Source organism: Drosophila ananassae, chromosome 2R (assembly GCF_017639315.1).
Source record: "Drosophila ananassae strain 14024-0371.13 chromosome 2R, ASM1763931v2, whole genome shotgun sequence".
NCBI lineage: Eukaryota > Metazoa > Arthropoda > Insecta > Diptera > Drosophilidae > Drosophila > Drosophila ananassae.
In genome coordinates, this window is record NC_057928.1 from 10635883 (window position 1) to 10772086 (window position 136204).

A 136204-nucleotide genomic window follows, 5' to 3' on the forward strand; every position below is an offset into this window, starting at 1 on the left:
TATAATTGCGTCTTCAGCTATGTCAATTGAGTTCAGTCTGCCTCTAGTCCGCAGTACTCCATCGTTGTCTACATATGCGTTTAATCCGACCAATCTGTTTCCTTTGTGCAGCGTCGCTCCCACGGATAGCACTTTCAACTCTTCGGCGAAGGCGATGGCTTGGGATTGCTTATAAAGTAGTATTTTCGCTTTCCTCACATGGTCCATCGTCGTGGCTGTTGGCATGTCTTGCTTGGCGCATTTCGCTCGTAACCGATCGACGAACAGGAATATTATCGCCACTGCTCTATACATCCGCCGCCAGCTCGAGAAATGGTGCGCATTGAACATAACCACTGATCTCGCGCACGTTGTCATCACATGCTTCCGTATTTCTGAAGTATCGATGATGCTCTCCTGCTTTGTCGATGTTGGCCAATGGCTGGATTCAGCTTTTAGGAACCCTGGCCCCGTTATCCACGTCTTCTGCTGGGTTTGGTCGGTGATCTTTGTAGCTCCGTCTGCTACGTTCAGCTTCGAGGGTACCCACCGCCATTGCTCGACTTGCGTTGTTTCCAGGATTTCGGCGACTCTGTGCATCACGAACTGATGAAAGTTACGGGGGTCCATAGTCAGCCACTGCAGTACTGTCTTTGAATCTGACCAGTATGTGGCGTTGTCGATCCGCAGGTTGCGCGTGCTCATCACCTTGTGGGCTAAGCGTGCTCCCATAACAGCTGCCTGCAGCTCCATACGCGGAATCGAGAGTGGTTTTAAAGGTGCCACCTTCGACTTCGCTATCACCAAAGAGACGTCGACTTTGGCATCCATTGCTACACGCAAGTAGCAGACAGCAGAATACGCATACTCGCTGGCGTCGACGAATGTATGGAGCTCCGTTTGGCGGGGATCTGATGTGTCTGGGGAGAAGCATCTCGGCACCTCGAAAATCCTGATTTGCCCTAAAAGAGTTTTCCAAAGGCGCCAGTCTTCCAGAATCTTCTCGGGCAGCTCCTGATCCCAGTCGATATTTAGCCGCCATATACGCTGGAGAAGTATTTTCAGCCCAATCGTGTGGCACGACAAGAATCCTAATGGATCGAAGATCGACATAAGGACTTGCAGAACTTCTCGCTTGGTCGGGACTATGTTTTCTGCCAGGACGTCGCGTTTCAGCCTTGCAAATCTGCAGAGAAACTTAAACACATCCTTATGTGGGTCCCAGGACATACCAAGTATCTTTTCAGTCGAACAAAAATCCACAGGTTCTTGGCTACCAACATTGCCATTACTTTGCAAGCTCTTAAGGACTTCTTTTGAATTAGAAGACCAGTTTCGGATCTCGAATCCGCCTCTTCGATGAACCTCTATGACTTGTCTGGTGGTCTGGATGGCCTCCTGTTCGTTCCTCATGCTATCGATGTAGTCGTCAACGTAGTGCGCCTTTTGGATGGCGTTTAAGGCCAATGGGAAATCTTCTTGATGGGCTTCTGCATTTTTATCTCGAACGAAGTGAGCGATGAATGGTGCGCAACTGATCCCAAAAGTCATAGCCCGCATAACATAGGTTTCTACTTTATCGCTGCTTCTGTCATACCACAAGAATCGTTGCGCGTGCATATCCTCCTCACGGATGTTGATCCTGTGAAACATTTCCGCAATGTCTCCGCAAATCGCAATCTTGTTGACACGAAAGGCTAGTAAGACCTCTATGAGTGGGTTCAGGCAATCTGGTCCCTTAAGTAAGTAGTCATTCAGTGCACATCCGTGTGACTTCGCGGCTGCATCCCATACCAGTCTTAGCTTACTCGGCTTATTTGGATTTCGCGCTATGAATATCGGCAGATACCACGTACGGCTGTTCTCACGGCAGGTTTCCTCCTTGGATAGCTTAACCGCGTATCCTTTGTCTAGAAGGTTCCTGACTTGGGCGTCAATCTTGTCGTACATATCAGGTTCCTGAGATACCTTTTTCTTTATGCAGGTAAGGCGTTTCAGAGCGTTACCGCGGCTCTCTGGCAGTTTGTCGATGCCACCACGCCACGGAAAACCGACTTCATATTTTCCTGACTTCTCTTGGCAGGTGGTTTCTAATATTTTGACTGCTAGCTTATCTTCGGCTGAATATAGCTTACGTGGTACGAGCGTCTCGAGGTTGTAATGGTCCTTGATGTCGTCATGAAGCTCCTGCCAATCGCAGTCGCAGTGATGCATGACAATAGATCGTTGGGGGTTCGTCGATCCTTGGATGGTCCATCCTAGCATACACTTCGATGCTATCGGTTCGTTCCATTTCCCCTCTCGGATCCTGCGAGGGACTGCTAGCTTCCAATTATTCGACCCGATTAGCAATGTCGGCTGGGCAGAATAGGACTCTAGCGGTAAGTCTCTCAGATGCTGGAATCTGCTACGTAGTTCTTTCATCTCGACTGTCTGTTTTGGCAGTGCTAGGTTCTGAACGGTCTGGACGTTGTTCAACCAATAAAATCTATCGGAATTGGTTTCAGAGATTTGGACTGATGCTTTTACGGATTCGCTCTCAATTCGAGTTGTTTCTGCGGTCCACTGTAAACACATTGGCGCAGCTTGGCCTTGTATTCCTAATCTTTGGAATACAGATGCGTCTACTAAAGTCACGGATGATCCTTCGTCTAGGAATGCATAGATTTCGATCATCCTGCTGCCATTGCGTAGCTTAACTGGAATGATGCGAAAGAATTGACTTCCGTAGTTGTCGTCTTGATGCGTACTCACGAGATTTTGTGTACTGCCTTGTTCCGTGTGAAGTAGCTCATGGTGCCGCCTTGTACATCCGTTAATTCCACAGTTTCCGGTTCGGCATCTATTGCGATGTACTTTGAGGCAGCAGAAACATGCTTTACTCGATGTGATTATCTGCCACCTGTGCTGCGTGTCGAGGTTCAAGAACACCTGACATTGTGGTGGGCGGTGACTGATGTCGCCGCACGCCACGCACCCCGATTGAACTTGCTGCTGAGCTGCTTCCGTTTGGCTCGCGTTCGATCGTGCTTGTCCTTGCGTTGCGCGACTGTTGTGAGTGTTAACTGCGCCTGATTTGTAAAACGATGGCGCCACTACTGAAGATGCTGCCTCTGCGATCTTGTACAACCAATCGCTGAATGCTTTAACTGCTGCTATCCTATCATCGCGAGGTTGCATTGCCCAATTTAGCTTGTGTTGGTTGGGAAGCTTATCTACGAGCTCCTTAACCAGCATTGGATTGTTAAGATGTGCCTTCAGATCGCATGCCTCCATAATCGCACAGACGTTGCGAACTGCTAGCGCGTACTCTATTAACGCCTCCAATCTGTCTTTGGGTGGTGCCAGTCTTCGCACCTTTTCCACCATTCTTTCTAGGATATGCTCTGGTCTGCCGAAGAACATCTTCAAAGTGCTGATGACATCTGGAACTAGGTTCGGAAGTAGAAGTTTATCCCTAATCAGTTCACGAGCCTTTCCTTTAAGCGACTTTTGCAGACGTAGCATGTTTTCCACGTTGGTGTATCCAGCTGCTGTGGTGCTGTGTTCGAACGTGCTGATAAATAACGGCCACTCCTCCGGATCTCCACTGAATGTTGGAAGATCTTTCGGTATAGCTTGCCGGGCCGCTATTTGACTGCTCGTTGGTGAATCTGTAGCTCGAACCATCCCGGCTTCCGGTACGTCAGTGGGATTCATCTGCATGAGAAGTTTATACTTTTCTTCTATAAACTTTGCCTCCGATTGCCTTTTCTCCTCTAGCATCTTTAAAAGCAATTGGTTCCTATTCCTTTCCGGATTTCCTTCCTGCGCGTGTGTGTTCTCTCCGCTGCCGGCCATATCGATTAGAGTATCGACAGCTAGCGCTTTGTCGTGGGGTTCGGGGGTGGCCATTGCGTCTTCGCGTGTTTGAGGCTGTACCGGTGATCTTTGCATACTGCCGTATGGTGCTATGTGGCTGCAACCCGCAAGGCAGAAATCGCAACTCCAGTCCTTGCTCTCAATGTCGTCCTCTACGCCGGCACACTCAAAATGGTACCACCTTCCGCAAACGTCACACTGAACCCAATTCTCTGACGCTGTCTCGTTCTTGTTCTCACAAATTTGGCACACTTCTATGTTCATGCTCCACTCTAACTGGCGTGCGTGTTCTGACGCGTCTGCATGTATACGTGTGCTTCTTCGTTCGATCTGCGTGCTTACCTAGCTTTTCTTTCTAGGGCAGCCACGCCTTTACCTCTGCCTTGATCCGCAAAGTCCTTTCGTTCCTGTAATCGACGTGATCAGCTCGACCTAGCTGTTATCTGCTGGGAATCCGACGCTTTGATCCGTAGGTAACGAAGTTTTTCTAGAACGAGGTCTTAGTCTTATAGAACCAAGTTTTTTAGAACTCGAAGTTTTTTAGAAATGTTGTCTCCGGGACGTGTGGCCCCACGTTTCTTTAGCAAACACTTAATGTTCCTTAATAATAATCTTTATTAATCTTTATTAATCTTTATTAATCAAAAGCTTGAAACAAAAGTGTAAAGGCGCGCTAAAAAACTTCGTGTTTTATCCACACGTTAACTTCACCGTATTTCTCTTCTTCTTTCTAATAGCGATGGCCGACGCTTTTCCTTCTTTTGGCCGTTACTAAACCTATCGATAAGTTTACATATGTGTGCTTATTCTAAACAATTCAAATTTAAATCAAAATTCTGTTACGGCGGCAACACCTTCCATGCGTCTTTCATCACTTTTGAAGGGGACCCCCTGGAAATTTTTACAAAAAATCGAAAAAATATTTCGTTCCTAGATTTTGATGCAGAATGATAAAGAATTTATCTACAAATCGTTTAAGGTATTCCGCTCAAGAATCGGATGGAAATTGGGCAAGATACAGCCATCGTTGGGGGCCATATTGTCCTTCCATGCATCTTTCATCACTTTTGAAGGGGACCCCCTGGAAATTTTTACAAAAAATCCAAAAAATATTTCGTTCCTAGATTTTGATGCAGAATGCTGGAGAATCTATCTACAAATCGTTTAAGGTATTCCGCGCAAGAATCGCATGGAAATTGGGCAAGATATGTTACAGCCATCGTTGGGGGCCATATTTTCCTTCCATGCGTCTTTCATCACTTTTGAAGGGGACCCCCTGGAAATTTTTACAAAAAATCGAAAAAATATTTCGTTCCTAGATTTTGATGCAGAATGATAAAGAATTTATCTACAAATCGTTTAAGGTATTCCGCTCAAGAATCGGATGGAAATTGGGCAAGATACAGCCATCGTTGGGGGCCATATTGTCCTTCCATGCATCTTTCATCACTTTTGAAGGGGACCCCCTGGAAATTTTTACAAAAAATCGAAAAAATATTTCGTTCCTAGATTTTGATGCAGAATGATAAAGAATCTATCTACAAATCGTTTAAGGTATTCCGCGCAAGAATCGGATGGAAATTGGTCAAGATACAGCCATCGTTGGGGGCCATATTGTCCTTCCATGCGTCTTTCATCACTTTTGAAGGGGACCCCTAGGAAATTTTTACAAAAAATCGAAAAAATATTTCGTTCCTAGATTTTGATGCAGAATGATAAAGAATCTATCTACAAATCGTTTAAGGTATTCCGCTCAAGAATCGGATGGAAATTGGGCAAGATACAGCCATCGTTGGGGGCCATATTGTCCTTCCATGCATCTTTCATTACTTTTGAAGGGGACCTCCTGGAAATTTTTACAAAAAATCCAAAAAATATTTCGTTCCTAGATTTTGATGCAGAATGATAAAGAATCTATCTACAAATCGTTTAAGGTATTCCGCTCAAGAATCGGATGGAAATTGGGCAAGATACAGCCATCGTTGGGGGCCATATTGTCCTTCCATGCGTCTTTCATCACTTTTGAAGGGGACCCCTAGGAAATTTTTACAAAAAATCGAAAAAATATTTCGTTCCTAGATTTTGATGCAGAATGATAAAGAATCTATCTACAAATCGTTTAAGGTATTCCGCTCAAGAATCGGATGGAAATTGGGCAAGATACAGCCATCGTTGGGGGCCATATTGTCCTTCCATGCATCTTTCATTACTTTTGAAGGGGACCTCCTGGAAATTTTTACAAAAAATCCAAAAAATATTTCGTTCCTAGATTTTGATGCAGAATGATAAAGAATCTATCTACAAATCGTTTAAGGTATTCCGCTCAAGAATCGGATGGAAATTGGGCAAGATACAGCCATCGTTGGGGGCCATATTGTCCTTCCATGCATCTTTCATCACTTTTTCCAGGGGACCCCCTGGAAATTTTTACAAAAAATCCAAAAAATATTTCGTTCCTAGATTTTGATGCAGAATGCTGGAGAATCTATCTACAAATCGTTTAAGGTATTCCGCGCAAGAATCGGATGGAAATTGGTCAAGATACAGCCATCGTTGGGGGCCATATTTTCCTTCCATGCGTCTTTCATCACTTTTGAAGGGGACCCCCTGGAAATTTTTACAAAAAATCCAAAAAATATTTCGTTCCTAGATTTTGATGCAGAATGCTGGAGAATTTATCTACAAATCGTTTAAGGTATTCCGCTCAAGAATCGGATGGAAATTGGGCAAGATACAGCCATCGTTGGGGGCCATATTGTCCTTCCATGCATCTTTCATTACTTTTGAAGGGGACCCCCTGGAAATTTTTACAAAAAATCCAAAAAATATTTCGTTCCTAGATTTTGATGCAGAATGATAAAGAATCTATCTACAAATCGTTTAAGGTATTCCGCTCAAGAATCGGATGGAAATTGGGCAAGATACAGCCATCGTTGGGGGCCATATTGTCCTTCCATGCATCTTTCATTACTTTTGAAGGGGACCTCCTGGAAATTTTTACAAAAAATCCAAAAAATATTTCGTTCCTAGATTTTGATGCAGAATGATAAAGAATCTATCTACAAATCGTTTAAGGTATTCCGCTCAAGAATCGGATGGAAATTGGGCAAGATATGTTACAGCCATCGTTGGGGGCCATATTTTCCTTCCATGCGTCTTTCATCACTTTTGAAGGGGACCCCCTGGAAATTTTTAAAAAAAATCCAAAAAATATTTCGTTCCTAGATTTTGATGCAGAATGCTGGAGAATCTATCTACAAATCGTTTAAGGTATTCCGCGCAAGAATCGCATGGAAATTGGGCAAGATATGTTACAGCCATCGTTGGGGGCCATATTTTCCTTCCATGCGTCTTTCATCACTTTTGAAGGGGACCCCCTGGAAATTTTTACAAAAAATCGAAAAAATATTTCGTTCCTAGATTTTGATGCAGAATGATAAAGAATTTACCTACAAATCGTTTAAGGTATTCCGTTCAAGAATCGGATGGAAATTGGGCAAGATATGTTACAGCCATCGTTGGGGGCCATATTTTCCTTCCATGCGTCTTTCATCACTTTTGAAGGGGACCCCCTGGAAATTTTTACAAAAAATCCAAAAAATATTTCGTTCCTAGATTTTGATGCAGAATGCTGGAGAATCTATCTACAAATCGTTTAAGGTATTCCGCGCAAGAATCGCATGGAAATTGGGCAAGATATGTTACAGCCATCGTTGGGGGCCATATTTTCCTTCCATGCGTCTTTCATCACTTTTGAAGGGGACCCCCTGGAAATTTTTACAAAAAATCGAAAAAATATTTCGTTCCTAGATTTTGATGCAGAATGATAAAGAATTTACCTACAAATCGTTTAAGGTATTCCGTTCAAGAATCGGATGGAAATTGGGCAAGATATGTTACAGCCATCGTTGGGGGCCATATTTTCCTTCCATGCGTCTTTCATCACTTTTGAAGGGGACCCCCTGGAAATTTTTACAAAAAATCCAAAAAATATTTCGTTCCTAGATTTTGATGCAGAATGCTGGAGAATCTATCTACAAATCGTTTAAGGTATTCCGTGCAAGAATCGGATGGAAATTGGTCAAGATACAGCCATCGTTGGGGGCCATATTGTCCTTCCATGCGTCTTTCATCACTTTTGAAGAGGACCCCCTGGAAATTTTTACAAAAAATCGAAAAAATATTTCGTTCCTAGATTTTGATGCAGAATGATAAAGAATCTATCTACAAATCGTTTAAGGTATTCCGCTCAAGAATCGGATGGAAATTGGGCAAGATACAGCCATCGTTGGGGGCCATATTGTCCTTCCATGCATCTTTCATTACTTTTGAAGGGGACCCCCTGGAAATTTTTACAAAAAATCGAAAAAATATTTCGTTCCTAGATTTTGATGCAGAATGATAAAGAATCTATCTACAAATCGTTTAAGGTATTCCGCTCAAGAATCGGATGGAAATTGGGCAAGATACAGCCATCGTTGGGGGCCATATTGTCCTTCCATGCATCTTTCATTACTTTTGAAGGGGACCACCTGGAAATTTTTACAAAAAATCCAAAAAATATTTCGTTCCTAGATTTTGATGCAGAATGATAAAGAATCTATCTACAAATCGTTTAAGGTATTCCGCTCAAGAATCGGATGGAAATTGGGCAAGATACAGCCATCGTTGGGGGCCATATTGTCCTTCCATGCATCTTTCATTACTTTTGAAGGGGACCCCCTGGAAATTTTTACAAAAAATCCAAAAAATATTTCGTTCCTAGATTTTGATGCAGAATGATAAAGAATCTATCTACAAATCGTTTAAGGTATTCCGCTCAAGAATCGGATGGAAATTGGGCAAGATATGTTACAGCCATCGTTGGGGGCCATATTTTCCTTCCATGCGTCTTTCATCACTTTTGAAGGGGACCCCCTGGAAATTTTTAAAAAAAATCCAAAAAATATTTCGTTCCTAGATTTTGATGCAGAATGCTGGAGAATCTATCTACAAATCGTTTAAGGTATTCCGCGCAAGAATCGCATGGAAATTGGGCAAGATATGTTACAGCCATCGTTGGGGGCCATATTTTCCTTCCATGCGTCTTTCATCACTTTTGAAGGGGACCCCCTGGAAATTTTTACAAAAAATCGAAAAAATATTTCGTTCCTAGATTTTGATGCAGAATGATAAAGAATTTACCTACAAATCGTTTAAGGTATTCCGTTCAAGAATCGGATGGAAATTGGGCAAGATATGTTACAGCCATCGTTGGGGGCCATATTTTCCTTCCATGCGTCTTTCATCACTTTTGAAGGGGACCCCCTGGAAATTTTTACAAAAAATCCAAAAAATATTTCGTTCCTAGATTTTGATGCAGAATGCTGGAGAATCTATCTACAAATCGTTTAAGGTATTCCGCGCAAGAATCGCATGGAAATTGGGCAAGATATGTTACAGCCATCGTTGGGGGCCATATTTTCCTTCCATGCGTCTTTCATCACTTTTGAAGGGGACCCCCTGGAAATTTTTACAAAAAATCGAAAAAATATTTCGTTCCTAGATTTTGATGCAGAATGATAAAGAATTTACCTACAAATCGTTTAAGGTATTCCGTTCAAGAATCGGATGGAAATTGGGCAAGATATGTTACAGCCATCGTTGGGGGCCATATTTTCCTTCCATGCGTCTTTCATCACTTTTGAAGGGGACCCCCTGGAAATTTTTACAAAAAATCCAAAAAATATTTCGTTCCTAGATTTTGATGCAGAATGCTGGAGAATCTATCTACAAATCGTTTAAGGTATTCCGTGCAAGAATCGGATGGAAATTGGTCAAGATACAGCCATCGTTGGGGGCCATATTGTCCTTCCATGCGTCTTTCATCACTTTTGAAGAGGACCCCCTGGAAATTTTTACAAAAAATCGAAAAAATATTTCGTTCCTAGATTTTGATGCAGAATGATAAAGAATCTATCTACAAATCGTTTAAGGTATTCCGCTCAAGAATCGGATGGAAATTGGGCAAGATACAGCCATCGTTGGGGGCCATATTGTCCTTCCATGCATCTTTCATTACTTTTGAAGGGGACCCCCTGGAAATTTTTACAAAAAATCGAAAAAATATTTCGTTCCTAGATTTTGATGCAGAATGATAAAGAATCTATCTACAAATCGTTTAAGGTATTCCGCTCAAGAATCGAATGGAAATTGGGCAAGATACAGCCATCGTTGGGGGCCATATTGTCCTTCCATGCATCTTTCATTACTTTTGAAGGGGACCCCCTGGAAATTTTTACAAAAAATCGAAAAAATATTTCGTTCCTAGATTTTGATGCAGAATGATAAAGAATCTATCTACAAATCGTTTAAGGTATTCCGCTCAAGAATCGGATGGAAATTGGGCAAGATACAGCCATCGTTGGGGGCCATATTGTCCTTCCATGCATCTTTCATTACTTTTGAAGGGGACCCCCTGGAAATTTTTACAAAAAATCGAAAAAATATTTCGTTCCTAGATTTTGATGCAGAATGATAAAGAATCTATCTACAAATCGTTTAAGGTATTCCGCTCAAGAATCGGATGGAAATTGGGCAAGATACAGCCATCGTTGGGGGCCATATTGTCCTTCCATGCATCTTTCATTACTTTTGAAGGGGACCCCCTGGAAATTTTTACAAAAAATTCAAAAAATATTTCGTTCCTAGATTTTGATGCAGAATGATAAAGAATCTATCTACAAATCGTTTAAGGTATTCCGCTCAAGAATCGGATGGAAATTGGGCAAGATATGTTACAGCCATCGTTGGGGGCCATATTTTCCTCCCATGCGTCTTTCATCACTTTTGAAGGGGACCCCCTGGAAATTTTTACAAAAAATCCAAAAAATATTTCGTTCCTAGATTTTGATGCAGAATGCTGGAGAATCTATCTACAAATCGTTTAAGGTATTCCGCTCAAGAATCGGATGGAAATTGGCCAAGATACAGCCATAGTTGGAGGCCATATTGCCCTTCCATGCGTCTTTCATCACTTTGGAAGGGGACCCCCTGGAAATTTTTCAAAAAATCCAAAAAATATTTCGTTCCTAGATTTTGATGCAGAATGATGGAGAATCTATCTACAAATCGATTAAGGTATTCCGCTCAAGAATCGGATGGAAATTGGCCAAGATACAGCCATAGTTGGGGGCCATATTGTCCTTCCATGCATCTTTCATCACTTTGGAAGGGGACCCCCTGGAAATTTTTCAAAAAATCCAAAAAATATTTCGTTCCTAGATTTTGATGCAGAATGATGGAGAATCTATCTACAAATCGATTAAGGTATTCCGCTCAAGAATCGGATGGAAATTGGCCAAGATACAGCCATCGTTGGGGGCCATATTGTCCTTCCATGCATCTTTCATCACTTTGGAAGGGGACCCCCTGGAAATTTTTCAAAAAATCCAAAAAATATTTCGTTCCTAGATTTTGAAGCAGAATGATGGAGAATCTATCAACAAATCGATTAAGGTATTCCGCTTAAGAATCGGATGGAAATTGGACAAGATACAGCCATGGTTGGGGGCCATATTGTCCTTCCATGCATCTTTCATCACTTTGGAAGAGGACCCCCTGGAAATTTTTCAAAAAATCCAAAAAATATTTCGTTCCTAGATTTTGATGCAGAATGATGGAGAATCTATCTACAAATCGATTAAGGTATTCCGCTTAAGAATCGGATGGAAATTGGCCAAGATACAGCCATCGTTGGGGGCCATATTGTCCTTCCATGCATCTTTCATCACTTTGGAAGGGGACCCCCTGGAAATTTTTCAAAAAATCCAAAAAATATTTCGTTCCTAGATTTTGATGCAGAATGATGGAGAATCTATCTACAAATCGATTAAGGTATTCCGCTCAAGAATCGGATGGAAATTGGCCAAGATACAGCCATAGTTGGGGGCCATATTGTCCTTCCATGCATCTTTCATCACTTTGGAAGGGGACCCCCTGGAAATTTTTCAAAAAATCCAAAAAATATTTCGTTCCTAGATTTTGATGCAGAATGATGGAGAATCTATCTACAAATCGATTAAGGTATTCCGCTCAAGAATCGGATGGAAATTGGCCAAGATACAGCCATCGTTGGGGGCCATATTGTCCTTCCATGCATCTTTCATCACTTTGGAAGGGGACCCCCTGGAAATTTTTCAAAAAATCCAAAAAATATTTCGTTCCTAGATTTTGAAGCAGAATGATGGAGAATCTATCAACAAATCGATTAAGGTATTCCGCTTAAGAATCGGATGGAAATTGGACAAGATACAGCCATGGTTGGGGGCCATATTGTCCTTCCATGCATCTTTCATCACTTTGGAAGGGGACCCCCTGGAAATTTTTCAAAAAATCCAAAAAATATTTCGTTCCTAGATTTTGATGCAGAATGATGGAGAATCTATCTACAAATCGATTAAGGTATTCCGCTCAAGAATCGGATGGAAATTGGACAAGATACAGCCATCGTTTGAGACCATTAAAAATTGTGTCATTTCCGATTCTTCAGTTATATGGCCGAAATATGAGATTCGGCCGATCCTTATGAAATCTGCAAGGGTATTCAAACTTATACCTGAAGTCGATTCTACCTGTTGGTTACGCTCTTCTTCCTGGAATACACCCGTATCCATTATACAATCCCATCAGTTTTGCCAACCGTCTGAAGAGCCGCTTCGTGCCCAAGCCGGGCGATAAACTTGTACCGCCGCTCGACGGCAAATTTGTGTAAATTATGTATTTGTGCATTTTGATTTCATTTAAACGAAGTTTCCTGATAGCCCCCAGCGCATGTCAAAATATCAAAACCGAAACGCGACTCCGCCAGGCTGCTGGATGCTGGCTGCTGGCTGCCGGCTGCCAGCCACTTGCGCAACACATCCAGCAATCCATATCCATATCCATTCCACATCCACATCCCCATTCGCATCCCCAACTTCGATCCCATCCCAGCTGGCTGAATGGTTGAATGGCTCACCGAAATATCACTGCCATATGCGGTGGGCGTGCTCCGTTAATGCTGCACTCTGCGGCCCCCGAAATTAACATAATCGTGTCTTGCCTCTGCCTGGATGATGTCGACTGCCCCTGCCTGGTGGTGGCCTGTTGGCGCCCCAACAAAGTGTTGAATGCTGGCGCTGGCTGTCAAGTGGAGCCTTCCAGGCATTGGCCCACTCATGAGCCTCATGCTCCTGATGCTTAGCACTTGGCATAGGTCTCGCTGTTGTGCAATGGGAGCAGAGCATCAAAAGTGGTCTGACTTTTACATCGATTTTCTCAGTTTGGTTTTCGTTTTCGTTTGGTTTTTTTTAGTTAAAATAAAATTTTAATAATATGAAAATATGTTTAAAACTTGTGTGTCTGTTATAGGAGTGGTTGGGGTGTATAATATATAAGTATGCTTGCTAGAAAGTCTCTTAAGCATCGGTTTCTCATTTTTGTATATGTATATTTTGTTACCATTAAGTTACGCTTACAATTCATTACGTATTCTAGCCTAAATGTATACCATCGCTTTTTCTTTATTATAGTTTTCGTTTTGCTCTCGAAATATTGTTCTTTGTATATGTGTTCTTTTCAAAGGATTTCGATCTGTTTTCTTTTGTAAATTTTAAACTAATCGCTAAAAAAGTGTTCAACAGCAAACCCGTGTATGCATTGTGTCTTGAAGGTGGACCAAAAGCGAATGCACAAACACAAATCAACTGTCAACTCGAAAATATCGTACAAATGTGTTTAAAAATTGATTTTTTTTTAGCCAAAAGCCATTAATTTTAATAATTTGTTTTCCTCTTTTTTTGCAACATGCACGCACACAAAATATTACAAAAAAGAAAGTTAAAAATTTACAATTACAAGCACACATAAATTGGTTTATCCTTTGTTTTTAACATTTTTTTGTTTTGTTTTCGTTACCAATGCAATATTTAAAGCTATATAACAATTTTTTTAGTTTTAATTCTCGTTTTTCTCGCTTGGACTCAATCGGATTTCGTACTGCCGCTTGCTGTTTTGGTTATCGCCTCTATAAAGATTCAACTCATATAACAGAAGAACTGCCAATTGGATCCCCAGGCGTCCACTCAACTTAAAGGCGTTGTTGCACAGTGTGTTTTGGTAGAATTAGAACGTGAATCGTATGGTAAAATAATTTCAAAGTCAGTTGAGCGGAGCTGGAGCTGCCTAATGCTAACCTATGGGCTGTTTACATGGTTTAGTTATTGCAAATGTGTTAGACTCAAGTTCTGTTCGAATGTAAGCTGCTGTATACGCGCGAACTTCGGGCCGGGTGTTCTAGCTGCTTCTACTTGTTCTTTCCTATCTCTGGATCTTGGCTCTTTCTTTCTCCTTCACGTACATCACATATTTTACAGTTTAATAATACTTCCTTACACATAATTTATTAATTAATTCATATTTCCTCGCAGTTATATAGAGCTAAAATTGGTTGCGGTTGCGGTTGCTGTTTCTCTTCTCTGTTGCTGCTTTCTATTTCTCTAACGTTACTGGACAGCTCCATACACCAGCCAGGTCTTGATTAGTCGTTGTTCCCTCTGCTGTTACTGCTGCTGATGCTGCTTCTGAACCTGCTGTTTTATCCGGCTCCAGTTTACGACAAAAACGGATTGGTGGCTGCTTCCGGTTTGATCCACGGCATGTTGTTGTTTTGCTGTAAGAATCGTAGGGCATACATTAGTTATAATTTAATTATTGTATTTTAGTAAAGCTAGTTTGTCGGCCAAAAGCAAACTACATGCAGAGTCTAACAGCCATGTTAAGAACTACGAGTGTTCGGGTTACATATTGGTTAGTTTTGTTAGGAGGAAGTCTAAGAGTTAGATAGCAGGGCATGCACATTCAAAAATCATTTTACCCATTTGCATTTATTGCATATTGTTTGTGTTTTATTTAAGCGTCCAAGCCTCCATTGTTGGCTACAATTAGAAAATGTTATGGATCAACTTGAATTGGCAAAGCAGCTTCTGGTTAAGATGCGTACGTATTTCCTGGAGAAGGAGCCAAGGAAGCTCTCTAACTAGCACAGCTTCCTGTGCTCCTTTCTCCGTCTAGCAGTTTGTGGTGTTCATACTTGGAAATGAGGTAAAATATAAACTAAGAATTAAAATCAAACAATTAAACGAAGAAACACAAGCAAACAAAGTAAAAGAAAAGTCAAATTTTGGCTGGGGAAGTATTGTTTCAAGGCAGCAACTGCAACTTTGACGGCAACAGACTCACTTCCAGCTTGCAGTGAGCAGCCGACGAGGACGTTGGGCCAAAACTCTGGACAGGATCGGGCACAAAGCCAATGGGAGCAACGCTCACGCCAGGCGTTTCGGCCAACGAGTCAGATAGGGCGCTGCTGTAGGAGGCAGCATAGCTTGAATAGAGACCGGAAGCTCCGTAGTTTCTGTGGGTCTGGCCAAAGTTATTGTTATCGCTGCCGCCCGAGTAGAACAAATTGTCATCAGCCGGCGCTGTGGGACTATTGAAATAGGAACGGTCGCTGAAAATGTCCATGTTGCGGATGCTATCGATTCCTGGACTCGGACTCACAAACTCGTGCACTCTGTTGGTGGTGGTGTTGATATTGCTATTGATATTGCTGCTGATGCCGTTGTTATTGTTGATGTTGGCATCACTGCTGGCATACGGATAGTTGTAGACCTGAGAACCTGGCTGTGGGCGGGGATTCATGGCGGAGGAGGGAATGATGGGATTACTAAACGCACTTAGAAGCTCAAATTCACCCGCAGACGCAGACGAGGGCCCCAAATTGAGGCTAGTTGGACGCACTGGGTGCGGAAGATTTGGCTGGGAATTCGGGGTTGGCATGCAATAGTTTCTCATCGAAAGAAATGACAACAAAAAGGTAGACAAAATGCACACGTGAAACGATACGATAGAGTTGAGGAAAGTAAATAAAGAGAACCGATAATCATTAGAGAGCCAACCCTCAAAAAATAAGTAAAAGTAATATAAGGTACAAGTACGAAGTTATTCCCTAAACCGCGGACGCACTCCATCTCCAATTCGGACTAGAATCGTATAGCAACTCACCTGGTTGGTCGCACTCACGCCACCCATGACAGGAGCCCAGGGATCCTGGTTCATGTTCACCGCGAAGGGCGCCTGTTGTTTCAGCTGATTAATGGACGGCACCTGCAATGGAATTCAAATAGTTCTATAATCTTCCAAAGAATGTCCTAGAATATCCTTACGGCTGGCTGCTGTTGCTGGAATAGATTTGTCTTGGGTGGTATCACGGTGTCGCTGAAGGGATTGTAGGCCGGTGCGGTGCCCGCTTGCGTCTGTGCTCCAGCCGGCTTAATCAGATTGTCCAAGTTGACCAGCGCAGAGTTCTCGCCGAGGAAGGAGTGCGGGTCCTTAAGCGGTTTCTTAGCCGTGGCTCCCGTCGACGGATGCACTGAGCTAATTCCGGTTCCGGTTCCGTTTCCGTAGTTCGTCGACAGCGGGTCCATATCGTCGAGGAGAGAGGCTAAAAATAGTTTCGAATACGATAAGCTCGGCTTGAGCAAATGCCGATGATAGAAACCCACCATTGTTGTTGTTGGAGGCGTTGTAGTTGCTAAGCTCACTCTTGTTGCGGTTGGTGATCAGGTCGAACTCGTCAAATTCAGGAGAAGGTTTCTACGAAGGAGTACAAAACAGGTTGATGTCATTGATTCACTTTATAACTTATAATTAAATCCACTTCTATCTTGCCCACCTTAACGGCGCCCGTGCCCAGGGCCTTCCAAGGATCATCCAACGCTGCGGCTCCTGCTTGCGCGCCACCTCCAGCCCAGGGATCCGCGGGAGCGATAGCAGCCGCTCCTCCACTCGCTGCCTCTGCTAGCCAAGGATCTCCAGACGCGCTGCCGTTGTTCGTTCCATTGTTGACTGGCGCAGCTCCCAGAGCGCCAGGAGCATTTGTTTTGGCTAACCACCCAATGGCTTCAACAGGGGCACCGGCAGGCGTCGGTCCCCGTCCGTTCTGGTTGGCGTTGCCGTTACTCTGCAGCCATCCCTCGGTGGAGGAGCCCGATGCCACAGACGGCGACTGAGTTCGCACTCCCCAGGCATCGTTGGCACCGGGCGGAGCGTTCATAGGTACTCCGGCGCTCATAATGGTGCGTGGGGCGGCAGACGGATGCCAGGGATCCACCTGAGGCGAGGAGGTGCCTGACCAAGGATCCGACAGCTGGCTAGGAGCTCTAGGAGCGGACGTAGCCCAAGGATCGATGACGCCCGCCGGAGCGCCGCCTGCAGCGCCCAGCGGTGGACTCGAGATGCTCGTGGCACCCAGCGAAATGTCCAGCAGGTCCATTAGATGACTCTGTGGCTCCTCCCTCTTGGCAGGCGCAGGTATCGGTCGTCCACTTCCGTCCCTAAAGAGTGAAGGGGTATTATTAGGGCACTTATATTTTTGGGAAAACTTACTTGAAGTCCTGCTCACTCTGGCTGAGAGCCAGCTGCAGTCGCACATCGTCGCTGCGCCGCTTGGCCTCCTCCTGCTCGGCCTCCTCGCGCGACATGGCCATGGCCAGCTGGAGCTGCAGCTCCTCCTCTCCGGCAGTCTGGGGGCGCACCATTTCCAGCTCAGACACGGATTTGGGCGGCTCCTCTTGCCAGCCGGGCGGCAAGTCCCTTTGCGACGGCCCGTCTATGTAGCCATCGCTGCCGAAGCCACTCGGATGCTGGGCGAATCTCTCCTTGGCCTTCAAAGCTTTCACCCGCTCGTTCTTCAGCCGCTCGTCGTCCTTCAGCAGGTTGACCAGCTGCTTGGCCTTCTCGCGGACGTGGGTGCCCTGGTCCTTGCCCTCCTCGAAGTAGACAAAGTCGCGCAGTGTCTGGATGGCGAAGATGTTCTCCTTGCACTGCTGGGCCACCTTCTCCGATCCGGTCTTGATCAGGTACTCCAGTAGGATGAGTGCCTTGTAGACGTGTCGCCAGTTCTTGCCGTGGTCGTTGAGTCGCTTCCATATCATCTGCATGATCTCCGAGAAGGCCACCACGTTGTGGGTGAGATCTGCAATCTCGCCCATGATGGCGGCCGACGGGCCCCATGGATCATTAGAGGTGGCCTCGCGCACTTTGACCTTCGTGGAGATGAATAATTAGGGCTTGATGTCATAGTTATGTAATGAAAGACTCACCTGGGCATCCGAGTAGTTGTGCGCAAGGTTTTTGATGTTTCTACGTAGACCCGCGACATTGACCTGCATATCGTCCTTTTGCTTTCTCACTGCGTGACAGAAAAAATACAAAGAATTCTTAACATGGCTATAGCTTCTCGATCCGGCTCTTTGGCGGGAACGTATTTTGTAGGATTTGGGATTTAGGATTTAGGACTGTGGTGGTAGGGATAGTTTTGTTCGGTGGTTTAACTTTCTGCTTTCGAAAAATTCCGCTTTTTCAGGTTTTCATTAATTTTGGATTTGTATTTTGGAAAATTTTTGTGAATTTTTTGAAGTTAATACCGAGTCTATTGTGTTTTCTGTGTTATAATATGTCTAGGGATCGGAACGGAAACAAAAACAAACACAAACGGGTGAAAATAGAAGGGGATCCGGTGTTTCAAAAGGTGTTTCGTTAAATCTTCGCTGCTCTGTGCTGCTGCTTGATGTGCTGTGTGTCAGAGTTCGATTCGAAATCAAAAATTATCCCTATTTGTCTTTATTTTTTTGTGTTTTTTTTTTTGTTGAGAATACATTGATTTGGAAAATAAATTTGAAGTTATATGAGTTAACATTGAGACTTACTTTTGGTTTGTTTTTGCGTTTGACTTTGCTTTTTATTATTTTTTTATTCAGAAACTTTGAACTTGTGGTGGAGAAAGCTAAAGATTTGTATATTATTTCGTTTTCTGTTTATGTTTATTGCTGTTTAAGTGCTCCAAAGCAAGCTAAGTATGAGATACAAGATAAATACAATCAAAATACATAGTATTACATATACAGATATACATATAGAGTTATATATAGTTGGGTGTCGAGTTGGCGCACTCGATTATTGTTTGAATAATAGTTTGACGAACTCAACCAAAGAGTGAAAGCATACTTTAAAAATAGAACACAGAAATTAAAGAGGACTTAAGCCGGGCCCAGTTCCAGACCCAGTTCCAGTCCCAGTTCCAAGGTAGAAATAATTCAATTTGCGGGCAAACAAAGGCAAACAGAAGCAAAAAGCAAAGAGTGCTGGTTCAAGACGACACTGCCATTCACTGAAAAACTAAAGAAACTAAAAAAAAAGCTAAAATATAAACACTTAGAAGGTAGTATTTGCATAAAATATGTTTCAGAAAAGGTGCTGGAAGTGAGAACTCCTTCCGGTAAGAGTAGAACCATCCTATAGAGTATAACATCTGCCTGAACTTAACCCATGACAGGCCCAAAGAAGCCGCAAAAATGCAAAATAACCAAGGTGGAAGACAACAGCAGAGGGCACTGGACAGACACTGGCCCGTGTCCGCGTCCGTGTCTGGATATGCAAATGTTCAGGCCAAGCTCTATTATGCATTAAATGGCAGCCACGACGTGAAAAAATATAGCAAATGAATTGATTTTCTTGCCGCTTCCTTTGTCGGGGCGAAGATCTATTTATAAAAGCATAAAATGCACACAAGATAATCAAATTGTTATCGATTGTGGCTCGAACAAAAGAATAGTAGAGAAAGTGCGGCTAAGAGTACATACATCTGGCCAAAACAAATGGCCTTAACTGATTAACAAAGCAGATAGCCAAGTGCAATAAAGATTTCCTAATGACGTTGGTGAAAATTAGATAAAAAATAGGGCTCTCTTCAAAGAACTTTTTAAAGCAATCATAAACTGAATAATTATAGTTATAAATTGTGTAAAAAATATGTAAAAATAGAAATAATTCAACCATAAACCAATAAAAATTATCAATATCGAAGCCACACTGTCTGGTAGATAATGAAAAGAATTCAAAGAGCCGATTTAACCGGTTAATAACTGGAGAATCATGGTAGCGGAATGGGACTTGACACACATATTTTGGCCAACTCCGCCGAGAAGCCGGCTGGGAACTGTAACTCCACGGTGATAAACCCGTCTGGAACCAGTCTTCAAGTCGTCATCAGTCAGAAAAAGGGATAGAGCGACGAACTGCCATTGTTTTGCTTATTTGTTTGTTTTCATTTGGCCAGCCGCCGCCGGATAAGAAGGCGAAATAATTTAATTAAATGTCGCGCAATAGGACAGAGAGCAGAGACAAAAAAAAAAAAGCAAAACCAACGCAAATGAAGTGCAAGAGTCACGATACCGGGATTGGAGGCACACTGACGGAGGCGACTGGCTGGGGGTGGCTGTCGGTCTTCCTCGGTCGCAATGTCGCCATGGCGGTGGCCTGAACTTGAGCAAATTGAATGCCAGACGGGGAGAACGACAGCCTGGGCTGTGCTTTCTTTGTGTTTTTTTTTTTTTTGCACTTGACTTTCGGCAAAGAGTCGCCGTCTTATTGCCAAAAAATAAAAGTACACTGGTATGTGTATCAAAACAAACAGTATGCTTAACGAGTTGCGATTCACTTTGTTTCAGAGGCGAAGGCAGAGAGCCTTGACGAACTCGGAGCGGTTCAATGAACGTGCCCAGAAGCGCTCGATCTGAAAAAAAGACTGAAGCTCTCCGATTGATATGCAGGCTGGAACTGATCGGGGCTAACTGAATCCAAATGCCATTAGAACCGGATAAAATATTCCACATCCACGAGGCTGTTTGGCGTGGACTATGGGCGAGCACTTAGCATGTCTCTGCTAAGCAAAGTGCGTCAGTATCGAAGCTCCTCAATCACTGAACTCTGTTTGTTTTGCAAAAAAACTTGATAGTCAAGTGCTGTAGTTTCGTCACAACAATACAGGGAAGTTCGCACTCCAAGTCACTCTCTATAGCTTATCAGCTCTGGGTTGTGGATTTCCAGAACTAGAACATAAAAGAGCTTCAATGAAATACTTTTTAATCTTAAATTTGATGAAATTCTTTTGAGAATTTCAGTCAGAAACTGCTGGCAGATAACTTGTTTGCTTTTGGTTTACAGTTATCGCAGCGGGATGTTTTTCTCCCATCAGGTGCAGAGGGTTAAAGCGAAGGTCACTGGTCGCCGGGCAGAGCCCACTGTGCCACTTGATCGCTGCCACCTCCCCTGCCACTGCCACTGGCCACTGCATCTGTCGGGTGCATGCGGGCGTTTATTACATGGATGAGAGTGTATATGCCCATATGTATCTGTATCTGGACTCGTGTGCTACTACTGGGTACTGGGTGCTGGATGGTGTGCTGGATGGTGTGCTGGTGTGCGTGCCTGTGATAACGAGTCAGAAATGTGATTAGATTTCATTTGTGGCACTCTACGCTGCTCGGACAAATAACTACAGACATCCGACGGGGGCCCGAAATGTGCGAAACTCCATTCATTACTCATACGCCACCGCGCCCCCCGCTCTCACTGACCTCCCCCCGCCCCATCCCCTTGCAGCACAAACCTGTTCCACCTTTGGATCGGCCAGTCGGCCAACGCCCCGCCCCCCAGCTGACGTCAAAATTGTAGTATGGCTATTTTCGACTGAAATTTCCAGCAAATGGTTGTAGTTTTAGCCAAAATGGAACAAATTCCACAGAGCTAGTGCCACTCTTTTGACCGGCACTGTACGGCCCTGGGGCCATGACTAATCGCGGACCGGCACAAGAGACACTTATCAAAAATCCCAGAAATTCAACGAATCAAATAGAAGCGTTATCAATGAAACGGTTTGTTAGCAAGGAATCACATTTAATGGGTTTCTACATCTAATATCTAATATTTAATATCTTAGAAGCCCACCAAGGAACTCCCGATATGTGGCGACCCCCATTCCATTCCCATTCCCACTCCCATTCACCCACTCACTTGCTCCCTCTGCTCACCTGCTCCACTGCAATGACTCTCTCCTGAGGTGTTTGTTGTTGTTCTTTTGTTGCTTCACTGCAGTTGGCTTTGTGTGTTTGTGGGTTGTGTTCGCTGTGTGTGTGTGTGTGTTTGGGAGTGTTGAGTGTGTGTGTGTGTGTGTGAGACTCCTCTCCCCAGCTAGTTTTCTATGTTTTACGACTTTCTTTTTGGGGGATCACAAGACAATGACACGGCGACGACAACAACGGAGAATTTTTTTCTTCTATTCGCACAAATCCGTATCCTTGCACTTTCGGTTGCTTTTTTCAAATGAGTGGGCGATATTTACCCTTTGCACTCTGCACAAAACACAATTTCGCTCGGTGATGGCTTATTTTCTTTTGTATTTGTATTTGTAAAAAACATCGCCAGTGTTGCCAGACAGTGGATATGATTTATCCCCAAAAACACACTAAAAAATCCACATTTTTTTCAAATTAAAAAGTGCAATAAATATAATAAAACAGAACAATCAAAAAAATGGACTAAAATAGTTCATACATTCTTTTAAAACTAATATTTAATCAAATTAAGGTAATAAAATGTCTTAAAATCGATTAGGGCTGCCACTTTGGAGCTGCCACATCAAGGACTAATCGATATTGCCACGCTGGCCGATAACTTGGAACTGCCACTGTGGCTCTGCTAACCTATAAAACTTTAACCCGGTTTTAATTCAAATTTTATTCATCGAGATCAAATATTCTGTTTAAACGGAGTTTTCTTCAAACACGCATAATGAATACGTTTGTTTTGTGAATATAAAGCTTTCAAATTCCAATTCAAAATATCAAAATATTTATCATTGTTAAAAAACATCTTAAAAACTATAGTATTGATCTTCAAAAAAATTGTTTTTGAAAAGAATTTCAGAATAAAAACAAACCTTAGATTCCATTTTTATTTACGTTTTTATTTAGAATACCATTTGCATTTGCACATAATTACAAACTAATATCTATTTTCTCATTTTGTTAACGAACTGATAACAATCTTAATATTTTTTTCGAAAATTTTCGATTTTTTCATTTGTGGATGTGTGTGTGTATGTCAGTGCGAGTGTTATTTTGCATTTCGTCATTAACATTTGCTCGATGCGACTTCTTTTCTGGTTGTCGTTAAACTCTAAGTACCTACTTTTAGAAATTCAACGTACAGACGTGTATACATTTATTAAATATAGAAATATAGTATATATGCAGTTGCACCTTGCATATCTGATATCGCCACCGGCGCTGCTCTCCTCCTAATGTCATCACTATAGTTCCGGATTTCACTTCATTGGATTTCGAATAGGTGGAAAATAAACAAAAATTAATGTATTTAATTTATCTTTCTAGAAAAACTTTATTTAATTTAGAGTGGGTAAAGTGAAATCCGAAACACACATTTTTTTGCCAACACATTCACGTAATTGAGCCCCCAACAAATAAACTTAAATCATTAGACGGTCGGTTCCCTCTTGGTAGGACCTGGGTCATCCTCCTCATCGATCCATCCTGGTCGTCCCTGTTTCGTAGAAAAAAAAACTCAACAAATACCGTCCGACAAACTGTTTGATTTAGCAATTGGCTTAAATAAAACATTAAAAACTAAGTTAACTTAAGGCTTACACTGAATAAAAATTAAACGCATTTGGATTAAAAACTGGATAGTTAAGGATATGTTTGTGTCGATTTGACATCGCCTTTATATACTTGGATAAAATACCTTTTAAAGAATTTAACGAAGGCTTTATACAATCTCGTAAAGCTTTCCTAAATCACATAAAATAAAAAATGTCCCTCTGTTATCCTGCTTTTAATCCGAATGTTATTCATTTATTTTCTGTGTAAAAATCCGAATCTCGTTCTGCATGCTGCTTCCTTTTCGATTCCTTTCGACTCCTTCTCTGCGATTTACAGTAAAATAATATGTTTTTTTGGGGAGGGGGATTCCCCGGCGGAACCGGAAGCTCACTCCTCCGGCGGCTCCTCGGGAATCTGGAGGCTCTGCGCCGCATGTGGATATTCCGCGTGCACGGAGTTCGACTGCGCATCGGAGTCCTCCTCGAGGGCATTCGCCTTGCCCGGCGGCTGCACCAGATTAGGTATGAACTCGACCGTCTCGTACTCGGTCTTGGCCACCGACTCCTGGTCGAGATCGTGCTTGAGCTCGTCCTCGCTTTCGTTCTCCCGCTGCCGCTCCTTCTCCCTTTCGTCATGAATTGGATCTCCAACTGTTAGTGGAGGGACCACCACCTCTAGATCCTCCTCTGGTTTAACATCAATGCCTGGATCGGCATTTTCTGTGTTATTTATGGGATTGCCTTCATGGGCCTCGGACTCCTGGATCTCCACAATCACGGGCAGCGTCTCATTCGGGTTGGGTGTGGTGGTGCTGGTTGTGGTTGTAGTGGGTGCAGTGGTGGTCACGATCTCGGTGGGCGCCACCTGAGCACTGGGTGTAGTAGTCGTTGTCGTCGTCGTTGTGGTGTTGCTCGTTGGAGCCGGACTTACTGTCGGGGATTCCGCTATCCTGACTTCCTTTTCCGTTGTTGTTACAACTGGAGGTGGAGGAGTGGTGGTGAGCAGAGGTAATGGGGGCAAAGACGGCACGATTGCGGATCCAATGATTACTGGATTGATGAGCGGCTGACCCAGAGTGGCGATGATCGGTGGAAAGAGTTCCTCATTGCCCTTCAATAAGGACGGCACCAGCATCTGCACCACCGGCTTGGCATCCTCCCTGCCGCCTATCTTCAGATTGGTAACCACAATCGGCAGATCCACCTTGTAAAGCATTGGGAGCACAGTGCACACTTCCTGGTCGTTTTCGAAGCACTGGGAACGTCCTCGGATGCGAGCCTCCTGGACGGCCATCAGTCGGCACAGTTCGTTCAATCGCACGTCGCACATAATGGGATTATCTAGGAGGGTATCGCGGATTTGAATGAAAAAGGATAATGAGTTTTTAAAACTGACTTACCATCTAGATTTATCTCCAGCTTTCCGGGCACATTGTGGTTCCTGCAGCGCGTGTTTGTGACGAGGTCGCTCGAGATGGACGATATCTGGTTGTTGGTTAAGTTGGCCTGGCACAGAACGGGTAGGCCCTTGAAGTCCTGCTCCAGCTTGGTAATGTTGTTGAACGCCACACTGAGTATCTTTAAGTTGGGCAATATGGTCTGGAGAAACAAGACATTTTTCAATGAAATATATTTCAATAATAAGCATAAGGACACTCACCGTTTCCATGGGTTTCAAATCCACCAACTGATTCCCTGTGAGGTCGAGGATCTCCAGACGTTGGAGACCATAAAAGTCGCCCTCTTGGAGGTGTTCCAATCGATTGCTGGCTAGGTTGAGAATGCGCAGATTCCCCAATCCTGCCAAGGCGCCGTTTAAGGCCTCTATCCTGTTCTGGTCGAGATACAATTCAACGAGCAACATTTTCTGTATGCCCCGCGGATCGGGCAGCAGCCGTTGGATGCGGTTGTTGGAGAGGACCAGGAACTTAAGGGATCGCAGGCCGTGAATCTCGCCCATGGAGAACTCCTCCATGTCGTTGAACGAGAAATTGGCCCTCTTAAGCTTGAGAATGGGAAGCAGCGAGGAGTTCAGTGATCGGATGTGGTTGCAGCTCATCAAGAGGTTGTCGATTTGGTAGCATGATGCAAACTCATCCTGGGCGAGAAACTCCAGCTCGTTGTTTTCGGCCTGGAACTCCTGCAGATTAACAGCATTGCGGAAGACACGGTCTAGGGAGCGCAGCCGGTTGGATTGGATGTGAACCGTCTCCAGTTCATCCATTTCAGCCATGTTGGCCGGCAATCTCTCCAACCGATTATTGTGGGCCATCAGCAGTCGCAGTTTGCTCCCATCCGGCAGCTCGTTATCCAAAGTACTGATGTTGTTGGCGTTGATAAAAAGCGACTGAAGTTTGTCCAGATCCAGAAGAGTTCCGTTCAGCGTCTCCAGGCGATTCCGTCCCAAATGCAATATCAACAGACTCCGCGGAAAGGATCCCTTGTCCAGGCGCGTTATGTTGTTACTAGGTAGAATGAGGTTCGTCACCGCCTGGATGCCCCGAAAGTCGTCCTGCTGCACCGCCCGTATATTGCCGCGACCAATGTCCAGGGTCTGCAGGAGCGGCATGTGGCTCAAGACGTGTTTCGGGATCTCTTCGAGTTCGTTGTCACCGATGCCTAGGTAGGTGACATTCGATAACCCGCGAAATGGTACTTCAGGCAGCGATCTAAAAATAGCGAAAACAAATCCATTACAATTTCGTATTAATAGAAAGTGAGACACATATTCTTTTTAGTAATTCTTAAGGAGTCTTGAATGGTCTTTAGTTAACTTTAACTGAAGAGATCTCTAACGAAAATCTTGACTATAAAATAATATACATTTAAAAAAGATTCTTAAGCTTGACTTCTCATTGAATGAATTGAAATTTTGTTTAATAAAACGAAAAACGATAAGAAGTCTAGGTGGTAGTATGGGTCTTTTTAGATTAGAGAAGTATTTCCTTTATAATATAAGCCCAGGTCTAAAGAATTTCTTGATTTAATTGATAACATTGTACTATCTGTAGCTGGCAATTACTGACGACATATGTGATAACTATTTCATAATTAGGCATTCAAACGAAAGTATTTCAAACTGGGAAAGTAATGGAAGTGGCTGGCCAAATGTGAATCACCTTATGGACAATGATTCAGCGAAAGCCTGAGCCTAATTACTTCTGAATGAAGGCATATCGCATTACCCATCCCTGGACCCGATGACGCAGCCTTATCAGCCTCAGCTTCAGCCTCAGCCAAGAGCTGCTGCTCCGGCCCACAAATACACCTGATCTGATCTGTATCTTTATCGACGTCTGCAGGTGGCTATTAAGTTGTCGCCGTCGAGGCGCCAAACAGCCGATACAGATTCATGATGGGAACTGGGCTGGATGGCGTGCCAAGTGGCTCGGGGCGTGGAGGGTGGTGTGGACATCCTTGGCGCCCGTTATTGGCATGCGAGTAGAGGGGGTAGTAGATTGGCAGTAGATTGATTGGCAGGAGCTATTTTTAGAGTCCAGACGCCTGCCGACTTGATTGTTTGCCGGCTGGAGTTGCCAGGAGCGACCAGAGCCCGTCCACAGTTGATTATGTAATGAGAAAGGCTGGCCAGGGGCAGAGATACTGCATCCATAATGAACCTGTTGAACTTGTAGATGCCTCTGGATACTGGCCACTGGGTACTGGCTACTGGCTACTGGATACTGGGTTCTGGGGGATGTATCCACAATTCCTTAACGTCAGCGGTATAATTGTCACACGACCCAAACTGCCCCCTTGATCATTGATTGAGCGTAATAATAAAATTCAATTGGACTGCCTGCTCGTCTCTGGAATGACCCCGGACCAAAGACCACAGAGAGTTAAGAAACAGAGCCCACCAGAGAGAGGGACCATCTTATAAAAAATATTCGGCCCCTGACCGAATCTGAGTTCGGTCGAAAACAAAAACAAGTTGAAAACATTCCACATTAATGTCATACTTTGGCTGACACGTTTGTATTGTTTGTGTTATTGTTTACTTTGTTTCCTGAATCGGCTGAATTATAGTAAAAAGTTTGAATCTGTCTTCCATTGGAAACATTATCGCTTTGGGCCCAGACAGATGATGATCGGGTCGGAATATTCCACAGCATAATAAATTATGCGGAGTAGTTATCATAATTAATTGTCAGACAGTAGCCATCAACACTTTTCGCACTTTCTCAGGGCTGTGACTGTGACTGGGACTGCACTTCGATGATGATAATAATGACAACAATATCAATAGCCTCAAACAAATCTGCAAGTGATTGAACATATAACTCGCTCAACCTTATCGCCTGGGAGGGCTCAAGAGCAAGAGCAAGAGCAAGACCAAGACCAAGACCAGAGCCATCGATTGCCATCGAAAAGGCCATGAAGATTGTGGAGTAACCCCTGTATAGTAATCCCAATCGAGAGTCCTGCAAGTTCACAAATACATGATGTGGCCCATTCAATAGTTGCTCACACTCTACTCGAGTGGGCTTTGAATCCGGGCGATCGTAAAAAGCGGTCGTAAAAACCGAGTTGATTGTATTTGGCGCCAGTCATAAAAAGATTCAAGAAAAGAAGCCAAAGAGCCAGTAGCTCTTATCAATGACTGCCCCCAGATGTGATCTATATTTGGGCTAGGATGGAGCGGAGCAGTGCACTTGGACTAAATTTTAATAAGATCACCTCCATGATTACTCACTGGAATGTCTATTTAACCGAAACCTACTATTTCCAAATTATTCAAACTTTTTATTTCATTCAGTAGTTCTAACAAATTGATAATTTCAGAATAAGACATTATAAAATTCCACGTGCTGATAGAGCTATATAGAAAAGTCATGATCATGTACTCGTCATGCCTCGCTCACAGATACAGATACACTGTCAGATTCAGATACAGATACAGATACAAGTAAGCAAGTGTGGTACTTTTCCTGGCTGGGTTGGCATGATTTGGTTAGAGCGCGATATTAAGCCAATAGGTCAATTATATTAAATTGACATCAATGTAAAAACCGATCCCCGAACCCTCCGATCTCCATCAGAGGCACGCGCTCTTAGCGTTTCTGGATGCAGAGATCGTCGATAGCCGATCGGGAATCGGGAATCGGAGGGTATTCGGGCTTGGGTTATTGGAACTTGGAGCTGGGGGGAGCTGCTGCTCACTGATTCACTGATTCGATCAAGTCGGGTAATTAAATTATATTAGCGGCGATCGTACGTACATGCTTGAATGCTAAATCGAAATCTATAATCAGGGGGTGCCAGGAGAGGCTTGTTGAGATGATTATTTTTATGAATTCTCAAGAACTAATTAAACTAATTCCACATAAAATCAACACTATCTATGTTTTCAATTATTTTGAATATAATAATGTATTGGGTTTTATTGTGTTTAAAATACAATCTTTATGTGAGGTTTTCCCAGAATATTCTGGGGGTTTCTGTTCAAAAATATACTTATCAAATGAAGGAAAACATTTAAGTATATATTGTATTAAATTGTTTAAAATTATGAATAGAAATAAATATGAATAGAAACTTTTAATATCAAACAATTATTTAAATTCTGTTTTCTAGTTTCTAAATCCCTATTAGTTTAGTAAAAAGTAATCCTTATTCCGCTCAAATAACTCCAATACTCAGCTCCATTGAGTTTAAATACTCAAATGAGTTTCAAGAGTTTGAAGAAAAAAATTTTCTGAAGCTCCTATTTTTTGGTGAATCGAACGAGTCCTGACTCATACTTTGTTTTGAATCAAGAGAATCTTAAAGCTTCGAAGTCAAATATCAATGAACCCGCGCAGGCGCTTATGAAATAGGCTCGAATGTTATTTCTAGATTCGCAAGGGGAGATCGGCCGATCGACGGCTGGCATTTATTATTATTTGTTATTTATAAGTGCAGCGGTTAATATATGTACACCGATGGGATGGTGAATTAAAATTCATTCAGAGGCAGAGTCAGAAGGCAGAACAGAAACGTGCAGGCGCCTCAGAAGAGCGCTCCGAAAAGCAATAAACTGCAATTATCAATTTTGTGTACGCATTAAGTATACGTCGATCTCGGCGGTGGTACATCTCTCCGCACGCACACTCTCCCAGAGCCCCAGAACCCCAGAGCCGGAGTTCATATGATCCTCCTATGTAATCCGTGTGTATACCGAGCGGATTGATAAGGTATTCAATTATCAATACGAATTCTCATTGCTCCCACAGCTCACAGCTTCCCACTGCCCCGGGGTAGTAGATGTAGCTTTGGTTGTTAGTGGGGATCTGGACAGTACGGAAAATAGGATCCGATCTGGGGGAGCCCATTGGCCAATTTACAGCAATTCAATGCTACTTCCTAATTGAAAAATTAAATCATCTGAATGACAATTAAGATTCGTAAGATGTTGCAGTTTCTCTATCTACACCTCCACCTACATCTCCCACTCAATTTGCCCAATTTAGAGATATAGCCATAGATAATGAGACGGTACCGGGTTCCTTTGACGTAAACAAATGACATTGTTATTGTTTTAGTATCTACTTGGCTGTAAACAATCCGGGGCGATCCGGGGAGCACATTTTTCGAGCATTTACATAAGCATTTAAGTATTGAAATTTGTGTACAATTTTGCATTATTATTTTTCGCTCGGTTTTTTATTGGGTTTAAGGAACCTAAATTGATAGCCGGATGAGCGGAAAATTCTGCCCGTTCTACGGAGCAGAGCTATTGGCCTTGAACCTCCCCCAACAACCCATGTTTTGATGATCAGATCAGATCACATCACAACATCACAGAACAAAAACAATATCCTTCTTTGGACAACAGTGATTCATCTAAGCTCACCTTAGTCCGTTCCATTTCATCCGAAGCTTGTATAGATTGAAGTTCATATCCGTAAACGATCTCATTTCCAGGTCGTCCAGTTGAGAGTGCGTGATTTTCAGATCGATCTTGGTGTCGGGATTAAACTTATTGGCCAGGGTGTCGACAACGGCATTGAAGGATTCGAGCTTCTCGCAGGAGAGCTCCACGTGGTTCCAGGCCTTGCCCGTTTCGCAGGTGCAGGGCGAGATCTCTGGTCGCACCGAGCACTGGAGCGATGCCAGGTGGAAAACGGTGTACATTATGGAAGTCATTTTGGCGGCCGATCACTAGCCCAACTCGATCACTTATCTAACTCACACACTTCTTTGGTTTTGGTTCAGAATTTATTCGTTTTTTTTTTCGTTTTCGAGAATAGTTTCTATATAGTTGGGATCTGTTCACGATTCACGATTTACGGATCCACAGGACGCGTTGCATGCGCTCAGGCGGTGGATATTCAACTGCGAGGTGGTGGCGAGCAGGCAGCTCGGAAAAACAATCGGAAAACGATCGGGAAAATACCCACTGGCTCACATATGTGTGCGGGCGGGGGTTTCCAGATCGCAGATCGGTTTTCCAAAGGCGGGATTTGGTTTTCGGTTTTGTGGATTCTCTGAACTCTCGATGGCATCAGATTTCAATGCGGCACTGGCACTAGGAGTATGTAGATATATATTTTGCACGCACTGGGACTCTCGTTATTTTTATTTTATTTTTTTTTTTGTGGGAAACACTCCGGAATTCGGTATCGGAATTGAAATTCCGGTCCGGATCGAATCGAATCGGTTGGGGATTGAAATTTTTTTTTGGAGATTGGAGCTGGAGCTGCTCCGCCTCCTCCTCCTCCTGCACTCCGCCTGGTGCACTCCCTCTTCTACATATATATCTCCTCGATTCCCGTTCCCGTTCACTCTCTTCACCTCTGACACGACAATCTTAGATTTGTTATTTGTTTTCGAATACCGCGAGCGAGTGTATGGGTGAGTCAAAGTCTCGGTTCCGATCGTATTCGATTCGATTCGGTTTGTGGAGCGTACGATGTATTTCTCTTCTAGCCCGATGATCACGTCTTGATTCCAGCACGGTCCGTTTGCTACTGGGAGTGGGAATAAAATCGATGAGGATCCGTATGCTGCGGCTGCTGTTTCTGTTGCTGTTGCTTCTGCTGCTGCTGCTTCGCACAGTGGGATCAATGGAAATGTATTCCTCCAAAAACTGAAGATCATATAGAAGAATTATGATATAAATACCCATCCATATATTGATTGATTTATTAACAGAAAAACGGAAAATTTCAAGAGATTCAATCGGTTTCATTATAAAACAAAGTGACTTCATCAAATATGTAACAATTTTCAATATAATACAAGTTTTTAGTGACTATAACTTTAAGTATTGGGGTAGAACTTGTTACTTTTAAGGTAATAAGTTAAAATAGAGGTTTTCAACCTAAACAAAGTTGCTAATGTCACTGGACATTGCTTTTTGGCCAGTTGGGGATTTGAATCCGGGAGCTGGGACTTGTGTAATTGTCCACAACACTCAATTACATGTGTTCCTGTTCTTTCGGCGCCAGGCATCAATCTCCATCTCCATCTCCATCTGCAACTCAATCTCGATCTTGAACTGATGCTGATGGTTGCGTGTTTGTGCCCCCTTTGAGTTGCTGCTGTAGCTGTTGGTGTTGCTACTTGTGCTACTGATGCTGCTGCTGCTGTTGATGTTGCTACTTCAGTCGATGTTGCTGCTGCTGGTGTAGTTGCTTCTTGGGAACCTAGATCTATGTATGGGGCATCATTATCATCGATGTAAATGTGGACACATGTTTGTGTGTACATCTGTGTACGTTCTGGTTGTTGTGTCTGCCCGTCAGCCACTTTTACGCACTCTTAATAAATTGTCCTTTACATAAACACACACATCTGGTACACAATAAAAAATATATTCACAAATGTTATACTATTTTTTAATACTTTGAATGCCTAAATCAAAGGAATACCCCCCACTTTATAGAGGATTAATTAGATTCTATAATGGATCTATCATATATGAAATGTTTAGGAAAATGGAATTTATTTTTTTCGCGGTATAGGAGCGCTGAGAAATGTTTTTAATTATGACGTTCCGGATTGCTTGGGATCTCGGAATGCCTGGTTAGCAGCGATTGAATGAAACCGGCTTGTTTAAGGATCAGCGGCAGCCCAATTGAGATTGGGCCAAACATTTCAGAACTGCAGATGAAAATTTTCCATTGGCGCCAGAAAAATACGAGTGCAGCTGGAGGGACAAAGAGACGGAGGGATCGTGGAGCCATGCATCAAAGTCCGCTGCCTTAATTTATTTCAAAGTTCTGGGCCTGTTACCCATGCCTGGGCATGCATAATGAACCAGGGGGCGCCTTAAATGCGCTTGCCGCAAATTCCGCACATTCCCGATCCCAATACCAATACCCATCCGAGTTCCAATCCCCGGACGACCACTTGCGCGTGCCAACGATGTCTCCTCCATCTCCATCTCCGTCGCCACCTCGATTCTGGTCGATGTGGCAGCAATTAATCATCCGGCTCTGCCACATCCATGTCCCATCTCCATGCTGGCTGCCATCTCCGATGGAACCTTGGCACGATTGGGTTTTTAGGGTCGTCTGAAAGATTAAAGAAATTACAAAACCGTAAGGATCATAACTGTATGCGGGGTTGCACTTCGAATTTTTTACTTTCACTCTCGAGGTTACAGCTTTAGTTTCTCTAACAAAATTCTTCATATTTTTCTTATTAATTTTCAATTTATACAACAGTGCCGACTGACTGACTGACAGATTTACAATCCTGGCACGCACTTTTTCGCATAACTGTTGCTATTAAAAATATACTTCGATTACGTAGCTAGTCTATTTATAGAGTCCAATCATTTCGAGTAAATATTTAAAGAAAAACCACAAATATTAATAATTATTATTTATTCATACATATATGTTCTCCGTTTCTTTGCTCGTTTTCGATATTTGTCGGTTTATTTTTTCGTTCCACCTCATAAATATTGCCAGCATTTTTGTGTGACACATTTTTGTGTTTTGATTGCAGGTGACAAGAACAACGATCGGCTTCGGCTTCGGCTTCGGCTTCTCTGGTTATTAAATAGGATGTGATGTGCTAGATTGAATTGGATTTGATAGGCTATAGGCCTTTTTCTTGTAATCTCCTGATCATCCACTTGAGCCCATTTCCTCCGCCATCCCACATTCCAGAGCCATCGTCATAGGCAATCATGTGCCATTGGCCGACGTCAATTGAGGCGCTGGCCAAAATATTTGGCTGGAATTTGGAATTTTCACTGGCTGGCTGTCGTCACGGCTCCGATCTGTCCAACACGTCACGCGACACGGGGACGCCATCGCCATTTGGAACTTGAAATTGAAAGCCAATCGCTTTCTCAGGGGCTTTCTCTCCTAGATCCCATTATTTAGGGCCATTTAGGGTTAATAAGTGTGTTTATTTTAATCCTTTATCGCAGCCCCTAAGCTGTCTGTCTGGGCCCTGCAATTCGTGTCCCATAGTGTGTGTGTTGGTGTGAGGGTAGTGTATATATGATTACATATCAGTTGGATATTATTATTCTATATAGGGCATAGGATTTATCTAAAGATCCTCTCCAAGTGCTGGTCTCCAAGTCGCCTGCCTCATCGTCGTCGTTCGTTGGATTTAAACAAGCTTAGCTATTAACTAAATTAAATACAATGCATTAAAGTAAAATGTACAACAAGCAGCACTAGTTGGCCAAGGGCTCCTTGGTTCTCTACTTCTGCTCGGCGAACTTGGTCATCTGCGGGTACTTGCTGGGCTTGTAATCGACGTCCTGCTTGATCCGCTCCCGCACACTATTGCGCACAGCATCCGTGTATGAGGCCTGAATGGCGGCGTCGTGGGCAATAGAACCGATCACCGAGTCCGTATTGATGGAGGAACTGCTGGTGCTTCCATTAGCACCCAGACCGGCGCTCTGGATGGCCCGCTGGACGCCACTAGCAATCAAGCACTCTACACTAGCTGTCGGCTTATCCGATTGGATAATCTTGCGGCGCTTGGCCGACATTCCGGATATATAGGCATCGGAGTAAGGCTGCTGGGGGCGATCGTTCTGCAACGGGAAACGTTGATGCCAATTATAGACACCCGTTTCAATTCATAAATGGACAATGGATGATACCCACCTCAGTCTGGGTCTGCAAGTCACGCGTTATCACAGGCAACCACTCGTTGGGGAAACTCATGTGCCAAGGTTCAGAGCCCACAATCACGGCGGGCAGGGGGTCTGCTGCTACAGATGCTCCAGCTGCTGGTGTGCTGCTGCTACTGGAGGAGGCCACATCGGCCATTTCCACGTCAGTGTCGAGAGCCTGCTGCTGCGGTTGTTGTTGCTGATGTCGGTGCGGCTGGAGATTAAAAGGCAGAGGTGGAGGCGCCACAAAGGGCTTCAATTATAAAAGTTTTGGACTGCAAGTCACTGCAAAAAGCCCATGTACTTACTTCTGTCTCACCCGAAACTGGTGCGGCTGGAACGGTGCGCCAGACAAGGAACTGAGTTGGGGAACTGCAGCCTATCAGAATAGAATTTTCGTCGATGGGGCTTGTGGGATCAATGAACATGCACAAGAACTGAAAGGTTTCATTGCAGAAATCTGCCACGAAAAAGTTCAAAAATGTACTGTCTTATATATCTGGATAGTTATATCTAAAGGTTACTTACTGGACCGCAGTGGGGGGCTCCACAGGCGCATTAACTGGCGCCAGTAGAGCTCGGTATTGAGAGCGCCCAGGCAACAGGTTAGGACGTCGAAGAGGCGCAACCGAAAGTATCGACAGATTTCCTTGAGCCTGCTCTCGAACTGTGCCCCCGACACAGTGCCCGGAGCTGCGCTGCAGAGATCAATGATTTGCTCGATGTGGAAACGGAGAACGTTGCACACTGAGTCCCGGGAGTTGAACTGCGGCCGCTCGTACTGCGTCAGGAAGACTAGGCTATCGCCGAACCACTCCAGAGCGCGATCGAGAGCCGCTGGTATGGTCTGCTCGTTAATGGGCGCCCCGGCGAACAGTCTGTCTTTGAGGAAGGTGCACAACTGGGTGCGCAGATTGCTCGACTCGGCGGCGGGTTGGGATGGAGCAGGATGGGGCGCAGCACTGATAACGGGCGTCGACGGAGCAGTCTGGGATGGAGCAGCTGATGGGTTGGCGGCTGGGGCCGGGGTGGCCGTTGTCACTGCCACTCCTTCCGGGGCGACTGAGGCGCTGCTGCCTGACGAAGCTGTTTGCGCATTATTTCTCATATTAATCATAAAATTAGCTAGGAGGGTGGGAAATTGTCTGGACAGGCGGTGGTGGCCGGTGGTATGGATGCGGCCCCGCCGTATCGTCGTCAGGCCACCCACGCTGGTGCTGCCACCACCAACGAGGGCCGTTCGAATAGCCGCTGCCGCCTGCCGATCGCGATGGCTGTGCGATACTCCCAAGGGGCGAACTCTCCCGGCTCCGGACAAGGCCCCGCTGGTGCTGCCACCACCAACGTGAATCAAAGTCGGGGTCTGCGTCTGCGAATGCAAAAACGCCTGAGCCCAGGCTGCTGGCCGGAGACTGTTCAGCTGCTCGCTAGCGGGTCGCAGGCGCCGCGCCGACCATGTCGAACGTACGTTGGCACCGCCACGGTGGATGCGATCAGAGGTGACTAAATGATGATATGGATAGAATGGAAATTAATGTCAGAGACGGAGGCCAGTCTTTAGTCGAATCGATACGGGTTTGTGTGTGATTTGCTTTAGAGAAATGTTAATTCTGTTCTATCAAGTAACTACTATCTCTTGTCTTTATTAAAAATTAAATTAAATGGATAAAGGTTTAATTTTTTTTTATTAAAACAGGCTATAGGCTCTAAGCTATTCGAAGCCTTTTTGGTTACTCCATTCCTCTAGTCTCTGATTACTCCAAAGAATAGTTGAAACTTTATTGAAACTATTTTAAAATCAATGATTTGGCTTAATTTTCGAAAAAAATAAACAATCCTTCATGCTATTGGGCCATATTGTGACTAAGATTCGACTCTGATTCGATTGACTGTGACTTTCCATCTCTGTTTGTGGTGCGGGTGCGGGTGCGGATGAAGGGATGTGCGAGTGGATCGTGGCGGTGGAAGTGTACATGATATGGTGCTTCTAAACCTTCTAAACTAAACTCACCAGGACGAACTCCGGCCGAGGGTGTCGGTAGCACGATGGCGGTGCCCACTGTGGGTGCTGCGGTGGTGGTGCTCCGATTGTTGTTAGAGCTGCTGCCGGAGGCGTTGTTATTCTGGGGTTCCGGCTCCCGAATGTGATGGCTGTTGCAGGGTAGGAAGCGATCAAAGGCCGTGTGCGTGGGGGCGATGCGGCTGCCCCAATTGTTGTTGCCGCCGATCTGAATCTGGGGCCGCGAAGTTGAGCGCGTTTGGGTGGACGTGGTCGGCAATGTATTGGCGCGCTGTTCTCCGCTGCGTGCGCCGCTTGACGTGGAAGCTGCGGCCGCTTCTCCGTTCCCAGCTGGTGGTGGTGAATTATCGGCCGAAGACTCCTCCGCGGCAGCAGAAGCTGGAGGAGGAGCAGCAGCAGCAGCCGTCGAAGGCGGACGCACGGCGGCGGTCATCACGTGTACGGGCAAGTTGATGGACATTATGTTGGGCGAGTTGAACTCCACATGCACGTCGTTTGTCTCGTTGGTCGCCCTGTTGACCACTGCCTGGATGAGGCGCGCCATCTCCAGCTGGGGATCTGCAATGCCAAATGCGTTAGCGACTCTTCAAACAGCCAACAGCTCCAGGCGAATATTAGAGGGGTTAGGATTAGGCGCTGAAAACCAACTAGCAACGAGTGAGTATATTCGAACGGGGGTTGCAAACGAATGGGTGATCGGAATGGGTTAGGCTGCATGACTGAGTCGGAAAAGGATCAACTGAACAACCAAAACATACTGGGCGGTGGCAGGGTTACTGGAACATAGACACGCAGCCTGGGCGGAGCTGCTCTGGGCTCTCGATCGTTGCCTTGATCAGGAACCTGATCAGCACTCTGATCGTGATCGTGATCTAAAAAGTCATTCTGATTTAAATCTGTTTCTCATAAGAAATTTAAACTTAAAGTACGGCCCGAATGAAGTGCAAAGAATGTAATATATAGGTCGGGGGATGGCAGTCTCACCCATTTCGTGTGGTCGTGGCTGCGCCTGTCCGGGGTTAACTGCGTTCGGTGCCACCATAGGCTCGTCCACGGGATCCTCCACACGGTCGGTGGCCATTCCGGCTAGACCGGCAGCTGCAGCAGCGGCATTGGCAGCACCGGCCGCCATTTCAGCCGCTGCTCCAGCGGCCCTGCTGGCAATCTCAGCCATGGCCGCTGCGCTGCGGCTGGCATCGGTGGCAGCCTGCAGATTGGTGGCCTGCGGCGTGGTGGTTGCACTCGAAGTGCCTGCCGCTGGAGGAGCAGCGGTCGAGGCGGCTGCTCGGTTGGGCGTGGCGGCATTGGCTGCTGCCCCAGCCCTGAAGGCCACCTCGTTAAGGAGGCTCGGTGGTGGGGCCAGAAAGTTGGGCGCAAATATGTTGTTGGAGCGGATGTAGCCGCTCTGCTCCACAAGGATGGGTCGGCAGGTGAGCACCCGCGGTCCTGGCTGCGAGAGGTCCAGCATCAGGTCAGAAATCGCATGCTGGGCATGGGAGAGGTAGTGGAAGGCCTCCGAAACGCGGTCGAATATCCGCTGGGCATTCTCGCGACCCGCGGTGTCCTGTAGGCAGAGAAGCATAAATGTCAAGCACTGTTTTCACGGATTGGAAGTCCCACTTACACTTTCCTCAAAGGCAGGATCGTTCTGGAGAATGTCATAGTAGCGATCCACGAACGGAGACAGACGCGTCTGGGTATTGCGGAAGTGCTGAATGACCTGGGCCAACACTTGGGGACGAGTGCGGCGCCTAGGTCCTGCATTGACAGCACCTTCTCCGGCAGCTGGAGCGGCTCCTGCCTCGCCACCCGCTCCTGTGGCTGAGCTGCCAGCTGCTGCCGGGGTGGAGGCTGAAACAGCAGCACCAGCAGCCGGTTGGCCACCAACGGCTCCCTCAACATCCACCTCTGGTGTGGGCGTAGCCGAACGGTCTGAACCCCCGTCGGCAGCCTCGTCATCGGTTTCAATCACATCCTCTATAATGACAGTGGCGGCTGTAGTCTCTCCACCGGCTTCGGTCGCAGACCCGGAAGGTGCTGCATCGTTGGCAACTTCGCCAACCCGTTGCTGGGTGGTTTCGCCGCTCTCATTGGTGTAAACCGTGGGCAGTTGGACCACAGTGTAGTTGCGAGCTCCGGTACGTGAGAGGGCCGCTGTCACGGCATCCTGGACCATGTCAATGATGTTGTTGTTGCGAGGGAGATCCGTTGAGGAGACGCCCACTTCGACTACAGTGGATTCCATGGACCAGCGGCCACGTTGAAGGATATCCAGGGACTGGTTGTTCAGGCCCACGGCGGGATTCTCCAGATAAGCGGCTATGTTGGCGGCACAATCGATCATGTGCATGGCCACGGTGATGCGGTTGATGCAGAAGGACGACGAGTTGGGATAGCGATTGGGGGGATTCCGTGTCTGAGAAGGAAGAGGTACTTTTAGTTTTTACCGGAGGAGGATGAGAGCTTAACCTACTGTTGCAACAGGACCATTGTTCACAGGTATGGCCATTGTGCCGACAAGCATTCCATCCAGGGCGCGGAAGTACGGGGATGTCCGCATTCCAGCCTGCGGCCGGTTGCGGAAAGTGCGCATGGGCTCATCGTTGTTGCGGGAGTTGGTGCCGCGCTGGGAAAATGGTGGACGCTCGGCCACATGGAGCACCTTGCCGTCCACATCTACAAGAGGGGTATACAATATATGTATGTAAATGTGATAGGACGCGTCCACTGGCAGGGATGACTCACCATATTCCTTAACTTGCTTCTCGTCAGCTAGAACCCTGCCCTGGTAGATAATCCTCTGGTTCTCGGCGGCGATGTTGGTCTTCTCGGCAATCTGGTCCTTGAACTGTCGAATAGTGATCTGGAAGAAGGCACACATACGCACATATATAGAGGCTTCTAGACGCTGGGCCACACAACCTCAAAGATTCGGGCATTACCTCATTGTCGATGCTGAATTCGTGGGTGCGGGCATCTAGGGTCTTAACTTTCAGGTTTATAATCATTTTTGCAGTCTGAGCGCAACTTTTTGCACAAAATTTCGCTTTCCTCGCCGTGCAAAAAAAAAAATGAAATGTGACAGCGGTCGGCGGGGCGCGGGACACTCGGTTTCGGCTGTCACTTTTCGTTTCCACGCAGTTTTTGCGTACAACTGCAGCTAATACCGATCGGCAAGCACCGAAACTACGAATGGACTCGAGGCGAGCAGTTATTTAGTTAAAAAGCGGCGGCGAAGGTTAAAATTCACTGGAATTTTTACAAAGTGTCTACTTTGGCATATGCAACTATCTATTAATTAATATCTACAGGCAAAAATATCGCTCAAACGTCAACAATAAACACCAATTTTCTATTCCAACAGCCAGCACTCTTCCTCAAGTTAAACGTATTCGATTCGCAAAAACCAAGGTGGATTTTGTGAGGTTGATATTTATTGCTGAAATTTTATTTAGTGCTGGTCGACCACTAAGCTTAGAATCATCGTTGGAAATATCGATGCATGCAGTTATTGACGGGGTCACACTGCCGCTGGCCAGTAGGCTTGGTCACACTCCACCCGATGAAAAATTGGCTTGGTTCCAACCAGATCAGAACGTATTTATTCTCTTTCAACAATTCTACAAAACATTAATTTCCCTAACTTCTCAGTTATGATATTTTTCGATTCTGTTGAGCCCGTTATGGTTGCGATAAGGCGACTATCGATGTCACTGGTTGATAGTTTACCAACACTGTTTCGTTCTTTGGCGGGCTTTTCGAAATTCCGGATAAAAGTTTTAAGGAATAAGAATAAATTAGCCAAGAGGTGGAAATTCTCTGGCAAGAGGTGAGGCAGAGTCTCTAGAGATGGGATGCCTTGTATTCCCTCCTCCTTCATGTATAATCTTGTGGGTAAATTCGAGATATGAACTTAATAAAAACGTTTAAAGGACTGCACATGAGGGTTACAACCTCCATCCACCCTGAAAATGCCAAATCACCAACCTTTGCTCCCTTTGACTGCATCCTGTGGGAATTTTTTCGGCACTGCACATGAAAAGCGGCGTTTGAATAATAGGAAAAAGAAAACACGGAAAACTGGGGAAAGTCGGCCAAGACGCTAAGGTGGGGGCAACTTTTCGCTTTGAATATTTAAGCGGCGCTGTGGCAGCAGCAGAAGGTGGTTCAGCAGGGGCAAAGTCAACCGCAGCTAACACAATTTTTCGCATACCCCTTGCCAGAAATGTGCGGAAATTTGATTTAATGTCTGCGATTGTGAGCCCTTCTTCTAAGGCCCCAAAGTGATTTCGACGGGCACTTGCCTTTGGAGATGCGATAAAAATCGGAGATGGCAGATTTTTGGGTAATTTTTTAAATTTTAAGGTAAAAGGATAAGGGATGGTTGAAAAACTACACAGCTTATTTAGTAAAAGTCGTATTTAGTTAATAAATTTAGTTAGTTCTGATCTCCCAAAAAAGTTAGGCCACTTTTTCCTAAGAAATTATAAATAATAATTATAGAAATTTGTAACAAACTCTTCGCAGCCCAAGCACAAGTTTTACAATTTACAAATTGCTCTTAAATGGGCTGTAAAAAAGTTTTAATGAGTTTTCCACGCAGCAGCCTCTATATCTAAGTACTGTGTATATATTTTTTCCACCCCCGCCGCTCTTGTCAACGATTCTGTTTATGCATTTTCATTTTCATTATCATTTTTCCATTTTTTTTTTATTTGGGGGCCACTACTCCCAGTTTTCCGTTTTCCATTTGTTATTACGCGAGCATTTTCCGTTACTTTTCATTTCGTTTTTCCCCATTTTTGGTCCTGTTTCCGAACTTTTCGCCCAAACAGCGGGCGTGTCATTATTTTTTTGTTGGCGGGTCACAGGGAAGGTGGGAGCGAAGGTCGCTTAATGAAATTATATCAATCGAGGCGATCAGCCAGCCACCCCTTAAGGTCCTGACCCTGGCAGCTGGCAAATGACATTTGCTTTTTCCAATTGTTAATATTTTCATTAAGCATTAAGGCATTTGAATTTCTCCGATTGTGACTCGTAGTCCTTTCTTGTAAACCGGAATCGGAATCAAGTTGAACTCCCGCCCATCCGCACGGCATGATTCCATTTCTAATTTCGGTCTGGTCAAGAACAGGACCCCGGAGCAGGTCTCACGTCAAATTAAATCAAGCAAGCTAATATAAAGAAAATTGAAGCCAAGTCCCCTTTGTGCCATAAAGCACCGAGAGCAAAGGAGCTTCCTCAGTATTCAGTGGGGCGGTGGAGGTGGAAGTGGAGCTGGGATGGAATGGCTTCTGGTGTGGGCACAGGGCTTGTGTGGTTGCTGCTGATTGGCAATATAACACCCAAGCATTCATACAGGACCATCTTTTATTTTAAGGGATTAATAAAAAAAACTTGTTGTGTCTATTTATTTATTTAAAAATTATATATAAATTATATAATATATATTATTCTTTTCAGAATAACTTACTTTCGAATAGTGTTGAAGAGAAGAAATAGCCATGTAGCTATGACTTGCTATTGCCAGTAAATAATTTTGAGCTGCTAAATGGCAACTGTGCTGGCTCATAAATACAAGCGCCAACTAGAGCTCCAACCGAGCTGGCCGAGAATTTATTGGCAACACTTAATCTAAGCTGTCAATGTGGATGCAACAGTAGCAGTACCAGCTCCAAATAACAACAACAACAGTAATTGGGGGAAACTATCGTAATTGTCGGGGATTACGGAAAAAAACGTAAAAGTGCAGAACGGCACGTGAATGCGGCCGTTACGTTCAGAATTGGCCAAAGTGAAGAAGTCGTAAAGTTTTAGTTGCATTCCGGCTTCTTGGCCCTCGAATGAGACGCTTAATTTATGTTTCAATTCCAATTAGCCAACGAGGCGCTGGCTTTTATGCTACTTTTCATTTGTTTCGCTCTCATATGCACTGGAAAAAAGGTATACTGTTGTCCAAACTTTCATTGTTTGCTTGAAAATCTTATTTCTTACTGTGTATTTTGGTAATTGACTTTCGGCCTGGCCCTGACGCGTCATTTGTAATTGTATATCAACACGAAGGATGAGGAGGAGGAGTCAGGGGTCGTGGGAGAGCCACGTTTATTAGCCATGGCCAAATGCAGCTAATTGAAGTTCAAATTGCGTTGGCGCAAGAGTCGAAGAGTCGAAGAAAGACGGCCAAAGGCGTCGAAAGGCCAGGGAAAAGGAAACCGTTGAAATGTAAGCACTCACATGTGATTCCTGTCAGTTCAATAAATCGTTAAGTCAGACGACAACGCAGACGTAAACGAAGACGAATCCACTTAAGACCACGTAAGAGCCAAAAATAAAAAAAAAAGAAGAAATAATTCGAAAGCCAATTCAATACTCACAGCACACAATCGGCTAAGAAAAGCAGGGCCGATAGCCAGGGAAATAAAATCAAGCATAAATGCAATAATACAATTTATGTGCCAAATTTCATGAGGACCATAATGGACACACCCATGCACACCTTCTGTCCTTCTGCCATGATTTCTTCAGCACATATACGGAACCAACAAAGGTGACTTTCTGAAGTTCTCCTCGCAATCGATGTAATCGTAATCACATTTGGCGCCGAGATGTTGATGCCATTTGATATTTACGAGTGTGTGTCCATTTTCGTTGGGCTGAACTTTTCCAGCACCGTCACTCCGGTCGAGGCAACAATGTCCCAACACTTGGCCGAGTCCCATCCACCTCTCGGCCCTTCTATCATCATCCCCCATCCTCGTACTGGGCCAGTCTCCTTTGGCAAGTTAACAACATTTGCTTGACGTTTGCCAATTGCATTATGACTCAATTGTGAGTTGAACGATTTTATGGACGAGCTGCAGAATCAGAATCGGAATCAGACACAGAGAGGCAACTTCAAGTCGAGTGTTGGTCCATTGAGAATGAAACGGAAACGGAAACGGAAACGGAAACAGAGTCTCTTGCCGGATAACTCTTATTGTGGCTTCAAAATGAGTGGGTGTATTGCAACATCTGTGACAATGTCTAGTTAGAAAATGTAACCCTTCAAAGTTTGAGATTTTAGCTTTAAGATTTTTTATATTTTTTAAGTTATAATAAGCTTAACCTTAAACCTTTAACCAAAAGTCATAGAGTCTTCTGAAGAGTCACTTTACTTTATTGGTGCGAAAGCCAGAAATAAACTCACAATCAGGTGGAATATAATATATACAATGTTTATGTTTATTTACTTATCAGAAACTGAGGCACTTTAAATTGAAGAGCATGAAGAGCAGCCGAACCCAGAAAGCCGAAAGCGAAAATGCATTAACAATTTTCCAGCGGCGTTAATGCATCTCCGATGGGCCATAAATTGCGCTGGCCTTTATGGAGGTTTGGTTGTTTGGATATTCGGATGACCGTGAGCCCAGCACTTGATGGCACTTCTGCGGTGAGCTGCTGCGAGGAAAGAGTACTATCGCTGCCCCGGAATGCGGAGCAAGTGCGGCGACCTCAGCCGGGTTCGGGAGCATTATGCAATTGCGAGAAGTGTAACTAGGTCGTCGACACGCCCTTTCTACGGACTGTTGGCTGTCACTCCGAGCCGGGGCAATTGTGAATTGATTTGCCACGATCGAGGGCTAGAGAAATGGATTTCTGAAAGTCACGCAAAGCTGGCCGAAAGCCACAAACAAGTTTGCCAGTGCGAGGGCGATTATGAGTAATTGCTGGCCTATATATGGTCCGTTGGCTAATCCAGTCAGCCACAGTTACCGCACTTGCCCCACAGAATCAACATGTCTCAGTTCCTCAGCCTTGCCGCCAGCCTGCTGCTCCTTTTGGCTCCCACATGGGCAGGAATCATCGCCCAGCCGGCCATCAGCTATTTAGGAACTGGGGACGAGCACGCAGTGGCCCACACCCAGCACAATGTGGTGCGCAGCTTCGATGGCACCGTCTCCCACTACGCCAAGTCGGTGGCTACACCTTTTTCGCAGGTGCACAAGCAGGACACCAGGATTAGCAATAATGTCTACCAGCCGACGGTGGCCAAGGCCTTCTCCTATGCCCCAGCTTCGACTCCTGTTGCGATTCACGCCGAGCCCTCGAATCTGTTCACTCAGGCGACTCCAGTGGCTCCCGTTTACCACCAGCCAGCTTATGTCCAGGCTCCGGCTGTTTACCATCAGCCTACCCATGTGGAGGCTCCGGCTGTTTATCACCAGCCAGCTCATGTCCAGGCTCCGGCTGTTTACCACCAACCTGCTCACATCCCCAGCACCGTGGTGGGTCACCAGCCCGCTGTGATCCACTACTCCCCCGCTGAGACCGTGTCGCACATGAGCTTCGATGGATTTGGCACTCACTACGGTTTCTAATTGCTCTCTAAGTAATAGTCTATTATATAAATGTTTAAGTATTTGTTTCAATAATAAACAATAAAAGAGTGTATTATAATCCTTATTCTATTCCTCTGATGATCAGATTTCAGTGGAGCCCCATTCATCTTTGTAATTGCTTCCATTATCAACATCGCATCATCATGTCCATTCCACTTGAAAAAAAGGGCTTCCATTGACTCGTTTTCTCTTGGATTTCCGCTTATCACCCACGTCCAGAGGCAGCGTAAACAAATCATAAAAATCCACAGAAAGTGCACACTACAAATAGCCCCAAGTAGGACATTAGCTGGGCTCCTTACAAGGGTTCGTGCTTTTCAGCTTTTCCAAGTGGGTTGAGGACGTGATTTGTGCAGCGCAAACTTAAAAATCGGACATGGTAGCTACGTGACTCGCATTGCAATCCAAGGACCAAGGACCTAGGACACAAGAGCAGTGGAAAGGATCCGAAAAGGAGGCGCCATGAAATGGCAGGGCTTATGAACTAATAAGATTTTTCTCATCCTCGTAAATTATGCACATTGGAGGGCATCGAGTGTCGTAATCGAAGATTGAAATCAAATTTTTGCAGCCTCATTAATTTTACATAAAAAAAATTGTAAAAGGAAATTGAAAAGTAGCCACGTTTTTTTCCCATAGTTTTTGAAATGATAGCTTCATTAGCCAGCCATCAAAGTAATGGCCAAAATGATTACCCCAAAAAGCGGTCAGAAACTTGGCTCTGTCCAAACAAAATTGAAAAAGTAAGGCAAAGGCAACAATTTGCAAAAATGGAGCCATAAACTCTGCTTAAATGCAAAAAGTCCTGCATCCTCTAGGACCTCCAGAAGCCAGCCACCGCCCCTTCTATCTGCTGGCGATTCTATCCGCCACTTGAGTGCTAAAAGGCGCAATGATAAAATATTTTCCGTCCGTGGCAAGTAAATTTGTTGGCTGAAAAGTTGCAACAGCTAACAAAATGCAAAAGGGAGCAAAAATAAACTCGAGATGAAGAAAGGCCGAGCCGCTAGTTGTTGGTTTTTGTTTAGCCGTTGCGGTTAAAGTTTCCCCCATCCCGGGCCACTTCTCTGTCATCCACATCCAGGATCCTTCGTCAGAGGAAAAGTTGGCAAAATAAAAATGCCCAGTCAGACGTATTTATCAACATAATTACATTTTTTAATGGCCTTTGAAACCGCAAAATGCCAACAACCGCTAAGCGAGAAAAAGATGTTCTGCAAAACACAAGAAGTTTTATAAATGGGAGGATCCCATTCAAAAATTTTGAAAAATACATGCAAGGACAACATGGACCCCAACGATGGCTGTATCTTGGCCAATTTCCATCCGATTCTTGATCGGATACCTTAAACGATTTGTAGATAGATTCTCCATCATTCTGCATTAAAATCTAGAAACAAAATATTTTTTCGATTTTTTTTTTAAATTTCCAGGGGGCCCCCAGCGACGGCTTTACCTTGGCCAATTTCCATCCGATTCTTGAGCGAAAATTTATAATTTTTATAATTAGGGTTTTTTTTATTTAAGACTTTCAAGTGTTTTCGTTTTAGTTTTCGTTTTAGTAGTGAGTTTTACGATTAATTTTAGTATTTTTTGAACCTCAAGCAGAGGGTATCACAGAAAAATCTCAAAACAATTGTACTCTTGCTTGTACTCTTCGTTCTCAGCTAAAAAATTTCAGTATAATAAATATGATCAGTCAGAGCCAGTGTTTCGCATTCATTGGCACCGGAATGATGTGGCGCGCTCTGTTCTCGATCGCCTTGATCGTCGGAGTCTGCGGTTCTCATATGGAGGGACCATCCATTCGCAGAAGGGAGCTTCACGAACCGAAAATTAATTTGAACGAGTATCCCAGTTATGAAGATATAATAAAGTTCTTGAGGGATTTCGCTTGGGTTCACAGAAACCGGATCCATCTGAGAAATGTGGGACAATCGTACGAGAACCGGACGCTACAGGTGGCGGTAATTTCCAATGGGGACGGTAGACCGAATAAAAAGGTTATATTCATTGATGCCGCCCTTCTTGGGAGGGAGTGGCTCTGCCCCATCACAGCTCTTTACGTTATCCACCAATTGATTGTGGAGTACCAGACCAATTCGCACCTGTTGGACAACTACGACTGGATGGTACTGCCCCTCGCCAATCCGGATGGATACGAGTATTCCAGAAATATTGACAGCTACTGGGCTATTACCAGATCCCAAAATAATGAACACTGTTATGGTACGAAACCGAAACTTCAACTTCCTCTGGGGCGAGGGACATCCGGCGTTGAAGGATCCCTGCAGCGATGAATTCGCCGGCAGTGAACCTTTTTCCGCGCCAGAGTCGAGGACAGTGCGCGACATTATGGATGAGCTGGTGGAATCTAATCGTGGATTTATGTACCTCTCTCTGCAATCGGCCAATCGATCGATTTTATATCCGTGGATATATGAACCGTAGGTATTTATGTAAAAAGTTACTCTGAGACACATTTCATTTCTTTTTCAGTAATGCAATAAACAAAAATATAAAGCACCAGCAGATTGCCAAGTATGCCGCCGATCGCATACATAAAAGCACTGGTACACGGATTAAAGATGAACCCATTTACTTCTTCGGAAAAGGAACCAGCTTAAGCTACGCTTACAAATTGGGATTTCCCTTGTCCTTTGTATTTGATATGTCCGGAATGAATCGGAGTGGAGTGGATCACAAGTTCTTCCCGCCGAACGGGCTGATTCGCGAATTAGTTGAAGAGTCTTGGTTGGGAATTCGGTCGCTGACCGAAAAGGCGATGGAACTATCCTGCAACTATGGAACTATCCTAAGACCTACACGGAAACCTACACGAAAACCAAAACCTAAGCCTACAGGAAAACCAACACGAAAACCTACACCTAAACCAAAACCTAAGCCTACAGGAAAACCTACACGAAAGCCTACACGAAAACCTACATCTAAGCCAAATTCAAAAACAGATCAAAAGCAGTTAACACAAAATGTTACCTTACTTCGCTCTTCATCTGAAATCTACCAAATTGTTCCATTACTTAATAGCACAATTCTGAAACAAAATAAATAAAAAGAGAAAATACAAAGTATTAGTAAAATAAGTATAATAAACAAAGTAAGTATAATAAACCCTTGCCGTAAAATTTAGATGTATATTGTAAGATATATATGGGTAAGATATACATAGTTTGCAGATATCTAATATAATGGCCGATCTTTATAGCCAAACACCAAAGTTATAGAATTTCCCATCGAATCGTTATATGACTGCTGTAGGATATAGCAATATCAATAGATATTAAACAAACAGAAGGACATGCTATTATCGACTCAGAAGGTAATGCTGCTCAAGTATAATTATTTACTCAGAGATTCCTCCTTCACTGTGTTGCACACTTCCTACCTAAATCATAATACCCTCTCCTAGAGTATAAATACAAAAACATTAGCCTATTCTTGGAAACAAATTATTAAGGTTGGATGGGAAATATTTCGAATCTCTTTGTTCGAGTCTCTAATTTGAATCTCTTTGAGTAGCTGCTTTAAGATGAATCAGATTCTGATTAAAACTTTAGTTGAATTCAAAATACCATAGAAAAGAAATGAATTTAAAAATTCTGAGAAGAGATTATTTTTTTTTAATTATGGTATTTAATCTTTCAAGCTGAAATTATAAGCAGACGTATTGCATATCCTATATTGTAATGACGTTCATATATAATGAAGTCTAAGAAAATATTTGATCTTTGTTGTAAATAGACTTTACACAAAATAGGCATTTTTTTTTGGTTTATTTTAAATAAAAATGTGTGTATTGATTTTTTTATATGAATTATTGAGTTAATTAGTGTAAAATCTCAAGCCTAGCTGTTCGAGAGTATCACAGATAAGAGCCCAGTGGAAATACTCTACTCCCCCCCGTTATCTGCAAACCATGAAGAATTATGAATATGCTCTGCCAGAGTCAGTATGCCGTGATCACTTTTGGCGGAATCATGTGGCGAGCTCTGTTTGCGATCTTGGTAATCTACAGTTGTCATGTGGAGGGAGGATCCTTTCGCCGCAGCGGAGGGCGGCAGGAACCACAACTTAATTTGGATGAATACCCCAGCTATGAAGATATAATGAAGTATTTAAAGGATTTGGCGCGGCTTAACAGGAATCGGATCCATCTGAGAGATGGGGGACGATCGTACGAGAACCGGAAGCTGCAAATGGCAGTAATTTCGAATGGAGATGGTAGGCCGAATAAAAGAGCCATATTCATCGACGCTGCCCTTCATGCGCGGGAGTGGCTCTGCCCCATCACAGCCCTTTATGTTATCCAACAATTGGTAGTTAACTACCAGGAAAATTCGTACCTGTTGGACGATTACGACTGGGTGGTGCTGCCCCTCGCCAACCCTGATGGATACGAGTATTCCCGAAATGTTGATGACTATTGGCGCAATACCAGATCCCCCAACAATGAGCACTGTTATGGTACGGATCTTAACCGAAACTTCAACTACTCCTGGATCATGGAATCTTCGGATCTTAAGGATCCCTGCAGCGAAAATTTCGCCGGCAGTGGACCTTTTTCCGAGCCAGAGACGAGGACAGTGCGCGACATTATGCTCGAGCTGGTGGAGTCCAATCGTGGATTAATGTACCTCTCTCTGCACTCAGCCAATCGATCGATTTATTATCCGTGGCGTGATTATGGGTCAGTTTTAGCATTCAAAGTAGCTATGGAAAAAGGACCCACCAAAATCTTGTTCCTTCAACAGCGAACGCACCAACAACAAAGCAGAGCATGAGGAGATTGCCAAACATGCCGCCGATCGGATTTATTGGAGCACCGGAACGAGGATGAGTACGATGCCGGGTTACTTTTACCACGGAATGGTTGGAGGTATCAGCCTGGACTACGCCTTCAAAGTAGGCTTCCCCGTGGCCTTCATCTTCGAGATGTCCGGAAAGGACCAGAACGGAGTGGAGCACAAGTTCTTTCCGCCGAGCTCTGCAATTCGCGGACTGGTTCAGGAGTCTTGGTTGGGAATTCGATCTCTGGCCGAAAAGGCTATTGAAAAGTATCCGCCATCAAGGCCGTTGTGGCCACGAGCAAAACCAAAATCAAAATTTTGGAATTGGAATTGGTGAGGGTTTTGTTCATCAATCTGTAAATAATAATAATTTTGCTCTTTTGCTCAAATTTAAACAAAAAATAAATATTTACTTCAGGAATTCGGGTACTCTTTAAAATGTTGTTAATATTCTGCAGAATTCCAGGACCAGTCCCTATCACCTTCCCATTCCTTATTCGTTTCCCCATGCCTCAGTCATTACAATCTCCTGCATTACGCATACGCCCCGTTGTCTGTCGGCATATGATGTGAACGTGACTTGTACGCTTCGTTTGGACTGAAACAGGGCTGAAGATTGAGGGCTCTGCAGCTCTCTGGCGTATCACTCACATTGTCCGATACATTTCACATGCTGCAATTAATGCAACAAATTGCATTTTTAATATGCAACATTAATGTGGAAAATCTTTTTGTGCCGGCACAGAAGAGCATCTGAAACAGAAACCGAAACAGAAACGTAAAAAAAAAACAGTACGAGCCTTGAAAACGGTGGATTTTATTTATACCAGTCATTGTGAAAATTGAAAATCCACATTTGGTCTGCAATTAAAAACACTTTTCACTTCCATCTGCATATCGTACGGCGTCCGACTGTGAGTACTGTATATATATTTAAAATAATAAAATACCATGGAGAAGTCAAAGTTGCCTGACCCAGGAAGCTGCTGTTAATTAGTTTTTTCGAAGTCAGCCGGCAAACCCATATCCATCCACCCATCCCGCCGCTATCCAGACAGAGACCGGCCATCTATCTACCCGTCCATCTATCCATTTATGCAGTTTCCCTGGCCCGGCCCTCAAATGGAGGGACCCGTTGGCTCAAATGTTTTAATTTCCGCACGAATGTCTCTAACGGAAATTACTTAAAAAACAAAAGTAACAAAAAAGTGAGGAAAAAAGTGTCAATAGGGCTGTTATTATCATTCCTTTGGGCTGGAAATAATTAGCAGAATTACCCGCTTTTAATAGACCGCCTCATTTGCTTTTAAAGTAGAGTAGTAGCGTTAGATTAGCGCTTTTATCGCTCCCCGATTGCACTAAGAAGTCACATTTGAGTTCGAATCCGATTAGAGGCACGTCCGCTGCTCTCGTCGGATCGGCTGGCCAGTTCCGAGGCGATTCAGAGTGCAAAATGCTGCTGTGGTTGCTGGTTGCTTCGCTCTTGGCGGCCGCCTGGCTCTTCCATCGGGGGCAGGAGCGTCGCCGGAGGGCGGTTTCCAATTTGTCGGGGCCCTTCTGTCCGCCTGTGTTTGGTGCCATCCATCTCATGATGGGCATGACTCCAAAAAGTATGTGAGCATGGAAAAATAAATAAAATAAAAAGTGTCACTCCTTTTTATTCAGAAATCAGTAAAGAAACGAGTTATTTAAAAGTGAAATTTAATATATAAAAGCAGATTTGAAAAAACAGATGCAGTTATTAGAGCTCTACGAACTACAAACTTTTAAAATATATTTAAAAATATTAATCACAACAGCTGCGACTGCAGCAGATTCAGTTGAAAGTGCTTTTCGTGACTATTTTTGTTTTTATTGCCCTTGATAAGAAATATTTCTATGAAAATGTAAATATAAACAATTATTTTCTTTTGTTTACATTTTTTATTTAATATATTTTGTAATCTATGACAAGAATTACATTTTTAAAAATATTTATAAAAATATACATATTCTGATACAACCGGTTTATTAAAAACCGGGTTACTGCATTAAACACTAAGTCTTTAATAGTTCAATGTTGCAGATTTACAAAGCAGTTGTATTTTTTTTAACAATTATATAAAAATTTTTTAGTTAAGATTAAGTTAATAGAACTTGATAAAATATGGTATATATAGGTAAACAGTAAACAGTTTGTTGATTATCAAAGAATCTTTATCGAAATCTAAATATACTCCCCAGCAAAGTGTTTTGCCGACAAACATTTAGTTAGGATTAAAAAATTGTTCTTGTTTTCGTAGTTAATCCATTGCTGAATGGCATAAATGTTTCTTATCAATGCGAATTTTGTTCAATAAAAAATGGCAAGCTCTATGAACTTTAATCAAGTTTTTGCTTAATAAGGATAGATAAGGTTTTTAAATAGTATTTAAGTAATTAAGGTCAATAAGAATTCTTTTCCAATGCAAATTCTAGCATTCCTTAAAAAAAGCAAAGAGTATTATTTTCGATGGGGAGATCTTCAGCGAGTCTGGGTCTTCAATCGCCTCTTGATCATGAGCGCCAATGCGGAGTTCAACGAGCAGCTCTTAAGCAGCCAGGAGCACTTGGTGAAGCATCCTGTCTACCGTGTCCTGGGCCAGTGGTTGGGCAACGGCCTGCTCCTCAGCGACGGAAAGGTGTGGCATCAGCGTCGCAAGATCATCACGCCCACTTTCCATTTTTCCATCCTGGAGCAGTTTGTGGAAGTCTTCGACCAGCAGTCCAATGTTTGCGTCCAAAGGTTGGCTCAAAAGGCCAACGGCGAGGTCTTCGATGTGTACAAAAATGTCTGCCTGGCCGCCTTGGATATTATTGCGGAAACGGCCATGGGTACGAAGATATGTGCCCAGTCCAAGGAGAGCACTCCCTATGCAGAAGCTGTTAATGAGTGGGTATCTAGAGAAATATACTCCAACTTTTAATACTAATAACAACTAATGTTTGCTTATCTTGCAGATGCACCGCCATGATGAGCTGGCGTTTCATGTCGGTCTACCTCCAGAGCGAGATCCTATTCACACTGACCCACCCGCACCTGAAGTGGCGCCAGATGCAGCTCATCAGGACGATGCACGACTTCACTATCAAGGTGATCGAGCAGCGCCGCCAGGCCCTGGAGGAGCAGCAGAAGAGGTCCAATTTGACGGAAACTTCCAATGATGTGGGCTCTAAACAGCGGATGGCTCTGCTGGATGTCCTTCTGATGGCCACCGTCGATGGCAAGCCCCTGACAAACGACGAGATCCGCGAGGAGGTGGATACCTTCATGTTCGAGGGACATGACACCACCACCAGTGCCTTATCCTTCTGCCTGTACGAGGTGTCAAGGCACTCTGAGGTTCAGGAGAAATTGCTGGAGGAGATCTTGCGGGTCATAGGTACAGATAGTAGTCGCCCAGTAACCATACGGGATCTGGGAGAACTGAAGTACATGGAGAGTGTCATCAAGGAATCCTTAAGGATGTATCCGCCCGTGCCTATCGTGGGTCGTAAGCTGGTCAATGATTTCAAGTACAGTGAGTACTCTTTATGTAAACTGAATTACAACCCTTAAAAAATTTCAATATTTTGTTAGCCAATTCAAAGCATGGTGATGGTATTATCCCGGCTGGCTCTGAGATCATTCTCGGAATCTACGGTATCCACCGTCAACTGGACGCCTTCGCTGATCCGGAAAAATTCGATCCGGAGAGATTTGAGACTGGAGACCGTGTGCCCCCATTTCATATGATTCCATTCAGCGCTGGACCAAGAAACTGTATTGGCCAGAAGTTTGCCCAGCTGGAGATGAAAATGATGCTGGCCAAGATCGTGCGGGAGTATGAGCTCCTGCCACTAGGTGATCCTCTGGAATGTGTTGTAAATATTGTCCTCCGCTCGGACACAGGCTTCCAGCTGGGAATGCGAAAGCGAAACAATTCATAGAGGCTTTCTATTAAATAAAAAAATAAAAACCATAAGATGTATTTAGAATATTTTTATTACTTTCTCTCTTTTAAAGCTAATTGAAAACCATTGGATGAACCCAATACAAGGCGAAGACTCAAACGTAATTCATTTCCATAGGGAAGAAGTTCAAAATTTGTCACCAAAGGAGCTAAAAAGGCTTTCAACAAATTAAAAGTGAACTTCTTGGCAGGACAACTGCGTGGTCCCATCCCGAAACTGAGAAGTTCCGTAGAATTGTTCAAAAATCTATCGGGTTGGAAATTATTTGGTGTCGGATAGCGATTTTCAATGCGTTGCATTTCATGGAGGTTTACGTAAATCTCAGCTCCATGGGGCAACACAGCATCGCCCACCACGCTATGGGCTGTGGATAGTAAATTGACTTTTAGTTTGAAGAAATTTAGATTTGTTTATCACGCATACGCACTGTAAGGAAAGTCCTCTTTCAACTGGCGCTGAAGAATAACTTGAGGTGGATAGAGTCTCAGAGTTTCTTGTAGCACAGCCTCTAGGTAAGAAAGTTTTTCCAACTGCCATTTCTTATGGTCTATTTTACATTTCTGAAGCTCCTCCTGGGAGCCTTGCTGCACTGTAGGATTTCTGGCAATCGAAACAAGGGCGAAACATAGAGCCGCACTGCAAAGCATATACCCAAAATAGTTGCAGGTATTCAATTCTGCACAAATTTCTTCATCCGTCAGCTGGGGATCTTGACTTTCCAGAAGAATCCTTAAGAGTGACTCATGCCAAATTTGAGGCAATGGTTCCGAAGGATTACCTTCCAAGCCATTGACCTTCTTCAACTGTTCTTGCCTGTGCCTTGATATCAAGTCCTTGTGTTCTTGGTTCAAGATTTTGATGAGTTTATTTTGTCTTCTCCTCATAAAAGGGCAACTTAGCCAATAGTTAAAACGATTGGCAGACTGCAGACTTAGAAAACGCTTTCTATAAAGCTCTGTTAGACTGTAAATAGGTATCTTTTAAATGCATTTTAAAACTAAAACCATTTTATTAACTTACTCGTTTAGAGCTTTGGCATAATTATCACTGGGGCTTACTCCACATGTCACTCGTACTATTAGGTTTAAAATACTTGGAGATATAATCTCCCGAATGTCGAAAACCTCTTCATCTGCCCGTTCTGAAAGTTTAGGAAGCAGTGCTTCCGCCTCCTGGCGACACAAATCCGTCAAGCGTTCCATATTTTCATTTATGAAAAGCCGACTAATAAGGCCATGACGGTGCTGCCACTTATCCTGTTGGCACATGAGAATACCGTCCTTCAGCCAATCCTTCATCAGTTCACAGCCTGTTTCCAAACTAGTTTCATTTTCCAAAAGCTGTCTGGTGAGTTCAAGATCTGCCACTGGAATGAAGAGGCGGTGGAAAATCCAGCAACGACTGAAGAGCCCAAACTTCGTCAGATAGTCCTTGCTTTGCTTGAAGAAATCTGACTAAAGTTAAGCGAATTTTCAATCGTAAAACCAACGAACTTTTTGGGTTCAGGAACAACAGTTTCTGAATCGATCCCATTAGCGGCCAAGTGATGGGTCCTTTGAGATTCTTGATCAGCAACCTCTGCCTCCGGGTCCTGAAATAATTAAAGGCCGAGGCCAGGCAGAAGCACAGGAAAGTGGTGGTCAAGATCATGGCCGAGATCCAACTGAGCCAACTGAGAACTACCTATGCTAATCTCAATCGCATTTACTACCGATCGATGTGCACCGATAATCTTTAGCAAGTGTTATCAAAGACAGGGCCCCCTAGACCTTGTCGATTTAAAAATAAACTTGATTTGATAAATACAAAAATTTAATTTACAATAGCTTATCAACGATAAACATTTTTATTGTTTTAAGTTTGAAATAAATAGAAATTATAGAATAGGCCTTCTGAGCTAAAGAAGCTTCTAAGGAAAGAACTTCTAATGAAGTCCTAATACAAGAATATAGTTTATGAAAATTATATACTTTTGAAATATATAAAATGTTTATTTTTATTTTATTCTACTTTTTTAACACATAGGTTCCACAAAATGTTGCTCAATAAAGTTCAGCAACATGTTGCTAAAGCTGACATAAAAAAAGAGAAAAGGTTCTTAGAAGTTTTTTAATTATTTAGCTATAAAATAGGTGTTAGGTTATCAAAATTCCATATATATACTTTTAAAAAAATATAAAACTTTAGTCTATACATCCTTTTCAGCTAATATTCCCCTACTAACTTAATAGAATTCTAGCTAAATAGTCAACTTTATTGGCCAAGATGGCCCATGAGATACAAGATACTACAGATTGTCACAACAAAACTACGTAATAAATATTTAAATACTTACCTAACATTTATTGCTGCTGATCCGGGGGAAAGGATTCGAAACTATTAAGCAAACCAATTTGGAGCAATTGTACGGGGAGATGTCCTCATCTTGAGAGCAAAAAGCATCTGTTGTTCCGACTCGCAAACAAATCTTTTCTGGGTTGCGGTTGCTTGCCGGGGTCACGGGGGTCGACCACTGAGGGTTGGTCAACCCTTTCAGGAGTTGGACTGTCAAAAGTACATTTGCCTTGGTTACACCACAGAAGTATCCCCGAAGCATGTAATGACAATATCAGGAAGGACCTCTTTCCCCCAAAATCCTTCTTGGCCTTCGGGGAGTTCTGAAGTTTTCTGTAGGTCAGAAGGAGGGGGGAATTTTTTGAATTGCTAAGCCGAGTTTGTTGTGTGTTCCATTTTCATTTTGCGGCGTTGATGAAACTTTAATGACAAGCCACCACCACACGCACTCCGGCTCCAGCTCCGGCCAAGGCAAATGGGCCATGTGTCCGTCCAGCTTCGGGCCCTATTCTGTCTCTGCTTTTTGTTTCCTGCTTTTTCTCTCTCTATTTCTAGTATTTTTCTGCACAATTTCAGACAAAGCCGGCTAATGGCGGCTAATGAAGCCAGTTTTATTGGGGATTTTGTGGGCCGTTGAACCCCGGATCGGAGCACTCCCTAGTTGACCATATCCACCGGAATGTGTGTGAATGTATTTATGAGGCATTCATACGTCAATGTCACGAGCAAGTCCAAGTCCTTCTCGTCCAACTCCAGATGAGAGTGCAATGGACACGTGACCAGCTCCAACACCAAGCACCAAACTACCAAACACCCAACAAATGGCCGACTGGCTTGCGTATGCAAATGAACAAAAAATTTGATGACCGCGCTATGACAACGACTTCTGTGACAATGAAAACTAAGCGAACTGCAAAGCCAGAGTCCGCATGTTGTTACGCAAAAGCTGAACAAAAAACGGGAATTCATTTTTTTAAAGTTTAGACAATAATAATACCCGGTACTTTCTGCAAAACTACTAAGACTTTAGTTGACTTAAGTCCTTCCTAAAATCGATCTTTGAAATCCTTTAGATATGTAGGTTTAAACATGATCTCAAACACAATATACCCCTGCATTCTAAGGGTAATGGATATAAAAACAAAAAGCTGAACCGACAAACGGCGGCAGGAAACAAATCCTTTTACAGGCCTGCCGAATATGCGCTCCTGTCAAAAAACCAAAAAACTCGAACAAAGACATAGCAACAATTTACATTCCCATTGTTTGCCTCGGTTGCAGATACAAGCTTTGCAAAAAACACTCGGATATTTAGACACGTAGATACACATACTTACAATGATATTCAAGAGGTTAGGAGAAATCTTTATTACCTAAAATTTTATTAATAATATAAAAAGGATAAATATTTTGTCTGAAAATATAACCCTATGTTTAATATTTGTTGTGCTTAAAGTAAAATGTCCTTTAAGTATTTAAAAAAGTGACTATATCTGTAGCTTTGCCTATAAATTCCAAATGCATTCGGTCAGCCGACAAAGTAAAAAAAAACACAACCAGAAGAGGAGGCTCGAAGGACCAAAAGGACTAAGAAAATAACACGTGACAACCTACTCTTTCATAAATTATTAATTTAACTATTTTGTTATAAGCCAATAAAATAATATAAAATCTAAAGCTTTGTTGTATATCTTAAAATAAAATGTAATACTTTATTGAAAGGGTATTCAATAAGATCATATAGCCCTAAGTTATACCCGCCAATGTCGACTTTGCCATTGCGGTTCTTCCTTCTGCTGCTGGCAATGGGAAGCATTTTGCATGAATTGCCCATAAAAATGATATGCACATCAAGATTGTCTGATGTGAGTGGAGCGATAAGCGCGAAAATTTGCTTACTGGCTCGAGTCGGTGAAAATTGTTTGAAAACTTAAAGGTGGAGGGCATTCCTCGCTAATAATTCCATTGCTAATCGTGATGAACGACTCCCGGCTAGACTTTTAATTTGGTTACTGCAGCTAAAAGGTTGCCATCAGTCTCAGGCACGCCCACCGCCCATTAACCGCCCCTTGGACGCCTTTCTGCCACCCCATAGAAGCGCCTTAACCACCGCCCCTTGACAGTCCCTCCCCCATTAACTGTTACCCATTAGGTATCACCCATTATGATTAATGCACTAAAAAGTAAGTATATTTTATAAAAATAAAATATATAAAAATGTAAATGGCAGTTGGATAAAGATCTCAAGGTGTTTTGCAAATAATAAATCATTCATTAAAGAAATTATATTTATATTTCATATAATTTCTATATATTTTTTCATAAGTGTATCTTTACCCTCTCGCATACTAATGGTCCACCTCCAAGGTTCTTAGCCTCCCGCAAATTCGGAGCCCCATTTCCCAGATGTCATATGTCAGGCGGCTGGAATAATGCGAGCTGATGACTGCGTTATGATTACTGTCAGCGCCAGGCACTCAATGAATAAGCAGATGAGCGGAGCGAGTGTCAGCCTCTTACATTTATGTCCTTGTGGGCTTATCACGCACTTTCCACCCCGCCACCCCCACGGCCACACATGTGACTTGAGGCGGTTCCCCGCAGTGGCAACAACTTTGACTCTGCAACAATTTATCACAGCCAATTTAACCACTTAAGTGCGAAAAAGGTTTCGCTCCACACGGATGTTCGGATGTAAAGTGAAATGCATGGAGAATGAAATATCGAATGAAATGTAGCTGCAACATCGGCAACTGCCACTGCAACAATGCTCCGGTAGCCCCGAGGCATTCCTTCTGGCCGGAATCCTGACCACTGACCACTGAATGCATTGCTGTGTCTGCTGGCGGCATTTATTTGTTTACAATCTGTTTGTTGCAACAAAAAGGAAAAAATACACACTGCCACAAGGCTTAAAAATCTGCATTTGCATTCTGACACCAGCCGGGCTTGAAAGGTTTAATGGGAAGGGGTTGTGGCCGTTTATTCATAGGGTTAACTAAAAAGGGAAGTAAAGGCCATAAATGAATAAAATACCTATTTTTTAGTACATGAGTTAAAAAAGTATGTTATTAATTAAAAATTAATTTTTATGATGCAAGCCTTAGCCAAGTTGAAACCTTTTTCGATTTTTTAGATAAGGATCAAGAATATAACCCACTTAATACACTTTTCTTTTAAATAAAAAAAAAGCACAGTTCCCTTTTCTTACTTTTAAATATATATATGTTTTTTTCAAATTTCTTTAATCGTAATTTTACTTTGAAATCAGCGGGAATCCCTTTCAGCCATATGTGAAAAGTGGCCCGAAAGGATTTAGCCGTAATGCAGGCGGGCCACTTCAGTTGAATGGCAGCAAATCGGCTTTCACCGCTCTCTCTTTTTCAGCTTTCTTCGTTGAAATCACGCATATGTGTGTGTGTGTGAGTAAAAGTGCAAATTCATGTCGTGTTTGACAAAATCTGTATAAATCTAAAGACCAACTGCCAGCAGAAGCACGAGCTCGGAGTGTTCGCATGCGAAGGATTACCGAGCCGAAAGCTTTCACAATAAAGAAGTTTGGTATCCAGGAAGCAAGGACGAAGTATCTGAATGAGCTATGAGTTCTAGGTCAAAATAAGTCTTCTTTCATCGACCAAGATGCGATCCACTTGTTGCTGGAACCACTCCCACAAATTACACGCTCATTAAAAAATTTGCATAATTACTGGCGTCTCCCGCTCATTAGCACTTTAAAGTAGACGAGTAGACGCGGCTTAAATGGTGACTCCAGGACTCGGGAAAAGGGTCCTTGAGGCCCCAGGAGCCTCATAACCTGTAGCTGGAATTTAAATGAGTTTTTCACAAGGATGATGCCGCGCGAGAAATTCTAAATGTTGAATTAAAAATGCATGGAAATTAAAAACAATTACGTGAAATTTCATTCCCTCCTCCCCAGACTCCTGCATGAAAATCAAATAAACTGTGCATAATGATACTAATCCCTTAAGCCACACCAGCGGGGGCGTTGCAGGAACGAGGGCCATCAATTTGCATTGCGTTTGGCTCATTAGCGTCGCTGCCACTGACCACTTGTATATTTGGCATGTCTATATGGGAGATGCGGAATTTATGGCGCAATTGCAAAACTTTGATACCACGAGGTGTGATTTAAATCATAATATTTTCATAAATATTACATATTTTATAATTGATGGAAAATATACTGTACTAAACTACAAATATGAGAGACTAAGTCTATTAAAATATTTTATAAAAATTACACTTAAATGTTCTGAAGATACCCTCGCAGATTTCTGTAAAATACACAATTGGATAAAATATTGCGGTTAGGGCCATGTTCGAAGCTTGACACACATTCCATAAGCTTGAATTACAGCGGAAAATAGAGGAAATATTTATTCAAAATATTGGGGAATGTGCGATTTTTGCCATAATAATAATACGAGTAATTAAATGTCAATAGCGTTAACTCGGGTCAAGTAGTGTCAATAGTAAAGTCAAACAAATAGTGTAATTTGATATGAAATAAACACAACTTTATGGTGTTTATTATATGGATATATAGAGGATAATATACTTTAAAAAAATTCAATGTAGACTGCTTAAGTAGCCACCCAAAATGCCATCCAAAACTTATTGTCCAAAAATCGCTGAATCTTCCGGGGAAATTGCTGCATCGCTAATCCGTAAGTCCGACAAGAAAAATCACTTTTCTGTTTCCCAGACAAACAGGCTTTTTATTTTTTATTCCCTGGTTGGGGTAGGGATTTGCTTTCGATTTTCAGTGGGAATCGCCGAATGATTCCCGCTTAATATGCCAAACACAATTTGACTTTTATTCAATATGCAAAGGATACGCGTCAATTTGTTGCTTGTCTGGGTCTGGGGAACTTTTTAATCTCGTCGAGATTTCTCATCCGGTATCCTTCGCCTTCGTGGATTCTCTTTAAGTCTTTACGTGGCCGGCATGGCATTAACTTATGCCATTGGCCCTGACTTCCTTGGTGGCAAAATAAAGGATGTTGTGGCCAGATTTATGTTGGCAGTTTTACAGTTATTTTAAGCACTACCTCGAAGAAATCCTGGCTCCTAGTGGGGTGTATCAGTAGCAACTACTGTAGTACTTAAGTCGGTGCGCAGAAAACTTTTGAAACTATTAAAGTCTTAAGTAGAAGTGGATAGAACTGCTGGAGCTGCCTCAGTTCAGCAAACTGTAAATGCATTTTCCCCAACAACAGCAACATAACATATATACAAAAAAAAACTAAAAAGGCATCACGTTGCAATAGTAAAGTTTTCCTTGGACTGGTCTACTTATGCGGCCTGGCCAACACTTTCCGTTTGTTTGTTCAAAAACAAGGAAAAAGCAAACTCAACCTGAAGCTCAAGCTCATATTAAAAATGATTCTCAACGAGTTTGTAAGTGAGTTGGAGTTTTCAGGTAAACAAAGATAATTCAACACCTTACCTGTGAATAATATGTTTATTTAGTAAGTGTTTCAGCCATTGCTATATCTCTAAGTAATATAGCTACCTACAGGCAAGTATTTAAAAACCCTGACTCTACCACTTTTTTGACTTATGCTAAAAGCCAACGAGATGTCAAATAATTTTCAAATCCCTCTTTCTGGATACTCCCCATAATATGCACCCTCTTTAGCCTTAAATCAATGTTGACAAAAGTTTTATTGGATAAGTTTGTTTAACGACAAGCAGAAAGTCGACGCACACAAAAGGGCAGGTAAAAAGGCAAAAACTTCTTCCTATTTTGTTGAAAAATCAAATTGAGCAAAAGTTGATCTCAAACAGGAAACAGGAAAGAGGGAATGGTAGCCAAAGGAAAGTGATGTCGGAGGGCGAAAACTTTCTTTGCGAAAAATCATTGGACGCGGCCAAGTTTGCAATTTGATTTGTGTTCAATGTGCGCGCAATTGATTAGCCATTCTGCGAGTAGGATTTGCACTTAAAGTGGTTACATTTTTTCCTGTGCAACCTGCTACTGAATAAACCCAAGCGGCACCTGGTATCTTCATCTGCTAGTTTGCCAAGTGCGGCATCTGAAACTCGAAAATTTTGCGGCTAGGAGCAACAACTGTTGCAGGACCTCCTCACACATTCGCCTGGCTTTGTGGCTTTCCAGCCGCAGACTCCTGCTGTTTAATATGCTGTTAAATTACATTAAAATTTGAAAAGAGTTGGGCTGGAGGAGTTGGCAGAGCTCGTGCTGGCTTCCTGATAAGCGCATTACGAATTACGAATTACAAACACCGATGCTACAACTTCTCTGCATATTAATGTGATCCGAGGGAACCGAGGAATGAAGTACTCGACTTCAATGTCAGGCTGTAGACAGTAATTGCCTTGCAAATAATTTAATGCGATATCATGACATGCCACGCCCGGGGCGTAGAGAGCTTGCAGCGCATTTAAAATGCAATAACCGGATTAGATTGTGTTGTTGCCATATCGGCATGTCCTTTTTGGCCGGACTCGCATGTTACTCTGGTATTTATAGAGTTTTAACGCAATCGCAATTTCGGTTGACATTTTGCGCTCTTGGCCATTTCCCATTTTCCATTTTCAGCTTTTCTCTACCGGCTATCCACCGTTTTCCACTCACCATTGTTACCGGCTGCCGCCTCCTACTTGTCGATAGACTTCTACAGGTAGTTCTCCCCCGGAAACGGGGAATCCCCCCAAAACAGGCCCCCTCCTAGTGCTGTCTGCTTTATGAAAAATGCATTTTGTCTGTCGTCGTGTTCCATGAAGCGAGAACTGCGGCCGTGTGGCTAATATCATTTCATTTGGCTTTTGAATTCGTTAGTTTCGGTTGATATTTCACATTGGCAATGGAAGGTATCTACTCATTTAAGTGGCTTATATTAAATTGCTTTTTTGAACTATTGAACTCTTGGTTTAGGGCTGAAACTTGGAGCCAATGGCTTATTATTAATGGTTATTGGGCTTATCTTTTTTTAATATTTTCTTTGGTAATGTATTGGATGTCGAAGCCTCATTAATCAGGGCTTTGGAAAATAATTCTTGAATAAAAAATTAAATCAAAGAGAGTGCTAATCAAACTCCAAAGCCTTAAAAAATCTCATCATCTGCCGAAAAAGTTTTAAGAATAAATCCCATAATTTTGATGGCAGGTCCTGAGCCTTCCATCAATCACAACTTTGACACTTGCAACACCTGTGGCTATCTTTGGGGCAGCATCCCCTTTGTTTTTGGCATTTTTTGTGTGTGTTTACCCTATTGATGTTGGAACAAATTAAAACCGAATGCAAATAAGTCAATTCTGGTCCTGGCACGAGGCGAAATTAATGCGCTACAAAATAAATACGACAAGATGAATGTTTTTGGCACTGAGCGGTTGCCAAGTAACAAGATAAACGGATGGCAAAGTATCTCACGGATGTGTGGGGGAGTGCTAATAAAAAAAACACAGCACCAGCACGAGTCCTGCGAGGCGTCCTTGCAAAATGTGTGAAGAACGGCCGGAGGGCGAGTATCTATGAGTATCTCAGTGTGCGTGTGTGTGTGGTACGTTTAGCATTTCAAAAGGCGTATTGTTTATTTTTTGCCCTCTTTTTCTCTCTGTGTTTTCCCATTGAATGTTATTTATCTGAGCTCTCCCTCCTTTGTAACCCAAGTTCACTTTCCCGGCTTGCTTTTGTGGAGTTAACTTCTTTGTAGTTTCGTTTCCTTATTCATTTGCTTTTTTTCCTCCCAAACGCACACATGATAAGTTATTCTTTTTTCTCCACTGGAGCTCCCACAATGAAAATGAAACGCATTCCCTCTGTGCCGGCGAAAAGCTGGAAAAACTTGTCACGTGATAAACTCCGAAAGGAAAAGAATGTCACGTACTAAGGACACAGCAACAACCTTTGCCACTTAAAGTTTTAAGTTCTTGGGGAGCAGAAATATGTTTTAATTCCATAATCAGCTTGCACTTGGCCAAAATCCGAAATCAATTCGCCATTGTTTGGCCAGCTAGGGAAGCAGGACCTGGACCTTCCACCCTGCTGCGAAGGGGAACCCAAAAAATCCTAGCATACTTTTTGGCACAACGAATGCCGGTCACGTAGGACTCCTTGGCCCCATGGAAGCTCCGGAGTAAAGCGGGGGACAGCTGTTTGGGTGCACTTAGCATTGCTACATAATTTCTGATGGCGTCATTTTAAGAATTATGAATGCCACGTGACTGTTGCTGGCCAAATAAAAGAAACCGGAAATCAGGAAGCAGACATTTTCATTGTGAAACCGGAACGAAGAGTGTTTCTAAAAAAGGATTTCTATTTAAGGATTTAAAAATATCTGAAAGTAAGTTCTTGCTGAATGATATTAAAGCCCTATTCTGTGTCTCTGTTTAATTTGTATGGTCTGGTGGAGAAAAGCCCCAAACCAAATGGGAAAACACCTCGATGACCGGCCAAAGGTGTCACACATAAACCATTCAATCTGACAGTCCGCTGGGAGATATAGAAGCCCAGACGTGGATATATCCATAGACAATGACAATGTCCCCTCAGGTTGACCGCAGGCGAAACTTTCGATTTCACTTCGTTAACGTGGCCAGTTGGACACGTTTTCCGCGCACTTCTGGGCCACCTTTCGGTCGTGTGTTGCAATTTATTTTTTCTGCACATTTGTCGAGTGGTTTGGGTTTTTTTTTGTGCTGCCCTTTTCTACTCCACTCCATATTCATTTCGGTGGTGCAAATTGCGCACGAAACATGCGAGTGGTGGTGGTGCAAAAAACCAATTTGTAATAAAGACGACGATGGCGAGGAAAACACAGAGAAAAGCGCAATGCTTTCCATTCCATTCGCATTGTTCATAGCTGTTGTGTTGGGTATTCGGAGATTTTTAAGGGTATATCCTGGTTGTTAATGTCCTTAGCCAAGGGGGACCCAAATATATATTTGATATTTAAAGTAACTTTTTATTAAAATGTAACTCGATGAGTATAAGTTTGTGGTTTAAGGATTTAATCAAGTGGCACGAAAGTACTTAACCCCTCTTCTCTTGATGGGTATCTTCTAGCCACAAAACTTTAGTTTTCTCACCATTTTGTGGCCATGGAATAGGTGCCTGGGCAGGAATGGCTCACCCGGGCGGTTTGGGATTATGCGGCACCAAAAGATGTTGACACATCACGCAGTCGCCCTGGTATTTGAATGTTTTCAATTAACTTTATGTAGATAAATAGCAAACAGGCAGCCAGCTAGCTAGTCAGCTAGCCACGTTGATTGTCTCCGCCGGGCTGGCTGGCCTGACTGGCCTGACTTGGCTTTAAAAGGCGGCCAAAAGGGCGCAGTTGAAATGAAACATTGCATAGCTGTAAATTACGCCGAGAGGAATGGGCGGGGAAGGATAAAAAGGGAGTTGGCGGAAATTGCATTATCAGCGTCAAAAGGCAAAAGGCACAGACAGCATGGCACACCAACCAACCACCCTATCACCCAACGCAGTTGCAACCACCCACCGCCCATCGTCTCGTTTGGTGGCATGTTTTGCCGCCGGCTCTTGCCGCTGCCACTTCCTGCCCGGCGAGACAACAACAGGGACGGGGACAATGAGTTGTGATGGCACAACTTTTGCAAAGGCGACGAGCGTTGCGCATAATTACCATTAGAGCGAGACACGGCCTTGCAAGACTGATGAGCAGTTTATGACTTGGCGTTATTGCCAACTAGCAGTTAATAAAGTGTCACGGAATACGGTTTAAAACTTGCACATCATAATAATGTTTTCACACTTTTAAATAACATATCCTTAAGCCTTTATCCTTAAAAGGGTATTATCCGTACAAAAGAGAAGAACTAACATTTAAGTGCATATTGAAGCCAAAAAGTATATTGCATTCGCAGGCCATTGTTCATTCCGTTTATATAAATTTTTAATGAATTGTAAAGCCAGGACATCTTGGATCATCAAGGATGTGGAGGGGAGAAGAACACATGTGCCTCGGCAGGAGCTCTATCAGACAAACATTATCGCAGTCTCCACTTCAAGTTCAATAAAGTTGAGTGCCTGGCACAAATGGAAATTTTACGCATACCCATCGAGTTGGAAGGGAAGTGCGAGAAAGTGCCCTTTAAAATCGCTTTATTACGGCAGTAGAGTGTGTGTGTGGGTATTTTTTGTTGTATCCCCATCCCCCATCCCTTTGTTGGGGGCGACAATTTATAAGAAAATTCCTATCGAAGTCCGGGCCTCGTTCGGGCAAATGTCTTTCGACCGATAAAAACGTGGCCGGGCACACGCGCTTTAATCATGAAAAATCATATTGAAAGCGCCGCTCGGCACATGCTGATAGTACTCGTACATATTCGCAGGCATGGCAGCCATTAAATGAATATTTCAACAAATTTGTTTTTACAAGCGACGCCAGGACTCGTCGTCGGGATATTTAAGATATTTAAGGCCAAAGACGCACACAAAACAGCTGCACAATTTCCGTTGAAAACTTTGCATTGGAAAGTTTTTGTGTGCGACTTTTGTCAAGAACAATAGAAAAGAAAGTATATTTTTGGGAATTGATATATTTTAAATACACTTGGTCTTAGATAAATATATGTATATTTCAAGGAATTTATTAAAAGAAGTCCTATATTAAACGCCCACATTTTATACATCATTTTCTAAAATTTCATTTTGTTCACATTTATAGTAATTCTTGTCTCGTGTTTTCTTGTATTTAATAATATATTTATTATATTTTGTATTATAGCCATTAATGTCCTTAAACCATAATACTCTTTTAAGCAAAAGTTCCAAGTTTCCGCCACATGCATTTCAATTTCGTTGCCAGCGTTGGCGACATTTACATGCCAAGTCATTGGCCAAAGTATCCTCCTCCTCCTTGTCGTCCTCCTGCTGGCCCTCATCCAATTTGTAGAAAGCAAATGCCGCCTGCACAGTGTCTTACATCTCTTTGACTCTAATAGATTTTAATCAGCCGCAGGACATGCGCCTGGACGACAAGGACAACGACGAAACGACACGCTGTTATGGTCTCAAACCACTTACTTGCCACTCGACATCCCTAGTCCGACCCATTCGAGCATCCGGCGAGTATCGCCGAGGGCAGATCAAGCCTCGCCTTTAATTATGCCATTTGTGAAAATAAAAAGATGAAAAAATCTTTTCTAATACTTGAAATTCATTTTGTTTTATGCCTATTCTTTTTTTCGGCATTAATTCGAACGAAGAGTACCGGGTATCACACAATCATATTTTGGTGGAAAAATTTAATGAGGCCAAGAGATGAAATGTTTGGTCGTCCCTAAGTGCGTTTTTCCACACAATTTGTCAGAAACACCTCCGGGGCAGCGAACACACCTCTAATGAGCCACTCCAGAACATCCTTGAAGCCCGCTGCATTTTTCCATCACTTGACACGTTCGCCGCGAAGTGGGGCGTACACTCGTACTTTTATTTGCGTAATTGGCCAAATGCTGAGTGATGTGGCCGGCGACTTTATGGCTGAACAAATTTAATACGCTTATCGGCATCCGTTCTTGGCCATAAAATGACCCGCATTCAGCGGCAGGGGAATGCTCCCCCCACATCCTTTGGCTTCCTCGTCCAGCCAATAAAAGTGTCAAACGAAATGCGTGTAATGAGCATTGGTCGAATGTCCTGGCCTGGCTTCTGACCGACTGGCCAAAGTGTTTTAAAATGCAAAGTATCATTATTTGTGTGCATCGTTAAATTTCATTTAAAGCCAGCCAATGACGATTTCTCCCCACGACCTTTGGCCCCTTCGCCTTGTTTATCATCAATGGCAGGGGTCACGGCGTCCTGCTTCCGCTTCTGGTCGCGCTTATCGCATCGTTGTCATCTTTATTGGCTGCCATTATGGTCCTGCGGGTGTCCATAATTCCCTATGTAATTTGATTACCCAACCCAACCCTGCCCACAAACTGCCGATATCAAAAACTTTATCAACACTTTGCGGCTTTTCAAAGGGGAGCATTTATATATTTAAGGTTATGGATAGAATAAAGGTTTAAATGAACGGGATACAGAGTATTTCTATCTTTTATAAAAGGTATTTCATTATATTATCTTTATTTAAAAATATTGCGTTTTTGCTTAATTACCAAATATGAATTTTAAAAGAAAAATTTAAAAAGTGGAATGGTTGGAGTTTCGTTAAGTTTTTCCTTACAGACCTTTGAAATAAATCTCCATAAATCGTATAGATCCGCATCCACAAATCATCCCCTTTGAATGTCACAGATTCGCATCCACAAACGCGAGGCGAAATAAAGGGTAAGCAACTAAAAGCAACATTATGTTTAAAAGGGCTATTATGAATTAATTTCCTAAGAAAATGAATATCCTAACCGTCGTAATCAATCCGATTTCAAACAAGCGGTGATCAAAACGGGGATCCACTTTATCCAGATAGTTTCCGCAAACAACCCACACGACCATTTTACTAAAACAATGTATTATTATGGCCACCAGAAACTGAAAGGAACCTTAAATGAAGGGGATTTGAAACGAAAATTCCTTGAAGGCACTTACAACTTCCAACATAAGCATTTTTTCAAGGATAATTCCAATAATGGCGATAAAGGAAAAACCAATTATGATCCCATTGGTGACGAAACTTACGACACAAAAGGCGAAATGGGGACTCGCACTCACTTGTATTACCAATGTACTGCTTCGGCATAGTTCAAAGGAGTCTACTGCCTGAAAATCTTGTTTTAGAGATTTGGTAACCCAAGTTGATCTTGATGTCGACTCACTCCGTTAAGGATTATCAAGATCATTACTGCGATTTTGGGCAGTACAAGACGCGTCTCCCAGCACATTCCAAAAATTAAATTTTTTTGTGTGAATTTCTTAAAAATTTTTATAAATTACTAAAGTATGAATGAAGTAGCAAGTATTACTACTTTATAGATTCTCAAAGCGTACAAAATCAATAAAAAACATTGTTTTTAGTTTAAGGACCAACGATGGGCCAAGACTCGAAGCATATGGTCAGCTTATGATTGGGAGAGTATCGGCCAAGGATCAGGTTTAAGCGCCAGTCAAGGGTCAGGTTCAAGCATTGGCAGATTGTGATAATACAATATGGACTAATTAAATCGATTAGAAAGGAATACGGCCTCTATTTTAAGACCCGACACATACTAACTAATATATCATAGTGTTTTAATTAATTGTTGTTAATTAATTAAAAACTCAAAATGTAAAATTTATTTACAAATTTACAAAAAATTTTGTACATCGAATTTTTAGTAAAATTCGCATTAATGTAATTGTAGGGACTTGCTTAAAATTTTTATTGCAGATCCTTGAAATCATTGTCTAGTAGACTCATCGATCCGCATGCACAACCGCGTGGAGAAAAAGAGGTTGAGCAACTGAAGTAAAGAATACATTTATTAAAGTTATTTGTGATTAATGTTTAAAATAATATATTTCTCTAACCGCCAAAGCCATTGTCATATGAGTGTAGCTGTGATCAAAATTGGGATCCAATTTGTCTAGGTAGTTTCCGCAAACAATCCACACGACCATTTTAGTAAAACAGTACACAATTATGAGCCCCAGAAACTGAAAGTATTTTTAAGTGATTGGGGTTCCTAATTTTTTCCAGAGGGACTTACAACTTGCAAAATAAGCAGTTGCTCAGTGAGAACTCCGAAAATGGCGACAATGGAGAAGCAAACTAGAATCCCATGGATGATGAAACTTACGATACATACGCCATAGTGTGGTGTTTCAGTCTTGGCGAAAAAATATTTACTGTTTTGACATATTTCGTAGCAGTCCAGTCCCTGAGAATCCTGTTTAGAGATTTAGGCACTCAATGTCGTCTTCTTGTCGACTCACTGCGTTACATAGTATCAAGGACACAAATATGATTTTTTCCAGAATAAAGCGCAGCTTCAAGCACATTCCAATAATTGAATTTTTTTAAGATTTTTTATTTTATCAAAATAAAATGAAGGAAGTAGCAAGCATTACTACTCAAATGATTCTCAAAGCACAAAAAATTTATAAAATCTCCGCCTTAAACTTCCTCCTCACTGATCTCGTGGAATCTCATACAGAGAAGTGTAGTTCCAATCATGCAGAATAGCTTTAGAAGTGTTTGGTTGTTATTAAACTGGTAAATATTTATTTATTTTTCATACCGTTCCCAACATACTGAGCTGAAACCACAAATGGGTGACTAAGGTATTTAGCTCTCCCAATAGATTCCCACAAATGATCCAGAGGATAAGCTTGCACAGGCAGTAAGCTATCAACTCCAATAAAAACTGAAAACGTTTTCAAATATTTTAGGATATGATCAAGAGCAGTTACTAGACAAACAAACACACACCACCTGAAACATTCGAATTTTTTCGAAGTAGAGAGCGTAAACTCCGGCAAAGGCGAAACCAATGCAGACTAGATCTATGGTCATGCTTACGGAAAGCAAAATCACATTGGACCCTATGTTTAGGATGTTGTAAAAGTCCTCAATGAAGTCCAAGCAGTTCAATGTCTGCAAGAATGGTGAAATAGTGGTGGACCGGAAACACTAGTGTGACCAACTCACTGCGGAGATTGCTACAAGCAGTATGACCGTAATTTTAAGACCAATGGTGGGACAAAAGCACATTTTACTGATAATTTTAAATGATCCGAAACAGTAAATGACAAAATATACAAGTAATACTCATTTTTAAATTAAAATGGTAAATAACTTATTTATTAGAGGGAAGGGTTATTCATACCTAAGAATGACAGCATTTTTATAATATTTTTAGTTTGTTCTTTACGAGATCGAAGCCGCAAGATGTTCAAGTAGCCGTCTTGGGCTACATGGGTTACCTCCTTGCCTCTCCTCGCCACATATGTATGTGAAAGCAACAAGGACAACAAAGCGGCCAGCAGCAATGCCAACAACACTGCTGACAATTTCCAGTTGAGGACACAAAGCAGAGACATCCTCCCCAGCTTCGCAGGATCCTTGTATCTGTGTGTCCTGCTAAAATAATCGCCACAATAATCTGTCAACGACAGCTGCTGATGTCATAAAAACCTTTTGAAGATGTTGTTGCTGGAGTCCTTGTAAGGACACGCACAAACACACAGTAGCTGGAACAACACCAACAACAGGCTAATGATAATTTGCCACAATTTACACTCAAACCAGCCACAGCAACAGGACCTCCCGGCCAGGTCCTGTCCCTTTCCCTTTCAACTTCCTTTCGCCACAAATGGTTGCGATAAAATCATTGATGAAGCCAGAAGCTAATTGAATGTTAATCGCTTGGCATTGACATTGCACGTGGCAGGCAGGCAGGCCGAAAGGCGGGAAAATGTTGGGTAAAAAATGGGAAAATAGAAAACGCCACCCTCCCATCCAGGTGGGGGTTGAATTTCCGCAGATGCTCTCCGATAAACGCACAAAGGTAAGCGGTCAATTTGCATAAGGTAATGATAAGTCAACAGCCAAGCGACGACCTTCAAGATGCGTTGTTTCCCCCTCAAAGCGAAGCAAATAAAATACAAACAGCCTTTAAATTAAAAATTAAAATTTAATCAGCCTCACGATGCGTATCATCAGTTTGGAGCAGAGAAATGGTGGCTTTTGCTTTTTGTCTGCTTCTATGACATATCGTGATGGCGCGTCTGCTTTCTTTTCTTCTACTTTCACTCGACTTGCTTGGGTCTTTGGACTATATTTGTCTAGAAACTTAAGGGTCTGTAAAATATGGTGCTTTTTTTTTAAACAAGAATTTAATGAAGGTTGGACACAGCTCTTTGAAATTGCATAAATTGTTTAAAAGGTTTGTTGATATCCGATTTAAAGCATAAGAGCATAAAAATATACTTAACCACTCTGTTCTAGAATAAAAACATATAAAACAGTCGCCCCAAAACAAGCGAACAAAATGTTTCAATTGCAATCGCCACTGCCCCTGACAGCAGAGCCACATTAAATGCAGCAGCCTCTCTGCCACATGGAGGCAGCATCATTTCCAGCAACGGTTTCAGAATCCGGACCATGGGACGGCCCTTTTCAGGTTCTGTGGAGTCAAAGTTGCAATGTGGCAATACAAACGCAAATTCAAATGCAAACAGACGGCCAGAACAGAACAGAAACAGCAACAGCAGATGCATCAATTGTCTAATTGTTTGCCGAGACAGAGTCGTCATAATGTCCATCAAATTGGTGGGGAAAGTCAGAGGGGGAGCGGCTGGATTCCATCTATATAGGAGGAGACGGTGTCTGTGACGGCGTCTGGAGTGTCATCCGACGTGGAGAGACCCGTGGGATAGGTAAATTTGATTTATGACCTATTATGCGTCTTATGTCCGGCCATAATTTAATTATACCAGACATACAGCCAGCCAGCCATTCAGACGAAACAGAAAACAACAAACTGACATTGTCTGCATTTTTTCCAGGACATCATAGATACACGGAAAACAATGTTTAAAATATGTACAAAAAATAAGATTGATTTGATTTGATTAACAAATTTTAAAGAGAAAAAATGGTGGAATAAATGATCATCAAATACTAAAAAAAAACAACTTTTTCAAGCCTCGTATGCTATTTTTTTGATTAATAAAATTTCCTACAAAATAATACCTATAAAATATTAAAATTATTCTCTGTGCAACATGCAAACGCCTAAATACTTTCCACAATCTGCCACACATAATGCTATTATTTAAATCATGAAAATTCGCTTACCCAAATTGCATTGCAACAATTGCTGAGATCCCGTACCCGTCCGTATTCTCATATACCGGAATCCGGACACCGTATCCGTTCGGTTTTTGTTTTTGTGCGTCTGTCGTTTTGTGACAGTTTCGGGCAAAAAGTCATGCCGACAATCTCAAGCCGGAATGTAAATGTAATTAAAGTGCAGTTAGGCCAATGGAGTGTGCGAGTGTGCTTGGCATTCCAAATGAAATTGAAATAAATTATTGACTAATTGTCAACTCGGATGAGGGCAATATGGCAGAATGTCCTGTCTGTGGCACGGGGCGTATGAGCAATCAAATTGCAAATCAAAACCCTGCCACAATAACAACAAATGCAGCTAATTTTCCAAAGAAAAATAATTCTCTTACTCTGGTTTTGGACACGTTTGTCATTTAATTTGATTGCCATTGACCTGTCCTGGGGGAATCGAATTGAATGTCTTTATTGCATGTCTCATTAGTGTCATTTATAAATTGCCATCAAATTTAAATTAGAAACAAAATGAAGGAAGTAGGTGGCTTTGGATTAATTGCAAGAACTCCCCCTCTATAAGAGTCTATATGGCTCTAACTCATTTGATTATGCAACCCGAATATCGATCGAGTACCACCGCCAAAATATCACTGTCACAACAAGCGATTGATCGCCTCTCTATCTTTTTCAATCGCCTGTCAATGCGTTCAATTGAACCCATTTAACTTGACCATATTAGGTCGCCACAAGCCATATCCATGTCGATATCTATTCGGACCACATGTGGCCTCTTGGCAAATGTCAAGATTAAGCTTCGAGGGGCAGCATGTAAGCGATTAATGGCGTGTTGCGGTTATGCCGGCATTAATATCCGTTAATTAACCAACAATAATTATAACAAGTGCAAAAGTCCACAGGCTGCCATTCCGGTTTCGAGAGGAAAGGTGTGTGCGCGAAATATATTGAATCCAATTAAAGGGCCACAGCACACGACCTGCCACGCCCCCGCAAATCCGCTTAAAGCTTCGCTCAAAAAAATAATAGCTCCGAGACCCCATTGAAGGCCGCGGTCGGGGCGGTTCACAATGATGATGTAGCAGAAACCAGTTGCTCAAATAAAGTCTGACCCAATGCTCATGAGCAATTGCGCTGGAAGGTCTGCCCGAGTCGGTGTTTAATTTGCAACAATCGATCTCTGTCTTTATTAACCGCCAAACATTAACAAGAAGCTTTAACAATAGCCGAAGACATAACAAGGCTTAGAAACCCCAGTGGGTGCCGAAACCGTCGAAGCTCATGTGGGAAACAGACTCGGCGGGCGAGTACTGGACCGTCTGGGAGCTGCCGTAGCTGGAGACGCCCAGGGCGGGGGCGTTGTGGGTGTAGGTGGTGGCGGCGGGTCCGTGGTTTACGTTAGTGGTGGCCAGCACGGGAGCGGGAGCGGCGTAGACTGGAGCTGGGGCAGCGTAGGTCTTGGCGATCACGGGAGCAGCCACGATGGGAGCGGGAGCGGCGTACACGGTCTTGGCCACAACTGGAGCAGGAGCGGCGTACACGGTCTTGGCCACAACTGGAGCAGGAGCGGCGTAAACTGCAGCTGGGGCAGCATAGGTCTTGGCAATCACTGGAGCAGGAGCAGCGTAGACAGCTGGGGCAGCATAAGTCTTGGGAATGACGGGAGCAGGCGCAGAGTAGACAGTCTTGGCCAGCACTGGAGCAGGAGCGGAGTAGACAGTCTTGGCCAGAACGGGAGCAGGAGCGGAGTAGACAGTCTTGGCCAGAACTGGAGCAGGAGCAGCGTAGACAGCCTTAGCAACCAAAGGAGCAGGAGCAGCGTAGACGGTCTTCTCGACCACTGGAGCCGGAGCGTGAACAGCCACGGTCTTGGCTACAATGGGAGTGGCCTGGGTGTACAGAGGAGCAGCATACGTGGTCTTGGCAATTGCTGGAGTGTAAACGTTGTTCTGGATCCGGGTGTCGGTCTTCCTCACGCTCGAGTACGGGGTATCCACAGCCTTGGAGTAGCTGGAAACAGTGCCGTCGAAGGAGCGGACCACATTCTGCTGGGTGGCGGCCACCGCGTCCACGGAGGGATTGGCCACGGCCAGGAGACCGGCGTTGGCGCAGGCCAGCAGGGCGCACAGGGGAATGAGGTAGCGGAAAGCCATGGCTAGCAACTGAAAAGATGACTGGCAAGTCGACGGATTGTTTCGGGTGGTGATGGCAGGCTGGTTGGACTGCGACTGATGCTGATTTGGCCAAAATGTTGCGGCTTTTATACGCATCCGAATCGGACGCGTGCCAGTTTTTTTCTCCTTCGATTTTAGTGATTTTTGCTGGCTTTGGTAATTGAACTGCCCACAATGCGATGTGTGAGTTGCTCACCTGTCGCCGGTGATTGGCGCAACCGCTTGAAAGCCAATTTGCTGGAATAAATTAAACGTGGTAATTAGGTTTGCGGGCTGACATCCAACCAAAGAGTCAGGGCAAGCTTCAGGGCCCTGGTGTAAAATTAATAACAATTTGCCAAAAAAAGAGAAGAGCAGCGAATATTTTTTCCAGAATTCTGTTCCTGGTGTAAGAAGCATCCCAAGTTGGCAACACAATTCAATTTGGAGCAGCGTCAACTTTTGTAATTTCAATAAATATTCATCATGCGCCCTGTGAGCAGTCGAGCAGGAAAATTCATTCTCCAAACTTGGCCAAAATAATGGGGGAAGAAGATAACTTTATTGGGACATCCACAGCGAACTGTTGAATGCTCTGTTTTTTTAGTGAGATACACGTTTTTTGGCTACTTTATTTACTGATCTGAACTTTTTTGTTTTAAATAATAACGCATATGCCTTCCTTAAAATATGGCTCTTTCTGATCATCATCATATCTCCCCTCCTTAAGGTCGAAGGAAAAACAATTCAGTTACCCCTCGGGAGCAAAAAAGAAAACAAAAATCATAAACAACACCACCGACACCCCTGCTGATACAAAAGTTGACAGCCACAAGGAACATCCCCTTATTGAGAAGTACTTCCTTTCTTCCACTTTTTTGTTGAGGGAGTTTGAGGGAAAATTTGCTGCTCGAGTAGAACTCAATTTAATGGAAAAATACGCCAAGCAAATAAAAGTTTCTTCGGGACTCTGGAAAATTTATGAGCTGTTGATAGTATTCAAAATAATTCACTTCCCTGGGAGGCGGGGCTCTCGGACTGGCCTCCAAGCTGACCTGAAAAAGCACAGTCATTTGTCGACCCAATGAACCAGTTTTGAGGCTTAGGCCTAAAGTCTATCTGTCACACATACAAGCGCTAGATGGCCGTGAAATTTGGCCAAAATGTTTGAGGTTTTTGGCTATAAAAACTGCGAAATGAAAACAGACCAGCATCAGTAGCAACTGCAGCTCACTTCCAGCATCAGTTAGATAATTGAATTTTAAAGTCAATTCATAGTCATGGCCTTCAAGTACGTCCTCCTGTCCTTCTGCGCTCTGGTGGGTGTGGCCAGTGCTGGCCTCCTGGCTCCGGGCACCACCTACGCTGCCTCCTACCCGGTGGTAGCCAAAGTGGCCCAGCCGCACTACGACGCCGTCGGCACCACCCAGCAAAACGTGGTGCGCTCCTTCGGCGGCACTGTCTCCACCTACTCCAAGAACGTGGTGACTCCCTACTCGAGTGTCAGCAAAGTGGACTCCCGCATCACCAACAACGTCTACACCCCAAAGACCCTCTACTCTGCTCCTGCTCCAGTGATCACCAAGTCCATCTATGCTGCTGCCGCTCCTGCTCCTGTGTACGCCGCTCCTGCTCCAGTTCTGGCTAAGACTGTGTACGCCGCCCCTGCTCCAGTCGTGGCCAAGACCGTGTACGCTGCTCCCGCTCCCGTGGTGGCTGCTCCTGTGATTGCCAAGACCTACGCCGCCCCAGCTCCAGTTTACGCCGCTCCTGCTCCAGTTTTGGCCAAGACCGTGTACTCCGCCCCGGCTCCAGTTTACGCAGCTCCCGCTCCCGTGGTGGCCGCCGCTCCCGCTGCCTTCGTGAAGTACTCCCCCGCCGCTGTGGTCGCCCACGCCAGCTTCGATGGATTCGGTTCCCACTGGGGATACTAAACAGTTCCATCGCATTTGACGCATTTGTTGACACTTTATTAATTTGTCCGTACGAATAAAAAGTTATAGCTGCATAAAACATGAAATCGCTTTTTAACTAATTACTAAAGTGGATGGAAATTGGCCAAGATAAAGCCATCATTGAGGGCCATATTGTCTTTTCATAATTTTTGAAGGGGATCCCTGGATATTTTTACAAATTATTGAAAAAATATTTTGTTCCCAGATTTTGATGCAGAATGATGGAGAATCTATCTACAAATCGTTTAAGGTATTCCGCTCAAGAATCGGATTAGAATTGGCCAAGATATAGCCATCGTTGGGGGCCATATTGTCTTTTCATAACTTTTGAAGGGGATCCCCTGGAAATTTTTAAGCTAGGTCTTTGGTCAGTTGGTCAGTTTGGACAAGCAAGAATCTTAAAAAATTTTATTCATGAATCAGCTCTGATGCAATCCTCTGGCCCATTTTGCTTTTTTTTTTCCGGCACCTCACCTCTCGGGACCTTAAAGTCTTCTACACTTAATCCTACATCTACTATATCTCATAAACCTTGAGTCGAAAGAAACACTTTCACCCTTTCGTTATTGTTGCCCAAGTCCGGCATTCCATTTGTCTGGCGTTTAATGGGGCATATGTGTGCCAAATAATTCTGTGTTCACTCCAAGGACCTTAAACTTGAATCCCTTTTATACTGCAGGCCCCCTGCTTTAGCTCCTTTTTTATTTGGCTAGGATGAAAATATTTAGTGCGAAACTTTCTGTTTGTCTTTGTCGGCTGCGGGGAGGTGCATCAGAAAACAAAAAATTGTTGGCCAAAGTTTAATGAGCCGCATGACCCTTTGGTCTTCGCTGTCCCTATATCCTGTGTATAAACTTTGTGGCGGGTCGGTCAGCAGCTTGACCAGGCTCTCCTGTTTGCACTTGTTGTTGCTATTATGGTTACGGTTATGGGGTTCGACGGCTAAAAAAGTTTTCGCAACAACACCCACTCTCGCACGCATAAAAAAACGGCATTAACGATGTGGGCTGGAAGCAAACTATTTAGCCATAAAGTTGGTCGTTTCGTCGGACAATTTTGTATGCATATTTTATGGATTTTCAAATGCTGCAAAATTGTTTTTCCACTGCCAGAATTTAATGTTGACAACAATAAAATTTATGTACGACGGTTATGGGTGGGTGGATGAAGGTGCACGGAAGGAAGAAAGGACATAAAAAGAATATAAACTCGGTTAGGTGAGGGGATGTCCTTGAATATTTGCCGTTTGGCTGCATTTGCATATTGTTGCGATTGTCGAGGGGCCCTGTGTCCGGGATTCGAGACCAATTCCGTGTCCAAATCCCCGGCTGTCGTGGCATTTTCAATACTTTTTCAATCGTCCGACATGCTTTGTTGATTTCTTTATTGGCTCATCCATATGCATGCCAGCGCCGGACTAGCAGGACACTGGACGCTGGACACTCCGGGATTCAGGATTCCGGACATTGGATTCGAGACTCAAGTGTTTATCGTTATTGATTGCAGATTGTGAAATATGACGAAAGCCGGATCCAATTTGTCCGGCTCTTCTTGTTTTAGAAAATGGCTTGAAATTCTATTACATGGAGCCAAATCTTATTAAATATTTTATTTACATCTAAAATTTGTCAATTCACAATAATTTTGTAGAAAAATATACAATATACAAGATTAGTGGTTAATATATTTAGGCTCTATTTCGGAAATAAATAGTGGTTCTTCGACGATCAATGCGTCTCAGTAAAGTCCAGTACGTGACGATGCTCAGGACCAAAGAAAACTGGTTAATATTTTAAAAAAGTGAATTAATGTTTTTATTTTTTATTTTTTACCTGAAATACTGAAAAAATAATTTCCAAGGTGTAAGACCGCATGCGTGTCATTTTCACGGTGGAGCATCCTATTTTATGGAGGTTTTCAGGCACAGGTTTATGTCCCACGTAACAGCTTTCTGGAATCGGTTTTTGAAAAACTATATAGTCTTTAAAGCCCAATACTCCACAACATGCGAACTATAATTAAACAACAAAACGATTAACCTAATAATGGTGACATCTATTTTTTACTTACTCGGTCTTCAAAATATTTTAAAGTCCGACCGGATTGCCAAATTCGAACCACATCGCTAATGGCCTGATACGGTTGTGATTGCAGAAGATCCATCAGCATCTCCAGCCATGTGGCCAAAAAAAGGATCATCGCTAGCTGGAAACCAATAAAATAAAACAATCAATCACTCATCGATTAACTTACGATTCGAAGTTGTCGTTTCGCATCCAGAATAACAAAAGGTATAACCAAAAAATGTATCGGCAGGAGTACAATCGCCAGAGTCAATCCTACAGCTTTGTAGATCTTGAACAAACAATTCCAGCACTCTGTCAGTCTCTGTAGTTCACTGAAATACGCCCAAATGTTGAAGCCGTTTATGATCTAAGAATGATTGTTTAAGAGCCAGTTTCTCTATGAGAAACTTCCAAAGACTTACGACACAGGTTGCCCATAGTGCATAAATTAAAAAACGAGTTATTTTTATAGCCCTTTCATAACATGATATAATCCTATCTGGTTCGATTTCCATCACAGTTTCGAAATATAATTCCTCCGAGGTTCCAGTTCCTCTTAGAAATACGTCAATACAGCATAATGCATGCAAATTTAATTGGGTGTGTGTAATTGTTTGGAAAACTTGTCATTTGTAGAGTAAACAGGCTAGGCATTCTCATTGAGGGTGTTAGGATTTAAATTTTAACCCATTCCTTACCAAACTCTGGAATTTGCATAGATTTCTGCTGCCCAGTAGCTTTTCGCGGTTGTCTAGAGGAAGTGGTAAGTTTAAGGGTATCCTAGAACTAAGCATACATCCAAGCCATCCAAGTCCTTCCCTGGAACTCTGCTATGGAATTTTTTAATCAAACAGTTACCATTAATTACTGCAAAATTCTGTAGCCACATAACAGACATTTTTTCGACAGCCCGGCGTGCTGGAATGAATGAAAAGAAAACAGATTCCACTGCCCTCGTATCTTTGTGTGGGTTTTTGTCTAACTACGATGGAGACTATCTGTGAGATATAGTATCTGCGAGGGCAGCAGGATAAGGATTGCCCAGAGAACCAACCGCAGACACCGAACGGCAAAAGAAGCACCAACTAAAAATCAAATTAGGTGCAAACGAGGGCGCCCGTCAGCGCCAGGAAGCAAAAAAAACATAAAGAGAGATGAGGGCGTGTCGTGGTTGCGATTTAGTAATGAATAATTTATAATGCAAGCCGCTGATGTTTTTTTTACTTTATTTTTTTTGTTTCTGAGCTTTTAGTTGAGATTAAAATTTTGCGGCTTTCCAGCTCGGACGCATTAAAGTTCATGCTTAGCGGCAGGATTCGCTTTTATTCCCCGGGCTGATAAATGTGCGTGGGCGGGTGTCAAGTGCACGCTCGTGAATTCAATTTGATACACAAACTGATTTATCGACTCACAGCAGAGGCCAAGGCATGTACTATGCACTGAAAAAAAATAATGAGTTGTTAGTGGAATAATTTGTCCTATGACCCAGGAAAAACTAGGAGTAACTGAATAGTGTAAGAATATAGACCATGTAGAAATAGGTACTTCAGTTGCTAAGCAAGTTTCCTTAACTTACCCATAACATACATTTTTTTCCAGTGTAGACATTGTCTCAACTCAACTGCCACACGCCATTCATAAGTCAGTCGTCGTCAGTGGGAGTTCAGTGGCAAAAGTCGCTGGCGGATGTGGATGCGGAGACGATAAAAAATTACATACACTTGTAACTGGTGTCCTCCAGCTACACGGGTTCTATGGGCTCTCCTCTACTCCGGAGTTATGTACCATGTCTGGGGCTTCAACTAGACTCTGCAGCCTCTAACAAGGTTAATTTGTTGCGATCGCAGTTCTCTGTCATTTATCTTCGCTGTCAGCGGCAACTTCTCGCAAAGGGCGAATAGAAAAGAGTCGGGCTATCGTTCTAATTTGAATTTAACAAGCTCACAGGATGCTCACAGGGATGACGGAAGTGAATGGTGGCCCCATCAGTCCATCAATCTATGGGGGGAAGTATTGAAAATTAAAAATTTATTGCCAGGCAGAGTGTCAATCATCGCCGACATCATTCTCAGTTCGGAAACTAATAAACTGAAGGACGATAGTAACGTGGTTGAAACTGAATCACGGAAAATATTATTTATAAAGTGCTTTTGAGAAGCTCTTCTTTTAATCTTTAATAATAATATTTTAGAGATTTTATATGTGTATTTTTTTTTCCAATTGAATAGAAAAATCACTCTTCAGCGTCCTGCCACAAAGTAACCAGCACACATCCTAAATCATCGCCAATTTGTGTTTGTGTCTCTCGACAGCATCCTTTCCCGGGCATCCTTCCACTTTTTCGACTATCCATTGAACGTTTCAATTTCACTTGTTGGCTTCGATTGTCGCCTGTAGCCCCCGACAATTGAAAGCGACACTTTTATGGTTTTCAGATTTGTGTGATGTTTCCCTGCTCCTTTTATCCTCTTTTTTTGTGGACTGCCCATGTTAACACTTTTTGTGCCATGTTTTATTACTATCTAGCTTGCGGTCCTTTCACAGCATGTATCCCTAATTGAGAAATTCTTCGGAGAGTGACGAGAAAATGAAAAATGAATTAGAGCTCCCTGTAGCTCTTATTTCCGAAACATTAAACAATAGTTTTGGGTTTAATATTATTTTTATCGCCCCCAGCCAAGGTCTCGGGCAAATAAAATTTTGTTGCATATTTTGTGGCGTCGAATGGCAGTAACAAAAATGAATGAAATCGTAAAATTTGGACCGCACTGGACCGCATCCAGTAAGCTAATAACGTACACTCAAAAACCGGATGCGCCACAGACCAAAAGCCGCACAAAAGCTGACCCCTTGCTGCCCCAGATGACCCCGGAACTATAGGGATTTTTTTCGTTTAATACACTGTTAAAAAATGGGAAAATGATTTGTAATTTCAATAATTTATTTGTTAATATGAGGTTGTTTTCATTTTCTTTTAAAGAAATAAATGACTAATTATTACTAAATTGTTTTAGTATTTTTGTTTTAATATTTCTAAATATTTTATATTTCTTATTCTTTTTATCTCACAGTGTAGTAGCATCTAAGCTTTCATGTGCAAGTGTGATTCTGGGTCCTGTGTGCATTGGCATTTAAGTGCCGAAAACAGTTTTTGAAAATGGCTAGGAGGATGTGAAGGCTATGAAGGTTATGGAGGCAATGGAGGGCATGGAGGATATCTAGCCAGAAACCAGGACGTCTAACATAACATCAATTTGTATGCGTTCTATCTTTCATTTCGTATGTTTTTTTGTTTGTCTGTTTGCTCTTGTCTATGGCTTTCTTTTTCTCTCGTCCTGCAGCCGTCTCTTTCGAATGGGAATTGCAATTGCAGTGCTCCTTGTCTTTTATACCCGCATCCGCGCCGGGTAAATATTTGATTTTTGCATTAAAGTCAATTTGCTTTCATGATTCCGTAATTCATTGTTTACTCACGCCAACTTCTATTACGCCTTCCGACCGCCTGCCCGCCCCAACCAGCTTTGATTGTTTATTTTTATATACCCATCCCCGCGGGCCCCCCATCCGGAGTCTCCAGTATCCCGGAATCCCGCATATCCGCTGCACTTCCACCCCAGTTATAACCTACCCAGTCATCCACAGATACCAACACCAGACCCGGCTCGCCGATATCCGCATCATCTTTGTTTGTTGCTCGCAGCAAGGTTTTGGTGGCTCAGCCTTTTTTCTGCCTCGTCCCTTTCCCAGGACCTCCTCTTCCAGGACCTTCAACCACCAGCATCCTCCTGTTTTAATATGCGCTCCCAACGTTAGAAATTAAATCTGGCTCTCAAATGTTATTTGCGCTTTTCGTTTATTTATTTATTTATTATTTGCTTACGCGGCTGCCAGTTCTGGTTCTGGTTGCCGACTTCTGGTCCTTGCTTAGTCCTTGCTGGTGCTGTGTCCTGGCCCAGTTTTCATTAGGTAATGCATAATAAGCTCGAGAACTTGTGCGAGTGAATTTAATTTATATTATTGGCCCTCGCTCCCTGCCAGGAAAAGGCAATTATAAGACTGAATATGAATGGAAAGCCAGTTCTCATTGTTTTAGAATAAGTTAAGAGGGAAAAATGCTACCAGAAAAAATCATATTTAATTTTAAACCCCTATTTACGCCACCTCATAGTTTATCAAACCAAACCATATGTGATTTTTACATCCAACTTACCAGCTACTTGGCTTGAAGACATCGTCAAGCTTTTATGTTTACGCTGCTCCACTCCCGGAATAATGCCAGACGCAGCTCGAAAATGGAAAAGTCAAATCAATACGACCCACCCATCAATATCCCTCAGACATTATTATAAGAGGCGCGTCGCCTGCAATGTTAACGAGCTCTACGCATTTTATCGCCCGGGAAGCTGGCGCAACATCAGCTACGGAAAAAGCTAAAGGAAAATCAAGCTTGAAGACGTTGTCATTGCCTCATCATCATCGCAGGACGACAAGGATGTGACTGCAGTAAAAAAGAATCTAATTTAGTTCGCGGTTTGCATACAAATATCCTTCCTTACTCGTATACCGCAGCTATTTCTGCGGCTTTATGCGATTATGTGTGATGTGAGGGTGTTAATTCTCGATTGGTGTCACGATATACATTGATTCGCCATTTGACTTATGCATTTTTCATTAATTGTCCTGTCCCATCTTGTCGCTGGAAATTGTGAGATTTCTAATGGAGTGAAGGATTCAGCCAAGCCCAGAAATTTAATCAAAAATTCTAATTCGAATCCAAAGTTGAGCATAAGTTTTTAATGACTTTTCTAGAAGTTTTGGATGAAGTTTTAGATGCCCTATTGCAGCAATTACTGCAATCGATGCTTACAGAGAGAAAATATTACAATAAAATCAAAAATTAAAAATTAAAAGAGCTTTAGAATGGAATCCATAACTTATCGAACAAACCTTCTGTCTTTTAGATATTTTCTAATACTTCCTTATATTTTTCTCAGTGCCAACTCAGGTGGCTGCTCCAAAGGACTTCTCAGTTAGACACAACAGCAAACAAAACATCGCTGAGCCCAAACCGCTAATCGCGTTACACCAAACTTGTGCCTCAAAGCGGCAAGCACACACATTACAAGGCAATCGAGCGCAAAATTCCACATACGCCCCGTGTGACGTGGGCTGGCGTGACGTGACGCGGCGATAGCGAAAGGCATTCAAGTCATTTCCGCTTAAGCAATCAGTTTGAGGCACCACCAAGTCAGTCGTCATCTACTGAATCCTTTCACTCCCCCGCCACTGCCGCTGTCAACCTCGAAAGTCCAAAACATTCCAGGTGCCCCACCGGCGGATACCCGCCACTTGACATGAAAGCCGCGTGCTGTTGTCGCTCTCGGACCTGAATGCATTTGAATGCCGCAAAATGCTGCTCGAAAACCGACATAAATACAAACAAACATGGCTGTCTGCCGGTGGCTTCCTTTTTACTGAAATCCTATGAAGGTGCCTTGACTTTCAGGCAAGGAAGTACATAAGTATATAGTTTAGTTTGAAAAATGTAGAATAAAGTTATTGAGTTTAAAATGTTTTTTTTTTAATATTTAAAATATATATCCCTGTTTACTAATTAAATTAAATTAGAAATTAAAACAGACCCTTGAAGCAATGAAATTTAATTGTAAAAAAAGCTAATAATTCCGAACGCCTAGACCGGAAACCGGAAGCCGGAAATTTAAAGCCTTGCCAAACAAATCAAGGAGCTCCTGACCCGTCGCCTCGTGCCACCTGATTGTTATTTGTTGTTGCTATGCAGTTGTTGAATGATGGTTGTTGTTCTTGCCACTGCCAGACACTGCGGACAGTTTGAGTTGCATTGTGCAAAAGTTTAATTACAATTTGCACACTTTTTCGTGCAATTTTCCGTTAAAAGCGAACGAAACTTTTTATTGATATTGCTGGGAAAGCGTGTGCGAGTGCTGCATAAAGAGTGCAGTAGTATCTGAGACCCCCCTCTTGACTCTTATTTCTTCCACCGACCTCCGGCTCAATGTCAAGTGTCATGTTATCCCGGACTTATTCATGTCTGCCATCACAAAGGGAGGAAAACTCAACCGGAAGAGTGAAGAAATTACTTGCAAATTGATTACTGACATTGCCTGGCGAGGCATTCATTTACTTTTTATCGCTTAATAGTGGATGTCATATTACGAGGACTTCAAAAACTCTATAAAAAGATCAGTTTCTAAAGGATGTTTGGCTTTTATAATCAATGGTTTATACATTCTGAGCAAGGCAAAGTTTTTCTGTTAAAAAATCCCTTATCTTTCAAAGTAAAAAAGTAAAAAATAAATAAAAACCTTCGAGACAGCCTTAATAGTCAACCCCCATGCGGAAAGTACCCCGACATCTGCTGACTATATGAAAAAATCTATATATATTTTATAAATGTCAGTGAGCTGGAAAGTGCCAAAGTGCGAATGCGAATTTCGTGGCTGTTGCAGCTCCAACACATGCCAATAAAAATTTTATTAGGCTTATATGCAAATGTGTCAATTTTATTTGCAACATTTCGACACATTTCGACACTTGTTGCCATAATGAAAGGCATGCATATTACAGGAAAAAGGCCAACTGTTGCACCACTATTGGCTGGCACTGTTGCGTGCTGCATTCGCGGAATATTCGCGGAGCTTGTAATTCGCACAGAAAATTAAATTAAACTAAATGACAGGCACTGTGGCGGCGTTTTAAAGCCTGTCTTGCAACATTCAACACTTTGGGCGGGCTGCCGGGATTGGCTGTGCATAAATTGCAGCTACTGTTTAAATATTTGCCGACATAATTAACTTAATTCAATTTGATTTCCATTAGAGTCGCACGCACGAGGAGCCTGGAGACTGCGGCAATGTTTGCCCATCTAAGGTATTTCCCATGCCAGGAAATTGGAGGCAGAATCAAAGGATTCGACTTGCATAACATATGAGCTTGAGAGAGGACATTAAAAGAAAATATTTATACTACTAAGTATACTTTTATACTACTTTTATACTAGTTTTTAGTACTAACTATATCATAGATGCAATTCTTTGTTTTCTTTCTCTTCTGAAATGGTTATCCTCATTCAGGTTTTAAAATAAAATCCACTCATAACTTTTCTCCCAGTGCATGAAGATGGTACGAGTCAAAGATGCCTCATGACTCCACTTTGACTTTGTCTACGACGTTGTCTATTGACTTTCGAAATCGAATCGACTGCACCAGCAAATCACACAATAAAATAATTGATTCCATTTCAAATGCAATGGATAGCCGGGTAGCCATATGCGGGTCCTATCGGGAGGACCGAGAACAGGACTGAGGATTCCCATTGACGTCTGGTGCTGAGTACAACTTTATTTTCATTGTTTGCAGATTTAACATTTAACGCAACACAAACATAGAGCATCCGAGTCAGCTCAACTTTGGCTCCGGGTTCAGCCTCCTCGAGGAAAAAGGAGGCCTGTGAAGTATATGGATGAATGGATATGTGGAGGTCCTACAATTAAGCATCCTTGTTGACCGCCTGCAGCAGTTCTTTGCGGGTCTTGCGGCGCATACGCAGATTGGAGATCAACCGCACGGTGCAGAAGTAGACCAGTTCGACGATACTCAGCATGGACACGCCCATGAAGAGGCCGAGCAGACCTCCGCAGTTGGCAAGGAAGTCCGTGGTACCGTAGAGCTCGGAACGGCGCGAAGTCAGGAACTGCGCCTCCTTGAAGAATATAGATACGCGGGACATTTTCATCCTAAGGATGGGGGATAGAGACTATAGAGAAATTGAGAGTTAGATATAAATACTCACCCTTCTCTCTTGGCCTGTTCCTCCTTGCCCTCAGGCGTGTCCTGGTTGATCACGGACTTGTAGTCGAAGTCCGCCTGGGAGATTTCCGCCTCGTAGGCTATCGAGGTGCAGGACGGCAGGCAGTTGCACTCCGTCTCCCCGCGACTGTTCTCCCCGGAGTTGGCCAATCCCTGGTTGAATTCCCTGAGCAGCAGTTCGTCCTCCGCCTGGTTGTAGCACTTTAAGCTGGCAGCACCACAAACAGGCATATTGACATTGCCTAAAATTCATGTAATTAGATGAGTCCCGGAGGGAATACCCATGGGAACTTACGGGGCATGGAGAACTTGACGCAGCCGCACTTGGCCAGAGTGAAATTGGCCAGGCACTCCAGCTCGCAGTTGCTCTGGGAATAGATATTGAAGTAACGCAGATCCCGCTCCTTCTGGAAGTAGCACTGCCGGCGATTCGGTTCGTAGTGTTTCAGGCCATCCGAGGTGGTGATGATTTTGGGACGAATGGAGATGAGCACTTCCTGGTCGAAGGGGATTCGGAAGTATTGCTTCGACACTTGAGCCACATCTCCGGGGGTGTGTAATAGAATCTATTGAAGGGTTGACTTTTATAGATCCGTAATATAATAGAGAGACCCGCTACCCACCTTGAAACCCTGTACAGGCCCTCGGCACATATCATCGAAATCTATTTCCATGCCGCCCATAAAAAGATACAGACCAGCTCGGGCTCCAGGACCCAAAACCCGGTTGGGATATGGCGAAGTATCCGCACTGGCACTATACCCATCCTCCACATTCCAGTCCATGGATAAATGGTTCTCTTCCCGGAATATAAAATCGGGAATAATTCTACAGGAATACGACTTGTAATGGAATATTTAAAAGGATTAGATGTTCGATCCTACCCCTCTGCTCTGAAAACCTCCGCAGGACTTAGAGAGTTGAAGCTATAACACACTCCATCTTCCGTGACAAATTTGTGAAAGATTTCACTGCACTTTTTCTGGGTATTGCGCCACTTGCAATTCAAGTAGGTATCGTCGAATATGGGAGACACTTCCGTGAGGGCATCGATAATCTCCATGCCCTTCCTGGTGGCCTTGCCAAGCTCAACGTCGTGCAAATGGGGCTCACAGACTTGGGTGACAGCTCCGTAGAGTTCTTTTCTGGGAAAACGGATAAGGATACAGACACCTGAGCTTCAGGAAATGGAAGCTGCAAACTTACTGCCTCTCAGTGAGATCCACAACACCGCTGACATTGTTCGCGAAATCCCGCACCTGATGATACGAATCCGTAAAGTTGAACAGCGAACGACGGGTTTTCGTTTCCGGACAAACAGTGACCGCCGGAAAAGGGATCTCCCACACAGGTGTGGACTTTTCCGCAAAACTGACAATCACCGGATTGTTGTTCCACTTGTCCCAGATATTGAGGGTCAGCTTGACGCACGTGAAGACCGAGAGGATGAGGACGGATATCCAGAAGAGACGCTCGAGGATGGGACGCTTCTTCTCGCCCAAGTACCGAATGCCGTGAATGGTCGTGTAGTCGCAGTACTCGTGGATGATGGCCTTGGCCGCCTGGAAGCCGCTGCCGTACTTGATCTGCTTCTTGGTGTCCACCTCGTCCTCGCTGTCATCGGAGACGGTCTCGCGGAACGCCGGAGGCAGACGCGCCATCAGAGCGGCCCGCTTCCATTGGTTGGCGGCGGACAGGGGCGCCTGGGGCAGGCGGACGGCCACCTCCTCGTGGCCCGGGCTAGGGGTGTGCGGCTGGGTGCTCTCGGTCGACATCCGGTCCGGCGTGCAGCAGATTCGTTGACTAAGTCAGCGGTGCGCACGCAAGACTCTGGCTTTTATACCCGCTTTCGCCGAACCGGCGGGGTGCGGCTGCCCTGGGAGGTCCTGACTGGTCCAAGCCCCCAAAGGATTCCGGCACGCATACGTTTAAATTCGTGGTACTGGCAAGGAGTCACGCCAGCAAGTACTGCGTTTTCGGTGGCGTTTCAATTACTTCATTTTGCTAAGCTGGCGTAATTTGCCAGCTCGCTCCCAGCCCGGGACGGAGTCTTTCTAGTCTCCGGTGGCCGGTGGTCCGGCTCCGGCCCGACTGCCCGCGTAATTGCCATCGCTGACCCATTGCCCGGATAAATGTTACCTTTGAGCCTGACCTAGGCGAGGCATTCTAATTAGCCAGTGCGCACTTTAAGCTCGCCCCGCCCCAGGACCAAAAGAGCAGCGGCAACCGGAAACCCACATCTGCAACTGGCCTCCCAAAAAAAAGGGGAAAAAAATAAGCGGAAGATTGAAAAGGCAACTTCTCCTGGCTCCAGCGAGGCTTATGCATTTTAAATCCCAGTCGCCACTCGACGCCACTTGGCTGCAGGCGCTTAACTCGACCTCCAAACAAAATGCCACACGGTTGCAGACGCCGACAATGTCGGGCCGAATCCTCGGGTTGAACTTTGTGCCGCCACAACAAGGAACACAAATGTTAATAAAAAGTATCTATCGAACAGGGGATACTCTATATAGCTTGGTTGTAGGAACCTGAATACTTCCATTTCAAAAGATTAGAAAATAGGTACACCCTTAAGCTGGAGTCCTGCAAAGCACCGCAATGGCCAGCGGCAAGGACAACAGGCATCACCACAAAACACGCTGCGACCATTTTGGATGCGCATTTTAATAAAGTTAGCAGCAATTCGGGCATTGTGTCTGAATTTTCGGAGGGCGCCAGGTCAGCCAGGACTCCAGGACACTCTTTAAACTGAGCCCCCTTTGTTGGGACTTTTCATTATTGTGACGTTGTGCCACCAACAATGACGGTATGCTGGCATTGTCCTTGCACTCAGTGTTACCTGTTTTTCGTTTTTACCGGGCCGTAAACATTTACACACTACTCCGAGCCGTCTACTCCGCCGGAGTCTGGAAATTGTCATTTATTTTAATGAGCTGCGAAATAGAATTTCTGATGCGCCTTTTGGGCGCCCAAAACTTTCCATTTCTCCCGACAACAAAAAAAGCGATTAAAACACTGAATTTAATATATTTCTGTATATATAATATATAGTATATTTGGTAATCTGGTTTGCATAATACATTCATTTGTTTTATACGCTTTAGATGGAGGACATTGAATTGAATGTTGTTACTGTTTACAAGTTATTTGCTTGGTAAGTACATAATAATACGTTTATTGATTATCCTATTTACATACGACGCTACTTTTGATATAGTTTATTACAGAGTACAGTTGCTATTAATTATTACGCATATTTGATTATGATTCTAGAACTTCTAGTATATCCGAATTTGTTTTTGAAACACCTGTTGTCACTATGCTACTTTTGATATACACTTTCGTGGTGTTTTTTCCGTTCTGTCACTATAATTTAATAATCTTCTCTCGTTCCATAAATTATATCGAAAATATTAAATTCGGTTAAAGCCGATTGCCGGGCGGGAAGTGCCTGGGCAGTAACAATGATCTTATAATTCCGTAATTTGTATCCATGTAATTGGTATTAACTATATACAAAGCTCGATTACCGTGTAATTCGCATCCTCCATGGACGATGACAGTTTAAGCTTCTCATAATTTTACCTATACGTTCACTTATGCAGTTTTTAAATTCAAAAACATTAATTTTAACCACTCTCGTTTCAAACGCTCAACCCAAAGGACATGCCTAACAACTCAAACCATAAACGGAAACACCAAAATTACACACTTTCAATTATTAATACATTACATGACTTTAATATGGCTTTAATATATAACTTTTTGTATATATTCGTAGCTCGTATGTCATATCTAGAGCTAGTTTAAAATGATATGTTTTCTGTAATTTACGTTATTCAATTTCCCATCTCCCTGGTTAGTTCCCCGCCAAGGTTAGTCTGTTATAAAAATACTGAAGAAATTGCACTTGTTTCGGATTGCGATCCCACAAGACCCCCACTTGACCCTCCTGGGCTTCGACCTATTGGGGGGCCAGGGCCAGGCCCAAGCCATTGGTCATCAGGCTCAAGGAGTTGGCAGTGGCTGAAGTAGTTGGTCCTGAAGTCTCCTGGAAGAAATGGAAACAATTATATGACATTAAATATAAATTTAAATAATAAATAAATACAAATATTTAAAATCTCCATACTCACAATGCTCAGAGTGCGCATAATGCAGGCCCTGGTGGCCGGCGGCTCGTCCGCCTCCAATCCTGGCGAGCTGCCCCTCGAGGACACGGATCCATTCAGCAGCTTCACATTCATCTCATCCGAGTGGTGCGTCTGCTGGGAGCTACTCGACATCCTTCCGTCCAAGGACAGATCATCCCGGTGCTGATCCTGCAAAGCAAACCATATAATACTTGCAGCTAACAGTATATATTAGTAACCCACATCCTTGGGACTGGCACTGGGACTGAACTTTATGTCCAGACTTTCCATGTCGCCATTTTCAACCGATCCTGATGCCACAATTCCTTCTGGCGACATGTGCCCATTGTTGTTGCTGACTTCCACATTGTTATTGTTGTTGTTGTTTGTGTTATTATTGTTGTTGCTAATCTTGTTATTGTTATTGTTATTGGGCTCCTTGTTGAGTGTTGACGAGACTGGCATCTGCTGTGTATTTGTGGCAGCCTCATCAGCAACAATCGTTGCATGTCCATTCTCCACGATGGCAGTTGCAATGCCAGTGTTGCTGCTGTTGATGTTGCTACTGTTGCAAGTGTTGCTGCTGCTGCTGTTGTTGCTGTTGCTGCTGCTGGTGGACGCCTCATCGCCCAGCTCGTAAATGTTAACCATGTGCGCGGCTTGTGCGTGGACCATCAAATCCCAGGGATTTCCGAACGCATCCTTGCAAACGGCGCACAGCAATTTGGCGCTTGATGGGGGCGTTTCTACACAGAAAAAATATAAGTATTAAAAATATAGTAAATGTATTAGTAAAAGGAGATTGTTTATAGAGATATCTATAAGCCAAAACTATAAAAAATATCTCTCATATAGAGCTAACTAAGTAGGCATCATCTTTTTACGTTTATTTTCTATTTTAGACTAATATTTAATAGCTTATTGTATTCTTCCCAGATCTTTAATATTACTATCAATTTAAATCCACTTTCCCCAGTGCATTTTCGTTTGGATGTGTGAGTGAAACATGCGAGAATTAATTAGTTATTTAAGTTGGAATTTGCAGAGGGCAGACGTTGGTTCCAGGACGCATAAATAACTCAATTTTAAATGCATTTACAAGCAGCCGCAGGCTCGGCCAAGGACATGAATTCACAGACATCCCCCTGCCGGGTAGGATAACCAGATGTTGCTGACTGTTGCAAGCAGGCCCAGGACTTACTCACTCACTCACCCAGGACCCGGAACTCATTCGCAAATGCGCCTAAGACAAACACTTTTGCCTTTAGCCGGGGCAAAAAGTGTTTAACAATCATAAATTAATTGCCAACAGACAAGCTGCCACAAGGCAGCACCCAGCCACGCCCACAACGCCCTCCACACTTACTTGCACTTGCCGCAAAGGCAACATCCTGGCACTTGCATGTGAACCTCAGTTTGCAATAACTTTTCTTGTGGTCCAATAACTCAGACAGCTCGCCAAAGCATTCCCGGCAATTGCCGCAGATTAATGTGTCCGGATTGCCTGAAAAAAGGGTAAAGAAATACGATTCATAAAAACTTTGAAAATTGAGTTAAAAAGGATTAATTTTATTATTAAAATAAGTGTTCGACTTAACATTTGCATAATAATATCTTAAACTATGATTTATTTAAAATATCCAATAAAAAAATATATTAATAGTATATTAATATAAAAATATTAATTAGAAATTCGGGGCAAAGGATCTATTAGCTCTGAAACTCGTAGGCCAGATTTTAAGCTCAGCTTCGAGCAGTTCACTCCTCTCCAAGACCCTTCGATGCGTGGGAGTCTCGTATTCCGGTTCATGTCTTCGCATCTTAGTGGAGCCCTGGACATTGGAGTCTTGATATTGAGTCTTGCTTTCGGCCCTCTTGGCCCGATATTTGAGCAAGTTGGCTATGGCATTGATCCGCAGATCAGGGTGAATCACATGCCGACCACTGCGACGAGGATTGGGCTGCAACAGCTTTGAGCCATCGATGTCATCGTTCTGGATGTTCAGCGAGAAACTAATCACATTGGCATTGGGTGACTTTGTGCAACAGGGCAGCTTTTTGGTTGTGGCTTTGGTGGACTTCTGGGTCGTGGCTTTGGTGGTCTTGGGGCTCGGAGCGCTGGTGGTCTTGGGAGCCACTGTCGTTTGCGCTTTCGTAGTGGCCTCCGTCTTCTCCCCGCTCTTGTTCTTTACGTCCACCGATACCGATTCCTGCGCACAGGTTTCTGTCACACATGCGGCAGTTGTGGTCTCCTCCTCACAGGCATTCTTGTTATCCCTCGCGTCCACCTTGGCGAAGGCCATGCCCTCGTGCAGTTGCTGCTGTAGCTGCTGCCGCTGGGAGAAAAACTCGGCCAGCTGCTTCAGCAACTCAAACTGCTCCTGCGTGGGCACTATCTCCTGGACCACTGGCTCCGGCTTCACCGCCGGAAGCGGCACAAACGGCGGCTGAAAGAGGTGGGGGGACGGGAATAGCTGGCTATAGCGATTCGATTTGTTCCCATTCATCTGCGAGTGAACAAGGGGTCTGTAAGCTACCGAAGATGACCTCAGATTGGCGATGTTTTCAACCTGAAAAATGTGCTGCGGCGACTGCTGGGACGGCTGCGGTGGCTGCTGTTGCGACTGCTGATGTTGCTGCTCCTGCGGCTGCTCGTGTGGCTGCTCCTGCGGCTGCCCCTGTGGCTGCAACTCGACGACTGGCTGCAGTTGCGAACCCTTCTCGCTTGTCTGCGGCGTGTACTTCAATCCCGCCACCGGAGAATCCATCTCCTGATTAGCAATAGCTCCGTAACCCCAGCCCTTTTTGGACAACAGGCTGCCCTTTAGGCTGAGCACTCCGTTGACATAGTCCACCGGCAAACGCTGTTGCATTCGGCTCGGCTCCAGCATCTGCAATGGATTCACTTGCTGCGGGGCTGACATTATCGACTGAAGCGGCGGTTGTTGCTGCGCAGGCTGCATCTGCGGGGTCTGTTGCTCCCCGCGAACACTACCCGGACTGACTGACATGGTTAGCAGGACAAAGAGAATCGGGCCAAGTGGCTCACGTTGACACATTTCTCATTTTCGGAGACCTTCTTGTCAGGCAGCAGCATTTTTGACAAGTTTCTAAAAGAAAACTTATCACGAAACTATATTTCTAGGTTTGTAGATTTAAGAATCTATCTACAAGGATATATCTGTTATATCTAAAAGGATGTATCTATAGATTTTCTTTTTTCACATTTCCTCTTTTCCTGGGACCATTAAATAATGCCACAAAACAGATTAAAATATCCCCCAGGACTCCCAAAATACACAGAATAAACTCGAGTCAATACTCACTGTAGACTTTGAATGGTCCCCAGTGCTGATGCAAAGTTAATTGCTCCTGTTGCTGCTGCTGCTGTTGATGTTGCTGCTGCTGATGTTGCTGTTGCTGCTGCTGCTGATGCTGTTGATGTTGCTGCATCAATTGGCTGTGCAATTGTAGTGGCGTTGCCGCCTGATGGGGCTGCGGTTGTTGTGGCGACAATGCCAGAGTCAACGGTTGTAGCAACGGTTGCTGCTGATGTTGATGTTGCTGTTGTTGCTGCTGCTGTTGCTGTTGCTGCTGCTGATGTTGCTGATGAGCGGCAGCAGCAGCGTAGTACGGCTCACCGAGCGTCGTTTGATTAGCAATTATAGCTGACTTTGCATTCTGCGGCGATGTCGTTGACTGGACAGCCACCACGTTACTCTTCAGTTGGAATCCGAACTGTTGCTGCTGCTGCTGCTGCTGTTGATGCGAATGCTGATGCTGCGAATGGGGGTGGTGGGTGGTAGCCAATGGCTCCTGTTTGTATTGCGGCCAGTGGAGGGATCCGGACCCCGCCGTCGTGGTCGCTGATAGCAGATTCTGCTGATGCAGCAGCAGCTGCTGTTGTGGCAACAAATTGGCCATCGCCGCCATGGCGACGGCAGCCACCTGCTGCTGTTGTTGCTGTTGGTGTTGCTGCTGCACCTGTGCCGCCTGCTGATGCTGGTGGACGGCAGCCGCTGCTGCTGCTGCCACCGCAGCCGCACTGTGATGGTGTTGGCCGTGCTGCTGTTGCTGCTGCACCGCCACTGCCAGACCGCCGCCGTTGGTCATAAGACGCTTTCGCTTCTTGGCCCGAACCGCGTTCGCGCCACCACCACCCCCTCCTCTCAGTAGAGTCGAGGAGCAGTAGCTGTCGTAGAAATAGTCCCTGCAAGGATACAAATTTAATAAGATTTTATGAAAAAAATTATAAAATATTTTAAATATTTTCTAAACACAATTTAAGTCCCAAATATCAAACAAATCCTTTCAAGATAAAAGATTAATTAAGAGTGTTATTTTAAATAAAAAGTATAATAACATGATCCTTAACCCCTGGGAGAAAAAACTTTCCCCAAACCACCTCTCATTAACTGGAAATGCACAGCCTGCCAACTGTTGCCTGTCCTTCCTCGTCGACCTGCCAGTCCTTCAGTCAGTCACTCATTTTCCTCCCTCCGACAGGACATCAATATGTCAATATTTGTTTAGGCTGCCATTTCTGCCGTTTGAATTGTCGTTTGGCAACCGTGTTTTTGGGCCTCCCGTCGGGCTGTGTCGCCAGTGATTGATACAAATGCCGAGGCCGGCCAGAAGCGAACCAATTGTGGTCAGCAGAGTATTTTGGAACGGGGGCGTGGCGCAACAATTGTGGCTTTTTCGGTCAGTTTGGCTCTATATGTGAAGGGATGAGTGGATGGCAGGATGGCTGCCATTTAATGGCAAACACGAGAGCACCTGGAAAACAAAAGGTTTGGGTACCAAGGTGTATGATCTGTAACATGTTTGCGTTTTAATTACAATCAAGTCGATGTCAGTTGGACTACCCTTACTCCCATCTCGACCTCTTTCCGGATGTCCTTTTTAAAGCCTCAACGCATTTCGGTTCGGCGTCATTAAGCTTAAATTAAATATTTCCACACGAGTGCCGAGTCTGGAGCTCAAGGCCCAAATAAATTGTGAACGTCGCTCAGTCATCATTAAGGCCGCGCCACGACAAAGACAAACAAGTGCACATGTCAGCGGCAGGACGACGGCAGGACATAATGGCATACATTGCAACTGTCACTCACAGGACACGGGGAACAGAGAGCTGCTAGCTGCGAACTGCGAACCGAGAAGTACGAACTGCGAACTGCCAGTTTGTTGACGCAGCACTCGAATACTCGCATTCATCTGACCCTTCCTTTCACCAAAAAAAATGTGCTGTATTTTAGTAATTTATAAAAATATGTAAAAATATTATTTGAATGTTTAGGAGAACATATCTTGGTGGTTTGCATTACTAAAAAATTCCACAAAGACAAATAAAAGTGATTTGTAGAATTTCAGACATTATATCTAATATATTAGAAATAACTATAATATTTAACTATAGTTTTATTAATAATAATGACTTAAAAAATTATAAAAACTATACAAATATATTATCCTTTATGAAGACATTTTTTTTCTGTGCATTAAAGTGGACAACTGGAGAAATGGAGACGAGAACTTGGCCCAAAAGTATTTCGGCTGCGAACAAAAAACCTGGCTAGCCGTTGACAGCCGAAATATTTTATGCCGGACGGGCGTTGAAACAAAGGGCGCCCCCATCGCCTGATGAATGGTTTCTTATTTATTTATTTATTTGTGCCACAGCCCCCTTGCTGCCCTCTGCTCTGACGAAAGCAAGGCAACCCACAGAGTCAAGCCGTTAAATGATATGTAAATAAAGTGTAAGTGAATGCCACATGGCGGCATTAAATCGACCAAAGTAAACTTTTAGATTAAATTAAAATGAGGCCCAAAAATTGAGCTTCCTTCCAGATGGAAGTCCACTTTGGAGGGCCTTAATCGAAAGGACAGAACTCACCAATCGTTTCCGGTCTTGCTAACATTCTGGCGTTTCCTTCCAATTTGATGGGCCTTCGGCTCAGCCACCATGTTGACATCTGCAATTTAGAATGTGGAATGGTAAGTTCTTAATAATAAAAGGCAATCTGCTTTTTAGGGAATCAAACAAATAAATACACCCAAATACAGGACTCTTTGAAGTCATTGTCTGAGGAGTGCAGAGGACAACAAAGCCGGAAAGACAATGGGCAGCCCTTTTGCATTTGGGGCTTCATTATTCCTTTTATTATGCAAATGAATGGACGACGAGCTGTGAGTGATTAAAAATGTTTTTTCTTCTACGTGCATGTCCATCGGCCAAATGCATTCCTCGAGTAACCCAATCTGGCTGCCCCCCAATCATTAATCTTAATAAAAATGCGCCAAAGCCAGAATATACATTGTCAGTTCTCGTTTGTGGATAAAAAACAATGGTGGATGGGTTAGTCGAAAGGATATTACACTTTAGATATATCCATTCCTTTTTAAATGAGTAATTATTTCATGTTTGAACCTTTTAAGATTCGTAAGAAAAATCATTTATTTTCTATATAAAGTAAATAAACTCATTTCTGAAAACTCTTTCTTTTTATTAAACTTCTTTAAAGAGTATACAAATACCCCCTATAAAAATCAAATCTGCATGTCGTCCTCCTTTGAAAAGGGTGCGACAGAGGCTGTTTTTTTTTTTGTACGGATATCTATCCAAAGGATGGCAAGGACTACAGGAAGGGATTCTCATTCGCAGCCCGTTCAGGCTGCTCGTTCATCATAATTCATGACAAAGTTTGAAGTGCGACGGCTACACCACCAAGGGAGGCGGCCTTCCAAGGCGGCAGGATAAGTTAAATTCGGAGGAAGGAAGATCCTGCGAATGTTCCCATAACTACAAATTGGTGGGCGATGGCGGAGAAAAAAAAAGAATTACAAAAATGTGGGCGTGATGGCTTTTCCAGCTGCTTTACTTCAGACTTGACTTTTTTGTTGTTCCTATTTTCCATTTTCCTCCACTCTGCTGTCCGACTGCTTGGCTGGCAGGCTATAATTAAGATTAAGGATAAAAGCTAAGAAGGATTTCCATCTCTTTATTTTTTTTATCCCACTGCAAAGCGGTTTAGCTGGCCAGGCCGCATTTCTCCGCGCTTCAAAGTCAATGGCGCGTAGCAATGAAATATTATGGCGACCACTCGACTCCTCTTCTCGTTTCTAATCAGTGGAATTAGCAATCCACATTCAACATTCTGCATTTGCATAAGCAGGCGGAGACTATGAAGTTTTTCTTATGATTTCCGTTGAATACTTTCCATTTTCCCCGCGGCGTACTGTGGTGGCTCGGCAAACGGCGGGGGCGTATGAATATGAAGTATCCGCCCTGTTGCCGCCAGCAGCCGGAAAAGCAAACGAAGAATCATCATCTTCATCAGCTGACACAGCGCGCTAAGTGCATTAAGTTGTTTCTCCACACGAGACATGCACTGTCAAAGAGTGCAGAGGGCACTGAGAGAAATATATAATAAAATGGAAAACATACAAAGCTTTTCTAACTAAACTTTTCAAGAAAAATATCTTAAGTCTTTCTTAGAGGTTTTTTTTGGGGATAATAATAATATTAATATGTATTTTAGTCTTTAGTCTAACCAATTAAATCTTCTACTATTTTTTCAAGTGCAACAATATAAAAGAATTTCTTCAAAGCAGTCAACCTGGCAGCTGCAACTGGCGTTGAATTATTTCATTAAACGCTGAAATTACCAAACAGTCGACTCTCGCCTGTCAGATAGTCAACAAAAACTAAAAAGGAAGAGACACACAGGCAGTCAGACAGTCAGACTACCGACTGCCGACTGCCTGGCATAACATTGAAATTTCATTAAAAGTATCGTGCCAGGATTTATGTCGGCCGCACTTTAAGTTTTTGCGGCCGGCAGCCGACTTCCGCCCGGCAAAATACTCAGACATTAGTCGACGGAGGGTGTCTAAGATATGGCCACTACACATGCCAGGCAGCAGGCTGGTGGCTCCTTCATTACAATTGCCCTACTATGTGCGCCAGGACATCCAATCCGCACCTTCAAATCCTCCAACTCGCCGTCTTTGTGGCTTTTTTAGCGCGTTTGTTCGATTTTAGTGCAACGCTTCCGCTGCCAGCGGCCATTAACCTGACGATCCTGGTCCCAAGCCGGCGGAGTACGTCGTAACTGGTGCTATCCATGGACATGCAACTGCAGAAAGGACGAGGGTTAAGGTCTGGAATGTCTATGCAAAGCAGTTCGCGGTGGGGAGTTTTAAAGCATACTTCTGGACAGATTTAAGGAACTTTTTTAAAGGAGTTAGGGACTATAGTTTATGACAATTATTTAAGCCCCTTAAATCAGTTAAAAACATAATAAATAAATAAATAAGTAATAAGTCCACTCACCTAAGGTCTGACTAAGGACCGTCTTTCCATCCTCTCCGTGGCAGGCATTGCGGGCATCGAACGGGTTGGTGAACTGCACAAAAGCATAGCCCTTATGCATGGATATGCCTGCGGGTACAGGAACAAGGAAACAGGACACGTGAGTAAACCGCTCTAAATGGAAAGGATGGCAGGGATGTGACAATATGACTTACCCGCCAGGCGGCCATAGATCTGAAACATGCGCTCCACGTCCGTTTTTGAGCATTGAAAGGTATTCAGATTGCCGACAAAGATGCGCGAGTTGACCGCCTGCGGATCCTGCGAGTTGGTCTGGTTGGACAGCTTTGACAGCTTCATGATGGCCGCAGGACCTTCCAAGGTTGTTGATGAGGGCAATGGAATGGGCACCGGCGCACCACCGGCGCACGTGTGTCCAAAGTACAAGAACGCAATCCTGGCGAAGGCAAATCCTGGCGAACGTCCTTATTGTCCTTACCGCTGATTTTGCTTTTTGCTCTTGTTGTTGCTATTGTCCTTTCTGGTGATTGTTGCCCGTTGATTGTTTTTGTGGATTAGACGGGGCTTTTGTTGAGGGCTTTGTTTGTGTACGCAGCTCCAGCAGCTTATTGCATTTGCAGTCGGATTTCGTCCTGCCAGCCCCTCTTGCCCCTCTAGTCGATGGAACCACCGCCGTCGCTGATTTTTCACTTTTTTAACGAATCCAAATCTGTGAGCCGCCGCAGATTGGCCAGTTTTCGTTGGAAAATCTGTAAAATAAAAGAAAAACGCACCGCATGCAATTCACAATAAATAAAAAACACATTCGCTTTTGTTCTTCAGTTCAGTTGTTGTTTGTCAACGGGCTTAAATATCAAATGGATATCATTGGGCGTATCGGTTGCTTTCAGCCTGTTTGTATTTCATTTATATGAGTATTCGAGTACATTCAGATAGGATACGTTGTTTTTGAGGATTTTTATCTTATGGCCAGGCAATTAAAATGCAAAAATGCCTCTATAATTGAAATCAACTTTTTCACCGGTTAATACTTTAATCTACTTAAAAGAAGGTTGAAAGTCGAAGGTCCTGTTTGAAATGAAATACTTTTTGATTAATGAAATGAGGTATTTAAGATCCTTTTTTATTTGTTTAATCTAAATACAAATTAAAGAGTCATCTGAAGGATTTCTACATAGCCAATTATTATAAATATATCCTATTACAACTCCTAAAACAACTACTTAATTGTTTTCCTTTATTAAATAATAAACAGATAACTAAGCGCACAGGATGCTTAAGGATATATCCTGTCGTCCTTTCATATTTATGTTCGTTTGCTTTTACTGGAAACATGTTTGAGCTTGTTATTAAATTAAATAACTTTCAAATGGCTTACACATACTCATACCAGAACATGCCCCGTTTGCCAGCCATTAGCCGCCTCTTTCCCCCGTCCCTTTATTCACAGGATACAGGACGAGAGCAGGGGGATATGGAAAAGAGGTGGCGAAGCAGCAACAACAAAGAAACTTTGCTTCCATGTAAGAGTGAAAAATTAAGCGTTTTTATTGCACACTCTGCCTGCCTCTCTTTCGCGCCAGGACCTCACCACCTACGTGGCAACATGTGTATGAAATGTATGCGGGTGTGTGGCTCCTTTGCATAGCGTGTGCGTGCAAGTGTGAGTGGGTGTGAGGTATTAAAATGTACAAAAGACGTGCATGAAATAAAAATAAAACATGCAGCAATAAAAGTAAAATACTCTTGTACTAGCAAATTGTTAATGTGATTTTTATGCAATCCCCATTCTATGGAATTTATTGCGAATTTATGGGCGCGTCAGATGGTGTTAATTGTGAAAGCTTTTACAGGACATCCCTGGAAGGATATAAGGAAGAATATCAAATTGTATACCCATTTTAGTTAATAGTTTAAAAGGGCTCTGAATAACCGCCATCACATTGTAGATGAATCCCATTGATCCGTATCTGTTGAGTTTCCCCATCAGTTTTATTAAAACCGCTTTCGCATTGTTTGGCATAAATCAAACAGAAAAAAAGCGTATAGCAGAAAAGGAGTCAGAAGGATTCAGATTCGGATGGAGAGTTGGGATATTCATGGCTTTGGGATGCATTGTGCGCCAGTTATGAGTGAAAGGCTCTTTATTTATTATAATGGCATTCCTGCCTGCCAGTCGTTGACTGTTCAGCAGTCGTCTGCCGGCTTCCCAGCTCCATTCATTCACCCATTCAGGCATTCATTCACCCATTCAACGGTTTCTATTTTTGTGTCGCATTGTCCTTGCAAATGAAGGAACAGCGCCGATGGCAACTACACAGGAAACAAATGCTAAAGATGTCTCGAGATGATATGTTTCAGAGCTGTAGGGATATAGAAATGACATCAAGCAGATGGAAATCAGTAGACATGGCTTATTTGCTTTTGAAAAAGCTCTTAAAAGCCTGGGAGAAAGTAGAGAAGGACTATATGATACCCGGTACTTCCCAAAAAAAATTATTCCTTTTTTATTTGTATAGAAAAAAGTGTCCACTTTTTGTAGAGAAAATTACCAGTGTACAAAAGCCGTCGAAAAAGTGTAACAATCTTTCCTCAACCGATACGGAATATCCTTTTGAATATGCAACATTTTTCGTGGCCTACTTTTCAGTGCTGACGACATTTTAATGAACAAAACTTTAATTAAAGCAATAACAAAACCGCCAAAGACTTTAAGCTTCTGCTGTCAACAGATGGCCAGGTCCTTCTGCTAAAGGATGTGTGAGTAAATAACACTTTTTGAGAGCCAGCAAGTGGTTAGTTAACTTGGCTTAATTATAATTAACTGCACTACCAACCACGACGACAGTCCAAGTTCAACCGCTAGAAATTGTGCAGGAAATTGCCGCAATTTTCTCTTCGCTACTAGGACTTCCCTTTCAAAGCCAGGAGAGTTGTTCTTAGGCCCAGGACAAAGGCTGTCTGGCACTGCAGTTTTATTTTCCAGACGCCTGGGCGTAAAAGTAAATTAAGACGCTTCGTGGCAAGTAAGTAAAAGTCGAAACCGGAAAAAAGTTCTAAATGCCAGCGCAGGAGAGTCTCTCCAGCCAGTCTCCCTTTTTAGAGGCACATGTGAGCTGAACTTTGTAATTGAGTGAGGAAAAGGCACACAAACATTGGAGAAAGAGTCAGGATAAGTCGGCTGGGAAATGCTCTGACAAGATGTTGTTCAAGATTTCTATAAGAAATAAACTTGGAATTTTAAAATATAGCTATTCTCTTTCCCCTTCCTTTCTTTCAAATTATATATAATTTTGTATCGATTACCCAAATCAAATCTCCTTTTCCAGTTAATAAACTCTTGTCCAAAATCCTTTAATTACTTTTGCCGCATCCGAAAGCCTAATTCCTCGTATTGTCTACGGCTTAAAGTCAACGACTTTGTGGACTACTTTCCCCCGTCATTTTGTTATTTTTTTCCTTATTTTCATTATTTTTATTTCATTTTCTCGTACTCTCTGGTTAAAGCGTTTTGATGGGACCTCGTCGTGCTATAAATAATTCAGAATGCCATTAAGCCAGAATGCCGGAGCTGTTGAAGAGTCAACGATGCGACGAGGTGACACTACTGGCCAGGATTATCGGAGGCGAGCGATCAAATGTCAAAGGACACATTTCAACACCACGCCTGTTGCTATTTACTGCCTACGAACCGAGGAGGGGTGGTGGCACATATCATCTTGTGTTTTCTTTTCCCATCTATACATATGTTTATATGGCGGGTAACTTTTCATTTCAAATTGCTTGGAGGGTTGAGGCTGTCAGGGACGGGGGCTACCCTAATAGCCCAGCGCAAAAAATGAATAGACGTCGTGGCCCATTGAAAGCCGAAAAGTCAACAAAGCTGGTACTGGAAAGAGGGATACGTTAGACCCCCACACCGATTCGTGCCAGATAGAGCGACAAATAACCCCAATTGAATGGGTTGGCAGGTCAGAAAAAAAAACGAAGAAAGAATGGGCCGTGGGGGCAGGAATGATGATGATGCCATGTGTGTATTGACAAGCCCGCAAACAACTTTATTCATAAGCAGTCAAACAGGACGAAGTCGGGCCAGGATATGGCAGACAACCAGACCCGCAGACGTGACCCCAGCCAAGCCAAACAGAATCCGAGAGACTTTGGCCAGGCATATGCAAACACTGTGAGAAATACTTTTAAAAAAGAACATAACATTTTAAAAAAATGTCTGTTTATGGCAAAAATATTAATTTAATTTTGGTTTTTGTCAAAATATATCCAAAATTCCCCGTTACTTCTTTAGGATTTATCTAAAAAGCATGTTTTGTACAAAAAACAGTAAATACTTTAAAAACACTCCTATTTTCTGAAAGTGTCTCAACATGTGCCCAGATATGACTTCACGTCTGCTGGCGATAACTCTACGGAGTTTATAGAGCTCGGACCAGACCTGACTCGAACAGGATCTTAATACCAGCAGCAGGACATGGAATTCATACTCCGAACAGGCTGCTGAGTTTAAAATTCCGCAAACGAACTCGAACATTGTCGATAAGCGGCGAACGTGTCATTATTGTTTGTTGTTAATTTTATAATAAAGTGCAAAAAAAAAAAAACAAGAGTTTAAAAAATAAAATAGAAGGGCAACAAATATTTTAATATATTTGTTTACAGACGTATTAAGTGCCAACTATTTGCATAAATAACAAGAAATTAATAACAAACACACGGCGCCATGGCAGCGGCCGCACAAAAGTTAATAATTGCCGCATGTCAACAGGCGGTGGTGCGGCGGCTGGAAGTGGGTTGGAAGTGGGTGGGAAGTGGGTTAAAATTGGGTGGAAAGTGGGCTGAAAGTGGGTGGAAAATTGGTTGCAAAATGCGCTTGACATGTGGCCCACATATATAAATGAAAAATATCCAAACAGAAATGGCGAAAAATGAAAACGGGTAAGGCTGAAGCTGGAAATAACATTTTATCACTTGACAGTAAATGCGTTTTATTGCGTTGCTCATTAAATAAATTAAATTTGCAAACGAACGCAGTGCCCGAATCGTGGAAAATCGAAAAAGTATTAAACAATTAATTCGGCAAGAAATGTTTCCCTTTAAGGGTAAAGAATAAAAACATGTTGATTGTTTCGATTTTAATTGCTCTTATTGAAAGCAGCAAGTATATTTTTGTGATTTTTAACGAAACTAGTTAACTGCTGCCAATTAAAATCATAATTATGGAAGTCCCAGTGGCTGCTACTACAATTTATTTTTTTGACCATTAAAATTCAAAAATAATTACTGTATTAAACTATACATTTTTAAAGTAATATGATATAGAAATTCATTGAGTTCTATATTATTTAAATATACTTTTATGAAAGTAACCCAATATATTTTGTTATGCAGCCCTAAATGCATGCCAAAAAGTATGCTATAGATTTTGTGAAACCCACCACTCGCTTCTAACCAACTGTTTTGAAATGTTTCATTTGTAAAAATAATATAATGCGATTTAAGGATATTATATGTATCCGCACTTCGCGCCGCATTAAAGTGTTGAATTTATTGTTATTGTAGCCTCGGTTCGCAGTTGCATTATTTGTTTTATTTGGCTCTTTTCGGTTCAGACTGCGGTTCTTTAGCCTGCATTCATTCATTATCGCCAGTCGCTATATATACCCATATGGCATATATGTATGGTTGTGCCGGAGTGAGTCCGTCTGGTGTGGCAATAAAAATGGCTTGAATATTTTTCAGTTTGTTATGCATTTCTCTGCCACTTGTGCAGCAACAACAATTATGAATAACTCGCTGTGCATAATGGCCTGCAACCTACTCCCATGTGTGTGTGAGTAAGTCCTGGATCGATTACAAGGGGTGTGAGTTATTGGAGGATATATATATCACTTCGGCAATTACGTGGCATGCCAGAGACCAGGAAAAAGGGAACTGAACTGACGTTGCGACAGTAATCAAATAATTGTTGCACTCGCTGTCATACGAATATCTCTTTTGCTTTAATTATTTGCACAGTTTTCCATTCTGTAATGGACACGTCGTAATAAGGATTTGCCAAGGATTACCACCAGGACTATTTATATTTCTCTTGGGTTATACTTGTTTGTATTTCCGCATTACTAATTAGTATCTACTTTATCCTTTAAAATATTAAAAAAAAAAAATAATAATATAAACCCAATTGAAATTGAAACCCAAATCGAATGATTCACCCTCGTATTCACAAAAACAGAAACATTTATTCCACTTGAACGGACTTCATTGGCAATTTAATTGTTGCAGATTTTTTTACAATAAATTCCATTATGGACTTTTTGAAAATGTTTATTATTGAAATTCGCCAACAGGCCTTTAGGCCTTTGTATTTTGCATTCAGATTGCTGAAGAGCACATTTAGTGGCGTCTATTTAATTATCCAATTACAGAGGCGCGAGAAATTAACTTAAATGGTCAGAATATTCGCCATCGTCAGCGCTTTAAACAGGAACTGGTTCGAATGGGGCGTGGAGATGGGCCGGAAGCCAAAAACCTAAACACAAACGGCTGGATTTTCGGGCTATCACTTTTTGGCTGAATGCGGATGCGAATTGGGTTCTGTTTTTCGGTTTTATGTTGTCGATATTTTGCACTGTTTGCTGGGTTTGTTATTCCTGTTGCCTTCGGTTTTTGGTTTTTTGGTTTTCGCCAACGCACACACATTTTTGTGGTTTACTCCATTTAACCATTGTGTTAGGGATAGAATTTAATATTTGTAAATTTCAAAAAATCATAAAATAGTATTTAATCTCATTCATTCATAGTTTTAAAAATATATCTTTTTAAGCCATTATTTGTACAACTGGTCTGGTGAAAATCGGTCCGAGCAAGAAACAACACCAGGGAAATTCATGGAAAATCAGCGTTCAAATATAGAAAAATCTCTACAAAAACGACCAAAGCAAGGTCAGGTAAAGAGAGCGCTCTCCGACTATATCTTTCTCTATATATTTCTTTGGATCTCTTTCGATTGCTAACGTCACCAGCTGGGGACCGGATGACTCATTACAAGTGCCGTGCCTAATATTCCGAGAGTGTAGTGTAGCACTTAATGGCTCTCGCTCTCTCTCCATGATCGTTGTGTGGGACAGAGTTTGTGCGATTTACTTGGAGAGAGAGCGCCATGGCGGAGTGTGTTGGTGTGAGAGAGTATCTGTGTGAGAGTGGCCCTCATACTGAAAAAAAACAAGTAAATTGGATATGGCTGAGGGACTGGACTATTTTTGTACCCTTTAGTCACCGAATCTTTAAGATACAAAATATAAGAAAAATATATTCTTATTTTCTTAAATATATTTTAATTAAGAAAGAAACTTATAATATTTTTAATTCTGTGCAGAGACTGTTGCCCTCTCAGAGTGAGAAAGATATCTTTCCACATATTAGAGTGAACCTAATATACCCCTTGTATCTTCAAGTACCAGGTATTATAAGAGCACAAGCTACAACTGCCAACGGCAGCAGATATTTCCTTCACTAGTCGCGAAGATTTCACAGCGTTTGGGCGTGAGTTTCGTATCTGCTCTGGCAATCTGCAACAATCTTTAAATGCGGGCTCAATTAATTTGTAAAAAATAATAGAACTGGAGAAACGCGTTGCACAGTTCTGACCCAAAAGCCACAAAATCAAGTCAAAAGAACTCTTCAAAACAAAAAACTAAACTCCAACTGCAATTTCCATTGCTCTCTGTGTAGGTGCGAATATCTTTGTATCTCTGTGTGTGTATTGGTGCGTGAGCAAATTATTGTATAATCGCCAAAAACAAAATTTAAGAAAAATAAAAATAAAAGTCTTGAGACGCCAACGCCAACGCCATTGCCACTACCACTGCCACTGCCCATAAAAAGCAAGAACAACAAAATTAAAAACAATTTCGGAGAATAAATGTAAAACATCTGGAACTACTGGACTAATTGCAATAAAATCTAAACACACCTGCGGATATATCGAAAATATCTAAATACCTTGAGGTCCGTAACAAACTACACATAACAGCCATGCAAGCCATCAAGTGTGTGGTCGTCGGAGACGGAGCGGTGGGTAAGACCTGCCTGCTGATCAGTTACACGACCAACGCCTTTCCCGGAGAGTACATACCCACTGTGTTCGATAACTACTCGGCCAACGTGATGGTGGATGCCAAGCCCATCAATCTGGGCCTCTGGGATACCGCCGGCCAGGAGGACTACGACAGGCTGCGACCTCTCTCCTATCCCCAGACGGATGTCTTCCTCATCTGCTTCTCGCTGGTGAATCCGGCCTCCTTCGAGAACGTCCGGGCCAAGTGGTTCCCCGAGGTGCGTCACCACTGTCCCAGTGTCCCGATCATCCTGGTCGGCACTAAGTTGGATCTGCGCGACGACAAGGCCACGATCGAGAAGCTGAAGGACAAGAAGCTCACCCCCATCACCTATCCCCAGGGACTGGCGATGGCCAAGGAGATCGCCGCCGTCAAGTATCTGGAGTGCTCGGCGCTGACCCAGAAGGGCCTCAAGACGGTGTTCGATGAGGCCATCAGATCGGTATTGTGTCCGGTGGTCCGCAGCCCCCGGAGGCACAAGTGCACTTTGCTCTAAGACCTGACCTCTGACCCGAAAGCCGAAAGCCAAGCAAGAAGATCATTTAACGCTGGAGAACAAAGCGCAAAAATGTCGATTCTGTGCGAAAAAATTTCATATTCATTCGCTTTGTTGGACTTACAGTTATGATTAGTGTGAGCGGGAGAGTGTGTGTGTGTGCGTAAGTGTATGAGTGTGTGAGTGTTTGAGTGACTGGGTGTGTGTGTGAGTGGGGGTATGAGTGTGAATGAGGGAGCGTATTTTTGTTTTTATTGTCAGCTTTATGTGGGGGAGCAGCTTACAGCAGCAGCAGCAGAAGAAAAAACAACAACATCAATCAGAGAGCGCATCCAAAAGGGAGCGGAAAACGGTAGGGGGAGAGAGGTCTCTAGGGGGGGCCAGAACATGCATATACACTTGAAAAAATGATTTGAAACTTATCAGAACTTATTATTAGAGTTTATTATTATATTGTGGCAATTGAACGCTTCAAATCATGACGAATCTGGTTAAACCAATATTCCTCAAAAGCCTTTTAAAAACTATTATCTTAAATCCTTTTTTCCGCTCTGTATGCACATATTTTGGCCTCACGCTGAAGGAACTTGGCCAGCAGAATGTATGACAAATCAAATATAATTAATTGTAAATAAATCTAGACGATTTAGAACCTTCAGCGCCCCCAATACAGTCATAGAACCGGCACTACCTGATCCCCAACCCGAACCCGATAGCTCTTATCTAGGCGGGGGAGTAAAGGCCATAGCGAAAAAAAAAAAGAAAATAGAGCCCCACCTATGGCCAATATCTGAACAATCTGAGGGGGATTTTGTGCGAATGCCAATGGGTAACAGAAATAATAAATACTTTCATTTATGCTTTATATAATTATACCATAGATAAGTGTGAGTGTGTGTGCCTGTCTGATCAATGGTCTTCCCACTCAAATGCATTTGCCTGGTCTTGATTTAATGTATACTAAATGCACAATTAGCCTCTACTTTGGTGTTAACTTATATACTGATATTTATGTTTACAAAATGCATTCACTTTGCCAAATTGTTTTCACTGCAGAAATGAATACTTTTATTTATATTAACACATAATTTACCAATAAAGAGTGTAATGTTAATCAACAACAAAATAAACGTTTGTAAAAAGCTAAAAAGAACCGGGTTTCAAATGAATTATTATCTAACGAAGTGCATTTCCCGCCACCGCCGTCGATGGAAATTTATGGTCCTAATGAAAATTATGACTTTATGGTCGGTGGAGAGTTGGGGGAAGTGGAGTTGGATGATGGTGTAAGTGGGGATTGGGGTTTCAGATATTTCAGAGATTGCATAAATCCCATACGGCTTTGCATACTTTTTGGCGAGCGACGCAAATTCAACACTCGGCCGGGACTTTAATCTTATCTTCTGCCGCATTTGTCACAACAATTTTGATAATTATTTCCGATTGCCGGACAGACTACCGGAAGTTCTGATCCCCAACCATTCTGATGTTGACTAAGCAATTTGCCAGACCACCATCATATTTTTATTCCTTCATGGTTTATGGTTCTGTTCAGAGCTCTATCTATACTTCGATTGTCGTAATGAGAGCCAGCTCAGGTGATTGATTGGCCAGGAATATGGTGAGGGGCAGGTGCACCGAGAGAAAAGGTCATGGATTTTTGCCTTTTCCTCTTTTGATATGTTAGAGTTTCGGTGGCAAGTGTATTTCAGTGGCTCGTTAGTGGACTGTCCACTCTGGGGCTCTGTGTGAATTTGACAAATAATTACATAAGACTACCTGCTGTGCGAATTGTGTTCAACCACCCACCGCCCTCCCTCACGCACAATTCAATGCCATCCGGCCGGACTGATGGATGTATTCTGCCTCCCCTTTTTGGACCCAGGGGTTGTGTTGTATTTTTTTTTGGTGGGTTGTCTGTGACGCGACGAATCGCATAATTGACCCACATTTTAAACAAACGCCTCAGCCAGCTATCAAAATAGAGAGGAAGGAACAGAGAGCCGTAAAGTCAACTTAATTAGCATAAACATTCGGCTAGAATCTAGCACTATTCCCGAGAACATGCACCTTTGGCACTCGAACGCGTTGAAGAAGAGGAGGCAGCCTCCGTCGAGTGACGACGCGTTGACAGGCGTGGAATTTATGAAACATTGTTGCAGTTGCAATTACCCTACCACATTGTAGCTGTGAGGTGTAAGTTAACAAATAATTACAAAAATTAAATAAAATATGCAATAGTTTTGCAGGAATTTCTAATGGTTTAGTTTTTTGTTTAAGCAGAAATCTTAATAATCATTTTCTTTGTTCTTTTAAGACACTTTGAAGAATAAAAAAAGAATAAAATTCCTAAGAATTTGAGATTTCAATATCATTATTCCAATTCAACCAATAAAAGTAATAGGTTTGATCAAACAAATTCAGATATCACTTGAATTTTCATTTTATTTGAATCTCTACAGCCTCCAACCTCCTCTTCCCTTAAACTAAAATCTATTAACTCCACTAGATTACTCCCTAATACACCCACTAACCCCTTTTCAGAACAAAAACCGAAAAAGGACAACTACTGATCGATGCAAATCCAGTGACAAGTGTCGCATAATCAGGGCCCCCTGCCAAATGTAAATGCAAATGGCCAAAATGCTAAATTTATGCACTGCATGCGTGAAATTAAAAGGTTCCCCGGCGGACTTTGCCTCCGCCTCTGGTCCTCCGCCAATTGGACGCTCCAGTCCGTGGCATCCACATTTGGGGGCACGCACAATTTGGCAACTTTCATGTGGTTAACAATTTGGCTAAATCAATTATACGCACAGCGCACAGCGCGAACTCGAGTATTTTGCGATTCTATTTCTTTTTCGCCGGGTTTTTGATTCGAACAGATTTTCAGCTTAATTGGGAAATTTCCAGGGAAAATGTTGAGGCCATGGGAAAAGCCGAAAAATTTAATACGAAAATTTTACTAAACTGAAAGCAGCGGAATAAATTCCTAGCTGGCCACAAATTTCATAGCAAATGCCAATAAAATACGCTCTGACGGAAAAATTCCATGCCACATAAGAAAATGGTAAATACAGGTGAGATGCCCTGGCCTCTAGGGGCGGGAGGAAAGGTTAAAAATATTTTCACACTTCCGTTGGGGTTTTCGGGAGGGATGGATGCGCCACCTGAACCTGTGCGATGCCTGCCGACAGGATATGACAAGCCATCCTACCGCACCGTCCCGGAATCATCTCAAAATATATTTTCAGAGCAACTTCCTGTCAGGACATATTGCAAATTATGATGCGAAAACTGGCGGCGGGTCGGATGGCAAACATATTCAAAATTCCGGTTAGAAAAATTCATTTTTGTGTATTATTTTTTATAAAAAAATAATATAAAATTTAAGTTGGCATTTATTATTTTAAGTCATAATTTTGCATTAAGAGGTGGATCACAACGGAACGGCTCACGATATACGCCGAATACAAACAAAAGTTTGAGGACACAATTGATATGGATGGCCAGCAACCAGGACATGGCCAGGACACTGGAGAGAGGCGGCCAGCTTGTGGCGTAGCCAATATCCGTTGCAAGGATAACGCACACACTCGCCGACGTGTGTATCTTTCCTTGGTCTTGTTATTGATAATCTTTGTCATGGTCCGATGTGAGCATCGACAGCAGCTAACAAAAAGCAAGGACTTGCAGGACAGCAGGATACACAGAGAGTTTATAATATTTTTTGTTTAAAAAACATAAATTAGGCAATAAAAATTAATTTATAAAAGAAGGATTACAAGAAATGAGTTTTTATTCTGAACTAAATCTAAAAAATCTATCCTTTATCTTCCATTTATTTTTTCTTGTGTATATACTAGCCACAGGACTCGCACCCAGGACCCTGCCGGCGGAGTAATGAACTGCGGCAGGTCCAGACAGGCGACAGGCCTTGTTTGTCCCGCCGATCGATGTTGCCGTGCGGATGGCGTATGGAGGCGACTCCCTCAGAGTCGAGTGTATTAAAAACAAAGTCACAATGTGGCGTAGCGGCGATGTGTGTCCTGCATCCTTGCTGGCTGCAATGAACAGGCACGTTGTGCGAAAGTTTTCCACAATTAGGGGGGCTGATGCCCAACTCACCGCCCCATAGCAAGCAATAAAAAAGTTTAAAGTTGCGTTTAAATATGCATTTCATAATTCAAGATCTCGCTCCATGATTCCAGTCAGTGTCGACAGCAACACGTTTCCGCCATTTTGTTGGATGTCTGGCAACTTGTTGCACACTGCATTTGAATAGATGAGGTGAGGGGTGGAGGAGGTATGTGGCAGATAGGGGATGGGTTTTGGGAAATGTTGACATCCCGAACACGTTGAAATTTCCGCCAGACTTGCCAGTTCGACGCTCGAATTGCAGGTGTGCATTCTGCGTTTGCGTTTTTGAGTGTGATTGTCTGTGAGGCTTTTCATTTTCAATTAAACACAATTACACGTCCAACTGTCAGCTTTCAGTTAATAATGAATACTGCATAGTGCACACACAAAAATTCAACCCGGGCCAAAATCGTTGCTGGCCCATGACGAATAGTTGGCCACGATGGGGGCCACTTAGAATCGCCCCAGGTAGATTTTTCACAATTTTCTGGCGGCTTCACTCTATTTTTGAACGCCTCCCCCATGGCGGCTGTAACACAGTTCAAAGATTCTCAACCATATTCTGTTTTCCTATTTATGTTTGGCTCTTTAAAAATATATAAACATAATACAGCCCAGTCACCGTCTGTATTTACATTCGCATTAAATAAATGTTGGCCCAAAAGATATATTTTTCGCAGCTAAAATCGAATCAAATGAAATCTAATGAATTTACTTTTTAATATGATTTCCCCCACCATAAATATATCCATTTTCTAGAGCAGGCCTCTACGCAAAATTATTCACTTTCGGTGCAGATTGACATTAATTGTTCGAATTGAGGCGTATACGCCTGGTCGGACGCCGGAATTCTTATAAATTTTATTCCGATCAGAGAGAATTCCATTTGGAAATTATGTTTCCAATGACCTGGGAGGTATATCACTTTGTGGAAACGGAAATTACGGTGAAGGGTTGAAGTCTTTACGGAAACTGTAAAGATTTGCAACAAATCAGGGGGGAAGTCAAAACATTTTTCACTGAAAAGGATCTATAAGTTTCAACCACCAAGCTCTTAAATTATTCAAAAATCTTGCATTTGACATAAACTTCGGCGCCCTAACTGATGTCTCTAAGGACACTTTATCAAGGCTCGCGAGGCTCAAACAATTGTGGCAAATGGAGCTCAGCGACTAAGTGGTTTTATTTTAAATCTTTCACGTTTTACGAGCAGAAAAGGAAAGCGTGAAATCCTGCTGCCTTATGACAACAAGTTGCCTCCTTTTTTTGAAAAAAAAACTCCACAGTCGCGACAAGTTGTAAGCGGAATAATTTGTTTTTTCTGTTTTTCAGCTTTATTCTTTTTTTTTTGTGCAACTCAATTGTTTGGTAAATGTCAGTCTTCATTTGTCAGCTACATTCCAAGCTGGCTTAAGTGGCTTCGTTGTCAGCCGGAGGAGTTTATTGCTTTGCAGGATATAGATACAGATTTTAAACAAACCGATGTGCATCATGGGAGTCTTTAATAGCCATTAGTCTCACCATTTTTTCCTTCCATGTAACATCCACTCTTGATGGACGTTTTAAATTGCAATTGAAATTGAAAAAGTGCCTGCCTGGCACGCCACGTTCCATCCATGTCGATTGTTCTTGGGTGCGGCTAATACGGATCCTATAAATATTTATTATTCCTTTTCAAGGACTAATTCTGATTAATTTATCAATCGATTTGCCGACGAGCCTTGACACGAAACGTCAGATTCTGGATTTATGGCCCAACATTACGAGCTGCCTCGCTAATTATTTCGCTGAGTTTCGCCTTGAGTGAGTGACTCCCTCAGATATTCTACTCTCCCCCTATTGTCTTGGCAGTGACTCAAGCTGGAATCAATAAAATCCCGTGGCACATGAAACCAAACACGTTAGCCCGAAAAACAAAAGCCTCCAAAGGTGCATGGCATCTGAAATCAAAAAAAGCAAAAGCCAAAAAGCGGCTGAAAGTGAATTTCACGCCATTGGCCATAACGATTTTCCGGCAGGAAGGCATCAATCGGATTGGAAAATACTTTGTTCTGCCAACTTATTTATGACCCCCACTGCGTATGCGTAATATTTTAGTGGTTTATTGCCTGACGAAGCAGGTTCTTATAGGTATTTCTTGAAACCAAGGCACTTAATTACATTTACGACTATTTCTTCAGTAGCTATTAATTCATTAAACAAATTTATTAAACTAAAGCCTTATATTGAAAGTGGAAGACTTCTATTAAGGACAGAGTTTAATATTTATTTAAAATTTCTATTCTCTTTGGATAAACTAACAGCACACAGCTGTTACTGGAAGTTGTCCCACAAAGGAATGCTAATCAAATGGGAAGCCGGAGCAATGAAATTATCGACCTGCTGGGGTAAACCAAATCGAATTCAGATTCTGCACCATACTATGGGGCATGGGGTATTCGTTTCCGTGTTCGTGCCACCTAAGCTCTAATTGAACTCTTTTACTTTCAGCTCTAATTGAGCCCGTTTACTTTCAGCCCGCTTCCTCGTTTCAGCCAAGTGGAGCATGCAAATTCCGTCCCACTCCAGACCACTCCAAATCCGACCCAATCCCGACCGAACAGACGACCTTGCAGGGTATGTGCTGGGGAGTGAGCCATCTTGGTTGGCTCACACCTCAATTGGCCATTCGGTGTTACATTAACCCACAATGCACAGCTCATAAATTAGGAGGCATCTCAACGGCCCGACTGCGAATTGCAGTTGCAGATGCAGAGCCCCAAGGCAGATGGCTTTAATATGCCCGGAATTTTCCGCTGCCCCTCAATAAACACAGAATTTGATTCGAAATTCCGAATGTTTTGCGGTTTTCGGCTGTTTAGATGAAAAGTTAATACCTTTGATGCGTCAGGTGGAAAAATTGCCAAAGAATCAGACAGAGGGAGGATTTTTGTTTCCTATTCCACAATAAACCCCTTCTTTTCAGTGTAACTTTCGAAGAAAATCTGTACCCCTTGGGTGTCGATGACAAAGCTGTTGAAATTTTTATAATATTTTTACAATTTTGGCGGGGCACGTTCGATGAAATTGAAGGAGCACACGTTGGAACTGAGCTAAGTGGAACTACTCGCATAAATTAGGATCGCGTAAATAAACACCGATCGAGATGAATCAGTTCGGCACATGTGACTTGTGAGGCAATCGAAAGTTGGAGCAATTAAAACGCTATAAAGTTTTTCACACACCGATCGCCGATCGCCGGAACATAAACTGAGCGTATGCTGCAATAGAAATTCATCTGGAGGATAATAAACTACAGAGACTGTATATTTTGTTGAGCCATCGTCACCTGCAACGGGCCAAGGACAACGCGTTAGCCAACTTACTAAATCTATCAATTTATTTATAATTTGAGGCAATCGGATGTGTGAAAATGTCCATGGATTTGCCATAAAAAATATATAGCCTACTGTAAGGCGTCCTGAGCCACGTTTAGTTAACTTTCCCCTCAGATCCAAACTATTCCGGGTGCGGCACCAAAAACCAAAAAAATGTAATAGCAAAAAATGTAATAAATGTTGGGATTTTGGGCCCAAAAACAGGCCATAAAAGTTTCACTGCCTCTTACCATATTTTCGGTTCTGGCCGTGTGTCGAACAAAATGTTAACATGTTGACTATTGCATTGAGAATTTGGACGGCGGGTGTGCCCGTAAATCAGACAATCGACTGTAAACCGCAACCAAACATTAACCCCCAGGATAGCCCGGGATACGACAGGACCTCCCATCCGTTTTCCGAAGAATCGGGCGTTTTGCGGTTTGTCGGCCCGTAATATGATTTAACTGGCGGTTTGCATTTGTTTTGATTACCAAATCCGATTTGCGGTCTACCAGGCCATAATCATTTCCAAAAAAAATGTTTGGCTTTATTTTTTAGATAGTTTTTTTTGGAAATTATTTAGAAAGCTATTTTTTTAAAGAGCTTTCAAGTTAGGCCGAAAACTTTCTTTATTCTGTCACTTGATTTAATAATTTGTGTAGCAATATTTAAAGTTCTTAATCTCTACAATTTCTAGTTGAACTTTTTCATATCCGGTTGGAAAATAACCCCTTTATTCTATTCTCTATTTTGCTCATTTATCTCTCCACTTAGCCGGCCTGCTATTATTATGCTGTTATTTATATTTCAGCGCGAAATTCGTTCTGGCCTCCGAATTGTTGCACAATTTTGTTGCTTTTTTCAGTGTTGTAGTCGTTTTTGTGTCATCAAACATGTTGCGTGTCTTGCCGCCGTGTGCAATTTAACCGACGACAGGGCCATAAGGGGGGCTCCAACTGCAAAACTTTTCGCCACGTAAATGATTTGTTTTGTCAATTATTTTGTTAGCCAACATGCAACACAGAGGGGAGTCGAAAGTTTCGGTCTCAGTCTCAGTCCCAGTCTCAGCTGATAACATCAAAACAAATATAACCCCCAGGGGGGAGATATAGTCCACCCGATTTTTAATTGAGAGGCGTGGTCGGGCAAATTGCATCTAGATCCGGGAATCTAGATAAAATAAACAAACAGATCGCGACCCAGGAGTTGACTGAAGGAAGTTGAAAATCATTTCATTAACTGCTGGATCGGGCCATCTGTGAAGAGGAGAGTGAAGCCACTTGCATAAATATTTATGGCACTCTTTGGCCAGCTGATTATTTATCGCCATAGTCGTAGCCCTGACGCAAATTAAAAAATAAAACACATGTGCAACACTCCGGGTCTTGTGCTGTCGTTGTCATGTTCTCGATTTTCAAATTAAAATTAATGCACATTTGTTTTGTGTGCGGTTAAAAAAAAATACGAAACTCTATAGAAAAAAATTGAAAAGCTGAGTTATCCGAGAATTTCATGGAGGAGATAAAAAAAAAACAGAGAAAAATCTGTATCTGAACAATTGAGTGATGGATGAGTTGGCAATGGCCTCTTGCCGCCTCACTCCCATTTGGAATATGTTTCGCCAGTATTTTTGGGGTTTTTTGTTTTTATGCCTCATCTTAATTAACATGCGCGACGGTTTCGGTTCTTTTCTTTTTGGTACTGACATATTTTTAGGCTCTGACGTTAGAGAGTTCTTGTATAATTACCTTGGACACAGCTGGAATTGAATGTTGCACTTTCAAACTCTCACTGGATCACTTTTAATCTATTTAATTTGTTTTTTATACGCTAATTTATGTGGCTAATGATGAGCAATTTCCCAATTCATTGCACTAAATTTGTGGCACTAATTGCACTTAGCCGCAATCGCGATAACTCAAAATAACACACACGCGCCCGCCACTCGACGAGATATTCAAAATATTCAAATTATTTTCAGTTTCCTAGACCTTTTTTTGAACGAAAAAACTTAGAGAGCGTTTATGACCGTTTCAGCGTGTGGGCCGTTGCCAACTGAATCGGCTAGCGGATCGGAAAAATAAAGCAAGCCGCCACGAGGTGAGGCGGCCAAGGCTCGGGAATCTTTCGGATAGCTGCTCGTCGTGGTTCGTGTATCTTTCGGATAGCCTCGTGCGGAAAAGCCGGCAAAACAAAATGTAAATAACAGAGCGGAGGGATGGCGGGGTAACAGCCGGCTTTTGGTCTCGATGTTGAGCTTTGCAGATTTTACGCCTTACGATGGGAGCGACCGCCACCCCAGCCACCCAAGGACTCCCAGCCCCACCCCCAGTGTTTGCTTTGCGGCTTTTTGGGGTTGTTAGAGAGTGTAGTGGTGTGTGTGTGTGTACATATGTATGTGTGTGTGTACTTAGACACTTCGGCTTGGCCTGCAATTGGCGGGAAACTTTTGTGGATGCCATTTGTGTCAAGTCCTTGAAGTTGGCAACATTTTAGTTTGGCGTTCTTAAATAGAATAAAAATTATTTTTTTAATTCAATTTATTATTTTTGAAAAAAAAATATATTTAAATCATAACTTATATTTCTATTAGAATTACTTTTAAACTTTAAATTATATTTAACTATTGTAATTATATTTAACAATGGTTTCCACTTTGGCAACATGTTGCTGGCGCAATAATGTTGCTAAGCGACATTGCTCATGCGCCCTGTTGCCCCATTCGTTGGCTTCTTGCTTGTTGTTTTGTTTCTTTTTGTTCGCCTGCCCCACCCCCTTTCCGCCCCTCTCTTGGCCCTCACTTGTCCATCTTGCCAACACCATTGCCTATCCCAACCAACACGAAACGCTGCCAAAGTGACAACCTTTCAGTTTTATCGCTTCTACATAGCCATGAGATGTGTTTGTGTGTAACAGAGTGTGCCTCTGGGTGTGTGTGTGTATATCCCGATATTTGCGAGAGTGTGCGTATAAATAATGTAACAGTAAATTAGCGTGTTTGACACACTGTGGGCGTGGCCAACGGTGCGTGCGTTGAGCATTCTCAATCAAGTTAATATTTGTAATTGGAAGATAAAGTACAAGACTTTCACTAGGGATTCTTGAACCAAAAAAGATATATTGTTATTTGATTTATTTAAAATATTCAAAAGAAAGTATTAAAATATTTAATAATTAAATAATACATGCCGTACTATTTTTTATTTAAATTCAATTAAAATTTGAAACAATTAATCTAATAAAATCTCAATAAAACACCGAAAAAAAATCTGCTTATTAAATTTTAATACGACACGTTTTCAGCGCCTAAATTATGATTAATAATGATCCATTTTATTAAAGCATAAACGTAATTATTTGATTCAATTAAAGGTGGTTATATAGTCATTCCGTTGATTGAATCAAATTATTTATGCATTTTTCTTTTCTCATAAAATCAAGAGGAAATTATTTTTATATTACCGTCCCTGGCCAATTACAAGTTACAACAACAATGAGCATCCGGCGCTGTTTTTCACTAAAAATATACTCGACCAAAACCAAAAAAATTGGCCATTGGGCAAAATAAAAAAAAAAATAAAACCACCGACAAGATTCAAGTAAAGATCCATTAATTAATTGAATCGACAAAGGAATACTTATTATTTTGATATATATATGGTATAAAACAGATAGGGTTTAAACTCAAATATTATTCCTTTATTAATATATTTTATTTAATTTTTACTTATGTTTAAGATATAATAAATAAAGCCCTAAAACTACCTTGTTTCATTATTAAATCTCATAGTCCAAAATCCAAAAAAAAACTACAAAAATAAACAAGCCAACAAAGCGAATTGTGCACTAGAACAATAATTAGAAATCAAGGGGGTCAGAAAAATAACATCACAGCTCCCAGACTTCCATTTCTATGCATATATATCTGCGTATATGTTTCGATGGTTCGGAGAATATCTACTTGGCCAAGACGTAAATAAAAGCTCTTTATTTTTTTTTTTTGTGAAAAAAGGAAATCTTCTTGAGAGTCGCCAGCAGGCGCCACCAAAGGGCACACGATGAGATGACGCGATCGCCTCCAACTTGATCCCTGATCACAGACTTTTCACACCTGTACAAATCAGTTGTTGTCTTGATTATTTTTGTTGTTGCTGTTTAAGGCTGGCCAAAACATTTTTTTGGTTCATTGCCAAACAGTAAGAGCGAGACTGTGTTAGACTGTGCAGAATTAGAAGCAGACAGTGCGTAATGGAATTAGGGAATATAATCGAAACATTGGCTATTTCAGACCATTTCCTTTATTATTTGTTATAAAATTAAGACAATGTTTGATTTCATAACTTCCGTATACCAAAAATAATTTTTTAAATAAAAAAAAATTACTAAAAGAGAGTGTTTTCAAAGAGTTTTTTATTTTGTAAGACAAAAATCGTACACATTTTTTCTATTCTTGACATAGAATAGTTTCTTAATTAAGAGTTGTTGCCAATAATATAGTTTTTAATCTATTCAAATGTGTTTATTAGTCTTATGAAACGTACTGTACTTGGACCCATGCCTTTCTTGATTGCGTTAAGGCGTGCGAGCCAATAATTTTTTATGCCCATTCTCAAGAATTTATTTAGTTGTCTTGATTTTATTTATTTTTTTGTTTTGTCTATGTTGGCCCAGTTGTTGTTGTTTATTGTTGATCTATGTTGCTGGCGTTAAACACAATGTATTTCCTCAAATTAGACAGACAAGTATGAGAAAAATTAACAACAGCCATTATGTTTCGAAAAAACACTCTGGTTTTCACAACAAACCCAAAAAAAATAAAGATATCAAAGAAGTACCAAGTCCCTTAGGATTATCCAATTAAATGAATCCTATAACTAAAGTCAAAAGGAAAGCCGAAACTTATATACTCTCCCCATTGAATTTCGGAAATTTTTTATAAACAGTTTAATGAATATCTTAACTAATTTTCAGACGGGCGAGATGGGAAATAACATTTATGCATCAGAGAACTATTCCCCTTCGATCTTCATCAATAGATTGAAAAAAATCAAGCAAACAAAGTTTAGCCCATTTTTTGGCCAAAATCGTGATAGTACCCCTTTGAAAAATATCGAAAATGGGCTCAAAATTTTTGTTGCCAGGTTTTGATGTGGAATGATGCTACTCGGAGTTCTGAGATCGGAAAGGTATAACATTTATGGATCCTCCAAGTATTAGCCGAGTTAGACACATTTTCCCTCCAGGAAAATTCGAAAACTGGACAATGTTTCTGATATTCTTTTATTTTCCCAAAATCTAAACTTTCCATTCATTTTTTTGCAAATATCTTAACTAAATTGAAACCGATCGAAAAACGGAATACCATTTATGAATCAGAGAACTATTCCCCTTCGATCTGCATCAAAAGATCGAAAAAATCAAGCAAACAAAATTTGGTCCATTTTTTGGCCAAAATAATGATGGTACCCCTTTGAAAAATACCGAAAATGGGGTCAAAATTTTTGTTGCCAGGTTTTAATGTGGAATGATGCTACTCGGGAAGGTATAGGACTTATGTATCTTTCAAGTATTCGCCGAGTTATGCACATTTTCCTTTTCGAATATTGAAAAAATTGGGATACATTTTTTGATATTTATTAATTGGTTATTTAATTTGATATTTAACTATTTCGTAACGCATTCAAAAGCGGAGTATTCATTATAAATCAGAGAACTATTTCCCTTTGATCTGTACCAAAAGATCAAGCCAAAAAAATTTGACCATTTTTTTGGCCAAAAATCGTGATGAACAGAAACTAGAATTTGGCCAAAATTGAATCTTACAATTTATGGAAAAGAATAATACCCTTTGCAAGGGAATAAAACGCAAATGCCTTTCCCCACTTCGAAAAAAAAAGGCCGAGCACGTACAATAAATCTGTCTTTTATTTACATCAATTAATACGTTTGAAACAAAGGGCCCTTGCAGCTGACCACGCTATTTGGCCCAAAGGGATTTCGTGGGCCGTGACTTTTTGGCCAAGCCCGCAGTGGGCCCAGCGATTCTCTGCGAGATTTTTTGCCCTGTTGCTATCCGGATTCTGGAATCCTTGTGGACTGGCGCCAACTGTAATTCATGTGGAGCGTTGAAATATGCGAGGCATTCCCAAGACTTAATTGTTATGGCGGTAAATTATACTTGGCAATGATGTACGGCCCGGCACTACGCTCCTCCATGCCATATTTTCCGAATGATTAAACGGTTCTTAAATCTTTTTAAAATCCCCTGTTTATTGGTTTCTAATTGGGCATGTTTCGTTGAGAGAAATATTATTTTTTATTATGAAACAACTTTGGGGTTTATTTATGTTTAGCCGGGCTGAGACTTTTTCTATTTATGTGGCAATAACTAAAAAGAAATTAATAAGACTTTGTGTATTTTTGCTTGTCTTAATTTTAATTTATGATACAATAACCATTACTTACTTTTTTTTAAGAGTTTATTTAAAATCAAATTTAACTGGCATTCAACTACATATCTTTTCAACCATCCCTTAGCAACTCCTGCTAAAATAATTAACAAAATAACTTAATCTTTTCGGAAACTAATTTCCTAATTGTAACTCCCATCCATCTTAGCTTCGTAGTCCTGTTCCTTGATGAATGCATTCCATGAACGGCACGAAGGGTTCAGGAAATATCACTTACGAAAGTCATTCCAAATAATTGCATAATGAATAGGCAGGACAATGTTAGGGTCGGCAGGTCAGGGAGAGCTCGTTTTTGTGGCAAGCTGCGTGTGGTTAATCAGTCCGATTAATCTACGCAGGACGAGTGCAAGTGTTTTGGCTCAGGAGTCGGAGGACACGAGTCGGCGGGCCAGGGCGCCCAGGAACAGTCCTTGCTGATGATAATGTTAATTTGCACATAAGTTGCACGTGTACGAAAACGGGAGCAGGTCCCGCAGAGCAGCTCCTGGGCTCTCCGGGATCAAGGGTCTGGCTGGCAATTAATTTACTTTGGCAGGACATGCGAGCCCACGCCGAGTGAGCCACAGGGGGTTGTGGTGTCCTTGTGCCTTGGCTCCGTCTTGCCTGCTCATTACAGTAGCGGGGGCATTGTCATATGGAAAGTCTTTGCCGAATGACAATGTGAAAGCCGCATTTAATTGGCATTGGGAATTCGACGGAGCCGGATCCGATGGCTAAAAGAATGGAAAAGGGCAGGAGTGACATGCCAACAAGCAGAGAAATGACAATGACTCCGGATCCGGCTCCTGCACTTCGCCGCAGGACTTCAGCCTGCCCTGCAGCGACAGTCACAGTTGGAGGCATTTGATTGGCATGTCCTAAATACGTACACTGCGTGTCATAAATATCAGACACATTTTTATTCGTTTCTTCGCACTTTTTGCCAATTTTCACATTTTTCTGGTGCGGTGACAGTGAAAATATTTTGTTGAGTCAACCCATAAACGGAAATGCAAATCACGAAATCTTATTAAAAGTTTATTCTTGATCATTAAGTGAATGAATGCAAATAGTATAGCGTACGTCATATATGTATAATGCTTGAGTATTTGGTCAGGTGCTCAGGGGATGTTGGCAAAAAATAATTTGCATTTCATTTAGCCGACAAATTTTTGAAGTAAATTGTGCGGCTGCGGGGGAAATGTACGCCGGAAATGACGGCTATAAAAGGCAACTGCCGTATGCGGGATACGTGTAGCTAAACAACCGTAAAATATATGCATCCCTCGGATACAAAGATACACGCACCACCCCGCCCGTCGAGGAACAAAGGACGCACGCACGCAGTGCAAAGACAATTAGTTGAAGGCAACAACGCGTTCCTGCCCCGCTTCGTGACTTTTGCCGCTTAATCCAGGATATGTTTGGCTTCCTCCGGGTCCCCCAACTCCTACAGCCACCACCTCCTTTTTTATTTCCACCATTTCTGTTACCTTTTCACACATGAGCATTTCTTTATTTGCACAATGCGAACTGAAATAAGGTGCGGCTGCGGCCATAAAACCAAATTAAATATAAAAAAACATACTCACCAGGGCTTAACCGAGTCTCTGACTCTGACTTGAGATTTAATTTCAAAATATGTTTTCTCAAATGTGCTGCGGTGCCTTCCATTTGGGTTTCCTCATATCCTCGAGACCTAATTAAATGCTGAGCTTTAAAAACGCGATTAGGGATTTGTGGTTTACTTTGGTTTCTTTTCCATGGACGTGTGTATCCTGGAGGACAATTGAATTTTCTGTTTGCTCAAATGGTGAGTCACTTATAGAGTTTACTTTGGAGTTAAAGTTAAGAGACTTTTTGGAAAAAGATAATATCAAAAGCCACGTTGAATTATTCCTGCTTTTAGTGAGCAAACCCACCTGGATATAGCCTCCGATATATTATTCAATCCCAGACTATCCCAACCCATCTCTCTTAGCAAAGTCAGTAGGCCCACACACGCCATTGCCACATCATCCAAGTACTTAATATATTTCAGAAGAAGCCAAGAAAAATGCGCCAAGAATTAATGAATGCCGGGGCATGTGAGCTTTAAGTGAAATGCCTCTAATCGAATTAGTGAAATTAATTTTTGATGATATTGAAATTAGTTGCAGACACCCAAACCGACAGTCGGGCCACAAATTTCTGGATTTTCTGGATACAATTGGGGGTATTACGTTTGGCCACAGGGGATGTGGGCCCTGCAAAGCACTTTTCGGCTGTCCCGCATTCCTCGGTGGCGTGTGGGTGCATAAATTTAGTTTGACATCCCGGGGGTTGACTTTTCGACGGGTGGTGGAGTGGACCACTTGATTCTACCATGAATCTAACCCCCACCACCATGAGTGTGTGGTGTACACCACCCAGCCCCTGCCACAGGAAAAAAAGTAACGACGTCTTCCACCTTCCACCTTCATTATTAATGACTCTTCGACATGTGTGTCAGGTTCGCCAAGTTTTGTTGAAAAGCAATTTTATTTACTTTTATTTCGTGCTGTTATTGTTGATTTTCGATTTGTGCTTATAAATTGGGGCTGCTATGTGTCATGTTATTATTTATTGTGTGCTGAAAATTAAATGCCAAAATACGTTGAATATTTAATGCAAGCCAGCCTGCCTGCTTAAAGTTTTCCAAAGGACTCCCCCACACGTGAGCTTGGCGTTGAAGTTTGCTACATTTCCTACATTGTCCTTGTCCTTGGGGCGCCCAGGACATCGGGACATGATAGCACTCTAACTGGCCTGAAAGGATAGAGTGGGATATACTCCGAGAGCAACAGAGAAGGCAAGTGTTTGCATGTCAGCAAGTAATAAGCACAAGGGCCATAATAGTTTTGCCAGTTATTTTATTTTTCTCTCTCCTCCAAAGAAGCATTTGCGCCAGAAATTCCGCCACGATTACTTGGCCCTGACTTGGGAGCTAAGAGCCTCCAAGAGAGCCCACAGACCTCAAAGTGCACAAATAAAAAATACTTATATATTTTAAAAAGGATTATAGGGACATTATTCTGGTTTTTAACAAACAACTCTGACAGAGTCCCCAATTTTCAATTATTAAGGGTCAAAGTGTTACCAAATCAGGACTATATTCAAAATTTCTTTCCATGTAGGCTAGACAAACCAGAGCGGGAAAAAACAGACGCCTCCACCTCGTTGAGCGTCTTGGGAGGCAGACATAAATGTTGGACATTAACGGGTAATTTTCTTGCAATTTTGTAGTCGTTAGCGTTTTGTGGCAAGGACGATGACGGCGCGCCGCGTTGACAACAGCAGGCGAAAATTTAATTTTCCCCGCAGTATTTTCTCCATAAATTTTTTAGCTAATTTTCTGGCAACAACAGAAGTCGCAGCCTCCGCAGATTTTGGCCAAAATAGTTTAAAAGAATATTTTTATTTAAGTTTGGGATTTAAAGTGAGGGAAGAGAAGGCTGGGCAGAGGGGGTAAAAGCAATTCCGAATGGAAATCCATTAGCGGTGAACAAATTTGTAATTTCCGCTGCCGGGCACACGCACGCAGGACATCGCAGGACACAGCTGGACAGGACATGCCCCCCTCGTTTCTCATCGCTGCCTTTGAGGTGTGTTCGGTCAGGTAATTTCATTTACCTTACTCATTTAGCACGTTTCTTTGGAAGAGGGTCGCCACGGGCCACGGGGGGTCATTTTCCGGCTGTTTGCATGATAAAAATCACATACACTCCTTAAATTTCAACAGCACGCGATGTTGGATGATTATCCTTGAACCATAAATAAAAAACAGAAGAATGAAAAAAAGGAACCACCTCGAGAGCAAGCCAGTGTGAAGAGGGAATGGAGTGCCACCCACACCTCTTCCGTGGCGTGGCCTTTGTCTCCTTTATCCTTTATCCTTTCAGACACTCAACCTTTTTGACTTTCCTGATAGAAATTAATGCTCTGGCTTTCGTCCTCATAAAATGTTATATGGAATTGTCTGCTTTTCATTTGCCCAACTCACGCAAGCTCCAAGATTCCAGCTTTAAGTCAGGATATGAGTCCTTCTCCGGTAGTCTGCCACCCCACCCATCGACCTGAAACTTTTTAATGAAATTCCATAAACTGGTAATCAAAATCCAGCACCCGGATGACCAGAAATATGCCCAGCACTTGTCGCCATGTCGGCGTGGCGACAAGATTGAACGGAAGTTCTAAATTATTCAGGCCCATTCCACAAAACCAATTTAGTTACCCAGAGGGATTGGCCAAAAAGAGTGGAGCACTCCTCATAACTCACCTTTAGAACTAACACATATGCTTTTAGAAGTAAAGCTAGTTTGTTATTAATTAAATTTTATTATAATTTATATTCCTTGAATATTTAAGAATATTCTCAGCCCGAAATAAAACCAAAGAATGCTCAATTTGCTGCAAATTAGAGTTCAAATTAAACCGTCTCTGCTTTATTCCTGTTGCCTGCCAATCTGCAATCCATTTCCCCCTTATCCTGCCAGGAATATGTCCCCGTTCTGGGCTCTGTTTAATTTACATTTATCCACACGTTTAACCAGTTGTCTGGCCCTCGTCCAGGTGGAGTTCATTTGCCTAGCCAGGATACACGGACTCTTGATCCTGGCCAGGTCCTGGGCCAAGTCCCCACGGATCCTTGGCACGCAGGCACATAGTCGCACACAAACAGGAAGCTCCTGACACCGTACAAAATGTTAAACACTTTGGCAACATTTGCTTAAAACTTTTGCCCATCTCTGACTTTTGGGGTGAGTTTTGAAAACACAGGGGCAGTGGCAGGATGAGGCGGCGTGTGCTTTCTAGTTGCGGTTGCAGGACACAAAAAGTCAGTTGAATCAACAATACACTGAGAGAATTCATACAATTTATTGAAAATCAATAGATTTTTGAGATTAAGATGGAAATAAGCTATTAGCTATTAATGGTTGTACTTCTGTTTCATTTTAATTCAAAAATTTAAACAAAAATCTTTATGTTTCTTAAATAATATATATTATACTCATATGTATAAAATCTTCCTTTAAATTCCTTCTTTCAAAACCTACTTATTATTTCCTAAAAATATTATATATAAAATATATCCCCTGTGCATTGGCAGCATTAATGGCCAAAAAGGTAAACGTGGCAAACAAAAGGCACGCCCGGAAATGGCAAAGCTGCTTGACTACAAAAACAACAAAAGCCCGGGAGAAGGAACTGGGAAAAGGACACAACCAGGAGTAAGAGCTAGAGCAGGAGCTGCAGCAGGAGCTGCAGCTAGAACAGCAGACGCCACTTGGCCACTCATTGTCGGTCGCCATGGTGAATCCTCAGGTGTTTTGCGCATAGTTTACTACGTTTTTCATTTAACCAACGTTGGCAAGTACGGTTCTGGTCGTTTGTCCTGCTTTTCCTGTTGGCTGGTTGTCTGGATGGCTGGCTGCTGCTCCTGTTTTCCACCGTTTGTGTTTGGTTTGCGGTTGCCAGCGGACAACAAACGACACCTCTTGTTGCTGCTACCTTTTGCCGCCGTGATTGTTGTTGCTGCCGCCCCATGATCCTTGCTACCTGCTTGCTGCCTGCTGCTACTTTCACCTCCTGTTGTTGTCCGAGCATAATTAAAAATTCACATAAATTTAGCTTAGCGTTGACACACACATTCTAATTGGGTTAATTATGTGTCGCATGGACCTTAAAAATGTCAACCAACGTGTGACGGTGTGTTTTTTTGTATTCAACCCGTATTATGGGTGAGTTGTCAGCTTCAGCTGGACAAGAGCAGGACTCCACATGTATGTACGTTACCAGCAAATTATGCTGTAGCATTTGAGGTGGACAAAAGGGTCAGAAATGGAATTAAACAATGAGGACATTAACAGGTATTTGTGGTTTAAAGAAGTGCTAAAGGGAGTGCTAGTATATTTATAAAATTAAGGATGAAACCTAAATAGAAGAATATAAAATTCATCCTCTTAAGATCCTTTAACTCTCAAGTGCCAACTAAAATGCCAAAATTTAAAACACAAGCCCTCTACCTTAAACCAATCCGCATTTAATGCTGATCCCGTGTTTCATGCTTAATTACGCATACGCCCCGTTCGACATGCCCCGAATGGCTGTCCGTTTTTACGGCCACCTTGTTGCATAATTTAGGCCACAGTTTTCGGCTTGCCAACGGCTTAAGTAGCCCGGAAAGTTTTTATGCGACCGGGTCTACGTGTGCGGTCCCTCAGGAGTGAAACTAAAGCCAGATGGCGGGGCGGCAATAAAACAGATTTAAGTCGACAAAATTACATGAAAAGTGTGGCAAGAGCGACCATAAAATAATGAAACATAATAATATTAATAATGATAATGTGAAGGCTGCGACTAATCCCAAGAAAACGATCTCAGGCACTCGACGAGGACGAGACGCACAAAAGTATGCAGCATATAATGCGAAATGTCAACACAAAACAAAACAGTGCGGCGGGAAAAGGAAAATCCTTAAGGGTTGGGGCTGGACGACTGAGGGGATCAAGCGGACTCAGCGGAGTGAAGCCAGCCAAGGCGAGACAAAATTAATTACTCGACGTGGAAATGTAATTACGAAAATATTTAGCCCAAGCTCAGCGGCATGCCAAGGCAACAAAATGCCATTTGTCAACCGCTGTCCCACCGAGCAGATTTCTTCGGGTCAGGCCCGGGGGATATACTTCATATACACACATGTATATGTGGCCATAACCCCGCCGCGATTGCATGTGTCTGTGTTTGTAAAACCAATAATAAGCCGCATACTGAAAACTAATGATTTATGAGGCCGGGCAATTAATCAAATTAATCAAAATATCATTAAAGTTTGGCGCAGTGCAGCAACGCCTTTTTTTAATGTCTTTGGGATAGGATACTCCGTATCGTATCCTTTTATATATCTCCTTTTTTCTGTAATCCCCTTCTCTCTTTCTCTTGACATTTGTGCGTGCCATATGCACATTAATTCCGCAAAAGGAAAACTTTTCCGGTCGGCGTGTGGAAAAAAGTTTAGTTTATGGCCCACTTATATAGAGGCCGAAACGATGCGGTTTCCCCCATCCTATATAGTCTCTATAGTCTTTATAGGATGTAGCGCCTGTTTTGTGGTAATTATCCACTCACCGTCGACCAACTTAGTTGCGCAATTGCGTTTCTATGTAAATCGCAGCAATTGGAATTGCAATGGCCATGTAAATGCCATCCGATGACCTCGATGCGAAGGCAGATCCTTCGAAAAGAGTTATAAACAACAATGTGTTTGCTCTAAAGACTATTTGTATTTAAGACAAAGACTATAAAATATTACTGTTTATTCTTGAAATCTATGATGAATATATAAATTATAAAATATAGAATTCTTTAAGGTCCTGCTAAGTATGCCACTCCAAAGTATGCCACAATATCCTTTGTTTCAGCCAACCAGGCCGAGAAAATTGAATTGGAAGGAAGAACCGTCAACGCCATGGAGGATGATGATGATGATGACTGCTGTGGCAAGATGACTATGTCTCGCTTTCAGTGTTGACAGCCTCGCTGACATCGCTGGCCATAAACACGGCCACTGCCGGAAGGGATATGGTGAGAGAGTGGAGGGGAGGGAGTAGGTAATCGGAAGGACAACGAAGGGTTTGGTTTTGTGTGACGCCGCCAGCGTAAAACCGCAGAATTTAATTCCCTTATCAGAAAGTGACAAGCGTGCGTAGTTAATGCAATTTTGCATCGCATTTAACATGACGTGGCTGCCTTCAAGGATGAAGCAAGTCCTGCCGATGAAAGGGACTAGTTTTTTCGCCCGATTTTAGTAAACTTAAAAGTTAAAACAGCCGAATGATACGGCTTTTTCCCATTATCCAACGGAAGTTGTCAGTGAAATGCTTTGTCTTCGCCCTGAAACATCCTTCTCCATCCAGTTTTTGGGCCAAATTAGAAATCCGCTGATTGCATTCCCCGCTCTCCACAATTTATCCTTATTTCCGGTTTTACATTTTTCCTTTTTCTGTTTTCTGTTTGGGTCTCTGATTCTGAGCTGAAAAGAGCCTTTGGCTCATTCACATTGCCACGCGTTATTCACACTTTACGCCTAGATTTCGAACGCCATGAATCCTCCAACTGTTTTGCATATTTGTGTGCCTGCCCAGACCCTTGATCCCTGTAGTCCGTGGCACGTAGTCCCGGATCCTTAGTTCCACGGCTCTGTTTGCCGTTTTGTTGCTGTTTTTGTTCCGTTTGGTAGTTTTGCATTCATTGCAAGAGAGATAAAAATAATGAACATACCAAAGGCAAAGTCGAAAAGCGAAAAAAAAATATAAAACACCAACAAGCAACTCCGCTCCGGCTTCAATTCTAACACTGAGCTTTCCCCGCTTTCTTCTCCAGGCTCACCCGGCCCTTCGCCATGTCCTTTCTCCCCCACCACCTCCTTCACTTTTTGTCTGTGCGTGCAACGGAGCTGCGATTCAGCCGAGTTTTTGTTGGCTTAGATTTATGTTCGCAAAATGCAAACACAAACAGTGAGGCCTTGATGACAAATAAACAGGAAATAATTTAAGAAATGAGTAATATATAATATTAAAATTATATACTTTCGTATAAAATACTCTGCTTAATTGTCTTGCTGTCATTATTTTAAGATAATCTGTAGTTAAAAGGTCACTAATTCTGAAACTTGATTAAGAAACTTTTTGATTTGCTTCTCATTTGAAAAATATATAATATAATAGCTTGTTAATCAAAGCCTGTTATCACTGTACCTGCATCGCCTTCAGTTGAGTGAGAAATGGGCGTAAACCAGTTGGACCGGTCCAAAACTCCTTTCACTCCCCCATTATCCTGAGCAAATTGCTTGCAAGTTCAACTCGTATTTTGCATTTTGCCTCACTTCCGACAGTTAAATTAAAGCCATTGTCTGAGTTGGTGTGGCCGTTAGTTAGTTTTGTTCGCCAAACGTAACAATTGCCTTTTTGCATTTTTATTTGCTACAAACCACAACAATAACAAGAAAAACAGGAACCAGCTTAGAGCCCAAAATAGTTGAAATACGACAGCGAAAACAATTTGTTAGGCCAGAAGAAGTGTTTGGCCAATCCTCTTGGCCAGAGGAAGAATTTAAATCAACTCCCAACTACCTAATTGCATAAGGTTTTCGGTTGGACCCTTTGGTTTTTGGCCAGGATGTATTTTATTTTTGGTATGTTGTGGCTTTAATTAGTCAAGTAAGCGCTGAAAGAAAAATTCTAATCAAGGTAAGGCCGGATATTACAGAATTTTAGAGTGTGAAATAATGGGACTTTTATAGACTTGAAAAGGAAATTATCAGAAGTATACAATGCAGTGAAGGATGCTTCTTCGACCCTTAAAGTACTCCGGTTCTTAAGCGGAATACCTTAAACGATTTGTAGATTGATTCTCCAAAAATCTGCATCAAAATTTAAATACACAATATTTTTTTAAATTTTTTGTTAAATTTTCTGGGGGATCCCCTTCAACATTTTGCAAATGGCTGGGCAGGACAATCTGGCCCCCAGCGATGGCCATATCTTGGCCAATTTCTATCGGATTCTTAAACGGAACACCTTAAACGATTTGTAGATCGGTTTTCCACAAATCTGCATCAAAACCTAACAACGAAATATTTTAAAAATTTTTTGTGAAATTTTCTGGGAGATCCCCTTCAACATTCTGCAAATGGCTGGGAAGGACGATCTGGCCCCCAGCGATGGCCATATCTTGACCAATTTCTATCGGATTCTTAAACGGAACACCTTAAACGATTTGTAGATCGGTTTTCCACAAATCTGCATCAAAATCTAAAAACAAAATATTTTTTAAATTTTTTGTTAAATTTCCTGGGGGATCCCCTTCAACATTCTGCAAATGGCTGGGAAGAACGATCTAGCTTTCAGCGATAGCCATATATTGGCCAATTTTCATCTGATTCTTAAAGGGAATACCTTAAACGATTTGTAGATTAATTCTTCACAAATCTGCATCAAAATCAAAAAACACAATATTTTTTAAATTATTTGTTAAATTTTCTGGGAGAAACCCCTGGGAAGGACGATTTGGCCCCCAGCGATCGCCATATCTAGTTGTTCCTTCTTCTTTTATGTAAAAGGTAATGCCTATGCTTAATAAGAATATTATATAATTGTTTTATAGAATTTAATATTATTAGGTTCCTTTCACTCCAAGGCGAAAAAAGAAACTCATTATGTTGCAGCGGCAGAAAGTAAAGAGAAAAAGAAGTTTGGTGCCTGAAGACACACCCCAACCTCACGACCACCCATATAGCCACCCCAACCGCCACAGACAGATACCACAATGACACAGAAAGTGTTGAGCTGCAAATGAGGGAACAATGCGGCCAAAAATAAAAACGAGGAAAATGCAAAGTGGAAATGCTTCGAGGGCAGGCCATGCGTGGAGCAAACAAACTCGGAAAATGCAAAACAGATGTGTAAATAATTTAGACGAGTTGCCGGCACCAGAGAGTGTGTATCTTTTTAGTTTATGTATCATTAAAAAATACTTACACAAAAACAAAGACCAAAGAAGTATAATGAGAGGCAAGGAAAAGCGGGAAATGTGCCATTTTCCAACTGCAAAGCAAACACACTCGACCGAATGCACAAAAAACAAAAAAATATAACATTAGGAGTTATTTTAAGAACTGCATATTAAAACAGATATCATCTTAAACATTTAAGCATAATACTTATATGGATTCGTTCCTTTACGATTTTCTTACAATAGAATATTTTGTTTTCTTAAAATAGATCTTGCAATAGAGATAGAATTTCATATTCCGTCGGATTGGTTTTTCTTAAAAATAAAATATGTACATATTACATTCTAAAATTGGATCTTTTCTAGGATCCAGGATCGTTACTAATTTTTCCTAAGTGCATCGGTAGTTGGATGTTTCTCCGGAACGTGCGAAATGCAATAATTATATGCACACAACGACACTACATGTACGTACATACAGTTACTTTTTTGACACGCTGCAAATTAAACAGGGGCACGAAAAACGGACAGGACGAAAAGGACGAAAGGGAAGAAGGCAAGCTGCCAGGATGAACAGGAAGAAGGCGAAAGAAAGGAGGCAAAGACGCTTGCGGAACTAAATTACTTTTTGCAGGAACTGCATACAATCAAATGCAACGGGATTAAAAACCAACATGTAACAGTAAATGTAAGCGTAACGGTAGCAGGATATCAGTGCACTGAAAAAACAGAAAGTAACTAGATTCCATTAATGAATATTTGAAACCATAAAGTTTTATGCAAAAACAAAGGAAAAGGTTTATGAAATATGGATAATAAGTACCCTTTTTCTAAATATTTTTTGATAATTTTTAAGAGTAAGACTTTTCAGTGTCTTGAGCTTGTAAGTCCTGGATAGCGGATCGGTGGTTATCCTGGCTGGAAATACAGGTGTGCCTGTGCAAGCTGGTAAACCTCCAAAGGCATTTGCATACCTGATGCTAAAAAACTATGTTAATGTGTGAGCTATACGGGGATTGGGGCGAGTTTTAAAGCAAGTCCTGGCCCGGAGAAAAACATGCTGTGAGTCCGCCTGCGGGACGAACCGCAGACATCGAAAGTGCGACACTTTCCGTCTGCCTGTCTCTCCCAATAAATCTCAACGGATGTGTTGTTAACTGCCGCCGGGCTAGCTCCTATTCCTCCCTGCCAACTACCACAGCCACTCCCCATCCGATTTATCTCTATCTGGCTTTACCATAGATAGCGTGTGAGGGTACGAATATGATTTTTATGAAAAATAAACAGAAAAGTTAAACTCTAAAGGTAAACAAACCATAGTCGATAGTTAGTAGACGATAGTTAGTAGTCGAATAAAAATAAGTCGATAACAGATCGCTGTTACAGCCCTTTAAAGCTGTTAAGGCAAACAATCTGGCAACCCCATCCATCTGGCAATTTTGACAACTGAATTTCCGCTTGCTTGGCTGGTTCTTTTGCAATCAAAACGCCAAAGTTAGAAGTTGTCTACAACCAAAAGAAATAGTGAATATCGCCAACGTGGAAACTGGGATAGTACCGAACACGGTACACCAGGAGACTGAGATCAGAAGCCGAACGTTGGCTGTGGATGAGCCCAGCCGTTCGCCGCTGCACGTGTGTTGTGGTTGTGGCGAAAAAGACTCCAGGTGAGCCGGCTAATATGTCGCTAAGTAGAGTAATAATATAAGGTGTTCTAGGAAGTGTTAGGAAACCCCCCGATCGTTTACGTAGCGCTCGCCAAAAGCCTACGTCAAGCCACCGATCGAGTTTCGACCCAGAGGTCTACGGCGGAGACACCGCGTGGATCATCGGCCAGGGATCCAGGAAAAGCTTTCCTCGATCAGCCCCTAAACGTGCGCGAACCCGGTCCAGACTCGAACCGCGATCGGCGAGGTCTGTGACCGGCGACGTGTGCGTGATTGGGGCCGCAGAAGATCAGGAGCGGGCTGGAACCTGGCCAACCCAGGAGCGTGGAGGACATAACCTCACTTTCCGGAGCAGAACCGCATGTTCGTTTGAGCCGACCGCATTTAACCTGATGGGCTAGCCGACGATCGCTGAGGCAGACATCTCGTCCATAGTGACGATTCAACGAGAACAACAACAACCAGGAGAGAGGCGCGACAAGCTGTGCCAGGATTAGTGTATTATCGAGTAGAATTTAATTTTCATTATTTTTGTTTTGTAAGTCATTTTGGATCGTACATACACTAGTCGGCATATATATTTTGACATAGCGATGCTTCATTTTCTTTTTCAATTATTTCTTTATTTAAAGGAAAACAATTATTGATTTAATTTCAAATAGATATTAGTAATGTTTTATTACCAAAATAACAGTTTTAGGTTTTTTATAAATGTATTTTGTATTTATTTTTTAATTTAAACTAAAATAAACTAAATTCGATAGGTGGCATAAGTATTTTGACATAGCTTTGTTTCACAATTAAATATAACAGAGTGCAACAGTGATTCTGAACCTTTATAGTGAAATAGTAGGAATTGTTTAACTGTTCGAGTATTACACAAAACCGTGTATAAAAAATTGTTTAACACCCTAAAAATCTTGATTTATTTTAACAAAACCAGTTTTCGGGACTTTTTTGCGCTTAAAAATTCCTAAACTCGTTTTTTTAAACCGATTTCAAAATTGCCGATGTTTTTCAATAGTTAAAGGTTGTAACTTTTGAAAAAAAAATATATCTTTGATTTTTTTAGGCAAAAAGGACAAAATTTTTACACCTGAAACTGAAATTTTCGCCTTTTGATCGTGTTTTTCGGATTTTGACGCCAGTTTTTCGGTACAACTTACAAAATTTCTGTCATGAATGCCACATATCAATGTTGTCTCATTAATACTGAATAAAAAGAGACAAATTTCATTAAAAAACTATGAAAATTGTTGAAGTTATAACGGTTATTCCAAAAAAAGTCAATTCAACATTGCGAGCGCACCGGAGTAACAGTAGGAATATGCTCTTATTCTTATAGTGCTCGCAATGTTGAATTGACTTTTTTTGGAATAACCGTTATAACTTCAACAATTTTCATAGTTTTTTAATGAAATTTGTCTCTTTTTATTCAGTATTAATGAGACAACATTGATATGTGGCATTCATGACAGAAATTTTGTAAGTTGTACCGAAAAACTGGCGTCAAAATCCGAAAAACACGATCAAAAGGCGAAAATTTCAGTTTCAGGTGTAAAAATTTTGTCCTTTTTGCCTAAAAAAATCAAAGATATATTTTTTTTTCAAAAGTTACAACCTTTAACTATTGAAAAACATCGGCAATTTTGAAATCGGTTTAAAAAAACGAGTTTAGGAATTTTTAAGCGCAAAAAAGTCCCGAAAACTGGTTTTGTTAAAATAAATCAAGATTTTTAGGGTGTTAAACAATTTTTTATACACGGTTTTGTGTAATACTCGAACAGTTAAACAATTCCTACTATTTCACTATAAAGGTTCAGAATCACTGTTGCACTCTGTTATATTTAATTGTGAAACAAAGCTATGTCAAAATACTTATGCCACCTATCGAATTTAGTTTATTTTAGTTTAAATTAAAAAATAAATACAAAATACATTTATAAAAAACCTAAAACTGTTATTTTGGTAATAAAACATTACTAATATCTATTTGAAATTAAATCAATAATTGTTTTCCTTTAAATAAAGAAATAATTGAAAAAGAAAATGAAGCATCGCTATGTCAAAATATATATGCCGACTAGTGTAGACTCATCTTTTGTTTTCTGTAGAGCATTGATAAGAGGCACATGTACATCAAACTCCATAATCTAATTCGCTTTTAACCTGATCACCCCAAAACATCCAGCGTTCTCGTCTACAGGCCTGCGGACTTCGAGGGATGGTTTCGTG

The 136204-nt window shown here is 42.4% G+C and overlaps 20 protein-coding genes and 5 long non-coding RNA genes across 41 annotated transcripts in view; 12 read left to right on the forward strand and 13 right to left on the reverse strand.

Moving 5' to 3' along the window:
* LOC123257068 overlaps nt 1-2193 on the reverse strand; it is a 3324-nt gene extending 1131 nt beyond the window's left edge. Inside the window, exon 1 of the mRNA XM_044714504.1 lies at nt 1-2193. This exon is cut by the window's left edge and continues 1131 nt beyond it. Within this exon, the coding sequence (XP_044570439.1) occupies nt 1-2193 (2193 nt within the window).
* Nucleotides 2194-13288: 11095 nt separating this feature from the next.
* Nucleotides 13289-22199, reverse strand: LOC6493520 (epsin-1). Of its 7 annotated transcripts, none has more exons than XM_044714724.1 (10): nt 21789-22199; nt 18627-18769; nt 18021-18109; nt 17305-17963; nt 16592-17252; nt 16422-16512; nt 16083-16360; nt 15922-16023; nt 15100-15675; nt 13289-14530 (listed from the first exon to the last, which is right to left on the reverse strand). In XM_044714724.1, coding segments are annotated over exons 2-10 (2517 nt in total). In that variant the 5' UTR covers nt 18628-18769; nt 21789-22199; the 3' UTR covers nt 13289-14470. The 7 variants fall into 7 exon arrangements, with proteins under 7 accessions (XP_044570659.1, XP_032309605.2, XP_044570660.1 ...); XM_032453714.2 differs by having other exon boundaries at nt 15100-15540; nt 21789-22198; XM_044714725.1 differs by lacking the exon at nt 21789-22199 and adding an exon at nt 20152-20565.
* A 503-nt stretch (nt 22200-22702) lies between these two features.
* Nucleotides 22703-31355, reverse strand: LOC6493519 (protein artichoke). The gene is made up of 4 exons (XM_001957876.4): nt 30213-31355; nt 25038-26046; nt 24778-24976; nt 22703-24718 (listed from the first exon to the last, which is right to left on the reverse strand). Exons 1-4 carry the CDS (start codon nt 30503-30505, stop codon nt 23766-23768), a joined length of 2454 nt encoding a protein of 817 aa, XP_001957912.1. The 5' UTR covers nt 30506-31355; the 3' UTR covers nt 22703-23765.
* Nucleotides 31356-33175: 1820 nt separating this feature from the next.
* On the reverse strand, nt 33176-39982 carry LOC6493518 (large proline-rich protein BAG6). Of its 4 annotated transcripts, none has more exons than XM_014908936.3 (11): nt 39414-39982; nt 39217-39334; nt 38945-39147; nt 38096-38887; nt 37456-38035; nt 37230-37343; nt 36463-37029; nt 34980-35537; nt 34760-34911; nt 34444-34704; nt 33176-34370 (listed from the first exon to the last, which is right to left on the reverse strand). In XM_014908936.3, the coding sequence occupies exons 1-11, from the start codon at nt 39477-39479 to the stop codon at nt 34029-34031; spliced, it is 3753 nt and encodes a 1250-aa protein (XP_014764422.1). In that variant the 5' UTR covers nt 39480-39982; the 3' UTR covers nt 33176-34028. The 4 variants fall into 4 exon arrangements, with proteins under 4 accessions (XP_014764422.1, XP_014764421.1, XP_014764419.1 ...); XM_014908935.3 differs by having other exon boundaries at nt 34980-35954; XM_014908933.3 differs by lacking the exon at nt 37230-37343 and having other exon boundaries at nt 34980-35954.
* Nucleotides 39983-41940: 1958 nt separating this feature from the next.
* Nucleotides 41941-43678, forward strand: LOC26515591. Of its 2 annotated transcripts, XR_001408919.3 has the most exons (3): nt 42060-42414; nt 42535-42786; nt 42848-43678. It is a non-coding gene; the product is annotated as an uncharacterized LOC26515591 (long non-coding RNA). The 2 variants fall into 2 exon arrangements; XR_004310947.2 differs by having other exon boundaries at nt 41941-42786.
* Nucleotides 43679-44179: 501 nt separating this feature from the next.
* LOC6506421 (pupal cuticle protein C1B) lies at nt 44180-44897 on the forward strand. Its single transcript, XM_001957874.3, has one exon. It carries the CDS (start codon nt 44247-44249, stop codon nt 44826-44828), a length of 582 nt encoding a protein of 193 aa, XP_001957910.1. The 5' UTR covers nt 44180-44246; the 3' UTR covers nt 44829-44897.
* Nucleotides 44898-46524: 1627 nt separating this feature from the next.
* On the forward strand, nt 46525-47962 carry LOC6506422 (metallocarboxypeptidase A-like protein MCYG_01475). 2 transcript variants are annotated; one of them, XM_001957873.4, is made up of 2 exons: nt 46525-47296; nt 47349-47962. In XM_001957873.4, the coding sequence occupies exon 1, from the start codon at nt 46541-46543 to the stop codon at nt 47147-47149; it is 609 nt and encodes a 202-aa protein (XP_001957909.3). In that variant the 5' UTR covers nt 46525-46540; the 3' UTR covers nt 47150-47296; nt 47349-47962. The 2 variants fall into 2 exon arrangements, with proteins under 2 accessions (XP_001957909.3, XP_044570664.1); XM_044714729.1 differs by having other exon boundaries at nt 47178-47296; nt 47349-47958.
* Nucleotides 47963-48830: 868 nt separating this feature from the next.
* On the forward strand, nt 48831-50079 carry LOC6506423 (zinc carboxypeptidase). The gene is made up of 2 exons (XM_001957872.3): nt 48831-49557; nt 49622-50079. The coding sequence occupies exons 1-2, from the start codon at nt 48848-48850 to the stop codon at nt 49992-49994; spliced, it is 1083 nt and encodes a 360-aa protein (XP_001957908.2). The 5' UTR covers nt 48831-48847; the 3' UTR covers nt 49995-50079.
* Nucleotides 50080-51089: 1010 nt separating this feature from the next.
* LOC6506424 (cytochrome P450 4d8) lies at nt 51090-53640 on the forward strand. The gene is made up of 4 exons (XM_001957871.4): nt 51090-51267; nt 52115-52568; nt 52637-53196; nt 53256-53640. The coding sequence occupies exons 1-4, from the start codon at nt 51111-51113 to the stop codon at nt 53603-53605; spliced, it is 1521 nt and encodes a 506-aa protein (XP_001957907.3). The 5' UTR covers nt 51090-51110; the 3' UTR covers nt 53606-53640.
* A 2-nt stretch (nt 53641-53642) lies between these two features.
* Nucleotides 53643-55448, reverse strand: LOC6493517 (probable cytochrome P450 316a1). 2 transcript variants are annotated; one of them, XM_001957870.4, is made up of 4 exons: nt 55123-55448; nt 54650-55079; nt 54057-54592; nt 53643-53993 (listed from the first exon to the last, which is right to left on the reverse strand). In XM_001957870.4, the coding sequence occupies exons 1-4, from the start codon at nt 55277-55279 to the stop codon at nt 53662-53664; spliced, it is 1455 nt and encodes a 484-aa protein (XP_001957906.2). In that variant the 5' UTR covers nt 55280-55448; the 3' UTR covers nt 53643-53661. The 2 variants fall into 2 exon arrangements, with proteins under 2 accessions (XP_001957906.2, XP_044570665.1); XM_044714730.1 differs by having other exon boundaries at nt 54650-55063; nt 55123-55251.
* Nucleotides 55449-68034: 12586 nt separating this feature from the next.
* On the reverse strand, nt 68035-68889 carry LOC26515229. Its single transcript, XM_014910224.3, has 4 exons — nt 68739-68889; nt 68512-68682; nt 68329-68454; nt 68035-68261 (listed from the first exon to the last, which is right to left on the reverse strand). The coding sequence occupies exons 1-4, from the start codon at nt 68802-68804 to the stop codon at nt 68199-68201; spliced, it is 426 nt and encodes a 141-aa protein (XP_014765710.1). The 5' UTR covers nt 68805-68889; the 3' UTR covers nt 68035-68198.
* A 254-nt stretch (nt 68890-69143) lies between these two features.
* LOC26514512 lies at nt 69144-70661 on the reverse strand. Of its 3 annotated transcripts, XM_032454392.2 has the most exons (6): nt 70550-70661; nt 70331-70495; nt 70140-70265; nt 69609-70084; nt 69430-69555; nt 69144-69362 (listed from the first exon to the last, which is right to left on the reverse strand). In XM_032454392.2, the coding sequence occupies exons 1-4, from the start codon at nt 70610-70612 to the stop codon at nt 70016-70018; spliced, it is 423 nt and encodes a 140-aa protein (XP_032310283.1). In that variant the 5' UTR covers nt 70613-70661; the 3' UTR covers nt 69144-69362; nt 69430-69555; nt 69609-70015. The 3 variants fall into 3 exon arrangements, with proteins under 3 accessions (XP_032310283.1, XP_014765686.1, XP_014765633.1); XM_014910147.3 differs by lacking the exon at nt 69430-69555 and having other exon boundaries at nt 69196-69362; nt 69699-70084; XM_014910200.3 differs by lacking the exons at nt 70140-70265; nt 70331-70495; nt 70550-70661 and having other exon boundaries at nt 69609-69779; nt 69835-70029.
* Nucleotides 70004-71715, forward strand: LOC26515546. The gene is made up of 3 exons (XR_001408918.3): nt 70004-70114; nt 70183-70688; nt 70761-71715. It is a non-coding gene; the product is annotated as an uncharacterized LOC26515546 (long non-coding RNA).
* A 2160-nt stretch (nt 71716-73875) lies between these two features.
* LOC6493516 (pupal cuticle protein G1A) lies at nt 73876-74954 on the reverse strand. Its single transcript, XM_032454328.1, has one exon. It carries the CDS (start codon nt 74854-74856, stop codon nt 73948-73950), a length of 909 nt encoding a protein of 302 aa, XP_032310219.1. The 5' UTR covers nt 74857-74954; the 3' UTR covers nt 73876-73947.
* A 1098-nt stretch (nt 74955-76052) lies between these two features.
* On the forward strand, nt 76053-76790 carry LOC6506426 (cuticle protein 76). The gene has a single exon (XM_001957868.2). The coding sequence runs from the start codon at nt 76137-76139 to the stop codon at nt 76788-76790; it is 654 nt and encodes a 217-aa protein (XP_001957904.1). The 5' UTR covers nt 76053-76136.
* Nucleotides 76791-78405: 1615 nt separating this feature from the next.
* Nucleotides 78406-79537, reverse strand: LOC6502843 (protein late bloomer). 2 transcript variants are annotated; one of them, XM_001957867.4, is made up of 5 exons: nt 79300-79537; nt 79065-79209; nt 78882-79016; nt 78644-78823; nt 78406-78591 (listed from the first exon to the last, which is right to left on the reverse strand). In XM_001957867.4, exons 1-5 carry the CDS (start codon nt 79320-79322, stop codon nt 78499-78501), a joined length of 576 nt encoding a protein of 191 aa, XP_001957903.2. In that variant the 5' UTR covers nt 79323-79537; the 3' UTR covers nt 78406-78498. The 2 variants fall into 2 exon arrangements, with proteins under 2 accessions (XP_001957903.2, XP_014764617.1); XM_014909131.3 differs by having other exon boundaries at nt 79065-79244.
* A 6700-nt stretch (nt 79538-86237) lies between these two features.
* LOC6493515 (pickpocket protein 28) lies at nt 86238-88561 on the reverse strand. Its single transcript, XM_001957866.4, has 6 exons — nt 87932-88561; nt 87610-87870; nt 87349-87553; nt 87021-87291; nt 86709-86967; nt 86238-86652 (listed from the first exon to the last, which is right to left on the reverse strand). Exons 1-6 carry the CDS (start codon nt 88498-88500, stop codon nt 86406-86408), a joined length of 1812 nt encoding a protein of 603 aa, XP_001957902.1. The 5' UTR covers nt 88501-88561; the 3' UTR covers nt 86238-86405.
* A 1193-nt stretch (nt 88562-89754) lies between these two features.
* Nucleotides 89755-117386, reverse strand: LOC6493512 (bromodomain-containing protein DDB_G0280777). Its single transcript, XM_032453860.2, has 9 exons — nt 117072-117386; nt 99391-99945; nt 99197-99304; nt 96758-96836; nt 94188-95071; nt 92228-92365; nt 91105-91607; nt 90865-91050; nt 89755-90779 (listed from the first exon to the last, which is right to left on the reverse strand). Exons 2-9 carry the CDS (start codon nt 99533-99535, stop codon nt 90693-90695), a joined length of 2130 nt encoding a protein of 709 aa, XP_032309751.1. The 5' UTR covers nt 99536-99945; nt 117072-117386; the 3' UTR covers nt 89755-90692.
* Nucleotides 91619-92526, forward strand: LOC123257111. The gene is made up of 2 exons (XR_006507058.1): nt 91619-91856; nt 91907-92526. It is a non-coding gene; the product is annotated as an uncharacterized LOC123257111 (long non-coding RNA).
* LOC6493513 (pinin) lies at nt 92461-94038 on the reverse strand. The gene is made up of 2 exons (XM_032453861.2): nt 93432-94038; nt 92461-93368 (listed from the first exon to the last, which is right to left on the reverse strand). The coding sequence occupies exons 1-2, from the start codon at nt 93918-93920 to the stop codon at nt 92547-92549; spliced, it is 1311 nt and encodes a 436-aa protein (XP_032309752.1). The 5' UTR covers nt 93921-94038; the 3' UTR covers nt 92461-92546.
* LOC6506427 (ras-related protein Rac2) lies at nt 106695-108119 on the forward strand. The gene has a single exon (XM_001957863.4). The coding sequence runs from the start codon at nt 107246-107248 to the stop codon at nt 107822-107824; it is 579 nt and encodes a 192-aa protein (XP_001957899.1). The 5' UTR covers nt 106695-107245; the 3' UTR covers nt 107825-108119.
* A 5875-nt stretch (nt 117387-123261) lies between the features above and the next one.
* LOC123257112 lies at nt 123262-126725 on the reverse strand. 2 transcript variants are annotated; one of them, XR_006507060.1, is made up of 3 exons: nt 123695-126717; nt 123365-123628; nt 123262-123305 (listed from the first exon to the last, which is right to left on the reverse strand). It is a non-coding gene; the product is annotated as an uncharacterized LOC123257112 (long non-coding RNA). The 2 variants fall into 2 exon arrangements; XR_006507059.1 differs by having other exon boundaries at nt 123365-126725.
* A 3963-nt stretch (nt 126726-130688) lies between these two features.
* LOC123257113 lies at nt 130689-132645 on the forward strand. The gene is made up of 3 exons (XR_006507061.1): nt 130689-131038; nt 131092-131910; nt 131971-132645. It is a non-coding gene; the product is annotated as an uncharacterized LOC123257113 (long non-coding RNA).
* A 904-nt stretch (nt 132646-133549) lies between these two features.
* On the forward strand, nt 133550-134873 carry LOC116655876. The gene is made up of 2 exons (XM_032454701.2): nt 133550-133969; nt 134021-134873. The coding sequence occupies exons 1-2, from the start codon at nt 133912-133914 to the stop codon at nt 134368-134370; spliced, it is 408 nt and encodes a 135-aa protein (XP_032310592.1). The 5' UTR covers nt 133550-133911; the 3' UTR covers nt 134371-134873.
* A 1165-nt stretch (nt 134874-136038) lies between these two features.
* LOC26514247 overlaps nt 136039-136204 on the forward strand; it is a 4628-nt gene continuing 4462 nt past the window's right edge. Inside the window, exon 1 of the transcript XR_004310813.2 lies at nt 136039-136204. This exon is cut by the window's right edge and continues 3431 nt beyond it. The gene's annotated coding sequence lies outside the window, so the exon portion shown is untranslated.

Excerpts from the sequence above, each read along its gene's own strand:
- LOC6493520 (XM_044714724.1), bottom strand. Across the intron at positions 17,964-18,020 it reads ACAACTACTCGGATGCCCAG|GTCAAAGTGCGCGAGGCCAC; the intron begins GTGAGTCTTTCA and ends ATCTCCACGAAG. Across the intron at positions 17,253-17,304 it reads CAGAGTGAGCAGGACTTCAA|GGACGGAAGTGGACGACCGA; the intron begins GTAAGTTTTCCC and ends TTCACTCTTTAG.
- LOC6493519 (XM_001957876.4), bottom strand. The coding sequence starts at position 30,505 with ATGACTTCCATAATGTACACCGTTTTCCACCTGGCATCGCTCCAGTGC. Across the intron at positions 26,047-30,212 it reads ATGAAATGGAACGGACTAAG|ATCGCTGCCTGAAGTACCAT; the intron begins GTGAGCTTAGAT and ends CGCTATTTTTAG. Across the intron at positions 24,977-25,037 it reads ATTTGAAACCCATGGAAACG|ACCATATTGCCCAACTTAAA; the intron begins GTGAGTGTCCTT and ends TTGTTTCTCCAG.
- LOC6493518 (XM_014908935.3), bottom strand. The coding sequence starts at position 39,479 with ATGATTATAAACCTGAAAGTTAAGACCCTAGATGCCCGCACCCACGAA. Across the intron at positions 39,335-39,413 it reads AATTCAGCATCGACAATGAG|ATCACTATTCGACAGTTCAA; the intron begins GTAATGCCCGAA and ends GCCTTCTTCCAG. Across the intron at positions 38,888-38,944 it reads ACAATGGTCCTGTTGCAACA|ACACGGAATCCCCCCAATCG; the intron begins GTAGGTTAAGCT and ends CTTCCTTCTCAG.
- LOC6506421 (XM_001957874.3), top strand. The coding sequence starts at position 44,247 with ATGTCTCAGTTCCTCAGCCTTGCCGCCAGCCTGCTGCTCCTTTTGGCT.
- LOC6506422 (XM_044714729.1), top strand. The coding sequence starts at position 47,205 with ATGGATGAGCTGGTGGAATCTAATCGTGGATTTATGTACCTCTCTCTG. Across the intron at positions 47,297-47,348 it reads TATCCGTGGATATATGAACC|TAATGCAATAAACAAAAATA; the intron begins GTAGGTATTTAT and ends TTTCTTTTTCAG.
- LOC6506423 (XM_001957872.3), top strand. The coding sequence starts at position 48,848 with ATGTGGCGAGCTCTGTTTGCGATCTTGGTAATCTACAGTTGTCATGTG. Across the intron at positions 49,558-49,621 it reads TATCCGTGGCGTGATTATGG|CGAACGCACCAACAACAAAG; the intron begins GTCAGTTTTAGC and ends TTCCTTCAACAG.
- LOC6506424 (XM_001957871.4), top strand. The coding sequence starts at position 51,111 with ATGCTGCTGTGGTTGCTGGTTGCTTCGCTCTTGGCGGCCGCCTGGCTC. Across the intron at positions 51,268-52,114 it reads GATGGGCATGACTCCAAAAA|CATTCCTTAAAAAAAGCAAA; the intron begins GTATGTGAGCAT and ends TGCAAATTCTAG. Across the intron at positions 53,197-53,255 it reads GGTCAATGATTTCAAGTACA|CCAATTCAAAGCATGGTGAT; the intron begins GTGAGTACTCTT and ends ATATTTTGTTAG.
- LOC6493517 (XM_001957870.4), bottom strand. The coding sequence starts at position 55,279 with ATGATCTTGACCACCACTTTCCTGTGCTTCTGCCTGGCCTCGGCCTTT. Across the intron at positions 55,080-55,122 it reads GTTGTTCCTGAACCCAAAAA|ATTTCTTCAAGCAAAGCAAG; the intron begins GTTCGTTGGTTT and ends AACTTTAGTCAG. Across the intron at positions 53,994-54,056 it reads GAAAGAGGACTTTCCTTACA|CCCATAGCGTGGTGGGCGAT; the intron begins GTGCGTATGCGT and ends TACTATCCACAG.
- LOC26515229 (XM_014910224.3), bottom strand. The coding sequence starts at position 68,804 with ATGTGCTGGGAGACGCGTCTTGTACTGCCCAAAATCGCAGTAATGATC. Across the intron at positions 68,455-68,511 it reads AAATGCTTATGTTGGAAGTT|TTTCTGGTGGCCATAATAAT; the intron begins GTAAGTGCCTTC and ends GGTTCCTTTCAG. Across the intron at positions 68,262-68,328 it reads AAATCGGATTGATTACGACG|TTGCTTACCCTTTATTTCGC; the intron begins GTTAGGATATTC and ends TGTTGCTTTTAG.
- LOC26514512 (XM_014910200.3), bottom strand. The coding sequence starts at position 69,900 with ATGTGCTTGAAGCTGCGCTTTATTCTGGAAAAAATCATATTTGTGTCC. Across the intron at positions 69,780-69,834 it reads CCTTGATACTATGTAACGCA|GGACTGGACTGCTACGAAAT; the intron begins GTGAGTCGACAA and ends CAGGATTCTCAG. Across the intron at positions 69,363-69,429 it reads ATATGACAATGGCTTTGGCG|TTGCTCAACCTCTTTTTCTC; the intron begins GTTAGAGAAATA and ends TCTTTACTTCAG.
- LOC6493516 (XM_032454328.1), bottom strand. The coding sequence starts at position 74,856 with ATGGCTTTCCGCTACCTCATTCCCCTGTGCGCCCTGCTGGCCTGCGCC.
- LOC6506426 (XM_001957868.2), top strand. The coding sequence starts at position 76,137 with ATGGCCTTCAAGTACGTCCTCCTGTCCTTCTGCGCTCTGGTGGGTGTG.
- LOC6502843 (XM_014909131.3), bottom strand. The coding sequence starts at position 79,392 with ATGGAAATCGAACCAGATAGGATTATATCATGTTATGAAAGGGCTATA. Across the intron at positions 78,824-78,881 it reads TAAAATATTTTGAAGACCGA|TTCGCATGTTGTGGAGTATT; the intron begins GTAAGTAAAAAA and ends GTTTAATTATAG. Across the intron at positions 78,592-78,643 it reads TTATTTTTTCAGTATTTCAG|TTTTCTTTGGTCCTGAGCAT; the intron begins GTAAAAAATAAA and ends AATATTAACCAG.
- LOC6493515 (XM_001957866.4), bottom strand. The coding sequence starts at position 88,500 with ATGTCGACCGAGAGCACCCAGCCGCACACCCCTAGCCCGGGCCACGAG. Across the intron at positions 87,554-87,609 it reads GAGGTTTTCAGAGCAGAGGG|AATTATTCCCGATTTTATAT; the intron begins GTAGGATCGAAC and ends GTATTCCTGTAG. Across the intron at positions 86,653-86,708 it reads GAACAGGCCAAGAGAGAAGG|GATGAAAATGTCCCGCGTAT; the intron begins GTGAGTATTTAT and ends CCCCATCCTTAG.
- LOC6493513 (XM_032453861.2), bottom strand. The coding sequence starts at position 93,920 with ATGTGTCAACGTGAGCCACTTGGCCCGATTCTCTTTGTCCTGCTAACC. Across the intron at positions 93,369-93,431 it reads CGCCGCAGCACATTTTTCAG|ATGAATGGGAACAAATCGAA; the intron begins GTTGAAAACATC and ends GTTCACTCGCAG.
- LOC6493512 (XM_032453860.2), bottom strand. The coding sequence starts at position 99,535 with ATGAAGCTGTCAAAGCTGTCCAACCAGACCAACTCGCAGGATCCGCAG. Across the intron at positions 99,305-99,390 it reads GATCTATGGCCGCCTGGCGG|GCATATCCATGCATAAGGGC; the intron begins GTAAGTCATATT and ends CTGTACCCGCAG. Across the intron at positions 95,072-96,757 it reads AGCAAGACCGGAAACGATTG|GGACTATTTCTACGACAGCT; the intron begins GTGAGTTCTGTC and ends GTATCCTTGCAG.
- LOC6506427 (XM_001957863.4), top strand. The coding sequence starts at position 107,246 with ATGCAAGCCATCAAGTGTGTGGTCGTCGGAGACGGAGCGGTGGGTAAG.
- LOC116655876 (XM_032454701.2), top strand. The coding sequence starts at position 133,912 with ATGAGCCCAGCCGTTCGCCGCTGCACGTGTGTTGTGGTTGTGGCGAAA. Across the intron at positions 133,970-134,020 it reads TGTGGCGAAAAAGACTCCAG|GAAGTGTTAGGAAACCCCCC; the intron begins GTGAGCCGGCTA and ends AAGGTGTTCTAG.